The sequence below is a fragment of the Rhipicephalus sanguineus genome, chromosome 10, assembly GCF_013339695.2.
Source record: "Rhipicephalus sanguineus isolate Rsan-2018 chromosome 10, BIME_Rsan_1.4, whole genome shotgun sequence".
Classification (NCBI taxonomy): domain Eukaryota; kingdom Metazoa; phylum Arthropoda; class Arachnida; order Ixodida; family Ixodidae; genus Rhipicephalus; species Rhipicephalus sanguineus.
The window spans coordinates 148,723,561-148,862,171 of NC_051185.1; the positions used below are offsets into that span (position 1 = coordinate 148,723,561).

Genomic DNA, 138,611 nt, shown 5'->3' on the forward strand with positions numbered 1-138,611 from the left:
CAATGATTAAACGAACCCTTGTGGTAGCTGTATCAGCTAACAATGAGAGCGTAATCAGAAAAAAAGCGGTGTGATAGCCAGAAGAGCGTCGCTTATTGGACGCAGAACTTGGGCCAAGGTCGCCATTCCGCGGCATGTTAAATAATTATTCGGCACCTCGGCCGGAATAGAGGGAATTGCAACGCACATGGTGTCTGGCCTGTAGCCTGGCCACGATTTTTCTCGGGGCGAGCGTTAGAGGGGATCGCGGTGTTACAGCCAGCCGAGGGAGGCGTGCATCGCAGAGCAATTTTGGTATGGATGGATGCTATGAGCGACGTCGGTGCTTGGGGTAAGGTCGCCACTTCGCGATGTGTTAAGGCGTAGACAAAATTGGACTTATTCTATTGGAAACGCGCCGAATGGGACTGAGGCGGCGGAGACAGAGGGCCAAACAACAGCACCTTCCTTACCTCGGTAAGGAAGCCTTTATTACAACGAGGCCGCCCTACATCATTCTGAAAATGTCCTTACTGAGCGGCTCTCAGAGAAGGGTTCCTTCGTGCTCCCTTAGCGTAATGCTGTTTCCAAGGTACTTTCATTCGCCATTCCCCAGCCCTGGCCCAGAAAGAGCGCTTCACTTCACATGCCGGGGCGTGTGATATTTTGTTGAGCATAGCCCTTTGTCGCCCGCCTTCGTAGAAACGCGCGAACAGCGGTAGGTGTCAGCCGATCGTGCGCAGTGAAAAAAAAAGGCGTCGTAGTGAAGCGGTTTTATTAGAGCTGTGCGAATAGCATATTTTGGGTGCGAAGCGAATTCGAATATTGAAGCGTGAGTGCGAATCGAATCGAATATTTTTCGAATATTTCTTGAACATTTCTAGAATATTTTTCGAATACTTCGAAGCGAAATTGCAGAAAAAAGTTAGAGAGAATTCCTAAGCATATTCTTATAAGATAGCAACATGAAAGTGTTTCTTTTCGCTAGGTTGATGAAGCACTGGCGGGGTGGTGTTTCATAGCTGCCTTATCAAGGAGGCAATGTAGAGGCCGAATTCTATTTATGTACATGGTTTGGTGCAACCAAAGTGTTGCCGACAACACTTTACACGTGATGGGCAAAGATGCCGTTTCCTCAGCCTCTCCTCCTCTCTCAATTTCTGTGGAAGCCCAACTGGTGTGGCGGACAAGGGTGTGCTCCCTTCAAGTCCGGAGTTCCAAATCTGCCTCGTAACCGTCGATATAAAGAAGATCTGAAATTTTGGATGCTAAAAAGCTTCGGCTTCCGGTTTTTCGGACTTGCTGCCGAAATTTCAGGTCCAAAACAGCATTAATTGAGCCCCCACCTCTGCCCCATCTTTCATCCCCATGTTGGAAACAGCGTTTCCTTGAGTTAGTACATTTGCGACCGTAGCACAACTTGAAAGGCAGCTTTGCCGCAATACCGTGTTGTGACGAGGTGAAGCATATTGCAAATCTAGGGACCACTTTCAATCGGATGTTGACTGTCTCTTGGCAAAGTTCGACCGTAACGGAGCTTGAAAGGCAGCTTTGCCGCAATATCGGGGTGTAATGAGGTGAAGCATACTAAAAATCTAGGGACCTGTTCCAATCAGACGTTGACTGTGTCTTGGCAAAGTTCGACCGTAACGGAGCTTGAAAGACAGCTTTGCTGCAATACGAAAGTGTAATGAGGCGAAGCATATTAAAAATGTGAAGGGGTCACTTTCAATCAGACGTTGACTGTATTTGTTTTTGGAAGTTCGAATAGTTCAAATAGTAAAATTGCAGTTCGAATCGAATCGAATAGCAAACACTATTTGAAAAATATTCGAAATTTCGAAAATTCTCGCACCCCTAGGTTTTATGTAAGATGAGGAAGCGGTGGGAGGAAATTAGGGTTTCGCTGTTTTGGGCCACAGAATCTGAATCAAGAGTGTTTTTGGGGTTGCCGTTGCGGGAGCCGAAGGCTAGGGCTAAAGGTGTGTCGGCTAGTCCAGAGAGACAACCTTATATTGCCACGGCATGCGGAGACAAAAACGAGACATCGGTTAATGGCTGTACATTGACGCTGAGTATAATCGTTTCACGCTCAGTCGTAATCGAATGTAGGCAAGATGCAGTCGGGAAATAGTCTACGATACGGCGGCAGAGGCAAACATCGCTATGCGACGCAACCGCTGAGAGACCCTTCACGAGGTTTCAAGGACGCACCGCTCAAAGCTGTGCGAGGAGAAAACGTTGCGCGAGACGAAAGTATGTCTACCTATCCTGGGCTGCAGAAACGCTAGCTACCTGAGAAATCGGTCGCAGTATTTTGCGATTCGAAACGTGCTCTACAGGCTCTCACCAACCGCTACCGGTGCATTCAGACGACGGAACGAATCTCAATTTGTCGTGGACGCGGACGGCTAATCCGCAGATCATCCGCCAGCAGGCGCAAACACATGACGGACGGTGTCCTAGCATTAGTGAGCCGGATTATTCTCGACCGCAGCCTCTGCGCTTACCTGCGCCCGCTGCCAGCAGACCGGTTTGAGAGTATTCAAAAACATGGAGGCCGACTGAACGCGAAGCTCGTCGAGCTTTGTCGAGCGTCGAGCATTGTCGAGGACTGTAATTTGCTTCAGTGAAAACGTTGTTGTTGGCGTAATGGCTGGGTGTGAAGAAAAGTGTGCTTTACAGAGAGCTTTCGAAGACTGATCTCGCTGTGGTCGCGCGTGAGACCCCGCATACGAAGGGAGGATAGTGATGCGCCGATATCGGCAGTTTTTTTTTCTTTTGCAGATAACAGCTACCGACATTGCACATTGCGCGGCTGTGCATTATGTTTCCTTCTCTTGGTTCGCATCTTGATCGTAAGACCAATGTTCGAACAACGGCCGTGTTCTGAGACGACCGCGTTCAGCGACAACGTCACTTTGCCTGCCGCAGAATCTTGCGTGTGCAATGATTAAAGCGACAACTTACCCGCTACTCCCCAACCTGCCAAGCAGCGCGCATTAAAAGTGATAGATATCCCAAAGGTGATCGTCTCAGAATACGGCCCCAGGAATAAACTGAAATAAGCGCCAGCAGAGTTGAAATCAACTGCGAGGACAGCCGTATGGCTCGAGCAGAAGAGAAGTGTACTGGCTACCAGCCTGTTTGTCCGCTAAAGCTGCGACGTTACGCCGCCAGAATCCCATTGTGAAAAACACGTTGGGGTCATCCGTCCGCGATCCGCGCGGACAAGGGGCATCGCTGATGTGAGGTCACGTGACGCGCCCTCTGCCCCTTCAAATCCGGATTAGGTCCGTCATCTGAATGCACCACACCGGTTCGGACTGACAGAGGCCCTGATGAGGGCGAAGTTTTTAGTGCTTGCCGCATCAGGTGCCGCCATCTCTTTCCACTGGTTTCATTCCAACGTGGGTATTGCGGTGAGTGAGGAGGCGGACACCTTTGCAAAAGAGGCCCAGCACCCCAGTGTGCCATAACACGAGCGGTTGCGGCATCGGGCTTTTTGAAAATCCACCTGCGCAAGCTGCTGACCGCTGTTCACCCAGGGTGGCCAGCGACAGGGCACCGAAGTCGCTATCCGAGAGCGGTCTCACCAGGCAAAACCAATTAACACTGATTCGCCTTCAAACGGCCTGCGTCTGGGTGGCTCCTGGGCTGCATGTCAAGGGCTTCTCCCCGTCGCTGGCCTGCAAAACGTGCGGTGACCCTGAGACCTTGGAGCACGTCCTTGTGCCTGCTCAGTCATGACCCAGGAACATTTTAAGGTATTTGCTACCTATAGGCAACAGGGCCTCCTTGCTTCAATCCCCACAAACTTCATGTTCCCTGCGTGCCTGCGCCTTCAAGCGCTGCTGAGCCTGCTTGATCTCGTGCAGACGACCACCACCCTTAAGCATCAGCTTCCCAACGGTTCTTGCCATCGCCATGCACTGCCTCCGCCTACGAACTATCCTCCCAGGCAGCACACCGATATTGCACCGATCTTGGCCCAACAACGGCAAATATCGGCAGCAACATATGTCCGACGTCGGCAATAGTGGATACCAAAAACCTGACTCTCGCAAAGTAATGTGGGCTACGGCGGCCATCTGCATCGACTTCCGGTTCGAGAGTCCGCACCGCCGTATAGGCACTGTTACATATGCCGTCGCTTTCTCCGGGTTCCACCTAGCAGTCTCGAAAATTACTGCATAGCACCTTGGAAAGCCGCGCACTTAGTTGAATGAAACATGCAATCATTTTAAAATTTGGGAATAGTCCTTCCTTCATTCGAGTCGCACGGAACTCACGCATATGCTTCTTGTTCGGCAGCCGAGAGTGTTTTGGCGCACGTTGGACTATGGTGTCATGAAATGTCAGTCCAATGTAAGACTTGTACGCATTTTTTCATGTATCTAAATGGTAAGGTGATTTATTTACTTTCTGTCGCAATGATACCATCTCGGGTTCGATATGAAGAATGAAGACAGTAAAATACGGTTTACTCAGCAAGTGACTGGTTTTTATTTTAATGCTCTGAACCTTTCTTTGCTTGAGAGTTCGTTCTCTTGTGCCCTCGAACTTCGTGTTTGAAGGCATGCGAAATTCTGAGCACTCCACATATGTTTTTCTTTCAACTTTAAGGTTTCGGCACTTCACGTTTGTAAGTCTATGAAATATTACAGACGCGATATCTATTACATAATTTGTCGTTTCAAAAGCGACGTCCATCGTTTTACGTCCTAGTCGATGCCACTAACTGAGGGATCGTTTTGTTCCATTGACCGGCCTTTTCCGCGCTCAGTATTGTCCAATAATATGACATAAAGTAGGCAACGACAATGCCCTACACGCAATGCAAGTACACTAAATCGGCGCATTTCATGGCAGAGCACCTGTACTGTTGTCAGAACCTCTAAACGATTTAAGAACGCATGTTGATTTGGCCCCAAATGTGCTCATATGCGTGTGATTCTGAGGTAGCCGTCGTTTGCGCTCGAAAATACATAATCAAGCTTATTAGGTAAAATATTACTGCGTGCTTTAAATCATAACCGTATACGTACGCTGGCTGCCGTGCTCGAGACCACCCTCTCACCGTTCCCCGTGTTTCATTCGCAACGACAGTCTATTTCTACTTGCCGCTTCGTTCTGCAAAATGCAAAATATTATCTATCGATTCACAAATGAACGCAAGAACACGATGACCGCGCAACCGTTAACAAGCGCTTCGCAGAAGTGCACGCCTTTCCTCCCCGATTACACTGAACAACAGGTACGTTGAAGCAGCGAAGAGCTAGGCCTCGAACCAGAAGTACTGTCGCAGACGACGCGCCGTTTTGCTATCGACCTATTCACGCTCGCGCTACTTTCACCCACATCAGCCCGATGTGTCGTCCAGCCGGCGTTGGGCCGATGTGGGCTTGCCCACATTGGGCTAGTGTGGGCTAGCCAGCGTCGGTCCGATATCGGTGTGACGTTATACAGCCGATGTCGGCAAGCAGTCATTGGGCCCATGGAAGCTAGCCGATACTGGCTTGGTGTCAGCATCGCCGACCTCGCAAAACCCGCGGTGTGACTCTCGGCAGCCATTACTATGGCGTTTTATCAGTGGTGGTCTACCGCGCCGTAAGTACGGTAACACTGCACCATCGTGGTCTACACGTAAGTAGTTTAGATGGCGCACCTGCGGTAGTTGCTCGATGCGTATAGCAACTTCATTAGAAAGGCTCATGCACGTGCTATAATGTAAAACCGCTTCGTGCCGACCACGGCAGCACGGTATTGCCTAGTTACTGCATCATGAGCCAGCAGTGCTAAAATGGCCTATTGACAGCCGAACGGCATTCACCGACTAGCAACCATTGGCGCTGTATGCGGAAAATACTTCATAATGATACCGAAATTGCTCCACGAGGGTCTGGGTGTGCCATAGGGACCCAGAATTTAGTGTAACCATGCAGGACCGAGAAGGAAAGTCAGTATTGTCTCGAACACAACTGAAGAGCATGAAAGGCCTGCTGCACCAACTACGCATGCGTCTGAGTAATGAAAGATGATAAACACCTTAATCACACATATGTACACGCACCAGCAGTTCTAGAATAATTAGGCTATAAAAGAATACCTAAATATTCGTAGATATTATAGCCAACATCTAAACAGATTCCACAGCCGCCGTATACCTCAAGAAACACAGGAAAAACCTGATCCAGAATGGGGTCAGGCGAAAAGTTAACATCTCTTCAATGTTATTCCCGCCACAGTCACAATAAATCTTTGAAAACGAGAATGGGAAAAAATAGGGATAAGGATGAACCGAGAATATCTCAGCTATTTGCGCTCTGTGGACGATATCGTGCTTTTCAGCAATGACGGTGATGAATCGCAAAAATTTAGTTGGAGGTAGAAAGAAGGAAGCGTTAAAGTAGGATATAAGATGGACATGCAGAAAACAAAGGTAACGTTAGGCGGCCTGCGCAAAAGCGAGATGAAGAGTGCGAACCAGACTGGAAGAGTATGCATACGCTAACCACTAACAGTGGAGCCCACCAATGTTTATGAAGTTTATCAAGGAATGAGGTCGGGTTGGTTCGTAAATGTTAGGCATTCGAAACCCGTGATCGGTAATTTTATTACCACTACCCATGAAACGGTAATTTACAATTTTGCCAGTGATAACTTACGGGCCAAAGACATGAATAAGGAAACTACTGCAGGCAACGAGCAAAACGCCAGGCCTGCGATGGAAGCTCAGCACAGCCACAGCGAAAGCTGGAAGAGCTGTATTTCTAGACCCCGTTCTAAATTCCCTCGCGGCTACTAACACAAGTACACTTGCAAGGTACCCACTATGCCATAAATCATAATTTTTGTGAAGTTGGGAAGCACCCACTACGCCATTATTCCTCATTCTGTGGAGAAGCGAGGTACCCGCTACACATCTGTAAGGCATTATGTGCTGATGCGGCGGCAGATGACGATGAAGGATTACGGCTGAGTCTTTGTGGTGGGTTGGAAGCTTTAAACGACCCACTAGTTACGTAATTCGCGTTGTGTGCCACCCGGTCGTTATTTCACCTCTCCTACCAGGCTATATAACATATGTCAAAGTGAGAAAGAGGGAAAGAACTTTCTTTTATTGAGGCCCTAAGGAAATGAATCATGGGGGTCTTATGGGCTTCCTTGGCAACGAATACAAGTACACTTGCGAGGTACCCACTACGCTATAAATCATCATATGTATTGGGAAGTAGCGAATCATGCAATATGACATTTTTCTTCATTCTGCGGAGAACCGTGGCATCCGCTAAACAACTGTAAGGCATTATGTGCACTTTGTTGATGCTGTGCCTGATGACAATAAAGAATTATTGCTGCACCTTTTCTAATAGGTTAGAGGCATTCAATAACCCACTCATTGCGCAATCGGCATTGTTTGACTCCTGGTTACAGAATTCGCGTTGCGTGACACCTGGTTGTTATTTTATTCTTCTACCACGCTATATTACGCATGCTAACGTGGTTCCTTCCCGACATGAAGCCTGTATATGGTCTTCTTGCAAAGGAGTTTCAAGCACCGGCATGGCTTTGTGGTAGAACACTGGGCTCCCACGCAGAACGCCCGGTTCGAGTCCCGTGCCATCCTGTATATTTTATTATTTCGTTTTTTTATATTTCGTGTGATAGCAATTACGGACACCGGCGGCACCGGCGGACAACTACGGCGCCAAAAACGGCTGTTGTAATAATCTCATAATAGCTTTCGCTCTAAAACATTTCGAGTGGTACCACAGTATCCTATGAACTCGACATCTAAACAAGGTAGACACGCACGCATGCACTACCAATCTCAAGGTAAGATTGTAACTGAAAGGAATCGTGCATGAAAACCACTCACGTGTACCCATTGGATAGGTAAGAACACGAGCGAATAAAAAATGCACCCACACCAGAGAAACAAATTACACAAAAGGTTGGCTGACAGCAGATGCGCGATCAGAATAATAAAAATACGACGAGACGTAAGAGCCGTCAACACGTGGCCCTATATGAGGCGAGCGAGTCCAATATGGAAGCACGGGGCTACTGGTTGCTCGCGGCGGTGATTTCTGTCGAAAACGGTGCCGGAATCCGGCCACGTATCCGTATCACGATTTCGCCTTTCCGCCGCACTTGTCCACACACCGACACTTTACAAAGAATTCAGCAGGCCGGAGTGAAAAAACCTGCTCCCGCAACAGCGATAATCCTCCCGTCGGGACGGCTACCCTATCATGCCTTGTCAGGCGAGCTTTTGCGACAATGAGGCTGAAAAGGTGGCGGGAAGGGGGGGGGGGGGCTAGGGGTTGAAGGAGGGCAAAAAAATTTGCGTAGCCTGCACTGGAGGCGCACTGCTAAAGAGACGGCGGAGCTGATGGGCTCCCATGTAGTCCTAGCTTTTGCTGCTTTGCTAAGTTTTGGAACTTTTCTCTTTCTTTCTTTTTCTCTGTGCTTTTTCTATCTCTCTTTTCGTGTTTTTTCTATCTATTAATTTCTCTCTGTTTATTTGGTCTATTACTTGCTCTTTCTAGCTATCTTCCTCTTTCATCCCTTTCTCCCTCTCTCTTTCTCTTCCTCCATTTCTTCCTCCCTATTTCTCTCTTTCCCATTCTTTCGATACTATGCTTTACTCCCTCCCCTCCTCCTCACGCTCACTTTCCTTACCCACCCCCATGCTACGCTATACTACACAAGGCTATGCTACGCTCTGCTAGTGTGCCTGTATAGCCGAGTGGTTATGACGATCGCGTTCGGGTGGCAGGTACGCGGGTTCGAATGCCGCCTCGTGAAGAATTCTTGTCGCCAAGAACTTCCTTTTCTTTTTTTATATTCCTTTCTGTCTTTCTCTCTCTCTCTCTCTATTTCTTTGCCTCTCTCTCTCTCTCTGTACTCGTGCTCTCACCCGTCAGGGTTATTACAAGCCACGCCTGAGAAACCAGCGCACGTGTTCTGGGGAGCGAAACAGAAGCGGATGAAGATGGAGAAGAGGACGTAAAGAGCGATTCGGGATGATGATCATTGCTGTTTCCGACAGACAAATTGCGGCGAGCTTAAATAGCTGCGCTGTTGAAAACGCTAATTCTTCCCTCTTCGGAGCACAGCTCAGCTTCTGACAATGATAAGCTTTCCCCCACAATGTCGTATAATACCTCTGTCACACAGGCAGCCTTAACTGCGGTTATGCTTAACCGTGGTTTACATGATTAACTGCAGTTAATGAGAACGCGGGTTTGCCTTGCTAGCCGGACTCAGTTAGCTCAATTGAGCAAGCCGACGAAATCATGTGCTGATCGTGTGGTCAGCGAGAAGTTTGGGCACACCCTCGGCAAGTTTTGTGGTACGAGAAAGCACTTCCGCGCCTCCCCTAATCTCTGCGACAGTGTAGTAAAGGAACTGTCTCCCGTCCTTCATCGCTTTTCTGTTTTGCACCGCAATAGAAAGGGCACCGTCTGAAGTGCCCAACCTTGCAGCGGTTTCTCTGGAAAGTGAGTAGAAATTTTTAAAACAGAACTTTTCGATCTGCGTTCGGTTTTCTTCCATTGGCGTGAAACATGCCCACAACACTGGTTGGCAGACACGATGACGATTGTAGTGCCGGTAAAAATTAAAATCGAAAGCACATGTGATTTCTGTAGGATTACTTTATTTTCGCTGAACACTATTGTAATGAATGTAACAGTCGTTTTCAGCGCGCAAGCGGTTAAATGAAGCCCTATTATACGATTACAGAACACTTGTTTTGCTGTAATCGCAGTCTATGCGTTTATTTTAGCACTGCTGCCGAAATCCAAACCAAGTCGATTCATCAAAAAGACACAATAAATGCACGCCTTCACAGCGCAGCACATGCGAGACATCCTAACAACAATACAGCGGCACAGAACGACCAGCGCGGAGAGCCGCATGGCGTAGCGCATGAGTTGAAGCAGACGAAATCAAAGACGACGCTGCAAGCAGCGCCACCGGGCGCCTTTTTGGATGCGTGAGAAAAAGAAAGCAAAAAATTACTCTCTGACGCAAGCGAAAGCTGCCTCAAGTGCGTATAATACAATTTCAAGTTATACATGTTTGTTTTTATGCAAAATAATTCTACCTGCGAGGATTTCTTGTCCTACCATTAGATTGACCACATCGCTGTTTGGTGACGCTAGCGGATTCTTTCACGATTTTCAACATCAAATTAAGAATATAATTCCTTTTTAGGGGCGAAGCTCCTCAAGGCGGCACCCGTTCGTCCCTCGTAGTTGTCGTAGTCGTAGTGCGTAACCAGTCGTAACGCTAGTACCAGATCTTGACCTCCAAGGTGGTGCCGGTGGGAGATTTTTCCTGTGCGTTGTTGAACAATAAAAAATTCGCAGCGTGCGCGTTAACTAAAAGCCGAATTCTTCTGTCTCTCATTCCCCATTAGCAGCCATTGGCATGTTCCAGTAGGAAACGTTAGTAGAAGTAGAAGTGTAAGTGTTAGCTAAAAGCCGACTTCTTCTGTCTCTCATTCCCATTAGCAGCCATTGTTTACCTCCAAGGTAGTGCCTGGTGAGATTTCTCCTGTGCGTGATTAAACAATAAAAATTTTGTTCAAAACGCCGTTTATTGATGAAATAAACCAACGAAGGACGCCAGATGTTTTGTAAAAGCAAAACGAAAGAACGCCAGATGTTTCTAAAGCAAAACGAAAAGACGCCAGCTGCTTAACGAAAGACGCCAGATGTTTTCTAAAGCAATGGTTTTCTAAACAATGAAAATTCACAGCGTACATGTAAAATTAAAGTGAGCTGCAAGTCGTCATAACTCATCGAACCTTTAGTATAAAAGCGCCCGATCTCACGTCGGTGATGATGTACTGGGCAGAATTCACGGAAGATTCACGGTTTATCGATGAACCTCCGCAGCTTCGCCCACTCATCATCATTCACTCCGTGGATATGCTGTGATTTTTTATAGGGCTAAAGCATGCTCGTTGCCGCCGAAGTGACGAACGACCTTCTCATTTTCACCACAATCAGAAAATTTTTTCCGAGCGGTAAACAGTCCCTTTAAATCCTTCCATCTACGAATGCGTATTCAGTGCTCGCAGCACTGAATTTGCATTCACACTTGAGAAGCGAAGAGAAACCGAAAACGCCACAGCTGCCGGCAAACCGTGTTCGCGCGCGTCGAAAACGTTCACATTTGTTCTGCCTCTCCTGCATGCCGCCGCCTTCGCCACTTCGAGAATCCATTCTATTTAGCACTTTTCCTAAGCATTTAATTTCGTATCAAATTCAAGTCACGCGTGCCAAACACGGAAAAGAAATAGCTTTCACCTTTTCAAACCGTTGTTTCGGGAGATGCACCAGCAGAAACTACATAAGCGGACACGCCAGCAGCGGCGGCGTTGGATTCACCCGGCTGTGCAAAAGCGAGATACGTTGGGGCCCACCGACTCGCAGTGCTGGGCAGTATCGAAGATACATGTATCTTCGATACTATTTTAGATACTCTCTGGGTATCTTGTATCTGTATCGCGATACATCTCGCGAGACGTGTATCAGTATCTGTATTTCCGATACATTGAAGAATGTATCGTGTATCTTACGATACAAGATACTGCGATCGCAACACCACGAAGCGAAACAATAAACGTTGGCTGAAATCAGCTTCTAAAGCCGATACTGCTCCCACCAAGGAGGTTCCCACTAAGCCGCCGGAGTAAAACTTAATACAGTGACATTATTTTATATTTTCGCCAGACGCGGCTGCTGCATTTTCGATGGCGGCGGAAATGTTTGAGGCCCGTGTACTTAGATTTAGGTGCACGTTAAAGAACCCCAGGTGGTCGAAATATCCGGAGCCCTTCACTACGGCGTCTCTCATAATCATATCGTGGTTTTGGGGCGTTAAACCCCAGATATTATTATTATTATTTTCGCCAGAGTTTTCCAGCGAGGGCAAGAATGAGCTTTGTCACGTGGTGGCGCTCGCGTCGTCTTGACAGACAAACGCGCGAACGTCTACGCCCAAAGGACATTTTGTTTTCACGGATTCTTTTTTTTAAATGCGGAGCATTTCTTAGTCGCACCTGCGGCGTCGGCCGCCGTCCACACCCCCACTGCGCATGCTCGGCTCGTCTCGTGCCGGCAGGAAGCCTCTCCTCTCCCTCCCTCGCATGCTCGGCTCGTCTCGTGCCGGCAGCAGGCCTCTCCTCTCCATCCCTCCCTTCTCTCGATCGAACGCGGGCGGTGTGTATAAGCGGCGGAGCGCGCGTTCAGAATTCAGTCAAGGGCGTCTCGGCTTTCGCTTGACTTGACGCTTTGCTTGACTCGAGTAGATGCGATGGAAGCAACAGTACCTTCAATAAGCGTCCCATTACTCGTTGAAGGCAACGTTACCCCACCCTCACCGTCGTCAGCGTCAACAACAGCAAGCAACGCAGAAGGCAAGGCTGCGAAGAGACGAGCATACAACGCTGAACGCAAGCGTTTGAAGCGAGCTGCGGACCCGGAACTTCGTGCACGCTGGAGCCGTTCAAGTCGTACTTGGTGTGCGCATCGTGTAACAATTAAGCATTCCCAAACCATACCCCATTACGCAACATTCACGCGATACCCCCACCACTCTGCGACGCATTTACTCGAGTTCCCCCCCGTGGGAAGATGCGGGCGACTTTTTTCTTTTAGTTGTGTCAGTGCTAAGGCACTTGGCTCTTAGCCACTGTCCTATTCCACGTATTGCAATGCGTGCGGTGTTTTTTGCACAAAGTCTGATGCCGCTGTAGTGTCGTTATTGAAGTTTCTCTTGCGTTGTGCTGCGTTACGTAGCCTGAAGAAAGCAAAAAAAAGGGGGTTGCTTTGCGTCTCGTGGCTTTCACACATCGGCGATTTGAAGGACCTAGTCAATTCAAGTTTGCCTTAAATGCAATGAGATTGACTTATATGCAAACGAGATTCTAACACATATAGCACCACTGGTACCGATGCTGGATTTAACTGAACAAGCACTCGTTTATTAAGCTATTTTGGCGCACGTCTGTTTTTCTTTTATTCAATGAGTCTTCAAAATCATAATTGGATTGCGAGCACAAGTTCTTTCTAAGCTGTCCTTTTCCATCACATACCTTACCTATGTTTCTGTATTGCTTTTGTCGGGTCTGCTTACGGAAATACGTCTTTAACGTGCTGGCAAGGTAAGCTCGAAATCTCTGCTTTATTCTTACTTTTAGCTGCCTGCATCATTTCCTCTGCTGTTTACAGAACTATGCTCTACTTAAGTTTACTGTTACGTGAAGGCGACGTTGAGAACAAATATATAATAGTCTGCGCGTGCTTGGAGTATACAGCAACAACAATTCTGCTTACTGCTTAGTAAAATAGCGAAATTGAGTTTTCATTATAATAACGTAAATTATCAGCAGCCATCTCAAAGATGTTAGCAAAGGGATTGGAGAAACATTGTTATACAAAATGCTCCATTTTTCGTATGAGCGTCTCATCGAGTCGGTTTACGCTATTTTACATATAGGCACTGAATTTTCTGTGGTCTTACCTTAACTGCCTAATTCTCATAGCTATTAGGGGTTACCCGCAGCGGTAGTCTAGTGGTTATGGTGCTTGACTGCTAACCCGTAGGTTGCGGCAGGCGCAGTTCGATGCCCGTGTGCTTATATTTAAATTTTATAACACCACGTGGTCGAAATTTCTGGAGCCCTCCACTACGGCATCTATCATTATTATATCGTGGTTCTGTGGGACGTTAAACGCAACAATTGAACGCATCAAACACAGCGAATAAGTATAGAAACACTATACAGGCAGCTCTTGGGGGAGCCGTCTCTACCGTGTCCCTATACTTATTAAGAATGTCGCTTCTAGCTTCTCGCTGATGTACACCTCTCCTGTGGTCGGTTATTGCGAAAACCGTGCTATGTTCACGGACAAGGTAGAACTTAACAACGGTATTTGCACCATATTGTGCGGAGGCTTCTTATTGAAGTTCTTGTGATTAGATCGCATCTCGCTAGCTGGTAGACAAGCAGAGCATAGACTCCACCCAATTACAAAAATGGCAAGCAAACACCGTTATCAGCGAAGTGTATAAAGAGCTGTCATGATATGCAGCTAAAGCAACCCCAATAACTTGTTTCAGAACGAAAGTAAGATACCTTCAGCAAGAAATACAAAACTTTTGAGATACTAACAGAAATTTCATTCAAGTGAAAGAAAAATGGTCGCAGTTAATAAATATTCAAATGAACATTTTTGTGAATCGGCGTTTAGTGCTATATTACCGTATAGACAGATATATAATAACAAATTTCCTAATGTATCGAAGTATCTTAAGATACAATTGGAATGTATCGTATCGGATACAGTCAGCGTTCTGGTATCTTGCATCTGTATCTCAAATGCTTCGTGCCTGAGTATCTTGTATCGTATCGCGATACAATTTGAAAGTATCTTTGCCCAGCCCTGCCGACTCGCTGCTGCTGCACCTTCTACTTCCAGTTTTCTCGGCAATCTTAATCCAATCCAGGCTCTTGAGGGACGCGTGCTTGTCGAGGCTGTGAGTTTTGTCGTGCTGCACGAGTAGTTTGCAAATGCGTCACTGCGAGCCACCGCCAACACCTTGACCGCCATGTTGAATTTGCGGCCGGTTGTTTACGTCGTGTGACCTCAGCTAGCGCAGCCAAAGTACGGCGCGGAAAGACGGTCCGCTTTCGCGTGGCGGAAAAATCGGTCTCGGACCGATATTTTCGCGTCGGGCTCGCGGCGTGGTTTTCCTGCCGCTTAGCCGGCGAAACGAGTGAACTTCCGGTGAGTTTTGCCGCTTTCGGTCCCTTCGAGGCCAAGTGTGAACGTGCCATGAGAGGCGGCAGTCACGATAAATGCCAAAGGCAATTTTCGTGAAAAAACGTGTAGCGATAGGGCTGTACACTCTCGCATCCCCCGCCGCAGACGGAATAATATTTGTTGTTGGCATTTCTACGGCAAGCCTCGTTTTCGACGAGTTTTACTTCACTATTGTTCGCCGACAGAATGCGGTCGTGTTCAGTGAAAATCTTCTGCGAAGCTTACGATCAACTTGTGCCGGTTCACGGCTGGTGCACCGCAGCTTCTCCGTTAGTTGGCAGTGACAACGGGCCTAATAAGGAGCCGCGCCGCGAGAAAACCAGTCCCCACCCTCGTCGGCTGTCCTCTGTCTCCACCAACACTCTCACGTAACTACCGATCAGGTTGCGAGCACATGCTTCGATTCTTCATCGGGGGTGTAGCTCAGATGGTAGAGCGCTCGCTTAGCATGCGAGAGGTACTGGGATCGATACCCAGCACCTCCAAATATTCTTTTTTTTTTTCTTCGCTGTGGCGAACAATATTTTGCTTGATTGATGGAATGAAACAATGGGCGTAATAAGGAGCCGCGCCGCGAGAAAACCAGTCCACACCCTCGTCGGCTGCCCTCTTTCTCCACCAACACTCTCGCGTAACTACCGATCAGGTTGCGAGCATATGCTTCGATTCTTCATCGGGGGTGTAGCTCAGATGGTAGAGCGCTCGCTTAGCATGCGAGAGGTACTGGGATCGATACCCAGCACCTCCAAATATTCTTTTTTTTTCTTCGCTGTGGCGAACAATATTTTGCTTGATTGATGGAATGAAACAATGGGCGTAATAAGGAGCCGCGCCGCGAGAAAACCGGTCCCCACCCTCGTCGGCTGCCCTCTTTCTCCACCAACACTCTCGCGTAACTACCGATCAGGTTGCGAGCATATGCTTCGATTCTTCATCGGGGGTGTAGCTCAGATGGTAGAGCGCTCGCTTAGCATGCGAGAGGTACTGGGATCGATACCCAGCACCTCCAAATATTCTTTTTTTTTTCTTCGCTGTGGCGAACAATATTTTGCTTGATTGATGGAATGAAACAATGGGCGTAATAAGGAGCCGCGCCGCGAGAAAACCGGTCCCCACCCTCGTCGGCTGCCCTCTTTCTCCACCAACACTCTCGCGTAACTACCGATCAGGTTGCGAGCATATGCTTCGATTCTTCATCGGGGGTGTAGCTCAGATGGTAGAGCGCTCGTTTAGCATGCGAGAGGTACTGGGATCGATACCCAGCACCTCCAAATATTCTTTTTTTTTTCTTCGCTGTGGCGAACAATATTTTGCTTGATTGATGGAATGAAACAATGGGCGTAATAAGGAGCCGCGCCGCGAGAAAACCAGTCCCCACCCTCGTCGGCTGTCCTCTGTCTCCACCAACACTCTCACGTAACTACCGATCAGGTTGCGAGCATATGCTTCGATTCTTCATCGGGGGTGTAGCTCAGATGGTAGAGCGCTCGCTTAGCATGCGAGAGGTACTGGGATCGATACCCAGCACCTCCAGATATTCTTTTTTTTTCTTCGCTGTGGCGAACAATATTTTGCTTGATTGATGGAATGAAACAATGGGCGTAATAAGGAGCCGCGCCGCGAGAAAACCGGTCCCCACCCTCGTCGGCTGCCCTCTTTCTCCACCAACACTCTCACGTAACTACCGATCAGGTTGCGAGCATATGCTTCGATTCTTCATCGGGGGTGTAGCTCAGATGGTAGAGCGCTCGCTTAGCATGCGAGAGGTACTGGGATCGATACCCAGCACCTCCAAATATTCTTTTTTTTTTCTTCGCTGTGGCGAACAATATTTTGCTTGATTGATGGAATGAAACAATGGGCGTAATAAGGAGCCGCGCCGCGAGAAAACCGGTCCCCACCCTCGTCGGCTGTCCTCTGTCTCCACCAACACTCTCGCGTAACTACCGATCAGGTTGCGAGCATATGCTTCGATTCTTCATCGGGGGTGTAGCTCAGATGGTAGAGCGCTCGCTTAGCATGCGAGAGGTACTGGGATCGATACCCAGCACCACCAAATATTCTTTTTTTTTTTCTTCGCTGTGGCGAACAATATTTTGCTTGATTGATGGAATGAAACAATGGGCGTAATAAGGAGCCGCGCCGCGAGAAAACCGGTCCCCACCCTCGTCGGCTGCCCTCTTTCTCCACCAACACTCTCGCGTGACTACCGATCAGGTTGCGAGCATATGCTTCGATTCTTCATCGGGGGTGTAGCTCAGATGGTAGAGCGCTCGCTTAGCATGCGAGAGGTACTGGGATCGATACCCAGCACCTCCAAATATTCTTTTTTTTTTCTTCGCTGTGGCGAACAATATTTTGCTTGATTGATGGAATGAAACAATGGGCGTAATAAGGAGCCGCGCCGCGAGAAAACCGGTCCCCACCCTCGTCGGCTGTCCTCTGTCTCCACCAACACTCTCGCGTAACTACCGATCAGGTTGCGAGCATATGCTTCGATTCTTCATCGGGGGTGTAGCTCAGATGGTAGAGCGCTCGCTTAGCATACGAGAGGTACTGGGATCGATACCCAGCACCTCCAAATATTCTTTTTTTTTCTTCGCTGTGGCGAACAATATTTTGCTTGATTGATGGAATGAAACAATGGGCGTAATAAGGAGCCGCGCCGCGAGAAAACCGGTCCCCACCCTCGTCGGCTGCCCTCTTTCTCCACCAACACTCTCGCGTAACTACCGATCAGGTTGCGAGCATATGCTTCGATTCTTCATCGGGGGTGTAGCTCAGATGGTAGAGCGCTCGCTTAGCATGCGAGAGGTACTGGGATCGATACCCAGCACCTCCAAATATTCTTTTTTTTTCTTGGCTGTGGCGAACAATATTTTGCTTGATTGATGGAATGAAACAATGGGCGTAATAAGGAGCCGCGCCGCGAGAAAACCGGTCCCCACCCTCGTCGGCTGCCCTCTTTCTCCACCAACACTCTCGCGTAACTACCGATCAGGTTGCGAGCATATGCTTCGATTCTTCATCGGGGGTGTAGCTCAGAGGGATTTCACTTCCGGCCACTGCTGTGTACGGACGTGTGCATCATGCGCTCCGTAGGGGCGGATACAGCGGCCCAGATGGGTCGCGGAAACAGGATTGTCGCCGAAGATGAACAGGGTTACGAAGTCGTTTTGCCGCAGTTGCCTACAGGTGCGTGTGTTATGAATACTGTTTTTCTACACGGAGATATCAAGGCAAGGCCGTATCGTGTTGAAGACGTCCGTGACACTTTGGTTAGTCTGGGTATGTTGCCTGAGGTACTCGCCTTAGGCGCTTTCCAGATGAACCACGTCTGGGCCGTGACTTTCAGTACGGCGCAAGCCACGAAAAAGATGTTAGCACTTGGTGACGTAAAGATAAAGGAAAGGCGCTGCCTCGTTATCGACCCGAACAAGCAGGATGTCCGGCTAAAGCTTTATTGGCTTCTGCATAATGTACCGGATGAAGATGTGCGCACCGCACTCGCAAACTATGGAAGAGTGACAGAAGTATCGAAGGAACGTTGGCGCGTCCAAGGTATCGCCGATAAAGGAACCTCGACCAGGACTGTCACCCTGCAATTAAAAGCGGGCTTGACAGTCGAAGACCTACCACACCAGCTCCGAGTGGGCGGCATAACAACGCTTTTGGTTGTGCCAGGACGAGCACCGCTTTGCTTACGATGTCGACGAACGGGACATATACGCCGGGACTGTCGCATACCCCGGTGTGGTCGGTGCAGACGCTATGGTCACGAAGACAGCGAGTGTGCCCAAACATACGCCAGTGTGGCCGGGCCTGTGGCTGGCGACCATCTCACGGAGCACATAATGGACCAAGCTGATGCAGAAGAAGCAGCGGAAAGCAGAAATCGGGGTCCCGTATTCACGCCCCTTTCTAAGGGCCCGAAGGACGAAGGAAGCGAAGCGGCTCAGGCTGAACAAACGGGTCAACAGACCAACAGCGTGAGCTCTATACCGCGGGACCAAAGCGACAACGAAAATGAGCAAGGTATTGGGTCGTCGACTGGACAACCTGAAGATATGGACGTCACAAGAGCGGGGACAAGCGCAAAGCGAACGCTTGAAGATGTCAGCAACGAGGACGCAGAACCAGAGAGGACAACAGGAGGTGAGCCGGCAACGAAAGCGGCAACGCTCAGGCCATAGAGTTTCCTACAATACTTACTAGAGGGAACTCTGGCGCTAGTGTCTATGGGAGCTGCAATGCATCGCGCTTCAGCCAGCATGGGAATCATGGGTAGTACACGGATTTGTCTAAACTTCGTTCTTTCGGCTCCGTTCGGCTCCGCGTCGCCTGCATCCGCTTTGTCGCAAAACGAAGTTCAGCGAAAATCAGCAGTTTCACTTCACCACTTTAACTTCTTTAGGCTCACCGATTCAAATCTGGTCACGAAGTTCACAACGATCCATTCTTTTATCCGAAAGAAAACCAAAACATAGCAATAAACAAAGCCACAAGTGCGTTCGAAGCCCACAAGCACGAAGACTAGGCAAATCCGTGTACTACCCATCATTCCCATGGTGGCTGAACGATCGCAGCGCCAGAGTTCCCTCTAGGTCATTTTAGGAAACTCTATGGCTCAGGCGACCCAGCTTGAGGTTCAAGCCGAACATCGCTGCGGGCACACGTCCGCCGCCGAAGCCACACTCGTAGCCACGGGGGAAGACAGTCAACGAGGGACCTAAATCCATAGGCGCTCAAGGACATAGCGAATATGGCTTCATCATTATGTGACGCGTGTGGGAAGTACCCGCCTTGTACGTGCCTATCCACAACTTCAACGGGGGAAGCCAGGGATGTGTCAATCGGCGAGGTAAGAACCATGCGGTCCGTATCTTGCCCGCGGCCTTCACAGCCCATAACTACGTTGCGTATCGCAACTTTAAATGTGCGCGGACTTCGATCTAAACGAAAGCAATATCAGGTTAGTCGTCTTTTCCTAGAGGACGACCTCGATATCATAGCGGTACAGGAAACGAAGGTCGAAAGTCAAGAACAAACGGACCGCATGGTCGAACCTTTTCGGTCCCGCTATAATGTTTGCATATGTCATTCTGTTGGCACCTCTGGAGGGTGTGCTCTCTTTCTGCGGAACTCTTTAGGATTTGTTGAAGAGTATGTTCATGCTAGCGATGACGGCCGTCTCGTTTTGTGCGATTTTCACGGTTTTGGTAAAAAATGGCGCATCATTTGCGTATATGCACCGAATAGTATAACTGAGCGGTTATCCTTTTTTGCAAGTGTCGAACGGTATTTAAAATCTGAAAGAAACGTGATAATTATGGGGATTTTAATTGCGTGTGCTTCAGAGAAGATAGAAGCAAAAGACTATCCGTTCGTGATCAAAGTGCTTTGTTGCTGTCAGAGCTTATGCAAGAGGGGGGTTTTGAAGATGTAGGAAACGTATTGCAAATTGGAAGTGGCGCTAGGTTTACGCATTTCCAGCGCGATTGCCATTCCCGTTTAGATAGAGCATACGTATCAGATGTACTCGTGCCGCTATGCAACAGTTACGAGCACAAACCAGTAGCTTTCAGTGATCACAGTGCCGTAATGTTTTCTCTGGGAGTGAAGAAGAAAAGATCAACCTTTTCTTGGAAACTGTGGAAACTGAACAATAAATTACTTAGTGATGAAATCTTTGTGGATAAGGTAAAAGTACTTATTGAAAAAGTGCGCTCGTCTGAGTCGGGGCGAATGGTCGCTGCATGGGAACAGTTCAAGGAAGAAGTTAAAATTGCTGCAATTGAAAGGTCTTCCATGTTACGCTACAATGAAAAAAGAAAGCAAAAAGAACTACAAGGTCAGCTAGAATTCTTGTTGTCAGTCGAAAGCACGCGACCAGGCACTTTAACGAAAGAGATTAGAGAGGTCAAGAACCAGCTGGAGATAATGGACACTGAAAAATACAGAGGAGCAGTCATACGCGCACGCGCAGAACACCTTTGGCTGGGGGAAACACCGACGAAACGCTCGCTGAGCGAAGAAAAGCGCTACGCCTCGCGTAAAGAAATAAAACAGATTAAATACGGAGGAGTGACTACCACGGACAAACAGATGATAGAAAGCGCGTTTTTGGATTATTATAAAGGACTTCTTGGGTGCAGCGGTAACAGAGAAGCAGCCTTGGACAGCGAGTTTTTGTCAATAATGCCGACACTAGATAAGGAAACCACCGCACGCCTTGAAGAGCCAATATCGGTTGGGGAAATTGAAAGGGCCATTAATGAATTAAGTGAAGGGAAAACGCCCGGCCCGGATGGACTAGGCACAGCTTTTTACAAAGCATTCAAAGATGAGCTGTCGGAACTCCTGTTACGCCTCGTAGCGGAGGCTTACGAGGTAAAGGAAATGCCGCCGTCCTTTCGAAGGTCACATATTGTACTCATACCCAAAAGTGAAGATCCAGTGAAGCTCTTGTCAGTGAGTGCTTATCGTCCCATAAGCCTCACTAACACTGATTATAAGGTTTTTATGAAGGTACTCGCCAAGAGACTGCAAAGCGTAATACGGTTAATCGTAGGACCGCACCAAACATGCGGAATTAAGGGCCGAACAATAGGAACCAATATCCACACTGCGAGGAGCATACTTGAGTGTTGCGATGCATGGGACAGCCAAGTAGCAATGTTGCAACTGGACTTGGAAAAGGCTTTTGACCGTGTTATGCATGATGTACTTTTTTCAATATTGAAACATGTAAATGTAGGAGATGTTATTTTAGAAGGGGTGAAGATGTCGTATAGGAATTGTTTTGCTAGCATCGTAATTAACAAGGAAGTCACTGCAAACTTTCAAATTGCAAGGAGTGCCCGTCAGGGTTGCCCGATTTCCCCCTTGTTATTTGCTATCTACTTGGAGCCCTTTTGTTTGAGCATAATCAATAGCGACAAGATACATGGTTTTAGGTTAATGACGGCTGAGGTCAAAGTACTGTCCTACGCAGATGACATCGCTGTTTTTTGTAAAGACAGAGGGAGTATTAGTGAAGCAGTCAGTGTAGCAGACAAGTACTGCAAGTGGTCAGGCAGTGCCTTAATCTGGGATAAGAGTGCAGCTTTTTGGCATGGTACCTGGGACGAAAAGCCTGAATTTTTCGAAAAGGTTAAGTGGAGCTCCGTGCCGACGAAGTACCTCGGTGTGCCACTGCAGAAATATAATGATCCCAGTGAATACTGGAACGACGAGACAGAAAAATTAAGGGAGAAAGCGAACAAGTGGGGAGGAAAAAACCTATCAATATTCGCGAGGTCAACAGTTTGCAACTTATTCTTAGCAGCCAAAATTTGGTATGTACTTCAGGTGCTGTGCATGAACCGCGCAAATGTACAGAAGATACACAGAATTTTTGCCACTTTTGTTTGGGCCTCCACGTGGGAACGCACGAGCCGTACAAATCTTTTCCGGTCAGTGAAAGCCGGTGGGTTGGGATTAGCCCACTTATTTCTAAGGCAGATTGTTTCCAGGTTTATGTTTCTGCGAGATCAGAGCCATCCTTTCTTACGTACTATGCTACAAGTTAGATTATGCTGTTATCTACCCGGATTTGTTGTATCCACTTGTTGTGCTGGGCGTAGCGGCATTCATGGTTATCTCAACGAAGCTGTTTCGGCTTTTAACATACTAAAAGTACGTTTTTCTTTACAGTACCTTGGTGTGGTGACAAAAAGACAATTATATAAAGACCTTATTGATGTAATGCTGCCTGTGCCGATGTATCGTGCGATGTATGAAAAAGGCCAGGGAAAAGACGTTCTTAAAAGGGTTAAAATAATGGTGATACGGCCATCAGCAAAGACCTTTTTCTTTCAGCTGCACACTGGTACACTTCCCGTAAAACCATGGCTGCAGGAAAGGGGCTTATTTGTTCCCTGGTCTGTTAATTGTCTCCTATGCCGCAAACCAGAGAGTGTCGATCACATTTTTTTGGACTGTTTGGATGCTACGTTTCATTGGGACATCCTACAACCAACTTTAAAAAAAGACTTACCTTTGACACCCCATGGAATCCGTTTCCTACCGGTTCACAGTGACAGTGGCATACCGTACGACATGTTTATGCTGTTAAGTATGCACGCTATTTGGAAATCATGCATGGCATTTCGGCATGTTGACGCGAATGCCCGTTCTGTCAGAGAATACTTCATTGAAAGTATAGCTTACATAAGAGATGCATACAATGCACGAGAAGAACAGCCGGAATGGCTCCCTGTACTGAATGAACTTGTAGCACTAAAGCGCTTTTAACCCTTTCGGCCCTGGCGGTGTCAATTGACACCAACGCACAAAACTTGCCCTGGCACCTTGGAAATGAAACCAAAACTGCCGATTCTTGGGGAAATACTTCTTCAGTCATCCCCACTGCGATCGACACCAAAATGGTGACATGCTTGCGGAGATGGGAGCCGCAAAGAAGAAGAAGCTTGACCGAAGTCATGGGTGACGCCGAGGCGGGTCAGCTGAGGCGGGGAAGCGCAGTTTTCGGATCAACGTACCGAAGCTGTTTCAATGAGTATCACACTGAAAAATGAGACGTGGTTCACATTTTGTGTACTCTAGTGAACAGCAGGAAAAAAGATGCAATTTTTCTCATTTCGCAACCGCTGAGCCCTGATGACCTAATTTGACGTCATGTCTGTAAATCCATTATTACCTGCACCACTGGCTCAATTTTTCGTTTTTAGTCTTCTGAGGTCATAACTATTAGGAAAGCACGCACAAAAAAATTCCCCGACCAAAATAAAAAATCCAGGGCTGAAAGGGTTAAACAATTTATGCCAAACAAAGTGTGATTGGCGGTTTTAATGCATTGTTAAATACTTCTTGTCAAACTACACCTGTTTTTTTTGTGTGTGTACACGATGTACCTCGTTCTGAATAAAGAAAAAAAAAAAAAAGGGGGGTGTAGCTCAGATGGTAGAGCGCTCGCTTAGCATGCGAGAGGTACTGGGATCGATACCCAGCACCACTAAATATTCTTTTTTTTTTCTTCGCTGTGGCGAACAATATTTTGCTTGATTGATGGAATGAAACAATGGGCATAATAAGGAGCCGCGCCGCGAGAAAACCAGTCCCCACCCTCGTCGGCTGCCCTCTTTCTCCACCAACACTCTCGCGTAACTACCGATCAGGTTGCGAGCATATGCTTCGATTCTTCATCGGGGGTGTAGCTCAGATGGTAGAGCGCTCGCTTAGCATGCGAGAGGTACTGGGATCGATACCCAGCACCACTAAATATTCTTTTTTTTTTCTTCGCTGTGGCGAACAATATTTTGCTTGATTGATGGAATGAAACAATGGGCGTAATAAGGAGCCGCGCCGCGAGAAAACCGGTCCCCACCCTCGTCGGCTGCCCTCTTTCTCCACCAACGCTCTCGCGTGACTACCGATCAGGTTGCGAGCATATGCTTCGATTCTTCATCGGGGGTGTAGCTCAGATGGTAGAGCGCTCGCTTAGCATGCGAGAGGTACGGGGATCGATACCCAGCACCTCCAAATATTCTTTTTTTTTCTTCGCTGTGGCGAACAATATTTTGCTTGATTGATGGAATGAAACAATGGGCGTAATAAGGAGCCGCGCCGCGAGAAAACCGGTCCCCACCCTCGTCGGCTGCCCTCTTTCTCCACCAACACTCTCGCGTAACTACCGATCAGGTTGCGAGCATATGCTTCGATTCTTCATCGGGGGTGTAGCTGAGATGGTAGAGCGCTCGCTTAACATGCGAGAGGTACTGGGATCGATACCCAGCACCTCCAAATATTCTTTTTTTTTTTCTTCGCTGTGGCGAACAATATTTTGCTTGATCGATGGAATGAAACAATGGGCGTAATAAGGAGCCGCGCCGCGAGAAAACCGGTCCCCACCCTCGTCGGCTGCCCTCTTTCTCCACCAACACTCTCGCGTAACTACCGATCAGGTTGCGAGCATATGCTTCGATTCTTCATCGGGGGTGTAGCTCAGATGGTAGAGCGCTCGCTTAACATGCGAGAGGTACTGGGATCGATACCCAGCACCTCCAAATATTCTTTTTTTTTCTTCGCTGTGGCGAACAATATTTTGCTTGATTGATGGAATGAAACAATGGGCGTAATAAGGAGCCGCGCCGCGAGAAAACCGGTCCCCACCCTCGTCGGCTGCCCTCTTTCTCCACCAACACTCTCGCGTAACTACCGATCAGGTTGCGAGCATATGCTTCGATTCTTCATCGGGGGTGTAGCTGAGATGGTAGTGCGCTCGCTTAACATGCGAGAGGTACTGGGATCGATACCCAGCACCTCCAAATATTCTTTTTTTTTTTTCTTCGCTGTGGCGAACAATATTTTGCTTGATTGATGGAATGAAACAATGGGCGTAATAAGGAGCCGCGCCGCGAGAAAACCGGTTCCCACCCTCGTCGGCTGCCCTCTTTCTCCACCAACACTCTCGCGTAACTACCGATCAGGTTGCGAGCATATGCTTCGATTCTTCATCGGGGGTGTAGCTCAGATGGTAGAGCGCTCGCTTAGCATGCGAGAGGTACTGGGATCGATACCCAGCACCTCCAAATATTCTTTTTTTTTTCTTCGCTGTGGCGAACAATATTTTGCTTGATTGATGGAATGAAACAATGGGCGTAATAAGGAGCCGCGCCGCGAGAAAACCGGTCCCCACCCTCGTCGGCTGCCCTCTTTCTCCACCAACACTCTCGCGTAACTACCGATCAGGTTGCGAGCATATGCTTCGATTCTTCATCGGGGGTGTAGCTCAGATGGTAGAGCGCTCGCTTAGCATGCGAGAGGTACTGGGATCGATACCCAGCACCTCCAAATATTCTTTTTTTTTTCTTCGCTGTGGCGAACAATATTTTGCTTGATTGATGGAATGAAACAATGGGCGTAATAAGGAGCCGCGCCGCGAGAAAACCAGTCCCCACCCTCGTCGGTTGTCCTCTGTCTCCACCAACACTCTCACGTAACTATAGATCAGGATGCGAGCATATGCTTCGATTCTTCATCGGGGGTGTAGCTCAGATGGTATAGCGCTCGCACGCCATCGGCCATACCATGCTCGGCATTCTACTTCCGGGCGCGCCAGCGAACGGACGCAGAATGAACGGCTCCGATGGAGCGGCGATAGCGGCCCAAGCCAGCCGCGGAAACAGGATCACCGTCGACGATGATAAGGAATACGAAATTGTGCTGCCCACTCTGCCTACCGGTCGTGTTGTTCACAACACGTTGTTTTTGCACGGTGACGTGCGTGAGAGGCCCTACAGGGTCGAAGACTTCCGAGACGCCCTGGTCACCGCTGGTGTGCTCCCCGACGTGGTGGCGTTGGGGGCGTACCAGATTAACCATGTCTGGGCGGTGACCCTCAACACCGGAGAAGCTACAAAGAAACTGGCCGCGTTGAAGGAGCTGAAGGTGAAAGGGCGCCGGTGCGTCATTTTCGACCCTGAAGACCAACAGGTGAAACTTCGCCTGCACTGGCTGCTCTACGGTGTGCAGGACGAAGACGTACGGACAGCTTTCGCAGCGTTCGGAAACGTCACCGAGGTGACGCGTGAGCGTTGGCGCGTCCAGGGCATGCGGGAAAAGGGCTCAACCACCAGGAGCGTGCTCCTCAAGTTGAAGCCTGGACTGAAGGTGGACGACCTGCCCCACCAGGTTAGAGTCGCCGGCGAATTGGCCCTCGTGGTGGTGCCCGGGAGGGCAATGCAATGCCTGCGTTGCCACGGCACGGGTCATGTTCGCCGAGACTGCAAGGTGCCCCGCTGTTCGAAGTGCAGGCGCTATGGACATGCAGACGCGGACTGCGTCCGCACCTACGCGTCGGCGACCGGACTGCCAAGGGCTGACGAGCACAACGAGCTCATGGACGTCGCCGAGGCCGAGGAGGCAGCGAGGGGGACTGACGAGGCGAGAAAGCAGGCGGGTCAACCGGACACGTCGGCGCCTTCCAGCGGTGAAGCCTCGAAAGGGGCTGGCCCGGCTGAACAAGAAGCGTCAGTTGAGTCGTCTGGCTCAAAAGGCACCCCGCCGATAACACAGGTCCTGCCAGCGTCCTTTGGAGCTGACACCCGCCAGGTTCCTGAACCGACGCGCCAACGAGCGGCGGGTAATGCGGCTGGGTCGAGCGACACGACGGGGAAAACGACGGAGAGCTCGCCAGGAACCAAAGGCGGCGAGCAGAAAAGCCCGAGCGAGCCGCAGGCGCAGAAGCCTGGCGGCCAGACGTCTATCAACGCCGCCGTGGCGTCGAAGCGCCCGCACCCGCAGGCCAGCGACGACGGGACTCAAGCGACGACGCCGGGTGTCTAGGAACCCCCAGCAAAGACTGCCCAAGTACGGCGGTCATCCCTTCGTCCGCGCCCCAACGTTCCGTCCGACAAGCGAGGTGGCAACGCCGAGCCAGTCGGGCAAGTGCAAGTGCCGGCGCCGGACGGCACCGCCGGCGATGGCGTCGTCTAGCCCCGCGCTAGACGTGAGAGGTAAGCACAGTGCTGCTGGTCTCTCTTCTTTTCGTTAAAATGGCTCCTGCATGTCCGTTAAAAGTTGCAACCCTAAACGTTAGAGGACTGGCTGGAAAAAGAAAGCAGGGCCAGCTTTACCGACTTTTAACGGAACGCGACATAGACGTGCTGGCGGTGCAGGAAACGAAAGTTGATGGTGAAGAAGAGACCGGCAGCATGGTGCGACGTTTCACGTCTAGGTTTTTTGTTGTGGTCAGCCACGCACTGGGCACATCGGCCGGCTGCGTACTTTTTGTGAAGAAGTTGCCGGAGCTCCAAGTGAATGGTCATTTTTCGTGTGCGACGGGCCGGTGTGTGGTTCTTGACTTTTCTTTGAATAATGTCGCGTGGCGTATTGTTTGTGTGTACGCGCCCAAAAAGGTGGAAGAAAGGGCCCTGTTTTTTCACGGCCTAGAACAACGACTCTGTGCAGAAAAGCAGACGATACTGTTGGGTGACTTTAACTGCGTTCTCAGTGCACACGACAAGACGAGCACTCGCGGCTTTAGAGAAAAGAGCACAGATGTCTTGACGCGCATTCTCGAGAACTGGGATCTTGAGGATGTCGCAGAATGTCTTCAGTATACGAGTGCGATTAAGTACACGCGTTTTGAAGGGCCTAGTTATGCGAGACTTGACCGCATTTATGTATCCGTTGACATCCTGCCGGCATGTACTAGTTATGCTGTAGTCGCGGTGTCCTTTTCTGACCACTGCTTAGTGGAATGCTCTATCGGAAATAATAAGCGAACCAATTCTTTCTCGTGGGAAACATGGAAATTAAATAGCAAGCTCCTGGAGGACGAAGAATTTAATTCAAGTGTAATTGAGGAAATTGGCAAATTAGAACCAAGCAAAAGTCTGCACATTTGGCAACAATGGGAGCTGTGTAAAGAAACTATAAAATTAAAAGCAATTGACAGGGCAACGCGCATTCGGCATGATCAGAGAAAGAAAGAGACGGAAATGAAAGAGCTTCTTGATAGGCTACTAAAGCATGAATGCCGAGCCCCCGGAAAATGGTCAGAAGACATCAGAAAAGTAAAACAAAAGATTGAGCAACTGGACGAAGAACGTTACCGCGGTGCGTTGGTGAGGGCAAGGGCAGAGGACACAGCCGCGGGTGAAACGCCATCCAAGCGCGCGCTGTGCTTGGAAAAAGCACGTGCGGAAAGAAACCACATACACGAGATAGAATGGGGCGGGTCGGTAACAGCCGATACAGAGGACATTAAAATGGCTTTCACTGAGCATTATCGGGCATTATTCGCCGCGCACGACGTAGACCTGGAAAAATTTAAAAACGAGTATTTGCCTGTTTTGCCCCGCGTGGACGATGAAAGAAAGGAGAGTTTACAAAGGCCAATAACCTCAACCGAAATTGAACTAGCAATAGACAAGTTAAATCCTGGAAAATCACCCGGACCTGACGGATTCACCGCCGCTTTTTATAAACAGTTTAAACACGAAATAAGCCCTATACTCACAGTCATATTTAATGAAGCGTACAAATTAAACACATTGCCACCGTCATACCGGTCTTCCCACACAGTACTTATCCCTAAAACCGAGGACCCAGATAAGCTAAAATTTGTTTCAGGGTATAGACCAATAGCCCTTACTAACGTAGAATACAAAATATATATGAAGGTTCTGGCTCGAAGACTACAGACTGTGATTAAGGACATCGTCGGGCCTCACCAAACGTGCGGTATCAAAGGGCGATCGATTGTGACCAATATTCACATAGCGCGCAGCATACTTGAATGTTGTGATTATTCAGATGAGCGAGTTGCCATCTTACAGATTGATTTTCAAAAGGCGTTCGATTGTGTTGACCATAGAATTTTGTTTGCTCTGTTAAATTATGTTAACCTTGGTTCTGTTATCTGCGAGGGAGTGGCCCTGGCGTACCGAAACTGCACTACAAAGTTGATCGTGAATAAGAGTCTGGGGGCCCCCATTAGTGTGCAACGTTCGGTTCGTCAGGGTTGCCCCCTCAGCCCTTTGTTATTTTGCATGTATATTGAAACTCTCTGCATGAAAATTGTCAACGAACATAGCATCAACGGTTTTCAGTTACAAGCAGCAGAAGTTAAGCTGCTTGCGTACGCGGATGATGTGGCTATTTTTTCAAGGGACAAACGTAGTATAACACAGACAGTAGAAACCGTGCGTACATTCAGCCAAGCTACAGGCAGCGGAGTTAACTGGTCGAAGTCTCTAGGGCTCTGGCACGGATCGTGGCCAACCAAACCTGACCACTTCGCGAACGTGCCTTGGGTGACGACCCCGGGCAGGTATTTGGGCGTCCCGCTCGATGGTTATCGCGACAGCGATCATTACTGGAAAGGTCAGGCGAAAGATATACGGGAGAGGGCCGATAAGTGGAAAGGAGCCGCCTTATCGATTTTTGCCAGAGCCACTGTTTGTAACTTGTTTTTTATCAGCAAGTTGTGGTACGTAATGCAGGTGCTGCATTGCTCCCGGACTAATGTGCAGAAGTTTCACAGAATATTTGCCATATTTGTCTGGGCTTCTGAGTGGGAGCGATGCAGCCGTACCAACTTGTTTCGACGGGTTAAGGACGGGGGACTGGGACTCGGTCACTTGTTTTTACGGCAGCTGGTCAACCGGTTTTTGTTTTTTAGAGATGTCACCGATCCTTTCCTGCGCACACTGTGTCAATTGCGACTGGGTAGATGTCTCCCAGAGTATGTAGTGACTACCGAGGATTTTGTGGGAGGGATTGGGGCTTTCTTTAAAGAAATTGTGTTTAGTATCAGGTTTCTCACTGTAAGATTTTCAAGGGAGTACCTTTGGAGTGTAAAACGAAAAGAACTTTATTTTGCCTTATGCGACATCGTCTTTCCAGTGCCGTTGTACAGGTCCTTGTACAGTGGAGGCCCAGGTAGCAATGTTTTAAAGAGAGTAAAAAAAATGAGGGTGCAGCCGGGAACAAAGACCTTTTTCTTTAAACTGCATACCGGAACGTTGCCTGTTAAATCTTTTTTGGAGAAAAGGGGTTGTTATTTGCCATGGGGTACTCATTGTTTAATTTGCAAATTGCCGGAAACCATAGATCATGTTTTTTTGCACTGTTGGGAGGGGGTTTATTTTTGGGACGTTTTGCAGAGATCAGTCAAGAAAGAGTTCCCGCTGCACCCGTATGGCATTCGGTTTTTGTGCGTAAACAATGAAGATGGGGTTCCTTTCGATGCAATTATGCTCCTGGGCCTCCACTCCTTGTGGAGATCGCGAATGGCAGGCTACCATTTCGACAAAGATGCGCGGCCTGCACGAGCGTACTTCAGGGAGGGTATTGATTGGTTTATAGAATTATATAAAGCGGAACCGGAACCACCCGAATGGCTGTCAAGACTACAGCCACTGGTGACATTGCCCGAATTTTAACTTGACGATACCAGCACCATGCTGGTTGATTACACAGTCACCATATGTACCTTGTACATCGGGTGGTTTTTACACCAGTGTTGTGTGTATTATGTGCTGTGTACCAAAGCCAGGTAATAAAAAAAAAAAAAAAAAAAAGATGGTATAGCGCTCGCTGATTCCACTTCCGGCCGCGACAGCGTACGGACGTGTTCTCATGAGCTCCGACGGAGCGGCGATAGCGGCCAAGCTCGGTCGCGGAAACAGGTTATCTGCAATGGAAAACGAATACCAGGTTGTTCTGCCCAGTTTGCCTACAGGACGGTTTATTTTAAATACCGTGTTTTTGCACGCGGACGTCAGTGCTCGGCCCTACCGGGTAGAAGACTTTCGCGACGCTCTGGCTCAACATTCGGTACTCCCCGAGGTAGTCGCCTTGGGGGCGTACCGCATGAGCCATGTGTGGGCGGGCGGTCACCTTCAAGGACGCTGAAACGGTAAAGAAGCTGGTCAGCATCGGTGAACTGCAAGTTAAAAGCAAGCGCTGTATCGTCATCGACCCGGCCAACAGGGACGTCCGAATGAAGGTGCACTAGTTGCTCCACAGTGTGCCTGACGAGGACGTGCGCCTTGCCTTCACGCCTTTCGGTAAACTCACCGACATCGTCAGGGAGCGCTGGAGGTCCGAGGGATTGACCGACAAAGGGTCTACAACGAGGCTTGTGACTCTGAGGCTGCACTCCGGCGTCAAAATCGACGACTTGCCACACCAGTTAAGAGTGTCCGGTGAGCACGCCCTTGTTGTTGTGCCGGGCAGGGCTCCGCTCTGCCTTCGCTGCCGGGGCACGGGCCACATCCGCCGCGAGTGCCGCATTCCGCGATGTGGCTTTTGTCGGCGATTCGGTCACGAAGACGGCCAGTGTGAACGAACGTACGCCAGCGTGACAGGGCCCGGGGGCAGCGACGACACCACCAACCTGCTCATGGACGAGGCTGACTTGGAAGAGGCGACGCCTCAGACAAACGCCCGTGAAACAACCATCTACATCGTCCTCTGTTCCGGAGGGCGAGCGTGATAAGCGGCAAGTCGACGAAGCCTCCAAGGACCAGCACGAGCCCGTCAAAGGCGTCGACACTGCACCGACTAGACGGGATTCGCCCCCAGAAGTGCAGCCTCCGGTGAGCGTGATTGAATCCGGCGAGAAGTGTATGGTTTCTTCACACGGCGAAGGGAGCCCGATGGCCGGAAAGAGGCCGCATGAGAGCACCGTCGACAGTGAGTCGCAGCGGGACGATGGTGGATGCGGCGAGCCGCCGACGAAAACGCCAGGTGTAAGACGCTCTCCATTTAGACCGCGAATCCTGCCTACCCACCCCACTCCCACCCCACCCGAGAGGACTGGGAAGCTGTCCTGCTCGGCTGCTCCGACCTCCAAGCCCAACAAGCATTGGTGGCTAGAGCCCGGGCCGCCGCGGCAACTACAGGGATACCGGACTAGGGATCCCTCCTAGTGTTTGTGAAGGGCGGGCCCATCCGGCTCACCCCGTCCACACCTCTCGCTGTATATAGAGTAATAAACGTTTTCCACCACCACCACCTAACATTCCGGGCGAACCACGGCGGGCGGGCAATCCGCCTTCGTAAGAGATGGTTTTAGGGGCGAAGCTCCTTAAGGCGGCACCCGTTCGTCCCTCGTAATCGTCGTCATCGCAGTAGTCCGTAACAAGTCTTACGCTTTGACCTCCAAGGTGGTGCCGGTGGGAGATTTCTCCTGTGCGTTGTTGAACAATAAAAAATTCGCAGCGTGCGCGTTAACTAAAAGCCGAATTCTTCTGTCTCTCATTCCCCATTAGCAGCCATTGGCATGTTCCAGTAGGAAACGTTAGTAGAAGTAGAAGTGTAAGTGTTAGCTAAAAGCCGACTTCTTCTGTCTCTCATTGCCATTAGCAGCCATTGTTTACCTCCAAGGTAGTGCCTGGTGAGATTTCTCCTGTGCGTGATTAAACAATAAAACTTTTGTTCAAAACGCCGTTGATTGATGAAATAAACCAACGAAAGACGCCAGATGTTTTGTAAAAGCAGAACGAAAGAACGCCAGATGTTTTTCTTAAAGTGTAGTAGTAGTAGTTATATGTAGCCACCTCGCCCGATCGTCAACGGGCGAGGTGGACCGGCAACGGCGCGAGGACCCTGCCGTACGAGAGTTAAATCACACTAAAAGACATACTTTGCGGGCGATACACTCTAGTGAGCTTTCAACTTTTCATCTTAATGTACATGATAAAGAAATTATTTCTACGAAAAACGCAAGGCACACCTTGAGCAATATATTTGGTTTTGGGACGCTAAATGGAACCATGAGGCGATGCGAAGCCGGAGCACTTGCACGATCGCGTTCCGTTGGCTTTCGTTGGGCATGCTACCGACCTCGCGTCGTGGAACGCGCGTCCTGTCTTCCCTCTAGCCTTGCCTTTAATTCGCACAGGGCGAGCGGGGAATGCGGTCGCTCTTGGCGCTCTTTCGCTCGGGAGCGGACTTCTTCCTTGCATTTCACCGATCACAAGTGATAATGAAGGGACCACGTAAACCAACAGTACAATAAAAGTTTCATGTTTAATATATACAAGATGTTTCACACTCTTTATATTATGTACTGGGCGCATTTCACGGAAGAGTTTCACGGTTTACAGATGATTCCCTCCGTAGCTTCGCCCCACTCATCATCATTCACCCCGTGGATATGCTGTGATTTTTTTTTATGTCAGGTAAAGGAGGGGGAGGGGAGGGGTGGGTGGGGTTGGGCCGAAAATGGTGTAGGAAAAAGCTACAATGTGGATCACTGTTTGCTCTGCTCTTCAAACGCGACAGCTTCACGGCCACTGGCCGGGTTTTGTTTCGCGGTGTCATCCGCGAGAAGAATATCGCAATAAGTTTCACCTCTGGTTTGTTCTTCGCAAAGGACACCATTCGGAAAGGCAACCTCCTTTGCAGCCATGGCCCAGCTAACAAAAGCGAGTTTGCGCGTAGCAACACTGAATGTACGAGGGTTAAGCGCTAGAAGGCGACAGTGCCAATTAAGCCGCTTACTGCTCGAAAACGATTTGGACTTGGTCGCAGTTCAGGAGACCAAAATAGAAAGCCAGGAGGTTGCCGACCGAATGGTATCCGTTTTTCGTCCTCATTTCAATGTACATTTTTGTCACGCTGTTGGCAGTTCGGGCGGCTGTGCTGTTTTCATACGTAATGACTTTTGTAGTTGCGTACAAACGGTTGAGTCGTGCCAATCTGGCCGCCTTTTAGTGGTAGATTTTAGTCTTTCGGGTACGAGTTACCGCGTTGTCTGTGCTTACGCACCGAATGTCGAAAGAGATCGCACAATTTTTTAAAGGTTTCTGACGTATCTAAACTGTGAAAAAGTGATAATACTCCTACGCGATTTCAACTGTGTTTGTGCAGCTGAAGACCGGTCCAAAAAGAGCCGTTTTCACGATAAGAGCGCCGAGTTGTTATCGGAGATAGTACATGACCGCGGTTTAGAGGACGTGGGCTGCGTTTTTTCCAGTGGTACTCGCCCGACTTACACCCATTTTCAGCGAGATAGCCATGCAAGATTGGACAGAATCTATGCCTCAGCCGAACTTGTTGTGCTGTGCACTGCGTACCAAGTGAAACCTATTTCCTTCAGCGACCACTGTTTGGTTATTGCCGGCTTTGGCAGAGTGCAGGCGAAACCACATTGAAATTGGAACCTGTGGAAATTTAATGTGAAGCTCCTAGAGGACGATAATTTCGTAAGCGTAGTAACCGACGAACTGGAGAAGCTACACGCCTCGCAGTCAATAAATCTCGCTGCTGAATGGGAGGAGTTTAAACAGAGAGTCAAAATAGCTGCCATAGAAAGAAGTAGCATACTCAAGCATAAGCGGAACCAAAGTGAACGTGAGCTTCGTGAGCGGCTTGAATACTTTACCTGCATGGAAAACACCCAACCTGGTGTTTTTAGGAAGGAAATGAGAGACGTGAAGAGTCAACTGGAGCAAATTGACGCTGAGAAGTAGAAGACCGCGATAATACGAACAAGAGCGGAAAAATTGTGGGTCGGTGAAAGGCCAACAAAACGCGCGTTGTCTGATGAAAAGAAATATGCGTGCCAGAAAGAAATCCGTCAAATAGCTAGTGGCAACGATGTCACGTCGGATAGGAAGGTCATCAGGCGCGTGATAGCCGATCATTTTACTTATCTGCTTGGAGAACAAAGGAACACTATGGAAGGATTTCGGGAGACATTTTTACCTTTTATGCCGAGGCTAGACGACGAAGTTAAAGCACGTTTGGAGGTGCAGATTTCTCTACGAGAAATCGAGGACGCAATCGGCGACTTGACGCTGGGCAAGGCGCCCGGGCCCGATGGCCTAGGGGCCGCCTTCTATAAAGCTTTTAAATTTAAGGTAGCTCCTGTGTTGCTTGGAGTTTTCGCTGAAGCTTACGACCGTAAGCGAGTTCCGCTTTCATTCAGAAGGTCGCACGTTGTGCTGATACCCAAGAGTGATGACCCCGAAAAACGTCTCTCCGTGGGCTCTTATCGTCCTATCAGCCTCACCAACGTGGACTACAAAATATTTATGAAAGTATTAGCCAAAAGACTCCAGGGGGTTATTGCAAAGCTGGTAGGGCCACATCAGACTTGCGGTATTAAAGGCCGCAGCATAGCGACAAACATTCACGTCGCACGAAGTGTTCTTGAATGTTGTGACGTTCTAGGCGAGCGCGTGGCAATGATGCAGCTCGACCTGGCGAAAGCTTTTGACCGAGTCTCGCACGAGATTTTATTGGACATTCTCAAACATTCAAATGTTGGCCATGTAATACTAGAAGGCGTCAGAATGGCGTACACGGACTGCACCATGCGTATTATAGTAAACGGGGAACTTACGGAGAGCGTGAACGTCCGCTCGTCAGTGAGGCAGGGATGTCCTTTGTCGCCTTTGCTTTTTGCACATTATCTCGAACCGCTCTGTTTGGCCATTGACCACACGGAAGCTATTACGGGCTTCAGGCTGGAGACAGCACACGTCAAAGTTTTGGCTTACGCAGATGATGTTGCTGTGTTCTGCTCAGACAGGGAGAGCATCAAACAAGCCACTAATATTGTATGCGACTTTTGTGACTGCACCGGTGCCCAAATAAACTGGGATAAGAGTTACGGGTTTTGGCATGGTGACTGGGATGTTACCCCAGAGCATTACTCTCGGTTACGCTGGTCGGCAATTCCAACACGTTACCTAGGCGTGCCACTTGAATCTTATCGTGATCCAGAAGCGCACTGGTCTGAGCAGGCGCGAAGTGCAAAAGAAAAGTCTACTGCGTGGCAAGGCAGGCAATTGTCCATTTTTTCACGAGCCACTGTCTGTAACATTTTTCTGACCTCCAAAATCTGGTATGTGATGAATGTGTTATGCGCATCGCGAGTTAGCATACAAAAACTTCACCGCGTTTTTGCTGTTTTTATTTGGGCGTCCACTTGGGAGCGGACTAGCAGAATGAATTTGTTCCGCCCTGTTAAGAAAGGTGGCCTTGGTCTTGTCCATTTGTTTTTGCGACAGGTTGTGTCGCGATTTATGTATTTACGGGATCAAAATCACCCGTTCCTCCGCACTATCATACAAACGAGGCTACGGCGACTACTCCCGGAACTTATAGCGTCTTCGCGCAAAACGATCAACGGTTCTGTAACCGGGTACCTGCGCGAGGTGGTTCTGTCGTTCAGGTTGCTGAACGCACGATTTTCGTTAGATTATTTATTTAATGTTAAGAAGAAAAAGCTATATAAGGACCTAGCGGAAAACATGCTACCAGAGCCCTTGTACCGTTTCCCACATCGCGGAGGCGCTGGACAGGATGTGCTCAAACGAGTAAAGAAAATGCCTATACAACCATCAGTTAAAACATTCTTCTTTCAGTTGCACACAAACACACTAGCTGTTAAAACCTGGCTCCAAGATAAAGGCATCTTTATAGGGAGTATTCACCCACGTCACGCAAGCGATGCATCCTGGGACCGCCGCCATTTTGTTGTACTGGCTGACAAGGCCGCGCTTTACGGTGCCTGTGTTCTAGGAGCCAATAGCTGTGACATGGTGTTCTGCGCCGTTTTTGGGTGCAGCAATCGGTCTCAGACGAAGGAGGAGAAGTTACAGAGCAATGCACCGGATCCGCGCTTCTTTAAGATACCGAAGGTGCGGCTAAATGAATGCGAACAGACGCGGGTGCTGTCCGAAAGCCGCCGACGAGAATGGTTGGCCAGAATTAACCGGAAAGGCCTCGACGCCAACGTGGACAAGTACAAGGTCTGCTCGAAGCATTTTATTTCAGGTAAGGATGCATTGTATCTACTGTAGGCGTCGCCATGAAAAGACGCGAACGAAAAAAGAAAAAAGAAGAAAGACGCACGACCCACGTTGTGTTATGCGCCAGCCGAATGTTTGATACCTCCGTAATTTGTTCTCGAACGCTGTGTTTTGGTGCAACAGTGTGTTTACTGGCATGACACATCGAACAGGAAGTACCAACAATAAGACTAGGAGTTCTGAAGCACTTAAATTGCACATTTTCTGGTAATCGTACGGAAGAGGTTTACATAGGTTTGCTTTTCCTGTTTGCCTTTCATTCCAGGCAAATAGCGCAATGCTCTGTGTCTAATTTTGCTCGTCGCTCGACGTATAATTTTGCCAGCTGCTACTCTTCGAGTGCATGTAATAATTCGTAGTGCACGGCTGTGGTCAAGCGAAATTATAATGCAGTGAGTTCGTTTGTGATCATGAATAGCGCTGTCGGAGCGAGTGCGTAAGGACCGTTATATCGGCAAAGCACCGCCAAAAATTTGTCGTGTACTCCCTAACCCAGAAGAACAAACATCTTACCGCAGGGCAGCCATCACAACTTTTCGATACGTGTAGTCCGGACTGGGCACCGAGCCAACATTTTGGGTACGGCGATCGTTGCTCCGAACCTCAGCTGCACCGCTATGAACGTCTGAAGCGGCGTCGATCTGCTGTGGCGACAACTATCGCACCGAGTATGTCGCCAGCGGAGGAATCAGAACTTCAAGGTACAGAAACCTTATTTAAAAATAAAGCCTAAACGTTGTCGAAGCTAAAAAATGAAATTATGAATATCAACTTATGGTAAAGCAAATTATCTATTTTTTCGTACTACTGATCATATAATGTGCAACTTATGCTGCAGAATCTGCGGAGCCAGATGAAGAGCCACCAGCTGATGGGCAAAGAAGCAGCTGTCACTGCAGCTGAAGGTAAATAATTCTTCTGCACTTTATGATAATAGCATCATCGCATACGGTGTGTGTGTGTGTGTGTGTGTGTGTGTGTGTGTGTGTGTGTGTGTGTGTGTGTGTGTGTGTGTGTGTGTGTGTGTGTGTTTGTGTGTGTGTGTGTGTGTGTGATAATGTTGATAATTTCCACGTGGCATTAATATTCCTGTTAATACGTACAGCACTAGTCAAGCGAAGAAAGCAGTAGATCTTAAGACAGTGCAACAAACATCTATGAACGAGATGTCTGAGCTCTTGCTTGTTTTACGCAGATGGAGCTTGCCAAACCGACTTGACTGCTGCAGATATTGCTGCCATGGAGGAGGACCTTGTTTCTCAAAACAAAGCAGTTTATGACCTTCGGGTGACTGTAAACAGAAGCCGGTTTACAGAAGAGGCACTGGGAGAAGACAACGACAAAGTGTGCTTTTACACGGGGCTCCCATCATTCGCAGTGCTCATGGCTGTTTTTCACCTGATAGAGCATCACATATCGCACAGTGTAAACAATGTCCTCTCGAAGTTTGAGGAAATGATGCTGTTCTTGATGAGGTTGCGACTTCGTTTGCCTATGCAGGATCTTGCCTACAGGTTTAACATATCACAAGCAACAGCATCCCGAATATGTGAAAGGTGGCTGGATGCTTGTTTTGACAGGTTGAACCCCCTAATTCGATGGCCTGAAAAAGAAGATGTCATGAAAACCATGCCACTGGCATTTGTACGTAACTTTGGAAGGAAGGTCCGCGTAATTTTAGGGGCGAAGCTCCTTAAGGCGGCACCCGTTCGTCCCTCGTAGTCGTCGTGGTCGTAGTAGTGAGTAACAAGTCTTACGCTTTGACCTCCAAGGTGGTGCCGGTGGGAGATTTCTCCTGTGCGTTGTTGAACAATAAAAAATTCGCAGCGTGCGCGTTAACTAAAAGCCGAATTCTTCTGTCTCTCATTCCCCATTAGCAGCCATTGGCATGTTCCAGCAGGAAACGTTAGTAGAAGTAGAAGTGTAAGTGTTAGCTAAAAGCCGACTTCTTCTGTCTCTCATTGCCATTAGCAGCCATTGTTTACCTCCAAGGTAGTGCCTGGTGAGATTTCTCCTGTGCGTGATTAAACAATAAAACTTTTGTTCAAAACGCCGTTGATTGATGAAATAAACCAACGAAAGACGCCAGATGTTTTGTAAAAGCAGAACGAAAGAACGCCAGATGTTTTTCTTAAAGTGTAGTAGTAGTAGTTATATGTAGCCACCTCGCCCGATCGTCAACGGGCGAGGTGGACCGGCAACGGCGCGAGGACCCTGCCGTACGAGAGTTAAATCACACTAAAAGACATACTTTGCGGGCGATACGCTCTAGTGAGCTTTCAACTTTTCGTCTTAATGTACATGATAAAGAAATTATTTCTACGAAAAACGCAAGGCACACCTTGAGCAATATGTTTGGTTTTGGGACGCTAAATGGAACCATGAGGCGATGCGAAGCCGGAGCACTTGCACGATCGCGTTCCGTTGGCTTTCCTTGGGCATGCTACCGACCTCGCGTCGTGGAACGCGCGTCCTGTCTTCCCTCTAGCCTTGCCTTTAATTCGCACAGGGCGAGCGGGGAATGCGGTCGCTCTTGGCGCTCTTTCGCTCGGGAGCGGACTTCTTCCTTGCATTTCACCGATCACAAGTGATAATGAAGGGACCACGTAAACCAACAGTACAATAAAAGTTTGATGTTTGATATATACAAGATGTTTCACACTCTTTATATTATGTACTGGGCGCATTTCACGGAAGAGTTTCACGGTTTACAGATGATTCCCTCCGTAGCTTCGCCCCACTCATCATCATTCACCCCGTGGATATGCTGTGATTTTTTTTACTGTTTTGAAGTATTTATCGACCGACCAAGTGCCCTTGACTCGCGTGCCAGTACTTGGTCTCACTGCAAGCACCATAACACTGTGAAATTTTTGATTGCTATCTCTCCACAAGGCAGCATTACTTTCATATCCAAGAGTTATGGAGGTAGGTTCAGTGATAAGTTTATAACAGAAGATTGTGGTGTTCTATTGAAATTGGAATATGATTATGTTGTTCTCGCAGATAGGGGCTTCTTGATAGCAGAGAGTGTTGGCTTGTGCTCTGCCAGACTGCACATTCCGCCATTCACTAGGGGAAAGCGGCAGCTGAGCCCGAGTGAAGTTGAGTACACCAGGGAAATAGCGAATGTGCGCATACATGTCGAAAGAGTGATTGGGCTGGTGAGGAACAAGTGCCAATTATTGAAAAGTTGCCTTCCAGTAGAAGTGCTAAGGTCATCCGGAAGTGGTGAATGACCCATTGACAAAATTGCTGTGGTATGTTGCGCTCTTACCAATTTGTGCAATTCAGTCGTCCCTATGGACTAATTAGTGGAATAATGTGTTTGATCATGCATTCTTGATTGTGCGCTGCATATTGAATTTTAAAGGAAAAACTGGTGACAGGAAAACTAAGTTGAAATTAAGACATGAAATTAACTAAGGTGGCTGAAGCAGGTACAGGGCACATAGCATGAGAAGCCACGTTCAATGAAGCATCTTGAATGAAGTAGTTCTTCATGCAGAAACAATGATATGCTTGAAAATTACAGATTTATTTTTTGCTGATTCGTGTATTCTATGAAAAGCAGCACTCCATGCAGCATTTTTCAAGCAGTTATTGGGATCAACTTGATGGAAAAGCCCCAATTGGGTCTTGTTCAGAGCATAGTCATTTATCTGAAGTACATGCTAAAACATAAATGACGTATCTGCTGGCTGAGGCAAATATAGTTCGAAAAATGGTAGAAGGGGAGTCTTATTCTTGCACACAGGGGTACAGTACTCAATTAGAGTACGAAGTGCGCAACACACGTGCAATGTGATCTAAAATTAAAAAAAATATATAATACAACTTTCCCTTGAGAAGGTAGAAGTTGTGTGTCTGCACTGCATTCTTCTAGTTTGGCAGCAGCAGTTGATTCTTCACAGAATTCATAAAGCTTTCTTTTATATAGGGCTATAAGATTCAGCATTTCAGTAAGACTTTTCATATTTTAAAGGTTTTTAATGTGTGCGCAATCAGTCAACTTGTTCTTGCATGGATCTTTAGCCAAGCAGTGTGTCAGTGTTATCATGCACTGTGCGACAATTATTGTAGCTCACGCCGAGCTGAATTTGCGTAATGTATCCAGATTTGAAGCACATGCCAAGGATTAAATGTTGCTGTCATAATTTTGTCCAAATTGCTGTGAATGTCAGACCACTCACTAAAATCTTATAAATGTCCTATGCAACACATATGTGCCTGTTTTATTCTTGGTTATAGTTTGTAATATTAACGAGCTTGGTTGAGTCAAGAGATGTATAAATCATCAGTTTATTGTAATAAATGGCATCACCCTGGACTTCTGCTGGCTGTTTATGGCTCTATTGTAGTGGTACTTTAACATAATACTTTTTCATTCTTTTTTTTAAAGGATAGTATATAAACACTTAGCACTGCTGCACTGTATCGTCATAAAGGTAGCAATTGCAGCATAAGTAGAAAACTGAACACTAAGCTGCTATAATGTCCCACAACTCCTGCACTGAAGTCACAACGAGAAGTACAGAAACATGAAGCAAAGCTGAAGCAGTGAAGCACAACACGAAGAATGACAGATCATGCTTATATCATTTGCTTCATGCACTAGTGTAGGAATCATGTAACTTCGTGAGCTAGCCCAGTCTCAAGCAATACTCAGGTATCCTTCACCACGGCTGCTGTCAACTGCAGTAAATCTAAGGCTGCATGTTGCCTCCTATTCTTTTGAATTGAATTGAATTGAAGTTTATTGCCACATAGTTACAAAACATGTATACACAGCAAGGATGGTGGGATAAAAGCTGCATATAGGCAGCTTGACTGGTCCCACCTCCCCATACAATAACAGCAGCAACATGACAAATATTTCCATTTGTTGCAATATTAAAATAAAAATACACAAAGCAAAGTGATAAGCATCAGCAAGAAATACACATTTTCATGAAACACAAAAGCAAGGTTGATATTCATATTATTAGTTGAAGCAATGCGTTTTTAGGAACATAACGTATGTTTTCATCGCATAGTTTATATTTATTTAGAGTGGAGGGAAGACAGTAGGAAAGTGTTTGAAAACCATAGTTTGTGCTTGGTCGCGGAACCGCCCAATGTTCAGTGTGTCGGTTTAAGCGAGATGATTGGTTGGTTAACAAGTTTGCGATGTTCCTAATATGGGTAGTACCCTTGGTCGTTTCACGTTTAAAAGAACACATAAGCTGATACTCATATAGATGGTCAACTCGGATAATTTTGAACTTTATAAACAGATCACGCGTATGGTCATTGTAGGGTACATCAGCAATAGCCCGTAAGGCTTGCTTCTGCAGTATGACTAGATGACCTAGTGATTGTTTTGTGCTGTTTGACCAAACGAGGTGACAATAACGCAGATGTGAAGCAAATAGTGCATTATATATCATGAGTTTCTGTTGTATTGGTAGCAGTCTCTGGCACCTGCGCAACATGCCTAAGGCTTTGCAAAGCTTAGATTTTAAGTAATCGGTATGGTGGTCCCAAGTCATCAGTTCATAAAAAAATAACACCCAATGTTTTAACTGACGCAGAGAGTTCTACTTTTGAGTCATTTAGCGTAAGAGTCTTCGTAATATCACAAGGCGTGGATTTCGCTCTAAAAAGCACTGCTTTTGTCTTAGAGCAATTTAGCTGAAGCGAGTTTTTACCGACCAACTATAGATTTTTCTTAGTACTTCATTTGCCAAATGTATAAGTTCGTCATCTTGGTTCCTGAAATGAAGAAACTAGTATCATCTGCGTAAATAATGTAGTTAATGGAATCATGGACATTCACAATATCATTGATATATATGACAATAAAAGTGGGCCCAGTATGCTGCCCTGAGGCACACCCTGCCTAATAGGTTTAAACGAAGAATGATATCTATTTATTGATACGCATTGCTTTCTATCTGTAATGTAACTACTAATTAATTCTAAAACAATTCCGCGTATGCCATAACAATTTAATTTATCTAATAGGGTTGCATGATTTATTCTGTCGAATGCTTTTGAGAAGTCTAAGAATACTCCCAGTGTTAGTTTCCTAGCCTCAATACTGTTCAAAATTATTTCTTTTTGTTTGAGAAGAGCAGTTTCAGTCGAACAGCCTGATCTGAACCCATGTTGTGACGACGTTATTACGGAATGCTTTTCAAAGAAATTACTCATTCTGAGGAGGATAATTTTTTCTAAACCTTTAGAAAACAAGGGAAGAATTGATATAGGTCTATAATTGCCCAAATTATCTCTTTCACCACCTTTGTGTACCACAGTTACCCTTGCAACTTTCATCTGTTGAGGAAAAATGCCAGTCGTTAATGCCATGTTGTAAATGTGAGTGAGGCAAGGTGTGATCAGGTCGATGACATGAAGGATTGGTGCAATCTTTAGCCCATTCACATCCTCACTTTTGCTTCGCCTGAATTTTTTGAACACGGTTAGAATTTCATTATCGTCAGTTTCATATAGATACAGAGAATGTGTTAGGGGGCTGGGTAAGTACAACAGCGCATCTTGATCATGAGTGCTTTCAGCCAATGATAGAAAATATTCATTAAATTTATTTGCTAGGGCTTCATCTTTAAAGCTCTCGCTTCCTACTTTAAGCTCATTAACAGTAGAGGCGGGCCGCGATCGTGATAGGACAGCATTCAGCTTATTCCACATCTGCTTTACATCCACAATGCCATCAAACATGGAGTAGTAATAGTCACGCTTAGCTTGTTTTAGCAACTTAGTCAAGTTATTACGGAATGTTTTAAACTCTTTCAACACGCCGAGGTCACGAGTGCACACAAATAAATGGTTTAATGCATTCTTTTCTTTATCATTTTGATTAGCTTAAACGAAATCCATGGTTTACGAGCTTGTTTTGGTTTTTTTGCTTGCTCATAAGGAAAATGTTTCCGATATACTGAGCTCAAGGTATCAATAAACTGGTCATAGGCCTTTTCAGGTGAAGAACAAGACAATATGTCATTCCAGCTTAACAAGCTTATTTCTTCACGGAAGCAAGATAGAGATCGTGGATTGATGTCTTGAAAGTAAATATCTCTTTCCACTGAATGTTTTTGTTTAGTTTGTAAACTAGTAATTAGATAGATTGGCAAATGATCACTAATCGTAATACTAATCGTACCATGATGTAGTACATCAGCAGTATTTGTTATAAATAAATCTATTAAAGTCGCTGTAGTAGCTGTAACGCGAGTTGGGGTAGTTACGACATTCGACAGGCTGTACGAAAGAAGCAGGTTGGAAAAGTCGGTTTGTTTGTTAGATGTTGTCAGCATGTCGATGTTCAGATCCCCTCCAAGCACTAAAGTATAATTGTTTTCATTTACGAACCTAAAGTATTCGTCTAAGAAGTGGAAAAAAACTATTGATGCTGCCGTGAGGTGGTCTATAGACAACAGTAATGAGAATTTTTTCAGATTTCAAGCACATGATTTCAAAATCTTCGCAACTTCGAGACCAATAATCAACATACTCATAGCTGATACTAGCTTCAACATATATGCATACACCACCGCCCCGGCTTTTTCGGTTCATGTGAACCACATTATACCCATCTATACTCACAACATCGGCATCATTGGAGTACCAAGTTTCACTTAGCATAATGACCGAAAACTTGAAGCCAAATTCATCAAGAAAACTGCAAAACTCGCCCTCTTTGGAGCGCACTGACTGTACATTCAAATGTAAAAAACTTAAGAGTCGATACACACCTATCCGCCAAAATTGCAGTTAATTCACAGGGACTAGTACACTTCACAGCCATTTTGAAGCCAAATGTTCAGTAGGAGCCAAAAATGAAACATTGCAAAAAAGAAAAAGCAAGAAGAACAGTGGCATGAACATAAAGGTTAATAACTCTATACGTACAAAACCAATTTCTGACGAAAATGTTACAAAGCAGAACTCTTTAGGCCTGGTGCCCCCAACGGCAACACTATCACAGGGATGAATACATAAAAGTAACAATGGTGCGGTACAGGCTATAAGGCGTAAATAAACGGTACTGTTGAAAAAGGCGAAATTGATTAATAGTACCCGAGCTTCGTTTAGTCGGGCAGAGTGCAGTACATGTAGATCAGGAATGAAAGCTAAGCTAAAATCCACATAGTATCGGCAAATGTAATTAGCTTTTCGAACAAACATGCCTTTAATTATCCAGTGAAAAGTAACAAGAACCACGAAGAACCACAAAAATTTTGTATGCCTTGGCTCCATTTTATCAGTGGGCATAAGAAGAGTGAGCTCAATCAGAAGTACAGGGCACTTAAGTAACTTTGTCCAGGTCAGCATCACATGCGATATGTAGGACAGGCGATTGCTCGGATTTGCGCATGAGGATCTTCCCCTGCGACACCCAAACAAACTTCCATTCTTTTTCACGCCTTAGTTGGCGAGCTTTGCCCAACAGTCGCTTATTCTCAGCGCACAGGTGCTCGTTTATATAAACAGGGCTGTTCGTTTCAAAGCCCAAAGTGCCAGTGTTTAACCGGACGTGTCGTGCTGCAGAGAGAAATCTGTCTCGTGCAGACCGAGTCGTGAACTTTATGATGACATTTGGTTTGTTCTTATCCTTAGAAGGAACACGATGCACGACGTCAATGTCATTTTCAGTTATACTTGTATTAAGACACGTGGCAATCTGACCCACACTTTTTTTCGCAAAAAAAGGAGATATTACAGTGTTGGCAAGAAATACACACTTGTGTCCAAGTACATATTGCATCATAACACCAGAGGAAAAAAGGCGCAATATCGAACAGTTAAAACAAACAAGGAACTCAGAACAGAGGTACCTTCCAGGTGCCACCTAGTCCATAAGATGTTGGGATGTGTAAGGACAATGTGCGCACACAGAATAGGTTTAGGTAGCTATTCTGAATCAGCATTTCCAACATCATCATTTGATTTTACAAGTTCATTCTGCCGAGTGAACCACCGTCCTACAAGCTCGAGGAGAACAACTTTGTAAAAAAAGGTCTTTGCTTTTTCAAGGGCGTTTGCTAGAAAAGCATCGTCTCTGACAATTCTTTCAACATTAATTTCACCACGTTTCCAAAGCACAAAGTCACAATACGAAACGTTGCATGCAAACATTTGGCCTTGTACTTGGTAGTAATAAGTGTCACTTGTCTTGAGAACAAGGCTGCCACTTTCCTCAGTCACACGACTTCTTTTTTGCATTGGAAGTTCATGCAGGGAACTATCTTTCACGCTGTAAGGACATTTAACCTCTACTGTGCCTTTTCCACAACAGTCGCACTCAACGATGAGATCCGGTGTTGCTGCAAAATACGGATGTTCCTTTGAAATAACTAAACCAATTTCACTGTATCTTGCATTGGTATGCACATCTGCTGAAAGAGCCTTGTAATGCGCCAAAGCTGTAGCCTCGTTTTCCTTACCATACTTTACAGCTGCTACATTCAGTTTGTTGCTGGGGTAGCATATTTTCTTCACCAAGCTTATTGGTGGGGTTTCAATACGTGCAGTGCACACTGACTTTAATGTTGACGCAGTAATTCGTCCAGCTCTGTAGAGGAACCATCTCTGTGACTGAGACTGTTTTCGGGTACGGTGCTCAATCGATGCTATTGCAGCCTCGGATATTTCCATCTTGAAAGAAGAACATCTCTCTTCAAGACTTTTAACGTCCATTACTGAGGCACTAGGGCTGTACAAGTCAAGGAGATACGGTGCACTACACTGTGTCACCTCAGAAACATATAGGTCGCTGTACTTTGGATCGGTGGCAGCTACTGAAGGGCGAACTCCACTGGCAATTATCTCATCGAGAAGTGCGGTCAGCTCTCCCGGTGTTGGTGCTGGCGCCTTTTTTCTTGGCTTCTGCTTGACTAAAGCAGGTGCTCCCAACATTAGCTGTCGGCGTCTCATGTCAGCTGATGAGAAGTCCACTGCAGAAATTGGAGCCGCTTTAACTGTGCGCTTATGTGGTGGTAACCACTTGTTGCTGCCGTCGGTGCAGGACTTGGGCTTCTCGATTCCAAGCCCCATCTCCATGTAAAAAAGCAGTGCCGCTACGTGCGAACAGGCTTCACCCAGCCCAGCCATGCACATACAATGGGCACAGACAACACTGCCATCACGGCTCATCAGTAACCAAGCTGTCAGAGGCGGCACCGACAAAGCTTGGGAGTGGTTTACTTCACCAAGAATTATCATTTCATCGTTTCCTTTGTGTTTTATCAATGGTTCCTTCACCCAACCGCTCACGACAAAATTGTATGCTTCCAGAGCCTTCTTGTTTTTTATCTGTTTCCTCGTGACGAAGCTCGACCTCGTCACTAAGAATTCGTAGATGTCAGAGAAGTCGACGTCAGGCCACTCATTTGATCCCACAACACAGTCGCCCGAACTCGACTGAAAAGGATCGCCACCGCACCTGGCTACTTTGGCTTCGTAGCGTTGAGCGTCGTCCCCATGCAGTGTAGTTGCGTAGTCCTTCTTGTCCGTTCGTGGTTTAGCACTCATTATCACTGAACAGCAACACAACAAACACCACACACGCGTACACACCCGGGCACACGTGCTGAAATCACGGCAGCGCAACCACTCCCACGATTTCCGAACGGGAATGTCGTTGCAAATTCACGGAAGACGCGGAGATCACTTCATAAGCTTTCGCGATCATGATGCAAAGCCCAGACGCACATACGCGCGTACAAGCGTCGACGCAAAATCACCCGCAAAGAAAACGAGTCTAGGATAATGCCGTGACACGCGCACACAGACTCGCACAGCGCAGCTCGTTAAGTTGCAGCATCCCAACGACAGCAAAACGACACTCCCGAAAATCGACGTAGGACTAGGTGAAACGTTTCGTTGCCGCTGTTCCAGCCACCGTGTTGTCTCCAGCGTTGGCGTCTCGGCGTGCAGTTCACACTCGCAGAGTAGTCAGAAAGTGCGTGCGCTTGTGAGGAGCCGCACGCCCGCGGTGTCCGAAGTAATCTCGCAGCGATCGCGAAGTCAAAAGTCCATTCAGACACACGCGATTCGCGCACACAAAGTCGTCGGAAAGTCTGTGGCCGCGATTACATCAGTAAGCGCTCGACGATACCACACGCCTGCGATGTCCTGAGCAAGCTTGCAGTGATCGCAAAGTCAACAGTAAAACTTTGACCCCGCGGAAAGAAAACAGCGAACGCGGCGGGTGCTGTCTCTAGTGCAGCCGCCAGTCAGCTCAGTACAACAAAATGGCGCGCGCTGGCTCAGGGCAGGCTGGTGACGTCATGTGAATACTCCCTATACCCTGGACCACCGACTGCATCTTATGTAAAAAACCGGGAACGATTGAACATGTATTTCTAGACTGTTGGGACCCAATATTTCATTGGGATTTGCTTCAACGCACATTAAAGAAACAACTACCCCTTGACCCTTATGGCATTCGTTTCTTACCGGTAGACGCATCTGGGGGCTTTCCGTACGATGTTATCATGGTCCTGGGACTTCACGCCTTGTGGAAAACGAGAACGCAATATCAGCATGTTGATAAAGATATACGCCCTGTTCGCGAACATTTCATTGAAAGTGTCGTGCGTCTGCGAGATGTGTATCGCGCTCTTGCCGATCCGCCAGACTGGATCTCCGTACTCGATGTATTGGTATGCATGAAAAGATTTTAATCCCGCGGTAGCCAAAGTCTGGCTGCCAGGTTTTATGTCTTGTAATATATGATTTCGACAATAAAGAAAAAAAGTGTAGCGCTCGCTTAGCATGCGAGAGGTACTGGGATCGATACCCAGCACCTCCAAATATTCTTTTTTTTTTCTTCGCTGTGGCGAACAATATTTTGCTTGAATGATAGAATGAAACAACGGGCGTAATAAGGAGCCGCGCCGCGAGAAAACCGGTCCCCACCCTCGTCGGCTGCCCTCTTTCTCCACCAACACTCTCGCGTAACTACCGATCAGGATGCGAGCATATGCTTCGATTCTTCATCGGGGGTGTAGCTCAGATGGTAGAGCGCTCGCTTAGCATGCGAGAGGTACTGGGATCGATACCCAGCACCTCCAAATGTTCTTTTTTTTTTTCTTCTCTGAGGCGAGTAATACTTTGCTTGATTGATGGAATGAAACAATGGGCGTAATAAGGAGCCGCGTCACGACAAAACTGGTCCCCACCCTCGTCGGCTGCCCTCTTTCTCCACCAACACTCTCGCGTAACTACCGATCAGGATGCGAGCATATGCTTCGATTCTTCATCGGGGGTGTAGCTCAGATGGTAGAGCGCTCGCTTAGCATGCGAGAGGTACTGGGATTGATACCCAGCACCTCCAAATGTTCTTTTTTTTTCTTCTCTGAGGCGAGTAACATTTTGCTTGATTGATGGAATGAAACAATGGGCGTAATAAGGAGCCGCGTCACGACAAAACCGGTCCCCACCCTCGTCGGCTGCCCTCTTTCTCCACCAACACTCTCGCGTAACTACCGATCAGGATGCGAGCATATGCTTCGATTCTTCATCGGGGGTGTAGCTCAGATGGTAGAGCGCTCGCTTAGCATGCGAAAGGTACTGGGATTGATACCCAGCACCTCCAAATGTTCTTTTTTTTTCTTCTCTGAGGCGAGTAACATTTTGCTTGATTGATGGAATGAAACAATGGGCGTAATAAGGAGCCGCGTCACGACAAAACCGGTCCCCACCCTCGTCGGCTGCCCTCTTTCTCCACCAACACTCTCGCGTAACTACCAATCAGGATGCGAGCATATGCTTCGATTCTTCATCGGGGGTGTAGCTCAGATGGTAGAGCGCTCGCTTAGCATGCGAGAGGTACTGGGGATTGATACCCAGCACCTCCAAATGTTCTTTTTTTTTTCTTCTCTGAGGCGAGTAACATTTTGCTTGATTGATGGAATGAAACAATGGGCGTAATAAGGAGCCGCGTCACGACAAAACCGGTCCCCACCCTCGTCGGCTGCCCTCTTTCTCCACCAACACTCTCGCGTAACTACCAATCAGGATGCGAGCATATGCTTCGATTCTTCATCGGGGGCGTAGCTCAGATGGTAGAGCGCTCGCTTAGCATGCGAGAGGTACTGGGATCGATACCCAGCACCTCCAAATGTTCTTTTTTTTTCTTCTCTGAGGCGAGTAACATTTTGCTTGATTGATGGAATGAAACAATGGGCGTAATAAGGAGCCGCGTCACGACAAAACCGGTCCCCACCCTCGTCGGCTGCCCTCTTTCTCCACCAACACTCTCGCGTAACTACCGATCAGGATGCGAGCATATGCTTCGATTCTTCATCGGGGGTGTAGCTCAGATGGTAGAGCGCTCGCTTAGCATGCGAGAGGTACTGGGATCGATACCCAGCACCTCCAAATGTTCTTTTTTTTTTCTTCTCTGAGGCGAGTAACATTTTGCTTGATTGATGGAATGAAACAATGGGCGTAATAAGGAGCCGCGTCACGACAAAACCGGTCCCCACCCTCGTCGGCTGCCCTCTTTCTCCACCAACACTCTCGCGTAACTACCGATCAGGATGCGAGCATATGCTTCGATTCTTCATCGGGGGTGTAGCTCAGATGGTAGAGCGCTCGCTTAGCATGCGAGAGGTACTGGGATCGATACCCAGCACCTCCAAATGTTCTTTTTTTTTTCTTCTCTGAGGCGAGTAACATTTTGCTTGATTGATGGAATGAAACAATGGGCGTAATAAGGAGCCGCGTCACGACAAAACTGGTCCCCACCCTCGTCGGCTGCCCTCTTTCTCCACCAACACTCTCGCGTAACTACCGATCAGGATGCGAGCATATGCTTCGATTCTTCATCGGGGGTGTAGCCCAGACGGGGATTCCATTTCCGGCCACTGCTGTGTACGGACGTGTGCATCATGCGCTCCGTAGGGGCGGATACAGCGGCCCAGATGGGTCGCGGAAACAGGATTGTCGCCGAAGATGAACAGGATTACGAAGTCGTTTTGCCGCAGTTGCCTACAGGTGCGTGTGTTATGAATACTGTTTTTCTACACGGAGATATTAAGGCAAGGCCGTATCGTGTTGAAGACGTCCGTGACACTTTGGTTAGTCTGGGTATGTTGCCTGAGGTACTCGCCTTAGGCGCTTTCCAGATGAACCACGTCTGGGCCGTGACTTTCAGTACAGCGCAAGCCAAGAAAAAGATGCTAGCACTTGGTGACGTAAAGATAAAGGAAAGGCGCTGCCTCGTTATCGACCCGAACAAGCAGGATGTCCGGCTAAAGCTTTATTGGCTCCTGCATAATGTACCGGATGAAGATGTGCGCACCGCACTCGTAAATTATGGAAGAGTGGCAGAAGTATCAAAAGGAACGTTGGCGCGTCCAAGGTATCGCCGATAAAGGAACCTCGACCAGGACTGTCACCCTGCAATTAAAAGCGGGCTTGACAGTCGAAGACCTACCACACCAGCTCCGAGTGGGCGGTATAACAACGCTTTTGGTTGTGCCAGGACGGGCACCGCTTTGCTTACGATGTCGACGAACGGGACATATACGCCGGGACTGTCGCATACCCCGGTGTGGTCGGTGCAGACGCTATGGTCACGAAGACAGCGAGTGTGCCCAAACATACGCCAGTGTGGCCGGGCCTGTGGCTGGCGACCATCTCACGGAGCACATAATGGACCAAGCTGATGCAGAAGAAGCAGCGGAAAGCAGAAATCGGGGTCCCGTATTCACGCCCCTTTCTAAGGGCCCGAAAGACGAAGGAAGCGAAGCGGCTCAGGCTGAACAAACGGATCAACAGACCAACAGCGTGAGCTCTATACCGCGGGACGAAAGCGACAACGAAAATAAGCAAAGTATTGGGTCGTCGACTGGACAACCTGAAGATATGGACGTCACAAGAGCGGGGACAAGCGCAAAGCGAACGCTTGAAGATGTGAGCAACGAGGACGCAGAACCAGAGAGGACAACAGGAGGTGAGCCGGCAACGAAAGCGGCAACGCTCAGGCGACCCAGCTTGAGGTTCAAGCCGAACATCGCTGCGGGCACACGTCCGCCGCCGAAGCCACCCTCGTAGCCACGGGGGAAGACAGTCAACGAGGGACCTAAATCCATAGGCGCTCAAGGACATAGCAAATATGGCTTCATCATTATGTGACGCGTGTGGAAAGTGCACGCATTGTACGTGTCTATCCACAACTTCAACGGTGGAAGCCAGGGATGTGTCAATCGGCGAGGTAAGAACCATGCGGTCCGTATCTTGCCCGAGGCCTTCACAGCCCATAACTACGTTGCGTATCGCAACTTTAAATGTGCGCGGACTTCGATCTAAGCGAAAGCAATATCAGGTTAGTCGTCTTTTCCTAGAGGACGACCTCGATATCATAGCGGTACAGGAAACGAAGGTCGAAAGTCAAGAACAAACGGACCGCATGGTCGAACCTTTTCGGTCCCGCTATAATGTTTGCATATGTCATTCTGTTGGCACCTCTGGAGGGTGTGCTCTTTTTCTGCGGAACTCTTTAGGATTTGTTGAAGAGTATGTTCATGCTAGCGATGACGGCCGTCTCGTTTTGTGCGATTTTGACGGTTTTGGTAAAAAATGGCGCATCATTTGCGTATATGCACCGAATAGTATACCTGAGCGGTTATCCTTTTTTGCAAGTGTCGAACGGTATTTAAAATCTGATAGAAACATGATAATTCTGGGGGATTTTAATTGCGTGTGCTTCAGAGAAGATAGAAGCAAAAAACTATCCGTTCGTGATCAAAGTGCTTTGTTGCTGTCAGCGCTTATGCAAGAGGGGGGTTTTGAAGATGTAGGAAACGTATTGCAAATTGGAAGTGGCGCTAGGTTTACGCATTTCCAGCGCGATTGCCACTCCCGTTTAGATAGAGCATACGTATCAGATGTACTCGTGCCGCTATGCAACAGTTACGAGCACAAACCAGTAGCTTTCAGTGATCACAGTGCCGTAATGTTTTCTCTGGGAGTGAAGAAGAAAAGATCAACCTTTTCTTGGAAACTGTGGAAACTGAACAATAAATTACTTAGTGATGAAGTATTTGTGGATAAGGTGAAAATACTTATTGAAAAAGTGCGCTCGTCTGAGTCGGGACGAATGGTCGCTGCATGGGAACAGTTCAAGGAAGAAGTTAAAATTGCTGCAATTGAAAGGTCTTCCATGTTACGCTACAATGAAAAAAGAAAGCAAAAAGAACTACAAGGTCAGCTAGAATTCTTGTTGTCAGTCGAAAGCACGCGACCAGGCACTTTAACTAAAGAGATAAGAGAGGTCAAGAACCAGCTCGAGATAATGGACACTGAAAAATACAGAGGAGCAGTCATACGTGCACGCGCAGAACACCTTTGGCTGGGGGAAACACCGACGAAACGCTCGCTGAGCGAAGAAAAGCGCTACGCCTCGCGTAAGGAAATAAAACAGATTAAATACGGAGGAGTGACTACCACGGACAAACAGATGATAGAAAGCGCGTTTTTGGATTATTATAAAGGACTTCTTGGGTGCAGCGGTAACAGAGAAGCAGCCTTGGACAGTGAGTTTTTGTCAATAATGCCGACACTAGATAAGGAAACCACCGCCCGCCTCGAAGAGCCAATATCAGTTGGGGAAATTGAAAGGGCCATTAATGAATTAAGTGAAGGGAAAACGCCCGGCCCGGATGGACTAGGCACAGCTTTTTACAAAGCATTCAAAGATGAGCTGTCGGAGCTCCTGTTACGCCTCGTAGCGGAGGCTTACGAGGTAAAGGAAATGCCGCCGTCCTTTCGAAGGTCACATATTGTACTCATACCCAAAAGTGAAGATCCAGTGAAGCTCTTGTCAGTGAGTGCTTATCGTCCAATAAGCCTCACTAACACTGATTATAAGGTTTTTATGAAGGTACTCGCCAAGAGACTGCAAAGCGTAATACGGTTAATCGTAGGACCGCACCAAACATGCGGAATTAAGGGCCGAACAATAGGAACCAATATCCACACTACGAGGAGCATCCTTGAGTGTTGCGATGCATGGTACAGCCAAGTAGCAATGTTGCAACTAGACCTGGAAAAGGCTTTTGACCGTGTTATGCATGATGTACTTTTTTCAATATTGAAACATGTAAATGTAGGAGACGTTATTTTAGAAGGGGTGAAGATGTCGTATCGGAATTGTTTTGCTAGCATCGTAATTAACAAGGAAGTCACTGCAAACTTTCAAATTGCAAGGAGCGCCCGTCAGGGTTGCCCAATTTCCCCCTTGTTATTTGCTATCTACTTGGAGCCCTTTTGTTTGAGCATAATCAATAGCGACAAGATACATGGTTTTAGGCTAATGACGGCTGAGGTCAAAGTACTGTCCTACGCAGATGACATCGCTGTTTTTTGTAAAGACAGAGGGAGCATTAGTGAAGCAGTCAGTGTAGCAGACAAGTACTGCAAGTGGTCAGGCAGTGCCTTAAACTGGGATAAGAGTGCAGGTTTTTGGCATGGTACCTGGGACGAAAAGCCTGAATTTTTCGAAAAGGTTAAGTGGAGCTCCGTGCCGACGAAGTACCTCGGTGTGCCACTGCAGAAATATAATGATCCCAGTGAATACTGGAACGATGAGACAGAAAAATTAAGGGAGAAAGCGAACAAGTGGGGAGGAAAAAACCTATCAATATTCGCGAGGTCAACAGTTTGCAACTTATTCTTAGCAGCAAAAATTTGGTATGTACTTCAGGTGCTGTGCATGAACCGTTCAAATGTACAGAAGATACACAGAGTTTTTGCCACTTTTGTTTGGGCCTCCAAGTGGGAACGCACGAGCCGTACAAATCTTTTTCGGTCAGTGAAAGCGGGTGGGCTGGGATTAGCCCACTTATTTCTAAGGCAGATTGTTTCCAGGTTTATGTTTCTGCGAGATCAGAGCCATCCTTTCTTACGTACCATGCTACAAGTTAGATTATGTTGTTATCTACCCGAATTTGTTGTATCCACTTGTTGCGCTGGGCGTAGCGGCATTCATGGTTATCTCAACGAAGCTGTTTCGGCATTTAACATACTAAAAGTACGTTTTTCTTTGCAGTACCTTGGTGTGGTGACAAAAAGACAATTATATAAAGACCTTATCGATGTAATGCTGCCTGTGCCGATGTATCGTGCGATGTATGAAAAAGGCCAGGGAAAAGACGTTCTTAAAAGGGTTAAAAGAATGGTGGTACGGCCATCAGCAAAGACCTTTTTTTTCAGCTACACACTGGTACACTTCCCGTAAAACCATGGCTGCAGGAAAGGGGCTTATTTGTTCCGTGGTCTGTTAATTGTCTCCTATGCCGCAAACCAGAGAGTGTCGATCACATTTTTTTGGACTGTTTGGATGCTACGTTTCATTGGGACATCCTACAACGAACTTTAAAAAAAGACTTACCTTTGACACCCCATGGAATCCGTTTCCTACCGGTTCACAGTGACAGTGGCATACCGTATGACATGTTTATGCTGTTAAGTATGCACGCTATTTGGAAATCATGCATGGCATTTCGGCATGTTGACGAGAATGCCCGTTCTGTCAGAGAATACTTCATTGAAAGCATAGCTTACATAAGAGATGCATACAATGCACGAGAAGAACAGCCGGAATGGCTCCCTGTACTGAATGAACTTGTAGCACTAAAGCGCTTTTAAACAATTTAAGCCAAACAAAGTGTGATTGGCGGTTTTAATGCATTGTTAAATACTTCTTGTCAAACTACACCTGGTTTTTTTTTGTGTGTGTACACGATGTACCTCGTTCTGAATAAAGAAAAAAAAAATGTAGCCCAGACGGTAGAGCGCTCGCTTAGCATGCGAAAGTGATGTAATCGGGGGTCTGCCCAGAGGACCGGAGCCAGCCAGAGTCCCGGGGAGATGTCGAGGAGAGGAGCCCAGAGCTGTTAACAGTAACGTTTATTTACAGGTAGCGTGTTGCTACATGATGGGGTTAGCATCATGGAAGCTCTCGGAGCTCGTGAGAGCTTGAGAGAACTTGTGAGAGCTCGTCGGGAGCGCATCGGCGCTCGCATTTTATGTCCTGGTCTTCCCAGGGTTCCCTGTAGGAAAAAACAATGGAGGCCAGGACAGTCCAATGAAAATTTCCATCTTCACCTCCGCCCCCAAAAGGGGAAGGTGAAACGTCGCCTCCTTCCAACCCACGAAAGGAGAAAGAGGCACATCCAGTTCGTCCCATGGCGAGGGAAAAACACTGCCCACCGCGCACACACGGCACAGCACGAAGACGTTGAGTCTTTCGTGGAAGTCAATTTCGTAGTCTGTTGCAATGATGGTTATGCGCGAGGCAGACCACGAATTGTGGAAACAGCGGCAACAAGGCGCCACGGAGAACGTGGGAAATGCATCCGCAGACGGTTCCCAGTCGCTGGGTCCTTTGTCCGGGGCACCTTGACAAAGCAAGCCGCCTCGACGGCCAACAACTCTTCCTAAACTGTCAGTCGGTCAGGCGTGCCCAAAGGGTTTTACGAGGGGCGCAGACAACCTGAGAATATTACACGAACGACCTTCGTGTTGTCGCCGCTCTTGGTGCATCTCTGGAACCGCTGACCCGGAAGAAATCAGGGTAGTCCTAGCCGCAACGTCTCATGCGTCAAAGCGGCACCAAGCCAGGCAGGCCGATCATAACAAAAGGTACTGGGATTGATACCCAGCACCTCCAAATGTTCTTTTTTTTTTCTTCTCTGAGGCGAGTAACATTTTGCTTGATTGATGGAATGAAACAATGGGCGTATAAGGAGCCGCGTCACGACAAAACCGGTCCCCACCCTCGTCGGCTGCCCTCTTTCTCCACCAACACTCTCGCGTAACTACCGATCAGGATGCGAGCATATGCTTCGATTCTTCATCGGGGGTTGTAGCTCAGATGGTAGAGCGCTCGCTTAGCATGCGAGAGGTACTGGGATTGATACCCAGACCTCCAAATGTTCTTTTTTTTCTTCCTGAGGCGAGTAACATTTTGCTTGATTGATGGAAGAAACAATGGGCGTAATAAGGAGCCGCGTCACGACAAAACTGGTCCCCACCTCGTCGGCCTGCCCTCTTTCTCCACCAACACTCTCGCGTGACTACCGATCAGGATGCGAGCATATGCTTCGATGTCTGTCCAGTAGGACGGACAACATTTGATGTTATTTATTCTATGTGTTTGTGATGTGGTTTATGTCTGGAAGCAGGCAATAAAGCAAAAAAAAAAAAAAGGGGTGTAGCTCAGATGGTAGAGCGCTCGCTTAGCATGCGAGAGGTACTGGGATCGATACCCAGCACCTCCAAATGTTCTTTTTTTTTTCTTCTCGAGGCGAGTAACATTTTGCTTGATTGATGGAATGAAACAATGGGCGTAATAAGGAGCCGCGTCACGAAAACCGGTCCCCACCCTCGTCGGCTGCCCTCTTTCTCCACCAACACTCTCGCGTAACTACCGATGAGGATGCGAGCATATGCTTCGATTCTTCATCGGGGGTGTAGCTCAGATGGTAGAGCGCTCGCTTAGCATGCGAGAGGTACTGGGATTGATACCCAGCACCTCCAAATGTTTTTTTTTCTTCTCTGAGGCGAGTAACATTTGCTTGATTGATGGAATGAAACAATGGGCGTAATAAGGAGCCGCGTCACGACAAAACCGGTCCCCACCCTCGTCGGCTGCCCTCTTTCTCCACCAACACTCTCGCGTGACTACCGATCAGGATGCGAGCATATGCTTCGATTCTTCATCGGGGGTGTAGCTCATTCTACTTCCGGCCGCGCCAGCGAACGGACGCAGGATGAACGGCTCCGATGGAGCGGCGATAGCGGCCCGTGCTGGCCGCGGTAACAGGATGGCTGTCGAAGACGATAAGGATTACGAGATTGTGCTGCCTACTCTGCCCACTGGCCGTGTCGTTCTCAACACGTTGTTTTTGCACGGAGACGTGCGTGAGCGGCCCTACAAGGTCGAGGACTTCCGAGACGCCCTCGCCACTGCTGGTGTGCTCCCTGACGTCGTGGCGTTAGGGGCGTACCAGATCAACCACGTCTGGGCAGTGACACTGAAAACCGGTGAAGCCACGAAGAAATTAGCAGCGCTTAAGGAGCTGAAGGTCAAAGGCCGCCGGTGTGTGGTTTTCGACCCTGAGGACCAGCAGGTTAAACTGCGCCTGCATTGGATGCTTCACGGCGTCCAAGACGACGACATCCGGACCGCTTTCGCTGCATTCGGGAACGTCACCGAGGTTACCCGAGAGCGTTGGCGCGTCCAAGGCATGCGAGAAAAGGGCTCCACCACAAGAACCGTGTTGCTGAAGCTGAAGCCGGGAGTAAAGGTCGACGACCTGCCCCACCAGGTTCGTGTCGCTGGCGAGTTGGCCCTCGTGGTGGTGCCCGGGCGTGCAATGCAGTGCCTGCGCTGCCACGGCACGGGACACGTTCGTCGGGACTGCAGGGTGCCCCGGTGTTCGAAGTGCCGGCGTTACGGACACGCGGACGCGGACTGCGTCCGTACCTACGCGTCGGCGACCGGGCTTCCAAGGGCGGACGATAACGACGAATTGATGGACGTCGCTGAGGCTGAGGAGGCAGCGAGGGGCACCGACGAGGCGAAAAAGCAGGCGGGGCAACCGGACACGTCGGCGCCTTCCGGCGGTGAAGCCCCGAAAGGAGACGGCCCGCTGGAAGAACAAGCGTCAGGTTGCTCGTCTGGCTCAAAGCCGTTAACACAGGCCCTGCCAGCGTCTTCTGGAGCCGAGACCCACAAGGGTGAAGTACCGACGCCCCAAGGAGCGGCGGGTGACTTGGCAGGGTCAAGTGACACAACAGGGAATGCGACGGACAGCTCGCCAGTAAGCAAATGCGGCGAGCACAAGGGCCCGAGCGAGCCACAGACTGAGAAGGGTGGCGTCCGCACGGCTACCAATGTTGCTGCGGCGTCGAAGCGCCCGCACCCCCAGACCGGACACGACGGAATTCAAGCGACGGTGTCTGGCATTGAGGAACCCCCGGCAAAGACTGCCCAAGTAAGGCGGTCATCCATTCGACCGCGACCCAATGTCTTGGCCGACAAGCGTGGCGGCAACGCCGACACCGGCGGGCTAGTTCCAGTTTCTGCGCCGGACGGCACCGCCGGCGATGGCACCGTCTAGCCACGTGCTGGACGCGAGAGGTAGGCACAATGCTGCTGGTCTCTTTCCCTATCGTTAAAATGGCGCCTGTCTGTCCATTGAAAGTCGCAACCATAAACGTTAGAGGACTTGCCGGAAAAAGAAAGCAAAGTCAGGTATATCGACTTTTAACGGAACGTGACATCGACGTCCTGGCAGTTCAGGAAACGAAAGTTGACGGCGAAGAAGAGACCAGCGGCATGGTGCAGCGTTTCGCGTCTAGATTTGTTGTCGTTGTTAGTCACGCAGTGGGCACATCGGCTGGCTACTTATTGTTTGTTAAGAAGTTGCCAGGGCTTCAAGTGAACGCTCATTTTTCGTGTGCGTCAGGCCGGTGTGCCTTTCTTGACTTTTCCATGTACAACACCGAATGGCTGTGTCGTATGTGCATATGCGCCCAACAGGATTGAAGATGGGGCCTTGTTCTTTTGTGGCCTCGAACAACGGCTAAGTTCAGGAAGAAAGTTAGTATTGTTAAGGGATTTTAACTGTGTCCTCAGTTCCCATGACAAAACGAGTGCTCGGTCTTTTAGAGATCAGAGCACGGATATGCTGATGAGAATCGTCGAGAAGTGGGACCTCGAGGACGTTGCCGAAAGTTTTCAATGTTCGGGTGTATTGAAGTACACGCGCTTCGAAGGCCCTACCTATGCACGACTCGACCGCATTTATGTATCGGTCGGCATACTTCCTGAATGTGCTAGTTACGAGGTAGTCCCGGTGTCCTTTTCTGATCATTGCTTAGTCCAGTGCTCTATCGGAATTACCAAGAGAAGTAACTCTTTTTCGTGGGAAACATGGAAATTAAATAGCAAGCTTCTGGAGGACGAAGAATACAATTCGACAGTAATGGAGGAAATTGGCAAATTAGATCCTAGCAAAAGCCTGCGCGTTTGGCAACAATGGGAGCTGCTTAAAGAAACATTAAAATTAAAAGCAATTAACAGGGCTACGAGCATTCGGTATAGCGAGAAACGGAAAGAGACTGAATTAAAAGCGCTGCTTGATAAGCTACTCAAGCAGGAATGCCGAGCCCCGGGAAAATGGATTGAAGACATTAGAAAACTGAAGCAAAAGATAGAGCAACTGGACGAAGAGCGTTATCGGGGTGCGCTTGTGAGGGCAAGGGCAGAGGACACCGCTGCAGGCGAAACGCCAACGAAACGTGCGCTATGCTTAGAAAAAGCACGCGCCGAAAGGAACCACATACACGAAATCGAATGGGGTGGTACCTTATCAAAAGACACAGAGGGCATAAAAAGAGCTTTCACAGAATATTATCAGGCGCTGTTCGCATTGCAAAACGTAGACTTTGAAAGCTTCAAAAATGAATTTCTGTCTGGTTTACCCCGTCTGGACGACGAAAGGAAGGAAAGTTTGGAGCGTGCAATAACAGTGGCCGAAGTGGAGCATGCTATAGACAAGTTAAATCCTGGAAAGTCCCCAGGACCGGATGGATTCACTGCCGCGTTTTATAAAATGTTTAAACACGAAATTAGCCCGATTCTGACAGGTATATTTAATGAAGCGTATAAATTGAACACATTGCCTCCATCATACAGGTCTTCCCACACTGTTCTCATACCCAAGACCGAGGATGTACATAAACTCAGATCCGTAACAGCCTATCGACCCATAGCCCTAACCAACGTTGAGTATAAAATATATATGAAAGTATTGGCTCGAAGATTGCAGACAGTCATAAAGGACATCGTCGGGCCTCACCAGACATGTGGCATCAAAGGGCGATCTATTGTCCTAAATATCCATAAAGCGCGGAGCATACTGGAATATTGTGATTTTTCATATGAGCAGGTTGCCATATTGCAGATTGATCTGGAAAAGGCTTTTGATTGTGTTAATCACAAAATTTTGTTTGCTGTTTTAAATCATGCTAATGTCGGTTCTGTCATCTGCGAGGGAGTGGCCCTGGCGTACCGAAACTGCACGACCAGGTTGATAGTGAAGAAGAGTGTGGGGGCCCCCATTAGTGTGCAACGTTCGGTTCGTCAGGGTTGCCCCCTCAGCCCCCTGTTATTTTGTATTTATATTGAAACATTGTGCTTGAAGGTAATCAACAACAATAAAATCAATGGGTTCCGGTTACACGCAGCTGAAGTCAAGCTGCTGGCGTATGCAGACGATGTAGCCGTTTTCACAAAGGATAAACAGAGTATAGAACAGGCTGTCAAAACTGTGCGTGATTTTAGCCAGGCTACAGGGAGCGGTGTTAACTGGTCCAAGTGCCTAGGGCTCTGGCACGGATCGTGGCCAACGAAACCTGACCACTTTGCTAACGTGCCCTGGGTGACGACCCCGGGCAAGTACTTGGGCGTCCCGCTCGAGTGTTATCGCGACAGCGATCACTATTGGAAAAGTCAGGCTAAGGACACACGGGAGAAAGCAGAGAAGTGGAAATCAGGTGCCCTATCGATCTTTGCCAGAGCCACTATTTGCAACCTGTTTTTCATCAGCAAGCTCTGGTACGTTATGCAAGTGCTGCATTGCTCACGGACTAACGTGCAAAAGTTCCACAGGATATTTGCCACTTTTGTCTGGGCTTCTGGGTGGGAACGGTGCAGCCGTACCAACTTGTTCCGACGGGTAAAAGACGGGGGGCTCGGACTGGGTCACCTCTTCTTCCGTCAGCTGGTTAACCGGTTCTTGTTCTTTAGAGATGTCACCGATCCTTTCATGCGCACCATATGCCAATTGCGACTAGGTAGACTGCTGCCTGAGTATGTTGTCTCAACTGAAGAGCGTGTAGGAGGGATTGGTGGCTTTTATAAAGAAATAGTGTCGAGTGTCAGATTTCTTACCGTACGGTTTTCGAGAGAATATCTTGCCAATGTGAAACGAAAGGAACTTTACTTTGCTCTTTGTGATGTTGTGTTGCCTGTGCCGTTGTACAGGTCATTGTACGAGGGAGGCCCAGGCAGCAATGTTTTAAAGAGGGTGAAAAAAATGCATGTGCAGCCTGGAACGAAAACTTTTTTCTTTAAGCTGCATTCGGGAACATTGCCAGTGAAAACTTTTTTAGATGGAAAGGGGTGTTTTTTGCCTTGGGGCACGCATTGTATAATATGCAAATTACCGGAAACAATAGATCATGTTTTTTTACATTGTTGGGAGGGCGTTTATTTTTGGGATGTGTTGCAGAGAGCAATTAAGAAAGAATTTCCCTTGTACCCGTACGGCATTCGATTCCTGAGTGTACAGAACGAAGATGGCGTGCCATTTGATGCAGTCATGCTCATGGGCCTCCACTCTTTGTGGCGCTCGAGAATGGCAGGTCAGCATTTTGACAAGGATGCGCGGCCTGCCCGAGCTTATTTCAGAGAGAGTGTACACTGGTTTATTGAGATACATAAAACGGCACCGGAACCGCCCGAGTGGCTCTCAAGAGTAGAGCCACTTGTCACTCTGCCTGAATTTTAACCTGACGATACCGGCACTTTGCCGGTTGAAATTTTTGTCCTCATGTAGAGTGTACATAGGGTAGTTTTATAACAATGTTGTCTGTGTAATGTGTTTGTACCAAAGCCAGGTAATAAAGAAAAAAAAAATCGGGGGTGTAGCTCAGATGGTAGAGCGCTCGCTTAGCATGCGAAAGGTACTGGGATGATACCCAGCACCTCCAAATGTTCTTTTTTTTTTTTCTTCTCTGAGGCGAGTAACATTTTGCTTGATTGATGGAATGAAACAATGGGCGTAATAAGGAGCCGCGTCACGACAAAACCGGTCCCCACCTTCGTCGGCTGCCCTCTTTCTCCACCAACACTCTCGCGTAACTACCAATCAGGATGCGAGCATATGCTTCGATTCTTCATCGGGGGTGTAGCCCAGACGGTAGAGCGCTCGCTTAGCATGCGAGAGGTACTGGGATTGATACCCAGCACCTCCAAATGTTCTTTTTTTTTCTTCTCTGAGGCGAGTAACATTTTGCTTGATTGATGGAATGAAACAATGGGCGTAATAAGGAGCCGCGTCACGATAAAACCGGTCCCCACCTTCGTCGGCTGCCCTCTTTCTCCACCAACACTCTCGCGTAACTACCGATCAGGATGCGAGCATATGCTTCGATTCTTCATCGGGGGTGTAGCTCAGATGGTAGAGCGCTCGCTTAGCATGCGAAAGGTACTGGGATTGATACCCAGCACCTCCAAATGTTCTTTTTTTTTCTTCTCTGAGGCGAGTAACATTTTGCTTGATTGATGGAATGAAACAATGGGCGTAATAAGGAGCCGCGTCACGACAAAACCGGTCCCCACCCTCGTCGGCTGCCCTCTTTCTCCACCAACACTCTCGCGTAACTACCGATCAGGATGCGAGCATATGCTTCGATTCTTCATCGGGGGTGTAGCTCAGATGGTAGAGCGCTCGCTTAGCATGCGAGAGGTACTGGGATTGATACCCAGCACCTCCAAATGTTCTTTTTTTTTTCTTCTCTGAGGCGAGTAACATTTTGCTTGATTGATGGAATGAAACAATGGGCGTAAGAAGGAGCCGCGTCACGACAAAACCGGTCCCCACCCTCGTCGGCTGCCCTCTTTCTCCACCAACACTCTCGCGTAACTACCGATCAGGATGCGAGCATATGCTTCGATTCTTCATCGGGGGTGTAGCTCAGATGGTAGAGCGCTCGCTTAGCATGCGAGAGGTACTGGGATTGATACCCAGCACCTCCAAATGTTCTTTTTTTTTCTTCTCTGAGGCGAGTAACATTTTGCTTGATTGATGGAATGAAACAATGGGCGTAATAAGGAGCCGCGTCACGACAAAACTGGTCCCCACCCTCGTCGGCTGCCCTCTTTCTCCACCAACACTCTCGCGTGACTACCGATCAGGATGCGAGCATATGCTTCGATTCTTCATCGGGGGTGTAGCTCAGATGGTAGAGCGCTCGCTTAGCATGCGAGAGGTACTGGGATCGATACCCAGCACCTCCAAATGTTCTTTTTTTTTTCTTCTCTGAGGCGAGTAACATTTTGCTTGATTGATGGAATGAAACAATGGGCGTAATAAGGAGCCGCGTCACGACAAAACCGGTCCCCACCCTCGTCGGCTGCCCTCTTTCTCCACCAACACTCTCGCGTAACTACCAATCAGGATGCGAGCATATGCTTCGATTCTTCATCGGGGGTGTAGCTCAGATGGTAGAGCGCTCGCTTAGCATGCGAGAGGTACTGGGATCGATACCCAGCACCTCCAAATGTTCTTTTTTTTTCTTCTCTGAGGCGAGTAACATTTTGCTTGATTGATGGAATGAAACAATGGGCGTAATAAGGAGCCGCGTCACGAGAAAACCGGTCCCCACCCTCGTCGGCTGCCCTCTTTCTCCACCAACACTCTCGCGTAACTACCAGATCAGGATGCGAGCATATGCTTCGATTCTTCATCGGGGGTGTAGCTCAGATGGTAGAGCGCTCGCTTAGCATGCGAGAGGTACTGGGATCGATACCCAGCACCTCCAAATGTTCTTTTTTTTTCTTCTCTGAGCCGAGTAATATTTTGCTTGATTGATGGAATGAAACAATGCGCGTAATAAGGAGCCGCCTCACGACAAAACCGGTCCCCACCCTCGTCGGCTGCCCTCTTTCTCCACCAACACTCTCGCGTAACTACCAATCAGGATGCGAGCATATGCTTCGATTCTTCATCGGGGGTGTAGCTCAGATGGTAGAGCGCTCGCTTAGCATGCGAGAGGTACTGGGATCGATACCCAGCACCTCCAAATGTTCTTTTTTTTTCTTCTCTGAGGCGAGTAACATTTTGCTTGATTGATGGAATGAAACAATGGGCGTAATAAGGAGCCGCGTCACGACAAAACCTGGTCCCCACCCTCGTCGGCTGCCCTCTTTCTCCACCAACACTCTCGCGTAACTACCGATCAGGATGCGAGCATATGCTTCGATTCTTCATCGGGGGTGTAGCCTCAGATGGTAGAGCGCTCGCTTAGCATGCGAAAGGTACTGGGATTGATACCCAGCACCTCCAAATGTTCTTTTTTTTTTCTTCTCTGAGGCGAGTAACATTTTGCTTGATTGATGGAATGAAACAATGGGCGTAATAAGGAGCCGCGTCACGACAAAACCGGTCCCCACCCTCGTCGGCTGCCCTCTTTCTCCACCAACACTCTCGCGTAACTACCGATCAGGATGCGAGCATATGCTTCGATTCTTCATCGGGGGTGTAGCTCAGATGGTAGAGCGCTCGCTTAGCATGCGAGAGGTACTGGGATTGATACCCAGCACCTCCAAATGTTCTTTTTTTTTTCTTCTCTGAGGCGAGTAACATTTTGCTTGATTGATGGAATGAAACAATGGGCGTAATAAGGAGCCGCGTCACGACAAAACCGGTCCCCACCCTCGTCGGCTGCCCTCTTTCTCCACCAACACTCTCGCGTAACTACCGATCAGGATGCGAGCATATGCTTCGATTCTTCATCGGGGGTGTAGCTCAGATGGTAGAGCGCTCGCTTAGCATGCGAGAGGTACCTGGGATCGATACCCAGCACCTCCAAATGTTCTTTTTTTTTCTTCTCTGAGGCGAGTAACATTTTGCTTGATTGATGGAATGAAACAATGGGCGTAATAAGGAGCCGCGTCACGACAAAACTGGTCCCCACCCTCGTCGGCTGCCCTCTTTCTCCACCAACACTCTCGCGTAACTACCGATCAGGATGCGAGCATATGCTTCGATTCTTCATCGGGGGTGTAGCTCAGATGGTAGAGCGCTCGCTTAGCATGCGAGAGGTACTGGATCGATACCAGCACCTCCAAATGTTCTTTTTTTTTCTTCTCTGAGGCGAGTAACATTTTGCTTGATTGATGGAATGAAACAATGGGCGTAATAAGGAGCCGCGTCACGACAAAACTGGTCCCCACCCTCGTCGGCTGCCCTCTTTCTCCACCAACGCTCTCGCGTAACTACCGATCAGGATGCGAGCATATGCTTCGATTCTTCATCGGGGGTGTAGCCCAGACGGGGATTCCATTTCCGGCCACTGCTGTGTACGGACGTGTGCATCATGCGCTCCGTAGGGGCGGATACAGCGGCCCAGATGGGTCGCGGAAACAGGATTGTCGCCGAAGATGAACAGGATTACGAAGTCGTTTTGCCGCAGTTGCCTACAGGTGCGTGTGTTATGAATACTGTTTTTCTACACGGAGATATTAAGGCAAGGCCGTATCGTGTTGAAGGACGTCCGTGACACTTTGGTTAGTCTGGGTATGTTGCCTGAGGTACTCGCCTTAGGCGCTTTCCAGATGAACCACGTCTGGGCCGTGACTTTCAGTACAGCGCAAGCCAAGAAAAAGATGCTAGCACTTGGTGACGTAAAGATAAAGGAAAGGCGCTGCCTCGTTATCGACCCGAACAAGCAGGATGTCCGGCTAAAGCTTTATTGGCTCCTGCATAATGTACCGGATGAAGATGTGCGCACCGCACTCGTAAATTATGGAAGAGTGGCAGAAGTATCAAAGGAACGTTGGCGCGTCCAAGGTATCGCCGATAAAGGAACCTCGACCAGGACTGTCACCCTGCAATTAAAAGCGGGCTTGACAGTCGAAGACCTACCACACCAGCTCCGAGTGGGCGGTATAACAACGCTTTTGGTTGTGCCAGGACGGGCACCGCTTTGCTTACGATGTCGACGAACGGGACATATACGCCGGGACTGTCGCATACCCCGGTGTGGTCGGTGCAGACGCTATGGTCACGAAGACAGCGAGTGTGCCCAAACATACGCCAGTGTGGCCGGGCCTGTGGCTGGCGACCATCTCACGGAGCACATAATGGACCAAGCTGATGCAGAAGAAGCAGCGGAAAGCAGAAATCGGGGTCCCGTATTCACGCCCCTTTCTAAGGGCCCGAAAGACGAAGGAAGCGAAGCGGCTCAGGCTGAACAAACGGATCAACAGACCAACAGCGTGAGCTCTATACCGCGGGACGAAAGCGACAACGAAAATAAGCAAAGTATTGGGTCGTCGACTGGACAACCTGAAGATATGGACGTCACAAGAGCGGGGACAAGCGCAAAGCGAACGCTTGAAGATGTGAGCAACGAGGACGCAGAACCAGAGAGGACAACAGGAGGTGAGCCGGCAACGAAAGCGGCAACGCTCAGGCGACCCAGCTTGAGGTTCAAGCCGAACATCGCTGCGGGCACACGTCCGCCGCCGAAGCCACCCTCGTAGCCACGGGGGAAGACAGTCAACGAGGGACCTAAATCCATAGGCGCTCAAGGACATAGCAAATATGGCTTCATCATTATGTGACGCATGTGGAAAGTGCACGCATTGTACGTGTCTATCCACAACTTCAACGGTGGAAGCCAGGGATGTGTCAATCGGCGAGGTAAGAACCATGCGGTCCGTATCTTGCCCGAGGCCTTCACAGCCCATAACTACGTTGCGTATCGCAACTTTAAATGTGCGCGGACTTCGATCTAAGCGAAAGCAATATCAGGTTAGTCGTCTTTTCCTAGAGGACGACCTCGATATCATAGCGGTACAGGAAACGAAGGTCGAAAGTCAAGAACAAACGGACCGCATGGTCGAACCTTTTCGGTCCCGCTATAATGTTTGCATATGTCATTCTGTTGGCACCTCTGGAGGGTGTGCTCTTTTTCTGCGGAAACTCTTTAGGATTTGTTGAAGAGTATGTTCATGCTAGCGATGACGGCCGTCTCGTTTTGTGCGATTTTGACGGTTTTGGTAAAAAATGGCGCATCATTTGCGTATATGCACCGAATAGTATACCTGAGCGGTTATCCTTTTTTGCAAGTGTCGAACGGTATTTAAAATCTGATAGAAACATGATATTCTGGGGGATTTTAATTGCGTGTGCTTCAGAGAAGATAGAAGCAAAAAACTATCCGTTCGTGATCAAAGTGCTTTGTTGCTGTCAGCGCTTATGCAAGAGGGGGGTTTTGAAGATGTAGGAAACGTATTGCAAATTGGAAGTGGCGCTAGGTTTACGCATTTCCAGCGCGATTGCCACTCCCGTTTAGATAGAGCATACGTATCAGATGTACTCGTGCCGCTATGCAACAGTTACGAGCACAAACCAGTAGCTTTCAGTGATCACAGTGCCGTAATTTTTCTCTGGGAGTGAAGAAGAAAAGATCAACCTTTTCTTGGAAACTGTGGAAACTGAACAATAAATTACTTAGTGATGAAGTATTTGTGGATAAGGTGAAAATACTTATTGAAAAAGTGCGCTCGTCTGAGTCGGGACGAATGGTCGCTGCATGGGAACAGTTCAAGGAAGAAGTTAAAATTGCTGCAATTGAAAGGTCTTCCATGTTACGCTACAATGAAAAAAGAAAGCAAAAAGAACTACAAGGTCAGCTAGAATTCTTGTTGTCAGTCGAAAGCACGCGACCAGGCACTTTAACTAAAGAGATAAGAGAGGTCAAGAACCAGCTCGAGATAATAGACACTGAAAAATACAGAGGAGCAGTCATACGTGCACGCGCAGAACACCTTTGGCTGGGGGAAACACCGACGAAACGCTCGCTGAGCGAAGAAAAGCGCTACGCCTCGCGTAAGGAAATAAAACAGATTAAATACGGAGGAGTGACTACCACGGACAAACAGATGATAGAAAGCGCGTTTTTGGATTATTATAAAGGACTTCTTGGGTGCAGCGGTAACAGAGAAGCAGCCTTGGACAGTGAGTTTTGTCAATAATGCCGACACTAGATAAGGAAACCACCGCCCGCCTCGAAGAGCCAATATCAGTTGGGGAAATTGAAAGGGCCATTAATGAATTAAGTGAAGGGAAAACGCCCGGCCCGGATGGACTAGGCACAGCTTTTTACAAAGCATTCAAAGATGAGCTGTCGGAGCTCCTGTTACGCCTCGTAGCGGAGGCTTACGAGGTAAAGGAAATGCCGCCGTCCTTTCGAAGGTCACATATTGTACTCATACCCAAAAGTGAAGATCCAGTGAAGCTCTTGTCAGTGAGTGCTTATCGTCAATAAGCCTCACTAACACTGATTATAAGGTTTTTATGAAGGTACTCGCCAAGAGACTGCAAAGCGTAATACGGTTAATCGTAGGACCGCACCAAACATGCGGAATTAAGGGCCGAACAATAGGAACCAATATCCACACTACGAGGAGCATCCTTGAGTGTTGCGATGCATGGTACAGCCAAGTAGCAATGTTGCAACTAGACCTGGAAAAGGCTTTTGACCGTGTTATGCATGATGTACTTTTTTCAATATTGAAACATGTAAATGTAGGAGACGTTATTTTAGAAGGGGTGAAGATGTCGTATCGGAATGTTTTGCTAGCATCGTAATTAACAAGGAAGTCACTGCAAACTTTCAAATTGCAAGGAGCGCCCGTCAGGGTTGCCCAATTTCCCCCTTGTTATTTGCTATCTACTTGGAGCCCTTTTGTTTGAGCATAATCAATAGCGACAAGATACATGGTTTTAGGCTAATGACGGCTGAGGTCAAAGTACTGTCCTACGCAGATGACATCGCTGTTTTTTGTAAAGACAGAGGGAGCATTAGTGAAGCAGTCAGTGTAGCAGACAAGTACTGCAAGTGGTCAGGCAGTGCCTTAAACTGGGATAAGAGTGCAGGTTTTTGGCATGGTACCTGGGACGAAAAGCCCTGAATTTTTCGAAAAGGTTAAGTGAGCTCCGTGCCGACGAAGTACCTCGGTGTGCCACTGCAGAAATATAATGATCCCAGTGAATACTGGAACGATGAGACAGAAAAATTAAGGGAGAAAGCGAACAAGGGAGGAAAAAACCTATCAATATTCGCGAGGTCAACAGTTTGCAACTTATTCTTAGCAGCAAAAATTTGGTATGTACTTCAGGTGCTGTGCATGAACCGTTCAAATGTACAGAAGATACACAGAGTTTTTGCCACTTTTGTTTGGGCCTCCAAGTGGGAACGCACGAGCCGTACAAATCTTTTTCGGTCAGTGAAAGCGGGTGGGCTGGGATTAGCCCACTTATTTCTAAGGCAGATTGTTTCCAGGTTTATGTTTCTGCGAGATCAGAGCCATCCTTTCTTACGTACCATGCTACAAGTTAGATTATGTTGTTATCTACCCGAATTTGTTGTATCCACTTGTTGCGCTGGGCGTAGCGGCATTCATGGTTATCTCAACGAAGCTGTTTCGGCATTTAACATACTAAAAGTACGTTTTTCTTTGCAGTACCTTGGTGTGGTGACAAAAGACAATTATATAAGACCTTATCGATGTAATGCTGCCTGTGCCGATGTATCGTGCGATGTATGAAAAAGGCCAGGGAAAAGACGTTCTTAAAAGGGTTAAAAGAATGGTGGTACGGCCATCAGCAAAGACCTTTTTTTTTCAGCTACACGTGGTACACTTCCCGTAAAACCATGGCTGCAGGAAAGGGGCTTATTTGTTCCGTGGTCTGTTAATTGTCTCCTATGCCGCAAACCAGAGAGTGTCGATCACATTTTTTTGGACTGTTTGGATGCTACGTTTCATTGGGACATCCTACAACGAACTTTAAAAAAAGACTTACCTTTGACACCCCATGGAATCCGTTTCCTACCGGTTCACAGTGACAGTGGCATACCGTATGACATGTTTATGCTGTTAAGTATGCACGCTATTTGGAAATCATGCATGGCATTTCGGCATGTTGACGAGAATGCCCGTTCTGTCAGAGAATACTTCATTGAAAGCATAGCTTACATAAGAGATGCATACAATGCACGAGAAGAACAGCCGGAATGGCTCCCTGTACTGAATGAACTTGTAGCACTAAAGCGCTTTTAAACAATTTAAGCCAAACAAAGTGTGATTGGCGGTTTTAATGCATTGTTAAATACTTCTTGTCAAACTACACCTGGTTTTTTTTTTGTGTGTGTACACGATGTACCTCGTTCTGAATAAAGAAAAAAAAATGTAGCCCAGACGGTAGAGCGCTCGCTTAGCATGCGAAAGTGATGTAATCGGGGGTCTGCCCAGAGGACCGGAGCCAGCCAGAGTCCCGGGGAGATGTCGAGGAGAGGAGCCCAGAGCTGTTAACAGTAACGTTTATTTACAGGTAGCGTGTTGCTACATGATGGGGTTAGCATCATGGAAGCTCTCGGAGCTCGTGAGAGCTTGAGAGAACTTGTGAGAGCTCGTCGGGAGCGCATCGGCGCTCGCATTTTATGTCCTGGTCTTCCCAGGGTTCCCTGTAGGAAAAAACAATGGAGGCCAGGACAGTCCAATGAAAATTTCCATCTTCACCTCCGCCCCCAAAAGGGGAAGGTGAAACGTCGCCTCCTTCCCAACCCACGAAAGGAGAAAGAGGCACATCCAGTTCGTCCCATGGCGAGGGAAAAACACTGCCCACCGCGCACACACGGCACAGCACGAAGACGTTGAGTCTTTCGTGGAAGTCAATTTCGTAGTCTGTTGCAATGATGGTTATGCGCGAGGCAGACCACGAATTGTGGAAACAGCGGCAACAAGGCGCCACGGAGAACGTGGGAAATGCATCCGCAGGACGGTTCCCAGTCGCTGGGTCCTTTGTCCGGGGCACCTTGACAAAGCAAGCCGCCTCGACGGCCAACAACTCTTCCTAAACTGTCAGTCGGTCAGGCGTGCCCAAAGGGTTTTACGAGGGGCGCAGACAACCTGAGAATATTACACGAACGACCTTCGTGTTGTCGCCGCTCTTGGTGCATCTCTGGAACCGCTGACCCGGAAGAAATCAGGGTAGTCCTAGCCGCAACGTCTCATGCGTCAAAGCGGCACCAAGCCAGGCAGGCCGATCATAACAGCCCGTCCACCGTCACAGGAGGTCTCGAAGGGGTTGCAGCACCAAAGCACTCCGCAGAGACCGTAGATCTGCTCCCTTGTAGACGTTGACGCAGGCTGCACCAATCTCTGGACCTGAGCCATGGCCAGCAAACGCCAGAAACGAACCACGCAAGACCCGAGGCACAACAAACATAGAGCACTCAACTGACCTCGAGAAATGCCAGGTTACAGTTTTGGTAAAACTCCCTAGAAATTTACAATTGGTGCGCTCACTAGTGAAAATCAAGAATCAGATAACGAAGCCATAACAAACTCAGACCTACTACGTGCGAAGCAAATCAACAACCTAACGTTTTGTATCATTTCCCAGAGAGATTCACAGCGTTCAAGGCACGCAGGTGCTACAGGCGAAACAAAACGAAAGGAGGTAGTTAATGAATTACGCCTCTCACAGTATAAGTAAAACTCAAAATCAAACTTGCGCGTATGAAAATAAAACAAACAGAGAAACAAAAAACCTACACTACACTGATGCGCATACTAACAAGTGTGCTGCAATTTACACAAGGTTTATACAGAGGCTTTTACCCTCAACCTACTTCTCTGTTAAAATCAACTTGCGCAAAACCCTCTACTCGGGTGTTAGGTTTCGCTAAATGTAAGCAAACACTCAGTTCAACAAGTATCTTAATGTCTGCAGTTATCATGAGGAAGAAAATAAAAGTTACAAAAATCGACATATTCCTTGCTCATCTGCAGACACGCGAACATTAAAAGCAAAACAATTCAAAACTGGATACAAGAGAAATTCTTGGTAGCCTTACACTGTCCGAACATTATGCGGATGAAATAAATCAACAAAGCAAAAAACCTACCCTACACTGCAAAAACATAAGGTTTAAACAGAGGCTTTTTACCTTCAGCCTACTTCTCTGGTAAGATAACTTGCGCGTAAAACATAAAACAAACAGAGAAACAAAACCTACACTTCACTGCAAGAACAGAAGGTTTAAACAGAGGCTTTTACCTTCAGCCTACTTCTCTGTTAAAATCAGCGCAAGACCCTCTACTCGGGTGCTAGCTTTTGCAAAATGTAAGAAAACAAGCAGTTTAGCAAATGTCTCAATGTCTGCAGTTAAGATGAGGAGGAAAATAAAACTTTCAAATATCGACACAGTCCTTGCTCATCGGCAGACATGCAAACGTTAGACAACTAAACAAAACAATAAAACTGGATACAAGACAAATTCTTAGTATCCTTCGTGACACTGCGTAAATTCATGCGGCACCCTTTCAGCCGTGCTCTGGGGGGACGCGCATACCACAGTTGTCGATGGGCCAGATCGCGACGGAGGGACAAAAAGCCAACCTGTCCGAAGCACACAGTGGCGGTGACCTTTGTTCCGCGGGCCCCGAACTTCGACAAAGAGACACCCGGACGCTTAAGCTTCCTCATTGTGGGCCTCCCCGAACAGCGGTCACCCTCTCGCAAACTTGGGGGAGGACCTTTGTCGTTACAGTCGCGTACGCACCACCTCGCCTTGCTCCACCGTTTAGCCTTCACCAACGATGAAGAAACCAGGCGACCACTTCGGCGTCTCATTTCTTGGCCCTCGCGACACGCTTTATGCTTAATCTCGATTTGTGCGAGACCCGCAACTTTTGACTTTTAGAGAACTTTTTCGGGGTTTCCAGTCTCCGCTCGAGGCAACTTGGACCTTTCCCCTTTCCCCGAAGTTTTCGTTGGCGCCTTTTTCTTTCGGGGCGGCACGGAACGCTCCCCGACTCGGCAATAATACTCGGAAGTAAATTGCTCAAAACTCCAGGCGGCTCAACTGGTTTATCCTCGGCGTTATTTCTAGCTGTCTGCACTTCAGAAACAACGCTACAATCGACACTTGCTAAACCAGCCGGCTCGCCATCAGATGTCTCTCCTTGATGAGAGTCATCACCTCGCGCTAATCTAAGCGCTTCTTCCTCTCGTGGTAAGCTAAGCGCCTCATCATCTGAACTTTTACAGTCTGCGCTTTCTGCTTCCGGAACCTCATGAGCAGACTCACAGGCTATCGGATCGTCATAGCTGCCGCCGATTCGTCACCAAAACAAAGGCCTTTCGACAGCATATCCACATCATTCTGAGAGGGATAATGCTCGGGCAGGTTTTGGGACACCAAAGTTTTCGTGGCGAGCAGTCTGAACGGTCCCCCACTCTCAACGTGGGCTAATGGCAAACACACACTTACATTTTCAACTACTTGCCATGCACACGGGCGTTCCCCTGTGGTCACCTCATTTGTCAAAGAGTACGGATGTACACTATCAAACGTTGCGGCAGAGTACCGCGGTACGTTTTCCTCAACTAATTCCTGAATGGGGGGTTTCAATGGTTCCAGATCATTGTCGCTGCTGTCCCGAAAACAGAGAGCATTCCTAGGCTTGCGGCAGCCGATTGCGATGTGACCTAGCTCTTTGCAACGGTGGCATACAACCGGCTTCCTAGCCTTAAACGCCTTTTCTTTCTTTCGATCTTCTGAGTGGCTCACTGTAGACGTGGACTTAGCAGGACTGCCTTTCTTTTTCTTCTCTGAGGGTGCTATCCCGTTATTCGGGTTACTTGATGCCTGATAAAGTGCTAAAGCCAATCGCCTTTTCTCATTTATCCTGTCTTCTTCAGCCCATCTTTTGTTCTTCTCAACTTCCTCCCAGCACTCCTCAATTCATCATCCTCCGCCCCGCATTCCTGAATAGCCTTAATCAGCTGTGACTCTCTCTCTTCTCTCCCAACCTTAATTCCCAGCTCTTCACACAGTAGTAAGAGGTCTGGTCTCTCTAGCTTCTTTACCAACTCCATGGTCTTCACGAGTGAGAACTTTCTACCCGCCGTGACGTTAGGTAGCGAACAAGCGAAGCCTAGACGCACGGTAAAACACTGCCAGTTTTAGAACATGAAAACTAAAATGGTGAATAGCTGTGACGTATGGTAGCGGTACAACGAAGCCTATACGCACAGAAGATTACACACAGATTTAGAAAACTTCAAAAGCTAAAACCTGGCAAACTCAAAGAAAGCCACGCACTCACCATATCGTTGAGGCCCGAGTCAAGCATGGGTCATCCCGTTGCTGCTAACCATGTTGATGTGTTCCAGTTGTCAGCAGCATCCCACCGCTGCCATCCAGTTGATGTAATCGGGGGTCTGCCCAGAGGACCGGAGCCAGCCAGAGTCCCGGGGAGATGTCGAGGAGAGGAGCCCAGAGCTGTTAACAGTAACGTTTATTTACAGTAGCGTGTTGCTACATGATGGGGTTAGCATCATGGAAGCTCTCGGAGCTCGTGAGAGCTTGAGAGAACTTGTGAGAGCTCGTCGGGAGCGCATCGGCGCTCGCATTTTATGTCCTGGTCTTCCCAGGGTTCCCTGTAGGAAAAAACAATGGAGGCCAGGACAGTCCAATGAAAATTTCCATCTTCACCTCCGCCCCCAAAAGGGGAAGGTGAAACGTCGCCTCCTTCCCAACCCACGAAAGGAGAAAGAGGCACATCCAGTTCGTCCCATGGCGAGGGAAAAACACTGCCCACCGCGCACACACGGCACAGCACGAAGACGTTGAGTCTTTCGTGGAAGTCAATTTCGTAGTCTGTTGCAATGATGGTTATGCGCGAGGCAGACCACGAATTGTGGAAACAGCGGCAACAAGGCGCCACGGAGAACGTGGGAAATGCATCGCAGACGGTTCCCAGTCGCTGGGTCCTTTGGGGCACCTTGACAAAGCAAGCGCCTCGACGGCCAACAACTCTTCCTAAACTGTCAGTCGGTCAGGCGTGCCCAAAGGGTTTTACGAGGGGCGCAGACAACCTGAGAATATTACACGAACGACCTTCGTGTTGTCGCCGCTCTTGGTGCATCTCTGGAACCGCTGACCCGGAAGAAATCAGGGTAGTCCTAGCCGCAACGTCTCATGCGTCAAAGCGGCACCAAGCCAGGCAGGCCGATCATAACAAAAGGTACTGGGATTGATACCCAGCACCTCCAAATGTTTCTGTTTTTTTTCTTCTCTGAGGCGAGTAACATTTTGCTTGATTGATGGAATGAACAATGGGCGTAATAAGGACCGTCGTCACGACAAAACTGGTCCCCACCCTCGTCGGCTGCCCTCTTTCTCCACCAACACTCTCGCGTGACTACCGATCAGGTGCGAGCATATGCTTCGATTCTTCATCGGGGGTGTAGCTCAGATGGGTAGAGCGCTCGCTTAGCATGCGAAAGGTACTGGGATTGATACCAGCACCTCCAAATGTTCTTTTTTTTTTCTTCTCTGAGGCGAGTAACATTTTGCTTGATTGATGGATGAAAACAATGGCGTAATAAGGAGCCGCGTCACGACAAAACCGGTCCCCACCCTCGTCGGCTGCCCTCTTTCTCTACCAACACTCTCGCGTAACTACCAATCAGGAATGCGAGCATATGCTTCGATTCTTCATCGGGGGTGTAGCCCAGACGGTAGAGCGCTCGCTTAGCATGCGAGAGGTACTGGGATTGATACCAGCACCTCCAAATGTCTTTTTTTTTCTTCTCTGAGGCGAGTAGTAACATTTTGCTTGATTGATGGAATGAAACAATGGGCGTAATAAGGAGCCGCGTCACGACAAAACCGGTCCCCACCCTCGTCGGCTGCCCTCTTTCCTCCACCAACACTCTCGCGTAACTACCGATCAGGATGCGCGCATATGCTTCGATTCTTCATCGGGGGTGTAGCTCAGATGGTAGGAGCGCTCGCTTAGCATGCGAGAGGTACTGGGATTGATACCCAGCACCTCCAATGTTCTTTTTTTTTTCTTCTCTGAGGCGAATAACATTTTGCTTGATTGATGGAATGAAACAATGGGCGTAATAAGGAGCCGCGTCACGACAAAACCGGTCCCCACCCTCGTCGGCTGCCCTCTTTCTCCACCAACACTCTCGCGTAACTACCAATCAGGATGCGAGCATATGCTTCGATTCTTCATCGGGGGTGTAGCTCAGATCATTCCACTTCCGGTTTTCGAGCGAAACGGTCGCGGGATGTTTGGCTCCGACGGAGCGGGTTCAGCGGCCCGAGTGGGCCGCGGTAACAGGGTTTTTGTTCCTAGTTCTGAGGATTATCAGGTGATTCTGCCCAATCTGCCTTCCGGACGCATCGTTACGAACACAGTTTTTATGCATGGCGACCCAAGAGCCCGGCCCTACCGCGTCGAAGATTACCGGGACACTCTGGCCAAGCTTGGTGCGCTCGCCGACGTTTTGGCGTTGGGGGCGTATCAAATGAACCACGTGTGGGCCGTGACAATGACGAGTGCTGACGCTGCTCGGAAATTGCTCTCCGCCGTCGACGTGAAGGTAAAGGATCGCCCATGTTTGCTCATTGACCCAAATAACCGCGAGGTTCGCTTGAAGCTTCATTGGTTGCTGCACGGCGTGACCGATGAAGACGTGCGTGTGGCCTTGACTCCCTACGGGAAAGTATTGGAGGTGACGCGGGAGAAGTGGAGAGCGCAAGGCGTCACTGAAAAGGGCTCGACGACACGGTCTGTGGGGTTGAAGTTGCACATTCCGACGTCAAGGTCGATGACATTCCGCACCAGCTCAAGATTGCCGGAGAGTTGACTCTTGTTGTTGTTCCGGGCCGTGCTCCGTTGTGCCTACGGTGCAAGAGTACTGGGCACATACGTCGAGACTGCCGAGTACCACGCTGCAATCGTTGTCGCCGCTTCGGCCACGAAGACGCGGATTGCGCAAGGACATACGCCAGCGTTACCGGACCAGCCCAGGCAAACGACGTACTGGAGCACCTCATGGACGAGGCAGACTCAGAGGAAACAGCAGGAGTGAGCCCAAACTCGGCTGTCCAAGATGGGCGTCAAGCTCACAAGAAGATGGCCTGCGTGAAGCACCACGTAAGCCCGAAGCCGGGCTTCCACACGAAGGTGTAGAAGGAAGGAGTGAAAAGGTTGATGCGAGCAGCACCGGCGACACCTTTTCCAGCGGAACCGCTGAGACCCCTCCGAGCCAGAACCGATGACTGTGATCGACAGCGACAGTGCCAGCGCGACGGGCAAGCGTCCCCACGACGCAGGGAAAAACGAGAAGGGGCCCAGTGCGGCCGCGACGGACGAGCCACCCGCCAAAACGACTCCCGCGCGGCGAGCTCTCCTTCGGCCACGGCCGAACATTCCAACGGAGCGCAAGACGGCGGAAACGCCGCCTTTGCCACCGTGAGGACTGTACTGGGGCAAGGCGTTCAGGAAGGAAGTGCAGCTTGTGAGGTAAGCGCCATGCCCCTGGTTCTTCACAGCCTTAAAATGATGCAAATAGAAAAGTTCAATCCGTGTGGCCACTCTAAATGTGCGTGGCCTTGCCTCAAGGAGAAAGCAATGTCAACTGTACCGACTAGTAAGCGACCTCGATCTTGACATTCTGGCAGTGCAGGAGACTAAAGTCGATGGCGACGAGGAAACTGGGGGCATGGTGCGCCAATTCTTGTCGCGGTACTCTGCTATAGTTAGCCATGCCGTAGGAACTTCTTCCGGCTGTGTTCTTTTCGTCCGACAGAGTCTGGGTGCTAAAATAGAAGCCGTAACGTCATGTCCGTCTGGTCGGCTCATTGTGTGTGATCTCTTGCTTTCGTCTTTGGAATGGCGTGTAATTTGTTTGTACGCACCGACTGTTGCCGATGAAAGACGCGTATTTTTTGAACAGCTAAAACAGTATACCCAGTGTAACCGGCTCCTTATCATTATTGGCGACTTCAACTGCGTTCTTTCAGCCAATGACAAAACTAGCGCTCGACAGTACAAGGATGCAAGTACCGTTGTACTAAGCGATATAATAAGTGACCATGGCTTGGAGGATGTGGCTGAATGTCTCGGTGGTGGGAGGACTAAGCAGTACACCCACTTTCAGGCAGCCAGCCACGCCCGACTAGATAGGGCGTACGTGAGCCTTGATTTGGTGCCATTTTGCAAGGAATACCGTGTTAGCGCCGTTTCATTTAGTGATCACTGCTTGGTGAGCTTTCTAGTAGCTAGCACGAAAGAAAGGAAAAGGGGCTTCGAGTGGCAACTATGGAAATTGAATTCGAACCTGCTGAGCGATGAAAAGTTCATGGCAGAAGTAATGACGGAAGTTGAAGAAATGAAAGTGGTGGGTAAGAAGACGTTCAGAGAAAAATGGGAGAACTTCAAGCAGGCGGTTAAAATGAAGGCTTTGGAGCGCTCGAGTGCTATAAGCAGAGAAAAAGGAGCAGAAGAAAAGCAGATGCGCAGAAACCTGGAAAAATTGATCAGCGAAGAATGTAGGATGCCCGGCATGTTTATTGACGATATTCGCGCATTGAAAAGTAAAATTGAGCGGTTCGGTGTCGAAAGATACCGCGGTGCTATGGTGCGGGCAAGAGCCGAGCGACTGATAACGGCAGAAGCACCGTCAAAAAGGGCGTTGGGCTCAGAAAAGTGGCATGCGCGACGTAATCAGATAACAGAAATTGAACACGAGGGTAAAGTCAGCGATGTCGCAGATGTTATCGAGCGCGCTTTCTTTGAGCACTTCAATGGCTTATTCGCCGCCTGCTCAGTCGACGTCGACCGTTTTAAGAAAGAGTTTTTAACGCTGATGCCAAAGCTAGACAACAATACGAAAGAAATATTGGAGGAACCATTTCAGAAGAGGAAGTAAAAAGTGCTATTGAAAGTATGCATCCGGGAAGTCCCCTGGCCCTGATGGTCTGACTTCCGCCTTTATAAATGTTTCAATTTAGCAATATCACCAGTCCTAACCGACGTATACAATGAGGCATTCGAGCTGAAAGTATTACCCCCGTCCTTTTCATTCCTCCCACACTGTTCTTATACCGAAATCGGAAGACCCTGTTGCATTGCGCAGAGTAACTTCTTACCGCCCCAATCTGCCTCACTAATGGAGATTATAAGATATTTATGAAAATCCTAGCTAAGAGGTTGCAAACAGTCATTACGGAGCTCGTGGGGCCGCACCAGACGTGTGGCATTAAAGGCCGAACTATCTTCACTAATATACACGCAGCACGGAGTATCCTCGAATGCTGCGACGCTATTGGAGCACGAGTGGCAATGCTCCAAATCGACCTGGAGAAAGCTTTCGACAGGGTGCCTCATGAAATTCTTCTGTGCATTTTAGAACATGTGAACTTAGGTAAAATAATTAGAGAGGGAGTTGCCATGGCGTACCGAGACTGCTCAACGCGGCTGATCGTTAACAAGGCGGTGGGGGCAGCGCATCCCATGTCAAGCGTTCGGTCCGTCAAGGTTGCCCTCTCTCGCCACTGTTGTTCTGTCTGTACATAGAGTCTTTTTGTTTGAATGTCATAGAGAATGACTGTGTTCGCGGGTTTAAGCTGCATGAGGTTGAAGTCCGGCTGTTGGCTTATGCGGACGATATTGCCATCTTTTGCGCTGATTCAGACAGCATAACACAAGCTGTCAAATAGTGTTAAAAGCTTCTGTGCTGCGAGCGGCAGCGCGGTAAACTGGGGCAAATGCCTGGGCTTTTGGCACGGTGACTGGCCAGAAACCCCAGACAGTTTTGCCAGCATGAGTTTTGTTACGACACCGGTGAAATACTTGGGTGCCCCCCTCGAGTGCTACAAAGACAGCGATTCGCACTGGAGGAGCGAAGTGGATAAACTGCGGGACAGAGTAAATAAGTGGAATGGCTGGAATTGGTCTATGTTTTCTAAAGCCACAATTTGCAACATCTTCTTAATGAGTAAAATTTGGTATACCCTACAAGTCTTACATTGTTCGAGGGTAAACATCCAAAGATTTCACCGTGTGTTCGCAGTGTTCGTGTGGGCTTCGTCTTGGGAAAGATCAAGTCGAACCAATTTATTTCTTCGAGTGCGAAATGGAAGACTGGGCTTGTCGCATTTGTTTTTGAGACAGGTAGTCAGTCGGTTTTATTTCTTTCGGGACGTTAGCAACCCATTCCTGCGCACTGTCTGTCAACTTCGCCTGGGGCAACACTTGCCCTAACATGGTTGTCTCAACCGGCAGCATGCCCGGTGGTGTTTATGGTTTTCTTCGCGAAGTTGTGCTTTCCTGTAGGCTTTTGTCAGCGCGGTTTTCACTTGAGTACTTGAGTGAAGTCAAGCGTAAAAAACTGTACAAGGACCTATGTGATGTGTTTCTACCAGTGCCTTTATATCGGTCCCTTTACAATGTAGGCCATGGGCACACTGTACTAAAGCGCGTCAAGGCGATGCTAATACCGCCAGGTGTTAAGAATTTCTTTTTTAAATTACACACCGGTACGCTGACTGTCAAATCATGGATGGCTGAAAAGGGGTTTTATGTTCCTTGGGGCACGCATTGCATAATATGCAGAAAGGAGGAGACAATTGAGCATGTATTCCTGGACTGTTGGGATGCTGTCTTTCTTTGGGATGTGCTCCAGCGCACAATCAAAAAAGAGTTTTCCCCTTGATGCACATGGGATCCGCTATTTGCCAATACAAAGTGACGACGGTACCCCATTCGACATGATAATGCTTATGGCTCTTCATAGCATCTGGAAATCCAGAATGGCATTCAGTCACGTTGATGTAGATGCACGATCGCCTACACAGTACTTCAAAGAAAGCATAAGGAATTTTGTGGAGGAACAAAAGTTGCAGGAATTTACTCCAGAGTGGTTGGCCACGCGTCGAATTATTATCGACGATTAAACATTTTAACGCATGTGCGGCCACAACATTTGAGCGGTCGTTTTTTAACGATGTTCTTTGATTGTTTTGTGTAAATATCTGTAAATATGTATATTGTTTATGTGGGCCAAAGACAGGCAATAAAGAAAAAAAAAAGGGGGGGGTGTAGCTCAGATGGTAGAGCGCTCGCTTAGCATGCGAGAGGTACTGGGATCGATAGCCAGCACCTCCACTATTATTTTTTCTTTTTGCATTGTCATGTGGCGAGTACTTATTTTATTGAGGTAATCAAACAATGCGCCTAACGAAGGACGCGCGTGCAAGACAAAACCGGTCGTCCAACCCTCGTCGGCTGCCCTCTTTCTCCACCAACACTCTCGCGTAACTACCAATCAGGATGCGAGCATATGCTTCGATTCTTCATCGGGGTGTAGCTCAGATGGTAGAGCGCTCGCTTAGCATGCGAGAGGTACTGGGATCGATACCCAGCACCTCCGAAATGTTCTTTTTTTTTTCTTCTCTGAGGCGAGTAACATTTTGCTTGATTGATGGAATGAAACAATGGGCGTAATAAGGAGCCGCGTCACGACAAAACCGGTCCCCACCCTCGTCGGCTGCCCTCTTTCTCCACCAACACTCTCGCGTAACTACCAATCAGGATGCGAGCATATGCTTCGATTCTTCATCGGGGGTGTAGCTCAGATGGTAGAGCGCTCGCGAGCATGCGAGAGGTACTGGGATCGATACCCAGCACCTCCAAATGTTCTTTTTTTTTTCTTCTCTGAGGCGAGTAACATTTGCTTGATTGATGGAATGAAAACAATGGGCGTAATAAGGAGCCGCGTCACGACAAAACTGGTCCCCACCCTCGTCGGCTGCCCTCTTTCTCCACACAACTCTCGCGTAACTACCGATCAGGATGCGAGCATATGCTTCGATTCTTCATCGGGGGTGTAGCTCAGATGGTAGAGCGCTCGCTTAGCATGCGAGAGGTACTGGGATCGATACCCAGCACCTCCAAATGTTCTTTTTTTTTTCTTCTCTGAGGCGAGTAACATTTTGCTTGATTGATGGAATGAAACAATGGGCGTAATAAGGAGCCGCGTCACGACAAAACTGGTCCCCACCCTCGTCGGCTGCCCTCTTTCCCCACCAACACTCGCGTAACTACCGATCAGATGCGATCATATGCTTCGATTCTTCATCGGGGGTGCCAGATGGTAGAGCGCTCGCTTAGCATGCGAGAGGTACTGGGATCGATACCCAGCACCTCCAAATGTTCTTTTTTTTTTTTTCTCTGAGGCGAGTACATTTTGCTTGATTGATGGAATGAAAATGGGCGTAATAGGAGCCGCGTCACGACAAAACTGGTCCCCCACCCTCGTCGGCTGCCCTCTTTCTCCACCAACACTCTCGCGTAAACTACCGATCAGGATGCGAGCATATGCTTCGATTCTTCATCGGGGTGTAGCCCAGACGGTAGAGCGCTCGCTTAGCATGCGAAAGGTACTGGGATTGATACCCAGCACCTCCAATGTTCTTTTTTTTTTCTTCTCTGAGGCGAGTAACATTTTGCTTGATTGATGGAATGAAAACAATGGGCGTAATAAGGAGCCGCGTCACGACAAAACCGGTCCCCACCCTCGTCGGCTGCCCTCTTTCCTCCACCAACACTCTCGCGTAACTACCGATCAGGATGCGAGCATATGCTTCGATTCTTCATCGGGGGTGTAGCTCAGAGGTAGAGCGCTCGCTTAGCATGCGAGAGGTACTGGGATTGATACCCAAGCACCTCCAAATGTTCTTTTTTTTTTTCTTCTCTGAGGCGAGTAACATTTTGCTTGATTGATGGAATGAAACAATGGGCGTAATAAGGAGCCGCGTCACGACAAAAACTGGTCCCCACCCTCGTCGGCTGCCCTCTTTCTCCACCAACACTCTCGCGTAACTACCGATCAGGATGCGAGCATATGCTTCGATTCTTCATCGGGGGCGTAGCTCAGATGTAGAGCGCTCGCTTAGCATGCGAAAGGTACTGGGATTGATACCCAGCACCTCCAAATGTTCTTTTTTTTTTCTTCTCTGAGGCGAGTAAACATTTTGCTTGATTGATGGAATGAAACAATGGGCGTAATAAGGAGCCGCGTCACGACCAAAACTGGTCCCCACCCTCGTCGGCTGCCCTCTTTCTCCACCAACACTCTCGCGTGACTACCGATCAGGATGCGAGCATATGCTTCGATTCTTCATCGGGGGTGTAGCTCAGATGGTAGAGCGCTCGCTTAGCATGCGAAAGGTCCTGGGATTGATACCCAGCACCTCCAAATGTTCTTTTTTTTTTTTCTTCTCTGAGGCGAGTAACATTTTTGCTTGATTGATGGAATGAAACAATGGGCGTAATAAGGAGCCGCGTCACGACAAAACCGGTCCCCCCCTCGTCGGCTGCCCTCTTTCTCTACCAACACTCTCGCGTAACTACCAATCAGTGCGAGCATATGCTTCGATTCTTCATCGGGGGTAGCCCAGACGGTAGAGCGCTCGCTTAGCATGCGAGAGGTACTGGGATTGATACCCAGCACCTCCAATGTTTCTTTTTTTTTTTTCTTCTCTGAGGCGAGTAACATTTTGCTTTATTGATGGAATGAAACAATGGGCGTAATAAGGAGCCGCGTCACGACAAAACCGGTCCCCACCCCGTCGGCTGCCCTCTTTCTTCTCACCAACACTCTCGCGTAACTACCGATCAGGATGCGAGCATATGCTTCGATTCTTCATCGGGGGTGTAGCTCAGATGGTAGAGCGCTCGCTTAGCATGCGAGAGGTACTGGGATTGATACCCACCTCCAATGTTCTTTTTTTTTTTCTCTCTGAGGGCGAGTAACATTTTGCTTGATTGATGGAATGAAACAATGGGCGTAATAAGGAGCCGCGTCACGACAAAACCGGTCCCCACCCTCGTCGGCTGCCCTCTTTCTCCACCAACACTCTCGCGTAACTACCAATCAGGATGCGAGCATTATGCTTCGATTCTGCAATCGGGGGTGTAGCTCAGATCATTCCACTTCCGGTTTTCGAGCGAAACGGTCGCGGGATGTTTGGCTCCGACGGAGCGGGTTCAGCGCCCGTAGTGGGCCGCGGTAACAGGGTTTTTGTTCCTAGTTCTGAGGATTATCAGGTGATTCTGCCCAATCTGCCTTCCGGACGCATCGTTACGAACACAGTTTTTATGCATGGCGACCCAAGAGCCCGGCCCCTACCGCGTCGAAGATTACCGGGACACTCTGGCCAAGCTTGGTGCGCTCGCCGACGTTTTGGCGTTGGGGGCGTATCAAATGAACCACGTGTGGGCCGTGACAATGACGAGTGCTGACGCTGCTCGGAAATTGCTCTCCGCCGTCGACGTGAAGGTAAAGGATCGCCCATGTTTGCTCATCGACCCAAATAACCGCGAGGTTCGCTTGAAGCTACATTGGTTGTTGCACGGCGTGACCGATGAAGACGTGCGTGTGGCCTTGACTCCCTACGGGAAAGTATTGGAGGTGACGCGGGAGAAGTGGAGAGCGCAAGGCGTCACTGAAAAGGGCTCGACGACACGGTCTGTGGGGTTGAAGTTGCACTCCGACGTCAAGGTCGATGACATTCCGCACCAGCTCAAGATTGCCGGAGAGTTGACTCTTGTTGTTGTTCCGGGCCGTGCTCCGTTGTGCCTACGGTGCAAGAGTACTGGGCACATACGTCGAGACTGCCGAGTACCACGCTGCAATCGTTGTCGCCGCTTCGGCCACGAAGACGCGGATTGCGCAAGGACGTACGCCAGCGTTACCGGACCAGCCAGGCAAACGACGTACTGGAGCACCTCATGGACGAGGCAGACTCAGAGGAAACAGCAGGAGTGAGCTCAAACTCGGCTGTCCAAGATGGGTCTTCAAGCTCACAAGAAGAGGGCCTGCGTGAAGCACCACGGTAAGCCCGAAGCCGGGCTTCCACACGAAGGTGTAGAAGGAAGGAGTGAAAAGGTTGATGCTAGCAGCACCGGCGACACCTTTTCCAGGCGGAACCGCTGAGACCTCCTCCGAGCCAGAACCGATGACTGTGATGGACAGCGACAGTGCCAGCGCGACGGGCAAGCGTCCCCACGACGCAGGGAAAAACGAGAAGGGGCCCAGTGCGGCCGCGACGGACGAGCCACCCGCCAAAACGACTCCCGCGCGGCGAGCTCTCCTTCGGCCACGGCCGAACATTCCAACGGAGCGCAAGACGGCGGAAACGCCGCCTTTGCCACCGTGAGGACTGTACTGGGGCAAGGCGTTCAGGAAGGAAGTGCAGCTGTGAGGTAAGCGCCATGCCCCTGGGTTCTTCACAGCCTTAAAATGATGCATATAGAAAATTCAATCCGTGTGGCCACTCTAAATGTGCGTGGCCTTGCCTCAAGGAGAAAGCAATGTCAACTGTACCGACTAGTAAGCGACCTCGATCTTGACATTCTGGCAGTGCAGGAGACTAAAGTCGATGGCGACGAGGATGCTGGGGGCATGGTGCGCCAATTCTTGTCGCGGTACTCTGCTATAGTTAGCCATGCCGTAGGAACTTCTTCCGGCTGTGTTCTCTTCGTCCGACAGAGTCTGGGTGCTAAAATAGAAGCCGTAACGTCATGTCCGTCTGGTCGGCTCATTGTGTGTGATCTCTTGCTTTCGTCTTTGGAATGGCGTGTAATTTGTTTGTACGCACCGACAGTTGCCGATGAAGACGCGTATTTTTGAACAGCTAAAACAGTATACCCAGTGTAACCGGCTCCTTATTATTATTGGCGACTTCAACTGCGTTCTTTCAGCCAATGACAAAACTAGTGCTCGACAGTACAAGGATGCAAGTACCGTTGTACTAAGCGATATAATAAGTGACCATGGCTTGGAGGATGTGGCCGAATGTCTCGGTGGTGGGAGGACTAAGCAGTACACCCACTTTCAGGCAGCCAGCCACGCCCGACTAGATAGGGCGTACGTGAGCCTTGATTGGTGCCATTTTGCAAGGAATACCGTGTTAGCGCCGTTTCATTTAGTGATCACTGCTTGGTGAGCTTTCTAGTAGCTAGCACGAAAGAAAGGAAAAGGGGCTTCGAGTGGCAACTATGGAAATTAAATTCGAACCTGCTGAGCGATGAAAAGTTTATGGCAGAAGTAATGACGGAAGTTGAAGAAATGAAAGTGGTGGGTAAGAAGACGTTCAGAGAAAAATGGGAGAACTTCAAGCAGGCGGTTAAAATGAAGGCTTTGGAGCGCTCGAGTGCTATAAGCAGAGAAAAAGGAGCAGAAGAAAAGCAGATGCGCAGAAACCTGGAAAAATTGATCAGTGAAGAATGTAGGATGCCCGGCATGTTTATTGACGATATTCGCGCATTGAAACGCAAAATAGAACAGTTCGATATCGAAAGATACCGTGGTGCTATGGTGCGGGCAAGGGCCAGAGACTGATAATGGGAGAAGCACCGTCAAAAAGGGCGTTGGGCTCAGAAAAGTGGCACGCGCGACGTAATCAGATAACAGAAATTGAACACGATGGTAAAGTCAGCGATGCAGCAGACGATATTGAGCGCGCTTTCTTTGAGCACTTCAATGGCTTATTCACCGCCTGCTCAGTCGACGTCGACCGTTTTAAAAAAGAGTTTTTAACGCTGATGCCAAAGCTAGACAACAATACGAAAGAAATATTGGAGGAACCCATTTCAGAAGAGGAAGTAAAAAGTGCTATTGAAAGTACGCATCCAGGGAAGTCCCCTGGCCCTGATGGTCTGACTTCCGCCTTTTATAAATGTTTCAATTTAGCAATATCACCAGTCCTAACCGACGTATACAATGAGGCATTCGAGCTGAAAGTGTTACCCCCGTCCTTTTCTTTTCCCACACTGTTCTTATACCGAAATCGGAAGACCCCGTTGCCCTGCGCAGAGTAACTTCTTACCGCCCAATCTGCCTCACTAATGGAGATTATAAGATATTTATGAAAATCCTAGCTAAGAGGTTGCAAACAGTCATTACGGAGCTCGTGGGGCCGCACCAGACGTGCGGCATTAAAGGCCGAACTATCTTCACTAATATACACGCAGCACGGAGTATCCTCGAATGCTGCGACGCTATTGGAGCACGAGTGGCAATGCTCCAAATCGACCTGGAGAAGGCTTTCGACAGGGTGCCTCATGAAATTCTTCTGTGCATTTTAGAACATGTGAATTTAGGTAAAATAATTAGAGAGGGGGTTGCCATGGCGTACCAAGACTGCTCAACGCGGCTAATCGTTAACAAGGCGGTGGGGGAGCGCATCCCTGTCAAGCGTTCGGTCCGTCAAGGTTGCCCTCTCTCACCACTATTGTTCTGTTGTACATAGAGTCTTTTTGTTTGAATGTCATAGAGAATGACTGTGTTCGCGGGTTTAAGCTGCATGAGGTTGAAGTCCGGCTGTTGGCTTATGCGGACGATATTGCCATTTTTTGCGCTGATTCAGACAGCATAACACAAGCTGTCAAATGTGTTAAAAGCTTCTGTGCTGCGAGCGGCAGCGCGGTAAACTGGGGCAAATGCCTGGGCTTTTGGCACGGTGACTGGCCAGAAACTCCAGACAGTTTTGCCAGCATGAGTTTTGTTACGACACCGGTGAAATACTTGGGTGCCCCCCTCGAGTGCTACAAAGACAGCGATTCGCACTGGAGGAGCGAAGTGGATAAACTGCGGGACAGAGTAAATAAGTGGAATGGCTGGAATTGGTCTATGTTTTCTAAAGCCACAATTTGCAACATCTTCTTAATGAGTAAAATTTGGTATACCCTACAAGTCTTACATTGTTCAAGGGTAAACATCCAAAGATTTCACCGTGTGTTCGCAGTGTTCGTGTGGGCTTCGTCTTGGGAAAGATCAAGTCGAACCAATTTATTTCTTCGAGTGCGAAATGGAGGACTGGGCTTGTCGCATTTGTTTTTAAGACAGGTAGTCAGTCGGTTTTATTTCTTTCGGGACGTTAGCAACCCATTCCTGCGAACTGTCTGTCAACTGCGCCTGGGGCAACACTTGCCTAACATGGTTGTCTCCACCGGCAGCATGCCCGGTGGTGTTTATGGTTTTCTTCGCGAAGTTGTGCTTTCCTGTAGGCTTTTGTCAGCGCGGTTTTCACTTGAGTACTTGAGTGAAGTCAAGCGTAAAAAACTGTACAAGGACCTATGTGATGTGTTTCTACCAGTGCCTTTATATCGGTCCCTTTACAATGTAGGCCATGGGCACACTGTACTAAAGCGCGTCAAGGCGATGCTAATACCGCCAGGTGTTAAGAATTTCTTTTTTAAATTACACACCGGTACGCTGACTGTCAAATCATGGATGGCTGAAAAGGGGTTTTATGTTCCTTGGGGCACGCATTGCATAATATGCAGAAAGGAGGAGACAATTGAGCTTGTATTCCTGGACTGTTGGGATGCTGTCTTTCTTTGGGATGTGCTCCAGCGCACAATCAAAAAAGAGTTTCCCCTTGATGCACATGGGATTCGCTATTTGCCAATACAAAGTGACGACGGTACCCCATTCGACATGATAATGCTTATGGCTCTTCATAGCATCTGGAAATCCAGAATGGCATTCAGTCACGTTGATGTAGATGCACGATCGCCTACCCAGTACTTCAAAGAAAGCATAAGGAATTTTGTGGAGGAACAAAAGTTGCAGGAATTTACTCCAGAGTGGTTGCCACGCGTCGAATTATTATCGACGATGAAAACATTTTAACGCATGTGCGGCCACAACATTTGAGCGGTCGTTTTTTAACAATGTTCTTGATTGTTTTGTGTAAATATCTGTAAATATGTATATTGTTTATGTGGGCCAAAGACAGGCAATAAAGAAAAAAAAAAAAAGGGGTGTAGCTCAGATGGTAGAGCGCTCGCTTAGCATGCGAGAGGTACTGGGATCGATACCCAGCACCTCCAAATGTTCTTTTTTTTTTTCTTCTCTGAGGCGAGTAACATTTTGCTTGATTGATGGAATGAAACAATGGGCGAAATAAGGAGCCGCGTCACGACAAAACCGGTCCCCACCCTCGTCGGCTGCCCTCTTTCTCCACCAACACTCTCGCGTAACTACCAATCAGGATGCGAGCATATGCTTCGATTCTTCATCGGGGGTGTAGCTCAGATGGTAGAGCGCTCGCTTAGCATGCGAGAGGTACTGGGATCGATACCCAGCACCTCCAAATGTTCTTTTTTTTTTCTTCTCTGAGGCGAGTAACATTTTGCTTGATTGATGGAATGAAACAATGGGCGTAATAAGGAGCCGCGTCACGACAAAACCGGTCCCCACCCTCGTCGGCTGCCCTCTTTCTCCACCAACACTCTCGCGTAACTACCAATCAGGATGCGAGCATATGCTTCGATTCTTCATCGGGGGTGTAGCTCAGATGGTAGAGCGCTCGCTTAGCATGCGAGAGGTACTGGGATCGATACCCAGCACCTCCAAATGTTCTTTTTTTTTTCTTCTCTGAGGCGAGTAACATTTTGCTTGATTGATGGAATGAAACAATGGGCGTAATAAGGAGCCGCGTCACGACAAAACTGGTCCCCACCCTCGTCGGCTGCCCTCTTTCTCCACCAACACTCTCGCGTAACTACCGATGCAGGATGCGAGCATATGCTTCGATTCTTCATCGGGGGTGTAGCTCAGATGGTAGAGCGCTCGCTTAGCATGCGAGAGGTACTGGGATCGATACCCAGCACCTCCAAATGTTCTTTTTTTTTCTTCTCTGAGGCGAGTAACATTTTGCTTGATTGATGGAATGAAACAATGGGCGTAATAAGGAGCCGCGTCACGACAAAACTGGTCCCCACCCTCGTCGGCTGCCCTCTTTCTCCACCAACACTCTCGCGTAACTACCGATCAGGATGCGAGCATATGCTTCGATTCTTCATCGGGGGTGTAGCTCAGATGGTAGAGCGCTCGCTTAGCATGCGAGAGGTACTGGGATCGATACCCAGCACCTCCAAATGTTCTTTTTTTTTTCTTCTCTGAGGCGAGTAACATTTTGCTTGATTGATGGAATGAAACAATGGGCGTAATAAGGAGCCGCGTCACGACAAAACTGGTCCCCACCCTCGTCGGCTGCCCTCTTTCTCCACCAACACTCTCGCGTAACTACCGATCAGGATGCGAGCATATGCTTCGATTCTTCATCGGGGGTGTAGCCCAGACGGTAGAGCGCTCGCTTAGCATGCGAAAGGTACTGGGATTGATACCCAGCACCTCCAAATGTTCTTTTTTTTTTCTTCTCTGAGGCGAGTAACATTTTGCTTGATTGATGGAATGAAACAATGGGCGTAATAAGGAGCCGCGTCACGACAAAACCGGTCCCCACCCTCGTCGGCTGCCCTCTTTCTCCACCAACACTCTCGCGTAACTACCGATCAGGATGCGAGCATATGCTTCGATTCTTCATCGGGGGTGTAGCTCAGATGGTAGAGCGCTCGCTTAGCATGCGAGAGGTACTGGGATTGATACCCAGCACCTCCAAATGTTCTTTTTTTTTCTTCTCTGAGGCGAGTAACATTTTGCTTGATTGATGGAATGAAACAATGGGCGTAATAAGGAGCCGCGTCACGACAAAACTGGTCCCCACCCTCGTCGGCTGCCCTCTTTCTCCACCAACACTCTCGCGTAACTACCGATCAGGATGCGAGCATATGCTTCGATTCTTCATCGGGGGCGTAGCTCAGATGGTAGAGCGCTCGCTTAGCATGCGAAAGGTACTGGGATTGATACCCAGCACCTCCAAATGTTCTTTTTTTTTTCTTCTCTGAGGCGAGTAACATTTTGCTTGATTGATGGAATGAAACAATGGGCGTAATAAGGAGCCGCGTCACGACAAAACCGGTCCCCACCCTCGTCGGCTGCCCTCTTTCTCCACCAACACTCTCGCGTAACTACCGATCAGGATGCGAGCATATGCTTCGATTCTTCATCGGGGGTGTAGCTCAGATGGTAGAGCGCTCGCTTAGCATGCGAGAGGTACTGGGATTGATACCCAGCACCTCCAAATGTTCTTTTTTTTTTCTTCTCTGAGGCGTGTAACATTTTGCTTTATTGATGGAATGAAACAATGGGCGTAATAAGGAGCCGCGTCACGACAAAACTGGTCCCCACCCTCGTCGGCTGCCCTCTTTCTCCACCAACACTCTCGCGTGACTACCGATCAGGATGCGAGCATATGCTTCGATTCTTCATCGGGGGTGTAGCTCAGATGGTAGAGCGCTCGCTTAGCATGCGAAAGGTACTGGGATTCAGGGCCGTACCCAGGAATTTTTTTCGGGGGGGGGGTTTGCGTGTAGAACGGCTGCCATTTTTTAAGATTTATACTGGCTTATTTTTGTGAATAAATCAAGTACATCGCTTACTTGTAATAATTCGATGGTACTTTTCAATTATTTGTACCCAAATAAAGAAATTGGTATGTCAACCTCAAATTCTGGTTAAAGCAAGAAATAAGTTTGGACAATAGCACCACCAAAGCCGGGGACACCGCGACCAACGGCTCCTGATGAAGTAACACAATGTAACCACGGTACAAAAACGGTATGTATGTGTTACAAGCTGCCACTCTAGCGTCGCCAGCGCGAAGTCGGCGACGGGAATGGCAGCAGGTTAGGTCGTTCCGTACGTAAGCAGAGACAGTGAAGAGATCAGAGACGTGTGTGGGGAAAAACAAAACTCTAGTGATATTGCAGCACGAGGAATCTAGTACAACACTTAATACCAACTAACAAAATACATATAAAATCAATAAATCAGCTTACAAGAGAGAAGTATTACAAACTACACAAAACTAACCAACAATAAAACTACAGATGAGAAAGTCCGAAGGTATAAACAGGTGAAGGGATACCTGTGATGACCGGCAGCGTTGAGTCCACGACGATCGGATGCAAGAAGTCAGAGAGAGTTCTGGCACAACTGCGATGTCGGCGGTGTTGCAGCGCTGGTGTTTCCGGTAGGCTAGTGCTTGAAGCCGATCTCGGGCAGGTTGAACTTACTCGAGATTCAAGTACCGATGCCTACGTTACAGACGTTAATTTCGCGTCACAACTAGACGAATGGCTAAGTTTAGGTGGCCAGCCGATACGGAGCCACAACCACTTAAGGGATACTTCTTGATCTCCTTCTACACCATGTTGGTCAGCAACTAGACTGCTTAGCAAGGCGAAATCCTGCGCTTAAATCGACCTCCGTGTCCCCTCATTCTCGTCCTGGGGGAAAAGAGACCTCTACATGGGTCCAATCATGCACGTTTCATTGTTAGAAACTCCACCCTAAAAATATATTGACCGCGTCCCTTTTTAATTAGGAGAGGGTCCTCAACTGAGCGAGAGTGACAACCTGTTGGGGTTCTCTCATACGGCTTGTCCACAAGCAGTTTTGCCCGTGGGAATGGTCAGTTTCCTTGGTTTCAGCCGGTGCGTCTTGCAGTCTACAGCTGGTTCGGGGTGCATCGCGGCCTTTGACGACCCTGCCGACGCCGCCGTAGGTACAAAGGATCAAACATCGGCGACTAACGTTTGAAGAAGAACACCCCATTCAGTACTTCCCTGCACTAAAGACCAGTCTTTTCATGAGCTAACGGTTCCACCGGTCAGCGGGGGAGTGCGGCGCCCGTTAATTTGCCGTTACGCCGGGTCGCAAAAATGGCAGTCCGTGACAGTATGTATGCAAGCAAACAAACAAGTCGCCCGACATTCCGATCTTCTTGTTACCGTTCGCACATTCTGCTTGCTGGATAGTTTCCTCGTAATTGCGAAAGAATAGAAGGGTTGAAGCTTGGGCTAGCTGGGTTTAGCTTTTAATCGACTCTTGAAACATAGAGGGAAGTTTAAACGAGGAAGTTTTTCCTTCTCGGCAACTTGCAAAATTCTGTGAGGACTTGTTCTGAGGTCACTTGAAGTTCTCGATGGATGCTGAGCAGTGCTAGTCCGGTCAATCTGTCGTTGTTCATATGATCTCGAAGGTAGCTCTTCAGCCTTCTCAGTGTGGAAAAAGTCCGTTCCGGGGTCGACGTCGACACGGGTAAAGTCGCCAGGATAGAAAGTAGGCTGTGGATGTTCGGAAAAAAGTCGCGGTTGCACATCTCTAAGGCCTGTAAAGCACAAGCTGGGCGATTCTTTTCTTCGATCTGGCAGCATTTGTTCACCCACAGTGTGAACTCTGCTTCGATGCCATTAGCAGAAGGAATGTCGCCAAGGTAAAACTGCACTGCATCATCAATATCAGAAAGGCTAGCCGATGCGCAGAATTTCGGCAGCAGCATGTTAAGGCCAACCACGACCTTCTTATGGGCATCGAACCGGTCTCTTAATTGATTTTCGAAGTCAGCCAGCAAAGGCAAATACACATTCCTCCGGTAGTACTCTTCGGGAGTAGCAGAAGGTACGTTGCTTCTTTGCATCTGCCTTCCAGTGATGCGTGGTAGGGCCATCTCAACATTTGTGATCTTCAGCAAAGAGAGCGACTTCAGAAAAATCTTATTAAATTCCGTTTCCGCACTAGCCCTTTTTGTGGAAAGAACGTCTATAACATTCTTTACGTGATCGCACGCTTGAGCCAAGTCACAGTCAATTTTTTGAAGAAACTTGCAAAGTGGCAGTGTCAAAGAGAAGAGGTCGCTACAGATCTGAAGCGAAACGACAAACTCGGGCTTCGTAATGGCATTGAGCAGTTGAGAAGCTTTTGATGAAGTATCAGATGACGCGGCCTCTTCTTCCAAATATTCGAGGAATTGTACAATAGGCACGTACAGTTCAAGGAAACGCTGAAGTGCATCGTGACTCTCTACCCACCTTGTTTGGCAAAAGGAGAGAACTGATTTTCTTTTTTCTTGTGTTAAATCTTCTACTTTGTCTCGCAGTTGGTTCGTCCTCTGTGGCGAAGCTCTCACAAACGTACAGGTTGAGGATACAGTTCCCAAACAGTTGCGGATGCTGGGGAGTTTGCATGCGTGAAGCAGAGCAAGGTTCAACGAGTGGGCGCTACAATGCACGTACAACGCTTTGGGCGCTGTTTGACGAATGAAGGCTTGAACACCGTTAAGGTGGCCGCTCATTGATGCCGCGCCGTCGTATCCTTGCCCGCAAAGTAGGTTCAGGTCAAAGCCATGACCTCTAAGGCTGTTCAGGATTGTGCTCGCCAGCGCCTTGCCAGTGAGATCGTACACGGGAACGAAATCTACAAAATCTTCTTTAAGTATGGGCACTCCCGACGTGTCGTGTCCAACGTACCTTACACATAGGGAAATGTGGGCGGTGCGAGATATATCAGTGGCCTCGTCAGCTAGAACTGAAAAACACGAACCTGAGTTGACGTTTTCAACTATCTTTCTTTGTATGATTTTACCACAGAGGGTGATCAACTCATTTTGAATTTTTGGGCTCGTGTACAGCGCATTCGCCGGAGATGTTTCCATGTGAGCTCTCAAGGCGGCATCTCCACATTTTGCTCTCATCCTAAGCAGTGCGCGGAAATTTCCATCATTTTTCAATGGCAGCACTTCAGACATATTTATCGGACCAGAGTCGTCTGTGCCGCGAAGCGGTACTTCTTGCCTGCCACAGAAAAGGATTGTTTCTATTATTGGCAGCAAGTTCTTGCGGTTTTCTTCCGCCTGCTTTTTAAGACCGTGGTGAAGTTGTGTTAAGATGTCATGCTGTGAGCGGGACCGGACTGCTAAAAAGTTCTCCGATAGCGTTGTTGACATGGCGTGATAACTGCTGGATGCGTGGCTCTTAAAGGCGTCCATGGCTTTCTTGTAATTGGTGAACTCCTTAGTTACAAAACAGCCCAAGCGCTGGTGCTCCCCTTTTCCTGCACACTCGCTTGCGAAGACTACGCAATATTTGCATAATGCTCCTTGAAGCTTCTCTGAATAAACAAGCCATGGGTAACGATCTACCCAGTGAGGTTGGAACTTCAGATTCCTTTTCCCTGTGGCTGGATAATCATAGTTAGCCGGAGGGGTCCACGGATTAAGCAGCAGCTTCTCCGTCGTCTCTGGATCATTTACATTATTGCTTTTCGAGACAAACAGTCCCAAGTCCAAATATTCGCACTCGTCGCACAGAGGGGAGGCGAACCAGAATGTGTAGGTGCCATGCCACTCACCTTCCTTGGGCATTGCCCAGTGGTAAAGGCGTCACTTTGCCCAGCGTTGACTGTAGAACAAAGGTCACTTGGAGTTGCACTGCGGCCACCATCATTTTCCGGCGGCGCATGGGTGTCCTGCTTGTGTTCGTTCTCAGGTGATTCACATAAACCGGTGCATTCTCCTGAGTCGCTACAGAAGTTCCGACGCGCTTGGCTTTCCACCAGTGCTGAGGAGGGCGAAGTTTTATCCTTCGAAGGAGGCGGTTCTTCTCCGTCCGCTTCATCGGTTCGAACTTTCTTGAAGTAAGACGCAAGACTCCTTTGCTTCGTTGTTGCAGAGTGTCTTTTCATTTTGCTGCCGCAATCCTGTGCACGCACACAGAAGTGGCCAGTGGCTCCAAAAAGACGTTTGCGACTGCTTCGACTGCCTGGCGTGAACGGCGGGCGATGTTTTCTTCCTCTCTTATCCACTTTACAGTGGCTAGAATGTAGAAGTGTGATGAACGCGCCGGCTCCCGCGTGGCGCATGTGTTTTCTGAACGCCGCTACAGCTGGTGTGCATGCAGGACCATTATTGTACTCCCGCTGCAGCAAACTGGATTAACGCTACTTAAAGACCTTTTCACAGAAGACTCCATGGGCACTCCATACTCCCCTTAATATACGTGAACCCCCCAAGAATGCACTGCCGAGACATTTGCACTCCCGTGGTACAGTCCAGAAAGCAGGTGTTGCTCCGTTCCTGTGAAAAAGTCACCTTTTCACAGACGGCTCCCTGGGCGCCTGCATAATTCTCTCTGGGCTGCGCTAATTAAATAGCCGTGACCCCCCAAAAATGCACTTTGTAGGCTGTGACGTCAGCCTCTGTACTCCCGCGCGCAGCCCAGCTTGGCGGCGTTTTTTCTCTCCTGTGAAAGTTGACCGCTGGTGCCGGATTGTGTGCCGGCTGTATCCTCGCTTTGTGTGCTTTGTAGGGAGGCGCATATACCTTGTGTGTACAGAAGAGGTAGATTTCCTTGCGTGTGGTTAAGGTTGTTCGAAGTTGCTCGGATATGCCAGTCTTTCAGTAGATGTCATCTTCGATGATTCGTTTCGGTGGCGAAGACTACAGTTTGAGAAAAGTTTACCCTGCAGCCTGCGTCCTCGGAATGCGCCGCTGAGTTTTTCCGCTTAGGGGTTTCGTTCCCTGGCAAATTTGCGCACGTCGTGTTGGTGTTGCCGTTGCTGTCGAACTGTTTACTTTCACAGAAGGAGACGCGCTTTTCGTAGAAACCCAAAGCCGACACGTGCGGTCCGCACAGACGGATAACTTCTCCAGCGGCAATGCACAAGGAAAGCATCTGGAATCAATAAAGGAGCTGCTACGGGGTGAAAGACGAAAAAGAAAAGACTCGAAGGAACGCGAGGGCGAAGTGCAAAGCTGTACAAATAGGGCAGGTGCGCGTGCGGGGGAGGGAGCGCTGAGGTGTTCTGGTAGGTTTGAAGAAAGGAAGAAGAGGGAAGCAATGCCAGGAAAGTTGCAGTGTAACTTTGGCAGCTGGGGGTCGCTGTGAAGGCGTGTAAATATTTTAGTATCACCCGAAAAGTTAAAGCATCAAAAAAATTTCGGGGGGGGTCAGAACCCCCTCAACCCCCCCCCCCTAGTTACGGGCCTGCTGGGATTGATACCCAGCACCTCCAAATGTTCTTTTTTTTTTCTTCTCTGAGGCGAGTAACATTTTGCTTGATTGATGGAATGAAACAATGGGCGTAATAAGGAGCCGCGTCACGACAAAACCGGTCCCCACCCTCGTCGGCTGCCCTCTTTCTCCACCAACACTCTCGCGTAACTACCAATCAGGATGCGAGCATATGCTTCGATTCTTCATCGGGGGTGTAGCTCAGATGGTAGAGCGCTCGCTTAGCATGCGAAGGTACTGGGATTGATACCCAGCACCTCCAAATGTTCTTTTTTTTTTCTTCTCTGAGGCGAGTAACATTTTGCTTGATTGATGGAATGAAACAATGGGCGTAATAAGGAGCCGCGTCACGACAAAACCGGTCCCCACCCTCGTCGGCTGCCCTCTTTCTCCACCAACACTCTCGCGTAACTACCGATCAGGATGCGAGCATATGCTTCGATTCTTCATCGGGGGTGTAGCTCAGATGGTAGAGCGCTCGCTTAGCATGCGAGAGGTACTGGGATTGATACCCAGCACCTCCAAATGTTCTTTTTTTTTTCTTCTCTGAGGCGAGTAACATTTTGCTTGATTGATGGAATGAAACAATGGGCGTAATAAGGAGCCGCGTCACGACAAAAACCGGTCCCCACCCTCGTCGGCTGCCCTCTTTCTCCACCAACACTCTCGCGTAACTACCAGATCAGGATGCGAGCATATGCTTCGATTCTTCATCGGGGGTGTAGCTCAGATGGTAGAGCGCTCGCTTAGCATGCGAGAGGTACTGGGATTGATACCCAGCACCTCCAAATGTTCTTTTTTTTTCTTCTCTGAGGCGAGTAACATTTTGCTTGATTGATGGAATGAAACAATGGGCGTAATAAGGAGCCGCGTCACGACAAAACTGGTCCCCACCCTCGTCGGCTGCCCTCTTTCTCCACCAACACTCTCGCGTGACTACCGATCAGGATGCGAGCATATGCTTCGATTCTTCATCGGGGGTGTAGCTCAGATGGTAGAGCGCTCGCTTAGCATGCGAGAGGTACTGGGATCGATACCCAGCACCTCCAAATGTTCTTTTTTTTTTCTTCTCTGAGGCGAGTAACATTTTGCTTGATTGATGGAATGAAACAATGGGCGTAATAAGGAGCCGCGTCACGACAAAACCGGTCCCCACCCTCGTCGGCTGCCCTCTTTCTCCACCAACACTCTCGCGTAACTACCAATCAGGATGCGAGCATATGCTTCGATTCTTCATCGGGGGTGTAGCTCAGATGGTAGAGCGCTCGCTTAGCATGCGAGAGGTACTGGGATTGATACCCAGCACCTCCAAATGTTCTTTTTTTTTTCTTCTCTGAGGCGAGTAACATTTGCTTGATTGATGGAATGAAACAATGGGCGTAATAAGGAGCCGCGTCACGACAAAACCGGTCCCCACCCTCGTCGGCTGCCCTCTTTCTCCACCAACACTCTCGCGTAACTACCAATCAGGATGCGAGCATATGCTTCGATTCTTCATCGGGGGTGTAGCTCAGATGGTAGAGCGCTCGCTTAGCATGCGAGAGGTACTGGGATCGATACCCAGCACCTCCAAATGTTCTTTTTTTTTTCTTCTCTGAGGCGAGTAACATTTTGCTTGATTGATGGAATGAAACAATGGGCGTAATAAGGAGCCGCGTCACGACAAAACCGGTCCCCACCCTCGTCGGCTGCCCTCTTTCTCCACCAACACTCTCGCGTAACTACCAATCAGGATGCGAGCATATGCTTCGATTCTTCATCGGGGGTGTAGCTCAGATGGTAGAGCGCTCGCTTAGCATGCGAGAGGTACTGGGATCGATACCCAGCACCTCCAAATGTTCTTTTTTTTTTTTCTTCTCTGAGGCGAGTAACATTTTGCTTGATTGATGGAATGAAACAATGGGCGTAATAAGGAGCCGCGTCACGACAAAACCGGTCCCCACCCTCGTCGGCTGCCCTCTTTCTCCACCAACACTCTCGCGTGACTACCAATCAGGATGCGAGCATATGCTTCGATTCTTCATCGGGGGTGTAGCTCAGATGGTAGAGCGCTCGCTTAGCATGCGAGAGGTACTGGGATTGATACCCAGCACCTCCAAATGTTCTTTTTTTTTTCTTCTCTGAGGCGAGTAACATTTTGCTTGATTGATGGAATGAAACAATGGGCGTAATAAGGAGCCGCGTCACGACAAAACCGGTCCCCACCCTCGTCGGCTGCCCTCTTTCTCCACCAACACTCTCGCGTAACTACCAATCAGGATGCGAGCATATGCTTCGATTCTTCATCGGGGGTGTAGCTCAGATGGTAGAGCGCTCGCTTAGCATGCGAGAGGTACTGGGATCGATACCCAGCACCTCCAAATGTTCTTTTTTTTTTCTTCTCTGAGGCGAGTAACATTTTGCTTGATTGATGGAATGAAACAATGGGCGTAATAAGGAGCCGCGTCACGACAAAACCGGTCCCCACCCTCGTCGGCTGCCCTCTTTCTCCACCAACACTCTCGCGTAACTACCGATCAGGATGCGAGCATATGCTTCGATTCTTCATCGGGGGTGTAGCTCAGATGGTGAATGCAGAAAATGCACAATCGGGAGCATTAAGTAACGAAATTAAAAGTGTAAAAAGTAAACTGGAGGCAATCGATGTTGAGAGGTATAGAGGAGCCATTGTTCGCGCTCGTAGTGAAAGATTCTTGTTGGGAGAAACGCCGACCAAACATGCCTTTGTAGAGGAAAAAACTTCGCTGTCAAAAATGAAACAAGAGAGATAGAACATGAGGGTGCTATTACAAAGGACAAACAAGAAATTGAACTAGCTTTCGTGCAGTACTTCAAAAATCTGTTGGGGAACCAAACTAGCATTGCAACAGGCTTCGAAAAAAATCACAGCATATCCACGGAGTGAATGATGATGAGTGGGCGAAGCTGCGGAGGTTCATCGGTAAACCGTGAATCTTCCGTGAATTCTGCCCAGTACATCATCACCGACGTGAGATCGGGCGCGTTTATACTAAAGGTTCGATGAGTTATGACGACTTGCAGCTGACTTTAATTTTACATGTACGCTGTGAATTTTCATTGTTTAGAAAACCATTGCTTTAGAAAACATCTGGCGTCTTTCGTTAAGCAGCTGGCGTCTTTTTTTTTTTCGTTTTGCTTTAGAAACATCTGGCGTTCTTTCGTTTTGCTTTTACAAAACATCTGGCGTCTTTCGTTGGTTTATTTCATCAATCAACGGCGTTTTGAACAAAATTTTTATTGTTTAATCACGCACAGGAGAAATCTCACCAGGCACTACCTTGGAGGTAAAGAATGGCTGCTAATGGGAATGAGAGACAGAAGAATTCGGCTTTTAGCTAACGCTGCGAATTTTTTATTGTTCAACAACGCACAGGAAAAATCTCCCACCGGCACCACCTTGGAGGTCAAAGCGTAAGACTGGTTACGCACTACGACTACGACTACGAGGGACGAACGGGTGCCGCCTTAAGGAGCTTCGCCCCTAAAAGAGTACCTTCGTTAGGAAACGATGTGAAGACCCGTCTAGAAGCACCGATAAGTATAAGTGAAATTGAAGACGCAATTAATTAATTAAAAGTAGGGAAATCTCCTGGCCCTGATGGCCTGTCAAGTGCCTTTGATAAGACTTTTAAACCACAGCTTGCAGAAGCCCTGCATCGCGGGATAACTGAAGCGTACAAAGGAAATGTAGTGCCACAATCTTTTCAATCTTCGCATATCACACTAATACCAAAGTCTGACGATCCGGCCAAGCTCCTGTCAGTCACGTCCTACAGACCAATAAGTTTAGGAAATATTGATTACAAAATATATATATAAGGAGGATCGAAAGGTGGGCCAGTTGGTAATTCATTTTCTTTGTTCAGCGAACTGGGAGCGCAGAAAAAAACACAAAGGACGAAGCGAGGAACCACATAAGACGAGCGCTCTCGTCTTATAAGGAACCACATAAGGACATAATATAAGGACATAATAAGGAACCACGTAAGAGAGCGCTCGTCTTATGTGGTTCCTCGCTTCGTCCTTTGTGTTTTTTTCTGCGCTCCCAGTTCGCTGAACGAAGAAAATATACATGAAAGTGCTGGCAAAAAGATTGCAATCTGTTATCACACATTTGGTTGGACCCCACCAAACACGTGGATATAAGGGACGCTCAATTTTTACTAACATTCATGTGACAAGGGGTGCACTAGAATACTGTGACGATTTTTCAGAACGGCTAGCAATGTTTCAACTGGATCTGGAGAAAGCGTTTGATCGCGTTTCCCATGAAATCCTTTTCGGCATACTGGAACATACCAATCTGGCGTCTGTGATAACCAATGGAGTGAAGATGCGCTACAGCTGCAGTTCAGCGTGCCTTATTGTTAACAAAAATGTTACCCAAAGTTTCAAGATTAAATGTTGAATCAGGCAAGGCTGCCACTTGTCATCGTTATTATTCGCAATTTTTCTCGAGCCCTTTTGTTCGAAAATCCTTCATAATGAGAGAATTCATCAGGATTGTTAACAAACGAAGTCAAAGTACTGCGTTACGCCGACGACATAGCTGTTTTCTGTGCCGATAAGAACAGCATAAAAGAACGCGTGAAAGAAGCACGATTATTTTGCACAGTTACAGGAAGTGTTAACAACTGAAGCAAGTGTATGGGTTTCTTGCATGGACCGTGGGAAAATACGCCAGATTACTATGCAAGCATGACATGGACTACCACACTGGTCAAATACCTAGGCGTGCCGTTGGAGCACTATCGCGATATGACGCAATACTGGAACGATGAAACCGAACGCGTTAAGGAACAAACTGATAAATGGGACGGGCGGGACTTCTCTGTGTTCACTCGGGCTTCAGTTTGCAACGTTTTTCTGGTTGCCAAAGTTTTGTATGTTCTTCAAGTGCTTTGTATGTCTCGCACCAACGTGCACAAACTGCACAGAGTCTTTGCAGTGTCCGTGTGGCGTTCAACATAAGACAGAACTAGCCGAACAAATTTATTTAGGTCACCACGCAGTGGTGGATTGGGTTTAGTCCACTTATTTCTTAAACAAATTGTGTCCAGATTTATTTTCTTGCGTGACCAGAAGAAATACTTCCTCCGAACAGTAATACAAACGCGATTAGGTATCGCCATCCCGGAATTTGTTGTATCTAGTATTGTGAAGCAAGGGAATTTTCGCGGCTTCCTTCGCGAGGTCGTTTTGTCCTTCCAAATGCTAAGAGTGAAGTTTCCAATGGAGTACTTAAGTAATGTTCCGAAAAAGCGTTTATATAAAGACATTATCGACGTTATTGGGAAATATACTATGCGGCTGAAAAAGCATATTTGCTCGCCTTACACAGCGCCAAGCCCTCGTTTTTTCACACAGACCTACCCAAGATACTTACTAATAACCCCAAGAAATTTGGGAAAATAATTCGCAGGAAACACACAGCATTACACTGAAAAGTGAAGTGGGCGACGATATTGGTAATTTTGAGAGCGCTGAGCTATTCAATACTGCTTTTTCATCTGTGTTTACCCACGAAACCCCTATGCCATTCCCTGTGTTACCGAATTGTGTCCTGTCTTCTATGTCGCGTATAACATTTATCCCAGAGGGTGTAATGTCTGTCATTGAAAAATTGAAACTGTCTTCTTCGGCAGGTGTGGACGGAATTAATTCCAAAATTCTTAAAAACACTAAATGTATTTCTTCAGTGATTCTTTCGCTGATATTCTCACAGTAACTTCACACCGGCCACTTACCAGCCGACTGGAGGATGGGGAAGGTCACTCCGGTCTTCAAATCAGGTAACAATGACAGCCCTCTAAACTATCGCCCCATTTCTTTAATAAGTGTACCCTGTAAAATCATGAAACACGTCATCTTTTCCCAAATCATTCATTTTCTTGGCGGCAATAACTTCTTCCACCCCGCACAGCATGGGTTTCGTAAGGGTTACTCTTGCGAAACCCAATTAGCCTTCTTTGTTCAGGATTTGCATGCCAATCTTGACACTAATCTGCAGACGGACGCAAATATTTAGATTTCCCGAAAGCGTTCGACACGGTGCCTCATAAGCGGCTCTTAATGAAACTTAGATCTTTAAATATACATCCTGACATAGTAAATTGGATTGAGGAATTTCTAACTAACCACTCGCAGTTTGTCTCCATCGATGAAGTACACTCTAGTCCCGTTCCAGTAGCGTCAGGTGTCCCCCAAGGCTCCGTTCTCGGGCCCCTTCTCTTCCTGATTTACATAAACGACCTAGCTTCATGTATCTCCTCCTGTATCCGTTTGTTCGCGGACGACTGCGTAATATATCGCCCAATCACCAACCCCACCGATCAAACCGCTGTCCAAGATGACCTAAACCACGTGCAAGAATGGTGTGACCTGTGGCTCATGAAACTTAATGCCAACAAATACAAGACCGTTTCGTTTCACCGCCGCCACAACACCTTTCTGTTCCCTTATGTAATTGCTAGCGTTACCCTCGAACACGTGCAGTCATGCAAGTATCTCGGTGTCACCATATGTAATGATCTGAACTGTCGTGCGCATATTACTAACATTATATCATCAGCGAACAAATCTCTGGGTTTCCTGAAACGTCACCTCCGGCACGCACCTAAAAATGTCAAGCTACAGGCCTGCAAGTTAGAGCACTGCACGGGCCGGATTTTACGGCCCGAGCCCGGCCCGGGCCCGCTTTATGAAGCCCGAGCCCAGCCCGGACCTGTGGTTCCAAGTGCGGGCCCGGGCGTACATGACCGAACCCAGCCCGAGCCCGGCCCCGGCCCGTGGTTCCAAGCCCGGGCCCGGGCCCGGGCCCGGGCGTACTTGACCGTACCGAGCCCGGCCCGGGTCCGTCGTTCCAAGCCCGGGCCCGGCCCGGGCCCGCTAGAGGATATTAGTTGTTGATGATGTTTATTAATGATGCCGTGTGCTTTGTAGCGGGCGATCGGACGGAAAAATCCGGTGTGTACATGCATCGAAATGTTGCTTTGCCTGCGGTGGTAACTCAGCGGTTAATCTGTTTCGCTGTTAAGTCCTAGGACGCGGGTGCGATTCTCGCGGCCACGGCGGCCGCAATTTCATGGGGGCGAAATGCAAGAACACCCGTCTATATACGTATCTTTAGGTGCATGTTAGAGAACTCAAGGTGGTCGAAATTAATCCGGTGCCACTACGGCGTGCCTCGTAATCATATCGTGGTTTTGGCACGTAATACCAAGGAATATAAATCAAATGTACCGTATGTGTCAACCTTGTTTTAAGGAAACCCACCACGATGTGCTTGTTACTTTGACAAAGTCTGGTCCAGCAGACGAAACGTTAGTGAAAATATACAGTGCCAATCTATATCTATACTGGTGAAAAAAAAAGCACTTCAAACTGTTTTTCTATTTTTATTGCTAAGCTTTACTAAGAGCCAGCTCTTTGCACGTGTCACTTCAGCTTGGCACAGTATACCTTAGACCATGCAATGCATAACGTTCGCGTGTGCTCGAAGGCCCGACTTACCCAGTCCGGCCCGGCCCGCAGCCTCAAGCCCGGGCCCGGCCCGGGCCCGGCTCAGGCCCGCGGCTTCAAGCCAGGGCCCGACCCGGGCCCGCACTTTCACCCCGAGCCCAGCCCGGGCCCGCCGATAAACGCTTCGGACGGCCCGGCCCGGGCTTTCGGGCCGGCCCGGGCCCGTGCAGTGCTCTACTACAAGTCCCTTATCCGGTCCAAATTGGAATACGCATCTGCAGTCTGGAGCCAACACCAAGCCTATCTGATCAACTAACTCGAGGCAGTTCAAAGCCGTGCCATCAGGTTCATTCATTCTTCGTACTCATACAATACCAGTGTAACATCGCTCAAAAAAAGAATCGGCTATTTCAAGCCTTGACATCCGCCGCCGCATCTCTAGTCTCAGCCTTTTTCATAACTTTTTTCACAGCACGCTTCGTCATCCCTACATCGCTCCACCGGCCCGCATATCTCACCGCACGTGTCATTCACTTCAAGTGGCCCGGCCGCGGATTAAGACGACCACCTTTTCTACGTCGTTCTTTGTACGGACAGCAAAAGACTGGAATGACCTTCCCCATGATGTCGTCACCACTGAATGCTCATCATCATTTCTTGATGGATTATGTGTCCATTTTTTCAAGATAAAAACATGTGGCAATAAAAAAAAATTAACATGTTAACCCACCCCTTATGTAATACCCCCTCGGGGGTCTTTAAGGAAAATAAAGTTATGTTATGTTATGTTATGTTATGTTATGTTATGTTATGTTATGTTATGTTATGTTATGTTATGTTATGTTATGTTATGTTATGTTATGTTATGTTACCAGTGCCTGTGTATCGAGCTGTGTACTGTGTAGGCTCAGAGCGAAATGTTTTAAAGCGAGTTAAAAGAATGATAGTCCGCCCATCGGTTAAAACATTTTTCAATTACATACAAACGCTGTACCGGTAAAACCGTGGTTGAAAGACAAATGACTGTTTGTACCATGGTCAATAAACTGCCTCATCTGCCGAAAGCCCGAAACAATTGAATGCATATTTTCCTAGATTGTTGGGATGCAGTATTCCTGTGTGATGTCCTGCAGGGAACCCTCAAAAAAGAACTCCCTGTAACGCCCTACGGCATCCGTTTTCTTCCCGTAGAAAATGAAAACCGAGTACCTTACGACATGATCATGGCTCTGACCCTACACAGCTTGTGGAAAACGTGTATGGCTGTACGAAATGCCAATGTAGACGCCAATGCCCCCCGAGAATATTTCATTGAATGTATTGTCCAAATAAGAGATGTGCTTAAGTCGCAGTCCCAACCACTACATTCGCTACCTGTATTAGATACTTTAGTAACCTTAAAACGGTTTTAGTGGTTCAGTTGGCTTCATAGTGTGGTGAATATTATGTATACTTGAAGATGTGGCAATAAAGAAAAAAAAAGTGTAGCTCAGATGGTAGAGCGCTCGCTTAGCATGCGAGAGGTACTGGGATCGATACCCAGCACCTCCATATGTTCTTTCTTTTTCTTCTCTGAGAAGTGTAATATTTTGCTTGATCGATGGAATGAAACAATGGGCGTAATAAGGAGCCGCGTCACGAGAAAACTGGTCCCCACCCTCGTCAGCTACTCTCTTTCTCCACCGACACTCTCACGTAACTACCGATCAGGATACGAGTATATGCTTTGATTCTTCATCGAGGGTGTAGCTCATGGATTCCACTTCCGGCCACCGAGGCGTGCGGTTGTGTGATTCATGGGCTCCCAACGAGCAGGTACAGCGGCCCTCCCAAAGCCGCGGTAACAGGTCAGCGGACATGCCTTGCCAGGACTACCAAATTGTTTTCCGACCTTGCCTACAGGTACGGCCACTACGAACACTTTGTTTCTACACACAGACCTAAAAGCCAGGCCTTATAGGGTGGAGCATATCAGAGGTGCGCTCGCGCATATTTCGCTACTATCGGAAGTGGTCGCGCTAGGTGCTTATCAAATGAATTATGTGTGGGTTGTGACTTTTTGTGACGACAAAGCGAAGAAGAAAATGCTGGCAGCACGAAATTTCACTGTGAAAGACAGACGCTGCGTTGTTGTTGACCCCTGCAACCAGGGAATACGACTCAAGCTGTACTGGTTGTTGCACGGCGTCCCCGATGAAGACGTGCGAACTGCATTGTCTTCGTTTGGGAAAGTCGAACTCACCAGGAATAAGTGGCTGCAACGAGAAGAGAAACAAGGCTGCAAGGAGAAGAGTTCCACAACGCGGTCGGTAAACCTCCAAAGCAGGCATGAGTGCACCCTAAAAAATCCCATGCCTAGTATCACGCTAAACTGTTAATTTAAGCGTGATGCGCATGTAAATGAGCTGTGGATGACGTTTCAAGCACCACGTGACCGAAAATAAGCGTGAGGTCCCTTCAGGTCAGCGTGGAAGCAAGGCTGCATGCCGTGGTTCAGTCATGTGCAAGCGTGAGCAAGCCGTGTACGCGTGAGGAGCGGAAATCACACGCTTACTATCCCGCAAAGCTCACGCGTACACTCTTAAAAAGAAGTTAGTAAAAAGGTTGTAACTGCAAGCAAATAGGTAGTAACTGCATCGTTTACTAACTTTCTTGGACCGTTACTAACCTTTTGCTACCTGTTTACTACTTACGTTAGTAAACAGTTACTACCTGCAACAGTTGCTAACTTTTTCCTACCCGTTTACTACCTACGTTAGTAACTGCAAGCAAATAGGTAGTAACTGCAGCCGTTACTAACTTTCATGGACCGTTACCACTTTTTTCCCTAACTGGCCGTTAACTATACTTAATCTAAAATTGTAGTTAATACCTATTGTGTTAATTTATAACTGGAATCGTCTCGACACATCATTTTAAATCGAAAACTGGCGAAGGAAATGACCATGGATCAAGAAAAAAATATATAAATTTTCTTTTTAAACTTACGCAACCGCGATTTCTAAGCATCCTTCTCCTATTCTGAAAACGGAGGAGCAAAAGTTAATGAACTGTAAGCAAGTGCTATATGCGCTTTAGTACACAATATAAATTCCAACAAGCTAACATGACGCGCGAATGTGAAAGAACCACTGGTGGTTGAAATTAACCCGGAGTCCCTCACTATACGGCGCGTCTCATAATCATATTGTGGTTTTGGCATGTAGAAATCGCAGAAATGATATTATTAGCTTTTTACTGTCTATGTAGTAGCACAAGAATTCGCTGAAATGCACTGAGGCTATGTTAGTGGGCTTAGTACCTTGTCTCGGCCGCTGTACATAATGCTTTTTTTGCGGCAGCTTTATAGCAAGTAGACATGATGTATTGTTTCTTTTAATACGGTTTCTTAAAAGTCTTGTGCTACGTCCCCAAGCGCACATAATCCGGTAGCAGGGTAGGGTACTTTAGGGTCACATATTTTGATAATTCATCGTGAAACACAGGTGCTCACCGGTACCAGTCATGCATCTCCAATGTAGGGGCTATAAATACCCAGGGAGTCGCTTAGTAAGTACTGTCGCGTAGTGAACTTGTTGCGTCTGTGTATTCTTCTAGTTCATGAAACTCCACGCAAGATTAGCCGAAGGTGTTTCGTAGGGTGGCATTATGAATTTGATCACTGTTAATAATGTGGCAAAATGAACACGTTAGTATCAGTTACCACCTTTTTTTTCCAACCTTCATTTTACTACCTATGGTTAGTAACGGCTAGGATAGTCACAGTTACTAATTACTGTTAGTAACGGCAAAAGTAGTAGCAGTTACCACCCTTGCCGTTACTAACTGCACTTACTAACAGGGTTGTAACATATGTGACAAGCCGTTACAACCTCAAAGTTAGCAAGTACTACTACCTTTTTTTTTTTTAAGAGTGTAGCTCATTCACCATCACGCGAAGTCGCGACATGCCACGACAAGACGCCGCCGCGTCGTTGCCACGAAGCGCAAGCATGCGCCGTCTCAACGACGAAAGTGACGGGGCGCATGCGCATACGCGTTCTCCCCAACGTTTATAGAACCAGGTAAGTTGCAAAACTCCCCGCGTCAGCCAACCCGTCGCGCGGCGCCGGGACAGCTTCCGGTTTGGTGGCGCTGGCGGCGCAACAAGCTTCCGCTAGCAGACGAAAACGCGTAGTCTGCGTGGCCAACGCCGGGGCCACGCCGGCGCGTAGCCGTTCAGAAAGGGCTCGGTTGTTTACTCGCCGACTGTATATTATCGTGATTTTTCGTTACGCTGCCGCTGCAATGTAAAACTGAGTAATAGAGAGTTTTAGTTTAGCGCGCGCAAACCTGTACGTACGCAACGGCCTGCGCGCTGCGTACGTTAGAGTTGAGGCTGTCTCCTACATTTTTAGTTTACCGTACGCAACAACCGAAACGTGGACTGCGTCTAGGCGTCAGCGCCTTCGTCTCGGCGTGTTTTTCTGCGCCATCTAGTGGCTAAGAAATAAACTACAATATCCGATCATAGTTGACACAAGTCAAGGCACGAGACAAGGCAAGATTTTACGATGGCGCAAATTTTGTTGAGGTGATCTGTGGTGAACGGTGACGGTTGGTACGACTTCTACGAGGCGAGCAGCAGCGAGGGAGGAAAAATGCCTTCCGAGAGCGGTGGCTTTTGAACGGCGACAGCAGTCTCGATGACATCGAATATCTCCTACATCTTTGCAGCGATCACTGTCCACTGCACTGGGTCCGCGAACGGATTCAAGCTACTCACGTAGGCAAGGAGCTCCAAATCGAGGGCAATTCCGAAATGGACGCGGGATTTATTCGCTGCCGTGACCGCAGTGCCGCTTGTGCTGCTGTCGGACGCAGCCATTTTGCTTGTCTCGACCGGTCGAGATCTCGCGAGAGAAGCGCCCGTAAGGTACGCAACGGCCGTAGCGGGGCGCAACGTAAGCGCCGAGATCTAGCGTGCGCATCTTTTGCGCGCGCAAACGCACGCATCTCTCTTAGGTTCAGCGCATGCGCAGTCTTGCTCTCTCTCACCCGTTGCGTGCGCAAGGCCGTTGCGCGCGCTAAACTAAAACTCTCTAATATTTAGCAGCGGTAAGGCAAAGTCTGTAAAGCTATGGCTTTCAAGACCGTCCAAGATAACTGACGCTTGATAGCATAGCATACGAGTCTGCCCATTACCCTATAAGAAATTAACTATATGGCGCATTCTCGTAGCGTAATTATTTAGCCAAAGCGGATGCTTGGGCGTGTTGGTACTTATATCTTTTCGTTTTCGACTGTGCAAGTATTGCGTGGCGTTAACGAATAAATCTTTGTTGTAAGTAAGCGCTGTTGTTTGTGCAATCCTTTTTCTGGTGCTCCGTAGTTTTTCGCGCTATTTCTTTTTCGATAATTCTTCACTTTCACTTTTTTTAAGTGAGGAGTTCTCACTCTGTACCGCGGCTGTCGTTACTTGTAATTATTGAGTGGTAAAATCGCCGTGTGTGTACTGCACGCCACAATTTCAGTCCTGCTACAGAAAGAAAAATTGTATTTATTTTTCGCACGCAATGCAGAGAAACAATTTTTCAGATATTGCATGTATGGTGTGATGCGCACAAACGGCACAACTTATTTACAGTCACAGGCATTAAACTTTATGAAGACAGCTCTAATTAACTGTAAAAAAAATTATTTACAGCACAATTTTTAGAATCACTCAAATCAAGGCAAGTTCGGGAATATCTTTGGAATGCAATCTTCGACGAGGCTCCTTTCTGCTGGCGATTTCAACCTTAATTCTTATTGTTGACCGTGTGAGTGAAAGTATTCAGGATTTCTTCCTCATAAATTTGCATATCACATACAAGTGATATGTCGGACAGTTTCGTGTCCATACGAGGAATGGCGCGATCCCACGTCGCTCGCTGGTCAAGGTCACACGGGGCACAAATAGGTTACCAACCGTCTCGTATTTCGCGGGACTGTCCCGACTTTTTATACAGCGTTGCGAGCCGTCCCTGTCGGGACAGCTATATGTCCCGGATTTATTCCGTACCGTCCAGTTAGAACTTTTTATGTGATCCAACGCACGCCCGACAACGCGCGTCACGCTCCAGAACATAAAGTTCTCACGAATAGCACGCACGAAGCAATGTTGCGGTGGCTAGCGGTGGCTGGCGAAGGGCTTCAGTTTCTTTGTCTGAACTTCTGTGCGAAACGCGACGACTTTTACGGATACATTCTCCAGCAAGAGGAAGTGTTGCGAGCAGCACGTAGCCAGCTTAAAAGGCCGAAACAATGGACACCCCCCCCCCCTCCGACTCGTCCCGACTCCCTTCATTGAAGAGTTAGGAACCCTAGGCACAAAAGAAATGTCGAGGTGTCTCGGAACAGAACATGTCGGCATGGTGAAGACACGCAGCATATCCGAAGCACAACAGAAAACGCCAAGCTGTTCGCGCAGAAAGCAGCCTCCACGGATCGCCAGCTGAAGAGAGCGGAGTGAGTGAATCCTGTTGCGACAGCAGCGCCACATCTGTCGCTGATGGCGGCGGCGCCGCGCAACATCGCTCAGTTTTGCAACTGACCTGGTTCGATAAACGTTGCGTTCTCCCTGCGGTCCCCGTGCCTGTTGCGAGGAATACGGAACTTTATTTCGGAAGGGTGCCGCGTCTGTATCTCCATGTTCACTTCAGAAGATATTCTCGGCGTGCAACGCGGGCGGTGCAAGCACACCGACTGTGAGTGTTCCGAGTTTATGAGAGAAAATGCACCGAGGTCCGACGGCTCAGGAGCGGCCTTTCCACTCGGATGGTGTACTTAGGCCCGTATTCATAAACCAACCTTATCCTTATCTTTTGCCCTCCTTACCTTTTCGGCACCTTAACGCGTTTCATAAACAAACCTTATGCCTCAATCCAACCTTAACCTCTTCGCCGTGAAAAGGTGGCGTTCGATAAGGTAGACCGGCAGGCACCTTAATGCGCCACTTATGCGGCGCGCTATGGCTGATTACGCAAGGGTGTGTCCAGATAAGATCGAACACGAGGTCCCGGTCACCATTCCAGATTGTGATGAAATTTACTGTAGGTCTAGGCATTACACTCAGAACAATGGTATCGCAGTTAGTTTTGCGAAAAAAAAATTTGTTCGCCTGAAAAAAAAACATACAAATTTTGGCCGCAAAAAGCACTTTTCCACCAATTTCGCGATTTCTGAATTTTGAGCGCACCTAGGGAAAAACGGTGCACTTCTTCGTCACAATATTTATTCCCCTTAAAGAACAAGTGAAATACAATCTTATGAGTCTTTTATTTCACTTGCTTGTCGAAGCACTTTTGAATAAAAAATCACAAACTTGGCAAATCGCACAAAATACCTGTATTTCGGGAATTTATTGCTGCAAGCAAGTTAAAGTGAGGATAATAAAAATCGGTACATATTAACTGTGATACTTTCGCTCTCTTTTAAAATAATTTGCGTGGTTTTATCGCACGCCGTTTCACTCGATCAGTGGGCTGAACGTAAGTGATTTACCAAAAACGCCGAACTTTGAAAACAATTTTCTCAACAAGGCCTTTTTAATTTTTTTTAAATCCCTCTGATTGAAGTCAAGGACGTAGTCTACCGTTCTGCAGAAAAAAAACATTGCATTATTTTGGTTGCTAACGCGTTATAGTGCGTCGAATGTGACCATGCCAGCCTAGCGGCCGCGTCGTTCGTTATGTGCTGAAACTCGGATATAAGTTGCTAAAAATACTTGTACGTGACATAATCACAAATCAGCAGCTCCACACCAACAAATGCGCAGCCAGGTGTCATGGTTCAGCAAGCTTTGTCTTGCGATCAGCCGCTTGAGAAGCCCGCAGCAGCGGCCGCTCGATGCTGCGGGCACTGACATTACATGGGTGCCACTTCGACTGCGGATGAGCCCAGCTTGCGCGCCAAACTACGCTCAGAGGACAAACGAGAGAAGGAATGCATCACTGTGAAAGTTGAAGGCCGTTAAGTGCCAACAAATGTCGTAATATGCAACGAAAACTCTGTCGAAATATGCAACGAAACCGTCGATTAACTTGCATAAAGATGAAATCAAATGCATTAACAGTTATCTTCCACGTAGACCGCCACGCGTGCCGGATTGATAGGTTCGCCTGTTGCATGGGCATGCGCAGATAAGTTTTCGTGCCTTCTTTTCTTTTCAGCCGTTGTGCGTCTCTTCAGTTGTTAGTCGGCGTTTGTGGTGTCCTGACTTCTTTCTTGTGTCCGTGTTTGCACGCCCTGTCTTTTTAGAATGAATACTTACCAACTAGCTCAGCTCTCTGTTATCTAAGGTTCTTACGGCGTATTGGTCCGAACTTGTAACAACACAATCGACGCTGTAGTGCAAAAGACCGCTCTTCCTGTCGCGCGGTACACGACCACTCCATCCGTGGAAGCCTTGCCGTGTGCGATTGTGACACGGGCACTTTGAATGATAGTGTATACTCTCGGGCGAGTTGGGAATCTATTTTTCTATTTTAGTGCACTTGTTAACAAAACTTAGCTTTGAAAAACGACACGGACACAGCCCATGTGTGGACATATGGCTGTGCCCGTGTTGTTCTTCTGTCCTCTGTTTTGTTATCAAGTGCGCCAATATTTATTGTGAAATACGTTTAACCAATACCGCGGGTCGGTGTCACGTAGGAAGGCACCGATCACGCTGACAGGAGCATAGGCGTCAGAATCCGGGCTTCCATTTCGTTTTGCAACAGTTTCTCAGAGTAATAGTGCTCTTCTAGCTAGAGTAGATGTCTTAATGTTTAAAATGTCATAGCTTGCGCAAAGGCGGGGACACAAAGAATAGAAAACAACCGCTAACTCACAACTGTTTACTTTTTTGAAAAGTACTAAACATATGAGCACCTATAATCAGCCTAGAACATTTGGCATGCGGGCAGAACATTATACTACAATAGTATATGTCACTCATACTATGTCGTTGCCGGTAAAAGGAAAGTTCATAAAATGTTCAGCCATTCGCCGACTGGTGGTAACCAGCATCTCAGGAGCGATGCATGAATTGCGCTATTAATTAGAATCTCTCTGTGTGTCCGGTTCCTATCTTTACGTTTTAAGTTTTATAGAGTAACTGTAAGTGTGACGGTGCTTAGTGAACATGAATATTCTGCGTCCTTGCTGATGTGATTATGTTTCTCCTGAGGTAGCGATTTGCGTTGCGTGTACATAATGCGTGTACATAAAATCGGATAAGACAGTGCTCGTGTTGTTCAGTCCTCTTCTCTGTGCAGGGGCGTCGCCAGACATTTTTTTTTTTTTGAGGGGGGGGCGGGGGGCAGGCAGATTTGGTCGAGTGTCATTTGGTGCCCTATATACCACAGCGGAAAAAAATTTCGTGGTGGGGAGCACGAGCCCGGAGTGCCACCCCCTGGCTACGCCCCTGTCTCTGTGTATCATTTTTTGAGCTGTTTTAAAATGAAGACTGTTTGTTCCTATCAGTTATTTTGCTATGTATGTGCGTTTTTTCTCTTCTGAAACACGAAGCGGTAATTGTGTTTAACGTATTTCTTTTGTATTCCATGTCGCTGTTACATCTTTGAGGGCTTCAGTCGAACTGTTTGTGGCAGCTTCATGAGTGGCTCCCCTGCCCCTCTCCTTCTTGAGGCCGTAACATCCGTGACAGCTCTGTGTAAAACTCCTATAGCGCTTACTTCTCACAGAAAATGGACGAATCCCACTACTCACCACACTGGTGAACTACAAATTGACACGGGTGGCGAGAATGCGATTAGACGCCACACGTCGCAGCTTCTCATGTTAACAATCTGTACCGAGTACACGGGTGGTGACTGAGCTCGTGCCGGTTCATGATGATGATTATCCTTCTGTCTACGACACCTAGCAGCCGTTAGCCATAACAGATGTGCAGTAAAAGCAAGCGATCATTGGTTACCTTAACAGTGTAGTTGAAGTGTCTTTTCCACCTATAGCATTGAGGTTTGGTTAAGAAAATAATTTTTTTTTACAGACGCTTCCAAGTGATTACATTGGACCGTGCATTGTTTGGGGCGAAGGAAAGCTCCTCATCTGCGGCAGAGAACAGGAGACCATTCAAATGAGGGCAGAGACCTCTCCAGAGAAGGCACTAGTGATGTGCCAACGCCTCCTAGCTAGGAGGCGTTGGATGTGCTTATGCATGTACTACATGAAAGACCTAACTGTACCCGGCAGCGTACGGCCAATTCCTTGGCTTCGTCCAATCAGTCGTCAAGCCGGGCTCGAGCAAGGAAGTATCATGGGCCCACACAAGATTGAAGAACTTGCTTACCGTGTTGCGGATTTAAAGAAATGACGTCTTAAGCATTATGAAAATATTTCAGGTGTCAGCTCTGTAACTTCTTTGAGCCATTGTTTCGTTCCATTGCATTTTGAGGGAGTTTATATTTCACAAATAAAAGGGAAAAATATATGGGTCGTATTTCTTTTGCTGCTTACAATCTTCGTGTTTGCTTGATTGAACGCCACGGAAAAATAATATGAAAATGTATTTTGGACAACGCGGAAACCTAAGTTCTGGAAAGACTGTCCTATCGTTTCATATATGGTGCTCATGGTTCACTGTCTTCCAACGCAAGGCGCAGCACAGCGTTTTTGAGAGGGCATTACCCTTTGTGCAAAGAAATACGGAAGAGCTTGTTTACAGATGAAATTGTCGACCAGCTCTTACCCAAATCGCTTGTTAATGGATTAGTTTCAGCGCCAATGGCAGGAGTGTCTTGCGCAATCTCTATGCAAAACATTGAACACCTACTTCGCCTGCCTCCTGCGAAAGTCAAGAGGAAAGGACAGGTTTGTGAGCAATGCTGGCTTCGGGGAAGCGACCTCTCAAAAGCCGGGGCTGAAAGAAACTTTATGTACCATTTATTAACTCCACCATGTGCTACATTTCGGGAATACTGGAAGCGAATTCTACGTGTTATCAGGCACGCTTCAGCCCATGTACTATGGCGTAAAAAACTGCCTTCTTCAATCTTGCAGGACAAAAAAATGGGCCAAATAAGTAACACTAACTGTCCAGTTCTCATACTGAAACGCCCCCGCAGAAGCTCCGCGCTCAAGCTGCGCTGCCTCTTGCCTGGAGCAAGATGGCTGCCAACCGGTTGCCCAGGCTTCACGCGCCCGCGTGGGCGGGTGAAGCCTCAGGGCCAGCCTAAAACGACTCTCTTCTCACGTTTCTTTCTTGGCGCTGCCCTCTCCTCCAGAATGAAGCGAGTTGAGAGGGTAAATATAGCGATCGCTATATCTCCGGTCCTGATTTAGCTTTTCGAAAAATTCTTTCGGCTATAATTCCTGGGAAGGGTCTGACTCATTCCAGGATGTTTTTCACGCCAAGCGCGAGGGGTGGTTCATGACCCCTTTAACGGCTGCGAGTACGCCGGGCACGACTTTCCCTTTTCCTTTTGCCAAGGTACTTCCCTGGTAAGTTTGAACAGCGCGACTGAACGCCGACAGAGTAGAACACGCACACACAGCGCTGTGTGTGTGCGCGCGCGTATTCTACTCTGTCTGCGTTCACTTGCGCTGTTCAACATTAGCCTGATAAACCAACTAGCCCGCCAACGCACTTTGGCCTACTTTCCTGACGTAGTATTTCCACAAAGTATCTTTCGTCCCCCTTTTTTGGACCTATGCAAAGAAAGGAAGAGCCGAGGTTATATGGCTAAGTGTGAAGATGCGGGAGAACGCCAACTGAAAGCGGTCTTTCTTTGCACCTGTCTTACCCCATTTGAGGTCAAAACTTCCGTGTCGGCCTTCGGACAGGAAATGAGGAAGGAGGAAGTGGTTCTGACGTCGTGCTGGCGGCCGCATAACACTGCCCGCGGGCCCCAGGTAGCCGGCCCCTGCTCTAGACAATACCACGCCATCTGAGAGAACGCACTTTGAGCACCTGCTCACTTAGCAACTTGTCTCTTGGGGTGGTTCAAATGGTGGTGGACATCATTCAAGTTACATTGGACGGTGCGCCGTACAAGTGAATAAAACAAAAAAATACTAAACCGTACCACGTCATACGAGCAAAATTGGAGATCGACGCACAACCCAGGTACTTAATATTGTTTAAACATAGCAGCCAAGTGGCAAGAGCGCTTGTAGAGGCTGCGCACAGGCTTTTGCGGCTTTGCACGACAAGAAAATGGCGCATCTCGGAATGGAGTGAAGGATGTGGCATGGACTGCGTACGGTTGGCGTTCTGTGCAAAGGCTTCCTTCTCTTTCGTACATCCATTCGGCATTTTTTGTGCATAGTCGAGCAAAAACTTTGTGGATTTATAGAATACCAGCAGATAAAGGGGCTATATCATAATCACCTAACTCAATAAGTATGCTAAAATATCAAGCTGCTAGGGGGAATAGTTGGTATGAATGCTATAAAACTGCTGCACACTGTCATACGCATCCCCCATGTGCAAAGAAAAGCGCCCGTTGTAACTGACAACAGCCGGTTTCCGTAGTTCAACCGTCGAATAGTGCCGCGGTGAAAGAAAATCTCGAGGACCCTTGCTGCGAAGGGGCGAGTTGAGGGGAGCCGGAACACGAAATATCTATGCGGCTTGTCACACGATTACCCTCGAACCAGTGAGCTGCAGGCGCCAAGGGTGTGCTCTCAGTGTTGCCATCTTGCTTCGGGCTGTGGCATTGCTTTGGTTGTGTTCCTTCGGTAGAGTTTCGCGTATGTTTAATAAACGCCTGTGCGCGCCACTGAACGGTTGCGGCAGCGACGGATCAGTGACTGCCAGCGACGATGCTAAACAAAGCAGAAAGTGAAAAAACAGCGAACACAGTCCCTAGCTGAGACCTCATCCTAACACGGGTAACACGCCGCTTCGAACAGGCACAGCCTATGATGGAGATTTCGCAAAACTTGCACGTTAGACAGCGCGCATGCCAACATGGCGCACCCTTGGCGCCCAATTTCGAAAACATGTATAGTCGGATACAACTGAAGAAGTCCGGAAAGGCCCCGCCCAGACGACCGAAGTGCGGCGGCCGATTGACAGCGCGAATAAATAAATAGTACCGCTCGTGCACTCGGTAATGTTCACCGGCTATCCGAATCATGACGTCAGTCAGCAGTGCTTGCTTTGAGGGGGAAATGCTGCGGACTTCAGTAGTTGTATCCGACCGTACTTCCGTTAATGTCGGCGTAGCTGCACGCTGTGTCGCTTGATTGTTCCAAAGATATCGCGATAACGTCTACACTATTCGCGAGGTGGGTTCTGTCGAAACCGTCTAGGAAAGGCAACCGAGTAAACAGTATGGCTTTCTTCGATGTGATAAAACTCTGCGTCTATATGAACTTACAGCCAAAGGAATTGCTAAATTCGGATATCTCGTTTCTTTATTATTACAGGTGAAGTAGTACTACAAAATATCAGGGAAGCTAACGTGCAGAATGCACATAAATTGCCAAACAACGTCTCTAGAAGCGCCCGCGGCTCGGATGCTCGTTGTCCCGTCACAGTGGTGCCGCATCAGCACGGCCAAATGTCCTGAACAAAAGCTTCCGCTTCCGTACGATTGTCGGACCTCGGGAAATTGGGGAGATAAAGGACTCGTGATAACAAAATAAGGTCAGGAAGTATCGGGGCTAGTGTCGGTTTCGGCGATGGGAAATGTGACGATTCGGCTGGCTCTCGAATGACAGATTCGTCCTCTCGATTCCCTCCTGGTGTTCCAGTTCTGGCGATCGAGTGCGCTAACTGCGCTGGCGATGAGTTTCGCCTCGGACGCTTTCGTCTCTGTCCCTGCTCTGACGGTGACCCGCAGCATTGCGGCGAAGGCTGATCGAGCAGTGAGTCATTAACGAAACCGTTACAGTGGTCCTCCGATGGCTTCACTGGAACCGATGGCGTCGCCTTTTGCGGTGAATGTGGAATGAGCCGCTCTGCTGACCGTCCGCGTTTCTCGCCTGCACAGAGTAACCATTGAAACGTTATTCAATCGCATTGCAAGCGTGGTAAAATGCAATATATAAACGCGCCGCGTGAATACGCGCCAATATGGTCGCAGGTACCACCTAATGGTGAGCCATGTGCTTAATTTCGAGGAAATTGTATGGCAAGTTTCGCGGTTTTTTTTTGATTTGCAGACGTGAAAGCTTGATTTCTAGATGGGCTCGAACATTAGGACAATCATGGCACGAGGCTGTCGCCGCAGTGTTCGCTGTTGCTGTTCAATCGTCTTTCCTGTTCATATGACTCTACTTTCGGCTACGTGTGTTGCGTAAAGATTGCGATAGCCTGAGAGCCACTGGAGGAAGCCGTCACAGCGAACGCCTGCGACCTCGAAAAGGCGCGCACCCACCCAATAATGTCTGAACAGGCGTGTTCACCAGTTGCCGGTGCTGACGCGTCCATTCGAGCACGCGCGCGTGGTCCGTGATACTCCTTTGGGGTCGACCGTACACAGCCGAGAAGACGAAAGAATACTTCCGACGTACCATAGTCGAAGTTATCTTTGTACCAAAGCGTTCATATTTGAGAAGTTACACATAGATGGAGACAAGAAATTGAGTTAATGCGGGTTCCCATGCTGGGTTTTATTGGCGCAAGGACCATGTAGCCAAATAGCGCCGAGTGCAATGTTAGTGAAGCAACAATGAAGTGATTAATGGAAATGCATAGATGTTGCGTGGTTGTAAAAGGCATTAAGAATAGTCGCTGCAAAAGTGCGTAAAATATATATCTACTAAAAGTATAAAAATGAATACTGAGGAGAGCCCTGAATGCAGAAAACATGATAAAACAGAGTGTTAAAAAATGTTTTCGATTACGATAGCACCATTGCCTAACAATGACCCTTGGGCACAAGGACCTGGAGCCATGTGCTGTGCAAAATATTGAGGTCGTAATATCGGCCGCCGAGAAGAGGTCGTGCTACGATTTTCTCTCATGTCTAGATCGTTAAAGAGGAAAAAGCCAATTTCGAATCAAAGAGATGTTCATTGAAGAGAAGAGTGCCAGATGGAGGGGAATTCACTGTTTATACGCGAATGGGAAGTGCTTTTTCCTTTGGAGCTCCCCCTGGAGGATTGTCAATGGATCGCCATACTTAGGGACACACTGGGGGTCTCATGATTGGTCAATGGGGAGGAATGTGTTCTTATGTACGACCTATCCTAAGTCGACAAAGGATTACTTCAGTTCGTCTTACTATTGTAGTTGGAAGCGAATTTCCCAATGTGGTTTAACTAAGTGAAGCTTATTCGATACTGCATGCGGCATGTCCTTTGCGTAGAAATGGTTTCATGTCCAAAGCATAATAAAAGGTACGGAGGGGGCTTCGAGATTTTTGTCGCTACGGACGTGGCCATTTTCATCTGCGAGTTTGTTGCCTCTGTGATCAGCCAGCCAGCATATCATGACATATTGGTTCGACGCATAAGTAGCGCGGAGGAGTGAGTAAAAAGATAACTACACAATTTTCATTTCAAGAAGCCTTAGCGCTTTTACCGCATTCAGAGAGTGTTTATACGATGGCTTGAGGTAATTTTACATCTCTAATTTGCTAGACAACTGATAACAACGCGTAAGCCTTTGCAGTGAATATGCTTGCATGGGTGGTGCATAACGTCCATATCTGAAAAGACCGACTGCTGCGTAGGAGACACCACCATGACACTTGGATGAATCAGCATAAAACTCAGGGCACTTATATCTGTGTTGCAGTTCAAAAAGTACAGTCAACCACAAAAGTATACGGACCACGCGAGCGTGTGGCCAAGAGCCTCTTCGCGACATTTCCGCTACGTCAGTGGTCATCGACAGCAGCGCTACGCCCAAGATGCATTCCCGCCTTATTCGACAGCCTGTATATTTCCTTACTGGGCACCTATATTTTCCACATTTCACTTTTTAACGGGACGCACTCTTCGGCAGCCGTGGCTTCGTACGTCTGTCTCGAGAGCCGTCTATCAGAATAACTGTTATCACTTGCTGGCACTGAGCCGTGTCCCCAAATGGGAGACAGAAATAAGTGCCTTATTCATCCTCCAACAATCACCATATATATCACTTGCAACCTTTCTCACAAGGTGATATATACACAACGGCACGCCGTTCGAAGCGCGCCGTGATAGCTTTGGTTCTGCTAGAGTGTACTAGAACAGGGGAGTGCTCGGAATGAGCTTCAAAAAGTGAAACGCAAACAGGGTCAATCCGCTTGCAGCGCTGCGATCGGTAGTCTGCAACGTGTCGTCGTTTAAGAGTTGCGCGCGGCTCCGCCGAAGTGATGCAGGGTAGAATGCCCGCTTCCTACTCAAAAGGCCCGGGTTCGAATCGCTGCTGTAGATTGTGGGTTATTATTTACAGTGTCACCTTTTATAGCTGTATTGGCATCTCCTTTTTATCTTAAAACTAGCTTCAGTTGCTACGTGTTGGTTCAAAAGGTAACGCAAAATGTGAAGTAAAATAGAAGAAATTTGACAATGAGCGCAGTCATTTGCAGCGCTACCGCCCGGGATTGAACAAAAACGTAAATTATGGCTTCCGAGATTTTCGCAAATACGAGACTCAAAACAAGATTTCACATTTTACGTCCTGCATTTTCGATGAAGGCGGAAATGTTTGAGGCCCGTGTAGTTACATTTAGGTGCACGTTAAAGAACCCCAGGTGGTCGAAATTTCCGGAGCCCTCCACTACGGCGTCTCTCATAAACATATCGTGGTTTTGGGACGTTAAACTCCAGATATTATTATTATTATATTACATTTTACGTTACTTTTTGTAGCAATACGTATAGCAACAGAAGCTAGTTTTAAGAAACAAAGTAAAAAAACACAGCTATAAAAGGTGACACTAAGAATAAGAAGCCACCATCTACAGCTGCGATTCGAACCTGTGGGAGAGCACGCGCGCCCATTTCCTTTCCTTAAGGCTGGCGCGATCGCGAACTGACGGCGGGAGCCGGGGGACCACTAGGAGGGGAGCACCGTCGCCCTTTCCGGACAACCCCTTCTTTCGCGCCACTCCGCGCGCCAATCCTCGCTTCCCGGCTCGCGGGAAAGGGAACTCGCCCTGTGAGGGAAACGACCCTCGCGGTGGGGAGGGACACGGGAGGTGAATAAAACAACCGAGCAGACACGCAGACGGTCTCTCGTGCCCTGCTGACCTGCGAAGTAACACCTCACCGCCCCGAGACCCGCCAGCCGATCATCGACCGAAGGTGTAAGCGTTACCCTTTGTTTTTCTACGAGAGCGGACTATCCCTCTACGCGACATTTACGCGTTATTGCTAGCGTAGCAATAAAGTGTTGTTTGTTGTTCTAGCCTGTTGCCTTATTCGCCCGAACCCGTCGTAGCTGCGATGACGCGCGCTACGGGAAGGGGACGTTGACACGGTACGACTATTTGCGGCTGGGACCGGAGCTAGGCTCCTGCACCAGCCGTGCATAAAGCGGACCCCCTCAAACCCGGGCCTTTTGAATGGGAAGCGGGCATTCTACCACTGCACCACTTTGGCGGAACCGCGCGCCACTCTTACACGACGACACATTGCAGACTACCGATCTCAGCGCCGCAGGTGGATTGACCCTGTTTGGGCTTCACTTTCTGTACATTGGTGTTGCGGCCGTTCCGAGCCCTCCCCTGTTCAAGTACACAGTAGTTCTGCTATCAAAGTAGAAGTGTGACGCTCATATTGCATGAGTACTTTCCGTGAAAACAACGAACTAACGATATGCTGCGTGGCCATAGAAAAATGATGTACCAGTGAATAAAAAGACCCGTCTGCGGCTCAGCGCGGCGGTCAACGGTAGGTTGCGCGGACAGGCCATTTGGCACGCACCTGCGTGGTCCGTAAACTTTTGTGGTTGACTGTACATCTGTATATGTGCAACAGGGGCACACTTCGTGACATGTACAAAGAATATCTAATCTGCCACTGCCACGGCGGGATCTGTTTTGTGGGAGCCATCAGACGGTGTTCAAAGAGTGGCACACCGATTTCTTCCGCCAGACCTCTTACACGCGGTGGACCGGCCGCTACGTCACTAGACGAATTGTTTTGTTTTTTTAGACGTGTGTATGTTTATTTCCTGACTATAATCATATATATGTTGTCATGAACGGGCTGTCCTATTCTCTAGCTTCGTCTTTCTCGTCTTCGGGCTTCCCTAGCGCGCCCCCTGGCCAAACGGCGCTGCCTTCCTTAAAATAGGCCCCGCTGCGGCACTGTATGGCGATCGAGCTGGAGAAATGGGTCTGATGGTTGGAATTGACTGTTTCTTGTCGGTCTTTGCAGGTCTCGGTCCTCGTGCGACTGTGTTGGGCGAAGGGCATGTATATCAGGAGGACGCCAATGGCTATTGCGGGAAGGTTGTAGCTGCCGCTGTCACTTCGCCTGTCGCATTTCCGAATGCACCACGTGTGATTTACGAGGAATGGTGGACGACCGAATTGATGTGCGGTGGCCGCAGACAGACCATGTCGTCAGTAGACGAGCGCGTATTTATTTTATTTATTTATTTATTTTTATTTACGAAATACTCCAGGCCCAATTTGGGCCCAGCAGGAGGGGCAAAAGTGCACTCAAAAAGGCAATACATAGACATGTTAACATATAATGCATCGAAAGAAAAACGAAAAAAAGACTTATTGCCTAATTCCCACAGCTAATAGAAATGAAGCCTTGTACAACAGAAAAATAAACGAAAATACAAAGAAAAATACAAAAAAAAACACAACGTAGTATCGATCCTGAAGATTTTCGATTGTTCATATGCATTGAAGTGATGACACAGGTAACGAATTCCAATCGATAATTGTTCGCGGGAAAAACGAGAACTTGAAAAGGTTAGTATTGGTGCTATACGGTGTTAGTGATTCTTCATGTCGATGCCTTGTGGTTCGCGATGTCAGTGCTGTTACGTAAGGTTGAGGACTAAAAAGTAAGTCGCGATGTTTCAAATGGAAGAGAAATTTTAATCTTTCAATTTTCCGTCGTAATCGTAAAGTTTTTATTTCATAATGATTCATCACTTGAGTCGGAGAGTCACTTTCACGATATTTAGAATAAATAAATAACTGATTTTCGTTCGATCATCTCCAGTGCTTCGATATTTCGTATAGAATGAGGGTCCCAGACAATGGACGCGTACTCAAGCTTCGGTCATACAATCGATGAATATGCTAGCAGTTTCACGTCAGGTGGTGTGTGCTTTAACTTGTGTCGCAAATAGCATAGCCTACGAAACGCGGATGTGCAAATGCTGGAAATATGGTCGTTCCAACTGAGTATTAGTTATCGTGACGCCTAGGTATTTGTAATGAGTTACCTTCGTTAGTCGTTTTGATGGAAGATTATACGGAAAAAATAAAATGTTTTGCTACTCATATTCATGAAGACCGTTTTTAACACGAAAGTGTTTTATGCCGTGGTCCACCAAGTCTTCAGTGACGTATTTCCGTCACGGAAATGACTTCAAAAATATACACACGATCAGATAGCAAAGAAACAAGAGGTTCCGCCAACGGTAGTCGAACCCACGACCTCTCAGTCCGCGACAACAGATGCCGGGCACGCTCTCCACTGCGCCACGGTCACGCACTCTGCAGGCTTTACAAACGCGCATTTTATGTCGCACACTTTCCTCTCACAGTCCTCTTCGTCGGCGAGGTGGTGTCGCCGCCAGCGAGCGCTAAAGTGAAGTAATGCGTTATGACCCTGGCCTCCGCGATTACCTCCTGCAGCGCGTCGTTGCTACGCGTGCGTCCCATTCGGCGCGTTTCCATTACGAGAAGTGCAATTTTGTCAACGCCTTAACACACCGGGAGATGGCGACCTTAGCCCAAGCCTCGGCCTTGCTCATAGCATCCATCTATATGAAAAATAGCTCTGCGGCGCGCGCCTGCGTGGTCTGGCTGTAAGACCACGTTCCCCGCTTACGCTCGCCCCGAGAAAAAAAATTGCGAAGCTTGCACTAAGTCGCGCAGGGCTTAAAACAGTGAAAATGGACGATTCGGAAGACTAATTTGGTTGCTTAATCTTTGTTAACGTTTGTTTCTTCATTGACCATGGACGTTAGTCGTCGAGATGGAAATGTGCCACCGAGCGTCAACGTGGATGCATCCACGTTAAACGGTACTATATCTGCCAAACACCAACAGAAATTGCGCAAGCTCTCTTACATCAATGTACTGTATGCATTCAACTACTTCCGTAGAGATACGTTTTACTTTCGTGTTATACCGATTCCTATGACGAAGGGATCAACCATGATTTTTTAAGCATTAGGTTCCATCTCCCACTCTTGACACCACATGTATGTTGTTCAGGTTAGTATTCAACAAAGCTTTATTATCCTGGCCTTTAACTTAATTAAACAGCAAGCAGTCATCTGCGAAAAGTCTAATCTGAACAGATTCATTAATTACAGTAAAACCTCGGTGATACGATCACGGCTCGTACGAATTTCGGGGTGATACGAATTTTTATGTGGTCCCGCCAAGGCCCATTAGCCTGCAATGTATTGGAGTACGGTTGTTGCGAACCGATTTGCACCCCGCGACGTTTGATACGAACGTACGCTAGCGCGCAGGTACGAATAGGTGCTGCCCGCGCTGTCGCGGAATACGTGGTAGTCACGCGAGGTCACGGGCATGCGCGCTGCGCGACCATCAACAGTGAGTCGTTGCCTCAGAGATCGTGCGCGCGAATCTTGGAGGCCTTTAGGCGCCTTCACGTTTAGATTACAGACGACGTTGACGTCGCGCTTTCTTTTTTCCAACGCGTTGACGCGTGCTCCTGTGCTCGAGGCAGCAGCCTCTTTGTACTGTTAACATGTGCCTGCCACGTCGATGCAGGTCATGTCCCCGCAATCAGACGTTCTATGAAAAGACCGAAACTTGGGCTGCGGGTCCGTCATGAAGTCCCATTAAAGCTGGACGAAGAACCCAAGAGACGAAGCGAACGGTCTTGGCGAATGAGCTTGGCCTCTACCTATCGTGTGCAAAGCGCTTCTTAAGTCACTTTTGCCGCAGTACTCTGGTGTCATGCAGAAAAGCGTAGTAAATTAGGGAGGGACTAGCGGTCACGGGTCACAACAGATCTGGTTCACTGATTACACACACGCGCATGTACCGTATATTTACGAGTACAAGTATGATCGCTGACGTGTAAAAACTTTACTGACAATCATTCAGAGCTGTTCATGACGTCGCTGCGGCCCTGAGAAACACTGAAACAAAACGTATGCCAACTTTTCTTTGTCGCATACTAATTTTCCATGTTTTCTGGTGATACGAATTTCGGATGATACGAATATTTTTGGTAACCCGCGAGATTCGTATCACCGAGGTTTTACTGTACCTCGACAATATCATTGATGTATATTAGAAATAAGAGTGGACCTAGTACGCTTCCTTGTAGGGCTCCAGAGTTGACAGGCAAATGTCGTGAAAAATGATTGTCAATACTAACAAACTATTTGCGTTTAGTAAGGTATGCGGAAATCCAAGCAACTGTGAAGTCTGGTAGTCCTCTGGTTTTTATCTTTAAAATTATTCATGTGTGGCAAACACAATCAAAAGCCTTCCTGAAGTCTAAAAACATCACATCTATCTGGCCTGATTTATCTAGAATATAGAGGCAAAGTTATGAACAACTGTGGTTAGCTGAGTTACTGAGGAAAGACCTTTCCTAAAACCATGCTGAAATGAAGAGAATATTCGGTTATCATTAAGAAACTCGGTTATATAAGTGGCGATAACATGTTCAAGAAGCCTACAGCAAGACGCGGTTAAAGATATTGGTCTATAGTTCGTTAGTAATGCGGAGTCACCCTTTTTTAGCACTGGTAAAATTCTTGCCGTTCTCAAGTCCTCGGGAATGGTAGCTGTCGTCATGATTTGTTGAAAATAATGACCAAATATGGAGCTAGCATCTCAGCATATCAGCGAAGAAAAAGGTTAGGTATGTTGTCAGGGCCAGGTGATGCTTTTGCCTTTAGGTTTAGTAACATTGACATGACTCGGTCTTAATGGTTCAGTAGGGCTGAAAAATACGCTATAAAAATAGGCATTAAATTTTTCGGCAATGGTTCGTTTATCAACGACGTCTGCGCCATCCTGCAGAATGCGATCAAGCGGTTTTTTACTTTTCGAAAGAAATTGCCAAAACTTTTGTGGAGAGTTACGAATGAAGCTAGGCAGCGTGCGATTAAAGTAGTGCTGCTTCGCGCTACTCATAGCTTGGTTTAGCATCATTTGATTGTTCTGCACTGTGCTCATATGGCGCATTGAAGTCTCTTAACTTCTCTCTTTAGGTGCAATACCCGTCTTGTAATCCAACGGTTTTTACGGTGTGTTTTCTTAATTTTATTTGGCACAAAGTTTTCAAGGCAGTATCTGCACAAATATTCAAACGGTTTCCAAAGGTCAGCAGCATCCGCACCTTGAAAGTTACTGATGTGCAAGTCAAGAAAATCGACACTTTCCTCGTTTGCCCGTGGAAAGTCTTTGGTCAATATTGAAACAAGAGGCTGGGCATTGCGCACCCCAAGAGAACATGGAAGAAGTACCATTTCATGATCGGGCAAACCAGGCTGCACAGACACTGAGTAATCGTCAGTACAGCGGCTAATAACGGACATCGAACAGTACAACGGACATCGATATAATCGCGTAACCGAGTTTCCGTAATCACAACTATGTGGGGGGAATGACTTAAAAGTACAGCTTCAAGTTCCGTGGTTTAATTTAGCATGCTACGTGCATTAAGTTGATGATTCGCAATTCGTTACTACACGACAGCAGGCATCGTTCTTTGTTAGCACTCCTTTGTTGACTGTGCGTTTTGATTCTCGAGTTGCTGTTTTCGTCTGAAGTAAAGAGCTCACCGTCGATGCTCGGCTTGTCATGCACAAGAACAACATTCTTGCCCTGTTGCTTTTCACTTCTCGCACTATTCCAGAGGAGTTTCCTCTTATTTATTGTGTCTGCTGAGTAACCATTCAGAATTGGTACTTTCATTCCCTTTAGTTCGTACGCATTTTTAGAATGTTCTGTTTTTCGTTGTAATCCTGGAAATATAATATTACAGACCTTCGTTGACCAGGTTTGCCGAGACGGTGAATTCTGCCCACTGAACTACACGGTGTACAGCTTCTCACAAAACAGTTCAGTCAGAACTTTTTGTTTCAGGTCTTGTTTACGTAGTTTCACTAGCATGTTCTGGTATGTCATAGACAATTAGGTTGGATAGTCGACTTCCATCTTCTAAGTCTCGAACCTTCTCTCGAAGAAATTTCACAGTATGCTGGAGGTCATCAACACAAAGAGTTTGTCCTAGTTCTGTGAGGCGTTGGTTGAATTCTAACAGCATGCTTTATAAACCATTTTGCTGATTTATAAGGGCTGAGATGTCAACGGCTAGCTTGTTTTGTCCATCTAACAATTGCTTCAACATCGATTCAGTACTGGGGCCCGGGTTTTGTTCTACGTCTCCACACAAAAGGTGCTCACACATGCAATAAACGTCACATGCGATAGCAAGACACTGTTCTGGGCATGGAAGGACCAGCAGATATCAGCAGTCACTCCGAATAGTACAGCCCGTATCACCAACCTGCAGGAACCAAAACATGCGCTTGTTAGGGAACACGCCCATGCGAGGTCCTTCGTGGTCACTGAAGACAAAATACTGCGGCGTGTGCTTTAGAGCACCGCGATGCGTCGTGAATAATTCTGAAGATGGCGCTGAAGGCATGACGTCGCGGAGTACGAAATATGTGGCGTAGAGTCCTGCTCACGGCTGGTATCCTTGTCGGGCGTGTGGCCTTCCACGTCCACGATTATGTCTGCGCAGAGACTACGAAACAGATGGACAATCGAGGTGCTGCCCTTCACAAGCTCTGTCTGTGAATGGGCTGGTGGACAGCTGCACCATATGGGCGCTGCGCCTCGCCAGCTCAATCTCAAAGGGAGGGCAGGTTCGTGAACGCCCGAGCTGAGCCGTCGTGGTTCTGTGCTTCACAGCTCCCATCTTCGGTAGAGACTTGGTCGGCAGGAAAGGGGTCGCAGGCATGAGAAAGAGGGCGGAAAATACTGATCAACTTGGCACACCATTCAGGCCAGGATCGTTGTTTGACCCCTTCGTAGGCGCGCCATGCCTTGGCGGCATCGCGAAGGCGGTCGATGGCCACCAGCCCATTTTTATTGTCCGGCCTGGCATGGTGGGTGCCAAGCGAGTTGATGGTTTCAGTCCACCCCACGGCGTCGTCCTGGAAACCTCGGAACTCCGGTACTGCCCAAAAAGCCGACGATGGTGAAGCGGCAGGCGAGAACCCGTAGTTCAACGACGACAAACGGCCGAGATGTTCTGACAGTTGCGTGAGGGCACGCAAGAGCTCCGCGCCGCTGGAGAGTGAAGTGCCCAAAGAGCCAGGAATTGCATCCGCGGAGTATGCAGCGGTCGCAGCACTCACAGCGGCGAGATCCATGGCCAAGGAAGCGTGGATCCGCGTCCCTTGGTGGCCCAGATGATGGTAGAGCCTTGGTCACGAGATACTCGCCAAGGGAACAGCGAGCGACGTCCCCAGGCAAGAGGAGCCCGTGTCCATTGTTGGCGCGAAGTAGCATGTCACCGGTGTTGGGTAACAGGTGTCTCAGCTTGCGACTGCTTCTGCGCAGAGCTGATAGATGGAGCGATCAAGGCGACGGTGAGTTAAGGCAAATTTATATACATATATACAGAGGCGTTACATATTCGGCGCTGGGGCCGACAGCTTATTGGGCTCGCACAGCGGTGCGACGACGACCCGCGATTTCTTCGTTCGCTGTCTCGCTGTCTCTCTCTCTCCGCGCAGCTTGGTTCTTTTATAGCCCTGGGCGATCGCTTGCATCAGCCAGGAGCGCGAAGCCTCCAATCAGGAACCGCCGTTGGTCGCTGGCTCGAACCGGATCCGCGGATGAGAGGGCTTGCCGCACGTTGCGGGAGAGATTTCCTTCGGTTGAGTCAGACGCAGCGCCGGAGTTGCCGATGATTGCGTAAGGCTCCCGCCTCGTTGCATCAGCTGGTGTTGACGCTGGTTGCGTCAGACGCATCGCCGGAGTTACCGGGGATTGCGTAAGACTCCCGCCTCGTTGCATCAGCGGGTGTTGACGCTGGTTGCGTCAGACGTTTTACCAGCTTGAATGCCTTGTCGAAGCAAGGAAGTTTGGGTTGGGAGCCCTGGCATAACAGCACCCCCGCCGCCAGACAATGCGCCGGAAAGACGAGCTGCTTCCACGTGGCTCGGATGCCGGGCGCGCTCGTTCGCCAGGTCCATCCCGGTTCACCTCCAGGGCTATGGGGACATTTGGCTCCACGCTTCGTTCCGTTAACAGATCCCAGTCGCCAGGCCGGATCCCGGCTCCAGTGGCTTGTCGCTAAGATGTGTCGACTTGCTTTGCTCGTCTCTTCTGACGATCTTTCGTATCAGCACTTGTTGATCGTTCTGCAACTTGTCAAGAACGGTCCGACAACAGACAGCACACGACACAAGCAAGTGCCCTCGGTCACCCGACAGAACACCAGACATAAATAGAATAATATATTCCTAACTACGTTTCTGACGAAATTTTGTTCCCTCTATATCAAGAGGCACATGTGAGACATCAAAACTCTTAAAAACAGAACTCAAAATATTACACGTGTAACAAACGCAATGAAACAGAATTCAAAATAATCTTGGCCCCTTGAGATCACTCAGGACGGAAGCGCTCAGCTGAGGCCGCAATGAGGACAAAATTTTGCCCCAATTTGCCAGCGAAAAACCGAAAGGATAGCCGAAGACGGCACTGATTAGAACGCGCGACTCAGTGCGTCTGCGTTCGCGTTTAGCTTTCCTTTCTTGTAACGAACGTTCAAGTGTGCTGTTGGAGTATCATGCTCCACCTTAATAACCGGCCGCTTTTGGACGACATGTTATTCAACCAGGTTAGAGGACAGTGGTCCGTTTCGACCACAAACTTGGAACCGGAGACGTAACAGGCCAGCTTTTGAACGGCCCACACGAGGCAGGCACATTCCTTTTCAGAGGTACTATATGCCTCTTCCCTGCAGCCCAGTTTTCGGCTTAAATACAAAACTGGTCTTTCGTGACCAGTGTCATCTTCCTGGCACAATATAGCTCCCATTCCGCGATCACTCGCGTCGCACTGAATGATAAAGCCCTTGGAAAAGTCAGGCGCCATGAGAACGGGTTTTAAATGCGAAGCATTTCTTAGCGAACCTCTGCCACTTTGAGCGTTTCTATCTACGTATCTATCTATCTATCTATCTATCTATGTATCTATCTATCTATCTATCTATCTATCTATCTATCTATCTAGCCGCCTACGTCTGGGTGCTCTCATGATCGCCTCCTTAACTTGGTGCAGACCAAAATTTGCATGGGAGGGTAAGAGGATTTGACGAATAAGACTGCCGGGTCATGACATAAATAACGTTACAATCCTCTCGCGTACGTCGTCAAACCCTTTCCACTAGACACGTGTGGCACATACCCGTTTACCATGGGCCACGGTGTGCGGGTATGCGCCACAGATGATTGACAGTTTATGTCTACCCAGGAACGGCGAGAACAGACATTGGTAACTTAAATGCTAGAGAGTTAAGTAAAACCAACATCGGCAGCGTTGACTCAACGAATGGAAATAATGAAAATTAGGATCCCAGCAGGAATCGAACCCAAGCATTCTGCGTGGCAATCAGGTATTCTACCACTGAGCCACGCCTGGTCTATAAATTGGTTTGGAAAAACAACCTACGCAGGCGTAATATCGCTGCAACGTCAATTGTGGTTGTGGTGCTGGCTATCTAATTTTACAAGAAAGCAATAAACACTACATGATACTCCTACGATGTATACTCATACGATACGGGTGTCATATGAGATTGACGTCTGTAGTTCCAGTTTTGGCTCCGATTTTATAGCAGTCTAATAAACATTACGTTTGCATTCCTATGATTCAGCAAGCTATATTGACGAATTGCTCGACCCCAGAGGAATACATTAACGAAAGTTACATATGCTGTCCACATCACCGCATCGTAAAGTGCACTTCGTCCACCAGAACGACGCAGTGTCCTCTTCATTTCTTAAGAGGCTGGACGATGGCCTCATGCTGACCGAAGATGATGTCAGATTGATTGACAACCATTTGTAGGCTAGGCTACGTAGGCCACATACGCCCAGGTAGTCTACGAATAGGACAAACACCATCCACTGATGTTGGTCTACGTAGCAATATTCAGGCCTACCAGCATTGACGGCCTATGCCTCACCAACGCGAAAGGTGGCTTCAGGTTCCGACATGTCGCCGGGTCTGTCGACAGACAATTTGTCGACGAAATCACCGAGGCATCCGCGAATTCCAACAGCTCTATTATACCACATACTTCAATACACATGGACCCCTCTTCACCACGATCACGACCGGATCCTATAACAAGTCATGACCAGCTGCTGGTGCTCACTGATCACGGTGATGATGCCCTTGTTCAAGAACTGTCAAGAACTTCTTGCACACATGCACACGGGTCCGTGAAACGCGCGTGCGTTCTCGGGACACGTATGAACACTACACATGAGCTTACCGCTTCTGGTGTTGGTAATACCCACGTTGTCATTGGCAGCGTTACCCAACCGTAAACACCTGCTTATATAACACATGTGCAGCTTTTCAACACATATATGTGTGCGTATAAAAATATACAAATCTTTAGCGCCATTTTGTAACGTGTCGCTCAGTAAAAAAAAGTTACGCCGCAGTCACCAACCCGCCGCATGCTTCGCATAACATCGACTCCCACGGTACGTGGGATCTGCCGAATTTTTTCGCTTAAGGCTTGTTTAAGCTTGCGAAACGCATTCTCTTTCTCCGAGTCCCATGTCACTTTAACTGGCTCCGACTTTCGAAGTGCGTCAGTTAGAGGGCTGGCAATGGTAGAGTAGTTTTGCACATAATGCTGATAGTATCGCGCTAGTCCTAAGAAAGCCCTTATCTCAGACTTGGTGGTTGGTCGTGGATAGTTCACGACGGCGGCTACCTTGATCTCTGAAGGTCGACGCCGGCCACGCCCCACAACGTGTGCCAGGTAAGACACCTCGCCGCATCCTAGGTGACATTTAGCAGGTTTCGCTGTAAGACCCGCTTCTTTCAACTTGTTCAGCACGACTCGTAAATGTTCGACGTGTTCTTCCCAGGTGTTCGAGAAGATGGCGACATCGTCGAGATACGGCAGTGCGAACTCGGACAGGCCATTAAGAAGGCGGTCCATTAGACCCGAAAAGCAATAAGGCGCATTTTTCAGTCCGAAACTCAGCATAAGGGGACGATACGTTCCGAATGGAGAAACGAACGCGGCGTAGCGGCTAGCACGCTCGGTAAGAGGGACCTGCCAATAACCTCGCACGAGGTCTAGCGTGGAAATGTAGTTTGACTTTGACACTGTTTCCACCCTTTCCTCTAGATTTGGTATCGGATAGGTCTGGTCTCGAGTTATGGCGTTAAGGCGCCGATAATCGATGCATGGCCTAGGATCCTTTCCCGGCACTTGAACCAATATTAGAGGAGATGTATAGTCACTCTCACCCGGTACTATGACTCCCAACTCAAGCATTCTATCGATTTCCTCTTTCATGATCTGCTTCTGCAGAGGGGAACATCGATATGGCTTACTACGGATTGGTTCCTCACATGTCAGCTCGATGTCGTGCTTAATAACCGTCGTTTTTCCGGGACGGCTGGAAAACACGTCTTTAAACTCAGAAACGATCCTCCTCAAGTCCCCCTTCTGGACTTGACTTAACCTTGGCTCCAGGTTCAACTGTTCCAACATCACCTCTGTACCCATTTCGCTTACACCGCTAGAAGTCAGAATTTCTGCTCCTTCCTCCTCTGAAGCATTCAACAGCAGATTTACGACCGCCTGACGTTGAACGTACGGTTTCATCAAGTTGCTGTGATAAATTTTGTTAGACCGCTTCCCTAATTTCACTTCGTAGTTGGTATCGGAAAGCTTCGATATTACTTTAGCGGGCCCCTCCCAATGAACCTCCAGCTTGTTCTTCTTGGAAGGCCGCAGCAACATTACCTGACTTCCCACTTCGAAGGTACGTTTTTTTGCTGATTTGTCGTAGTATTCTTTCGACAATACTTGCGCTGCCTTCATGTGGCTCTCCACAAGATCTTTTGTTTTTCCGAGCCTCTGAAGGAGGTCGAGAACATAAGCAACTACATTCGGGTCCTCATCATATCCCTCCCAGGATTCGCGTAGCATTCGCAAAGGTGTTCTTAAGCTCCGGCCATATACAAGCTCTGCGGGACTAAAGCCAGTGCTCTCATGAGGAGCAGACCTCAAAGCAAACATAGCGGGAGGAATACATGCTTCCCAGTCGCATTTGTGCTCATAACAAAGAGCTCTCGGTATACGTTTCAGAACTGAATGCATACGCTCTACCGGATTAGATTGTGGGTGATGGATCGAACTGTGCACCACCTTGATTCCACATTTATCCAAAAAGGTAGAGGTAAGGCAACTGGTGAAGACGCTGCCATTGTCACACTGAATTTCAGAAGGAAATCCGACACGCGCGAATATCGAGAGCAGAGCATCCACGACGTGAGGAGAATTGAGCTCCCTAAGAGGTACCGCTTCTGGAAATTTCGTTGCCACACAGAGGGCAGTCAGTATGTATCGACAACCTCGCCTTGACTCCGGCAAAGGCCCAACAATGTCGATAACTAGGCGCCGAAAAGGTTCTGTTATAACTGGCACAAGCTTCATGGGCGCCTTCCACTTGTCCGTGGATTTCCCCACCCTCTGACAAGTGTCGCAAGAGCGCACAAAGTCTTCGGTATCTTTCCAGCATTTCGGCCAGTCAAACTCAAGGGAAATCCTGGCCTTGGTCTTCTTCAAGCCGAGATGCCCTGCCCACGCGTTTTCGTGCGCAAGTTCCAATAGCTGGCGACGATACTTTTGCGGTATCAAGAGTTGCTCATACCTGCGACCTTGTACATCTGTGTAGCTACGATACAATAGCCCAGATTTCTCATAAAAAGAAACATTCTTTTTCTTTACTCCCAATTTTACGCTTTTCATTAGCGCTTTTATCGAGATGTCTTCACGCTGCTCTCGAATGAGCGTCGCTCGATCAACCCTCGACAGCTCACACCAACTTTCAGCTACAGGCTTGAGCGTATTGCCCGCCTCGCGCAACGGCGCCACTTCGGTTTCTCCGCCGACGGAGACGACGCTACCCGCTTCCGCTGCAGGTGGCTCGAGTAACCCACCCCGAGAGTTTTCTGTCCGAGGCTCCCTCGACTCGCTGCCAAGGTCACGCAGCTCGGCCACTTTTGCCGGTGGTGGCGTACTACATGGAACGAGATCAAGTTCCTGTGAAAGCTTCCGCGCTTGCGATCGCGTGAGGGCCATGTACGCAACGCTGGGAAAGAACGATTTACCCTGCTCTTTGAGAAGCTGCTCCGAGTTGTTCGAAAAAAGATAAGGAAAACAATCTGGGAGAGCGGCATACACAGCCGCTTCGGTGTGAAGCTTACCGAAAGAGCCTTCAATGATCACCGTAGCGATCGGTAAGCAAGTGCTCTGCTCCTCGGCGACCTGCCTGATCCATGCGCATTCTCCTGTCAAGTCGTTCGGAGACACTAATGAAGGATGGACAACGTCCATAGTTGCCGCTGAGTCTCGAAGTGCTCGACACGTTTTCCCATTGACGCTAATCTCCTGAATATACGGTTCTAACAACCGCATGTTCTTTTCTGATTCACGGATCGTTGCGAAAGCAACCTTTTGTTTACAATTTACCGCGATGTGCCCTTCTTTTTTGCAATTGTAACAGATTAGCGGCTTCCGTGACTCAAACGCCCGTGTAGTATCAGTGCGCTCTTTGGGAAACTCACTCGACTTCTGCGCTTCCGTTTGCCCTTCCCTCACAGTCTCTTTCGTAAAAGACGGGTCTTTTCTGAAATTACGGTGCGGAGCAGGTTTTCGGTCATCTGGTTTTTTTTGAAAAGCCCTCTTTTCTCTCAGCTTTTTCAACACGCACGGCCCTACTGTGCAAGTTTCTACGAGTGTAGTACTCTTCAGCTAACTCTGCTGCCTTGTTTAGCTGTACTTCTCCAAGCTTATCCCGCAGCCAAAGCTTGACATCATCTTCGATACAGCGGTAGAATTGCTCCAATGCTATGCACTCTACCACTTTATCGCGATCGTCATAGACATCTTCGCCCTTGAGCCATTCAATTAAATCGGCTTTAAGACGAAACGCGAAGTCAACGTGTGACTCATTCCCCCTTTTTGCATACCGGAACCTTTGCCGGAAAGCCTCGGGTGACAATTTATATCTTCTCAACAGGGCATCCTTAACCTCGTCATAGCTCTCAAACGCCTCCCTCGACAAGCACGTTATCACGTCGAATACTTCCCCGGGGAGAAGAGCTAACAGGTTCTGTGCCCAAAGAGACCGCTCGATGCCATTTCTATCGCAGACGTGTTCGAACTTTACGAGATACTTCGCCATGTCCTCGCCCACTACGAACGGTGGCAGTTGGTCCCGAATTCTATGTCCACTAGCCTGAACCGTCGCAGAAGCTACGCTAGGCGCTTGCGAACACTGACGGAGTGCCAATTCTATTCTTTTCATCTCGAGGCGCTCTTCGCCTTCCTCGCGCTCGCGGCGTTCTTGCCTTTCGGCTTCCTCGCGCTCACGGAGTTCTCGTCTCTCGGCCTCCTCGCGCTCGCGGCGTTCTTGCCTTTCCGTCTCTTCACGCTCACGAAGTTCTCGTTCTCGTCTTTCGGCCTCCTCGCGGCGTTCTTTGATATCCGCCCAGGCCTCATCGACTTCCTCAGCCGTTACTCCCTCCTTCTGCATGATCTCAAGGATCGCTTGCTTTCGCTTCGCACGGCCCAGAGTAAGGCCGAGTTCTTCACAAATTTCGATGAGTTCCTTCACTTTAAGGTTCTCCATCGTTCACACTAGCCTCTTGCTATTTGCCCTCGTTAGAATCTACTTGCCGTATCCCCTATAAGTCTACTAGAAAGACACGCAAGCAATTCTCAACCTGCCGTGTTTACACCCTCCGCATTAACTTTGGTTTCAAAGCGCTCCTACTTGGCTCGAAACAATCAAAGCTCACTGCAACGCTTCACACAACCTTCTCTAAACTACGATAACCTGTGCTAGAGAAGTCTGGTGAACTGAAGGGAAAACATCAGGCACTCACCGCATCGAGGTAGCTGACGCCGGCCGAACCCGCAGCTGCCATCCACTGTTGGGTAACAGGTGTCTCAGCTTGCGACTGCTTCTGCGCAGAGCTGATAGACGGAGCGATCAAGGCGACGGTGAGTTAAGGCAAATTTATATACATATATACAGAGGCGTTACATATTCGGCGCTGGGGCCGACAGCTTATTGGGCTCGCACAGCGGTGCGACGACGACCCGCGATTTCTTCGTTCGCTGTCTCGCTGTCTCTCTCTCTCCGCGCAGCTTGGTTCTTTTATAGCCCTGGGCGATCGCTTGCATCAGCCAGGAGCGCGAAGCCTCCAATCAGGAACCGCCGTTGGTCGCTGGCTCGAACCGGATCCGCGGATGAGAGGGCTTGCCGCACGTTGCGGGAGAGATTTCCTTCGGTTGCGTCAGACGCAGCGCCGGAGTTGCCGGGGATTGCGTAAGGCTCCCGCCTCGTTGCATCAGCTGGTGTTGACGCTGGTTGCGTCAGACGCATCGCCGGAGTTACCGGGGATTGCGTAAGACTCCCGCCTCGTTGCATCAGCGGGTGTTGACGCTGGTTGCGTCAGACGTTTTACCAGCTTGAATGCCTTGTCGAAGCAAGGAAGTTTGGGTTGGGAGCCCTGGCATAACACCGGTCAAGTAGATCCCCGGAACCACCGTGGAGGCCTGAACGCCGTTCGCTGGTGGATACTCGCCGTAATGTCATATCTTAGTTGATTTGTTGTGACGTTCTTGCCAACTAGAAGCGGGTTTTCTTTTCAATATACTTCAGCTTTGAGTCAACGCCTGTCCCGTGTCGCCTTCTTTTTGTCCAGTTTTTCACGCACTAAGCCTCGCCATAAATCGGTACCAGCTCACGCAGTACACCACTTCATTCATCTCTAATACTACGGGCATTTTTCTTTGTCCTAACTTTGACCTCAGTAATGCCGTAAATTTGACGTCCCCTGTGGCTATTTGTGTTTGCCGAGTGCGCTCGGCTAGTTGGCATGCACGGCAATCGATTTGTCCCCAGAGCCTTCAGGATGTGTTTGGGTGGTTGCATCCTACTCCAGGGCAATCCAAAAGGCTAAGCCTGCGAGAAGGCTAAGCCTACGTCCAGTTGAGTGGCAGCGCCAAGCAAGATATTTCAAGGACGGCCTTCGCACCTGTTGTGCCTTCGAGGCGCAGCGTAGGGGTTCGGTGAGCTATTATGGCGTCTGGTGCAAGCAA

At 48.3% G+C, this 138,611-nt stretch overlaps 1 protein-coding gene, 51 non-coding genes and 1 pseudogene across 52 annotated transcripts; all 53 read left to right on the forward strand.

Annotated features, from left to right (window-relative positions):
- Positions 1-15,240: 15,240 nt before the first annotated feature.
- Trnaa-agc (transfer RNA alanine (anticodon AGC)) lies at positions 15,241-15,313 on the forward strand. The gene has a single exon. It is a non-coding gene; the product is annotated as a tRNA-Ala (tRNA).
- A 190-nt stretch (positions 15,314-15,503) lies between these two features.
- On the forward strand, positions 15,504-15,576 carry Trnaa-agc (transfer RNA alanine (anticodon AGC)). The gene has a single exon. It is a non-coding gene; the product is annotated as a tRNA-Ala (tRNA).
- A 188-nt stretch (positions 15,577-15,764) lies between these two features.
- Trnaa-agc (transfer RNA alanine (anticodon AGC)) lies at positions 15,765-15,837 on the forward strand. The gene has a single exon. It is a non-coding gene; the product is annotated as a tRNA-Ala (tRNA).
- Positions 15,838-16,026: 189 nt separating this feature from the next.
- Trnaa-agc (transfer RNA alanine (anticodon AGC)) lies at positions 16,027-16,099 on the forward strand. Its single transcript has one exon. It is a non-coding gene; the product is annotated as a tRNA-Ala (tRNA).
- Positions 16,100-16,288: 189 nt separating this feature from the next.
- Trnaa-agc (transfer RNA alanine (anticodon AGC)) lies at positions 16,289-16,361 on the forward strand. The gene has a single exon. It is a non-coding gene; the product is annotated as a tRNA-Ala (tRNA).
- Positions 16,362-16,549: 188 nt separating this feature from the next.
- On the forward strand, positions 16,550-16,622 carry Trnaa-agc (transfer RNA alanine (anticodon AGC)). The gene has a single exon. It is a non-coding gene; the product is annotated as a tRNA-Ala (tRNA).
- A 189-nt stretch (positions 16,623-16,811) lies between these two features.
- On the forward strand, positions 16,812-16,884 carry Trnaa-agc (transfer RNA alanine (anticodon AGC)). Its single transcript has one exon. It is a non-coding gene; the product is annotated as a tRNA-Ala (tRNA).
- Positions 16,885-17,074: 190 nt separating this feature from the next.
- Trnaa-agc (transfer RNA alanine (anticodon AGC)) lies at positions 17,075-17,147 on the forward strand. The gene has a single exon. It is a non-coding gene; the product is annotated as a tRNA-Ala (tRNA).
- Positions 17,148-17,336: 189 nt separating this feature from the next.
- Trnaa-agc (transfer RNA alanine (anticodon AGC)) lies at positions 17,337-17,409 on the forward strand. Its single transcript has one exon. It is a non-coding gene; the product is annotated as a tRNA-Ala (tRNA).
- A 188-nt stretch (positions 17,410-17,597) lies between these two features.
- On the forward strand, positions 17,598-17,670 carry Trnaa-agc (transfer RNA alanine (anticodon AGC)). The gene has a single exon. It is a non-coding gene; the product is annotated as a tRNA-Ala (tRNA).
- Positions 17,671-21,788: 4,118 nt separating this feature from the next.
- LOC125760323 (uncharacterized) lies at positions 21,789-23,123 on the forward strand. The gene has a single exon (XM_049420219.1). It carries the CDS (start codon positions 21,789-21,791, stop codon positions 23,121-23,123), a length of 1,335 nt encoding a protein of 444 aa, XP_049276176.1.
- A 651-nt stretch (positions 23,124-23,774) lies between these two features.
- Positions 23,775-23,847, forward strand: Trnaa-agc (transfer RNA alanine (anticodon AGC)). The gene has a single exon. It is a non-coding gene; the product is annotated as a tRNA-Ala (tRNA).
- Positions 23,848-24,036: 189 nt separating this feature from the next.
- Trnaa-agc (transfer RNA alanine (anticodon AGC)) lies at positions 24,037-24,109 on the forward strand. Its single transcript has one exon. It is a non-coding gene; the product is annotated as a tRNA-Ala (tRNA).
- A 189-nt stretch (positions 24,110-24,298) lies between these two features.
- Positions 24,299-24,371, forward strand: Trnaa-agc (transfer RNA alanine (anticodon AGC)). Its single transcript has one exon. It is a non-coding gene; the product is annotated as a tRNA-Ala (tRNA).
- Positions 24,372-24,559: 188 nt separating this feature from the next.
- Positions 24,560-24,632, forward strand: Trnav-aac (transfer RNA valine (anticodon AAC)). The gene has a single exon. It is a non-coding gene; the product is annotated as a tRNA-Val (tRNA).
- A 190-nt stretch (positions 24,633-24,822) lies between these two features.
- Trnav-aac (transfer RNA valine (anticodon AAC)) lies at positions 24,823-24,895 on the forward strand. The gene has a single exon. It is a non-coding gene; the product is annotated as a tRNA-Val (tRNA).
- A 452-nt stretch (positions 24,896-25,347) lies between these two features.
- On the forward strand, positions 25,348-25,420 carry Trnaa-agc (transfer RNA alanine (anticodon AGC)). The gene has a single exon. It is a non-coding gene; the product is annotated as a tRNA-Ala (tRNA).
- Positions 25,421-25,609: 189 nt separating this feature from the next.
- On the forward strand, positions 25,610-25,682 carry Trnaa-agc (transfer RNA alanine (anticodon AGC)). The gene has a single exon. It is a non-coding gene; the product is annotated as a tRNA-Ala (tRNA).
- A 23,493-nt stretch (positions 25,683-49,175) lies between these two features.
- Trnaa-agc (transfer RNA alanine (anticodon AGC)) lies at positions 49,176-49,248 on the forward strand. Its single transcript has one exon. It is a non-coding gene; the product is annotated as a tRNA-Ala (tRNA).
- Positions 49,249-49,438: 190 nt separating this feature from the next.
- Positions 49,439-49,511, forward strand: Trnaa-agc (transfer RNA alanine (anticodon AGC)). The gene has a single exon. It is a non-coding gene; the product is annotated as a tRNA-Ala (tRNA).
- Positions 49,512-50,223: 712 nt separating this feature from the next.
- Positions 50,224-50,296, forward strand: Trnaa-agc (transfer RNA alanine (anticodon AGC)). Its single transcript has one exon. It is a non-coding gene; the product is annotated as a tRNA-Ala (tRNA).
- Positions 50,297-50,484: 188 nt separating this feature from the next.
- Trnaa-agc (transfer RNA alanine (anticodon AGC)) lies at positions 50,485-50,557 on the forward strand. Its single transcript has one exon. It is a non-coding gene; the product is annotated as a tRNA-Ala (tRNA).
- Positions 50,558-50,746: 189 nt separating this feature from the next.
- Trnaa-agc (transfer RNA alanine (anticodon AGC)) lies at positions 50,747-50,819 on the forward strand. The gene has a single exon. It is a non-coding gene; the product is annotated as a tRNA-Ala (tRNA).
- A 3,592-nt stretch (positions 50,820-54,411) lies between these two features.
- On the forward strand, positions 54,412-55,831 carry LOC119371872 (uncharacterized; annotated as a pseudogene).
- Positions 55,832-57,392: 1,561 nt separating this feature from the next.
- On the forward strand, positions 57,393-57,465 carry Trnaa-agc (transfer RNA alanine (anticodon AGC)). Its single transcript has one exon. It is a non-coding gene; the product is annotated as a tRNA-Ala (tRNA).
- Positions 57,466-57,651: 186 nt separating this feature from the next.
- Positions 57,652-57,724, forward strand: Trnaa-agc (transfer RNA alanine (anticodon AGC)). The gene has a single exon. It is a non-coding gene; the product is annotated as a tRNA-Ala (tRNA).
- Positions 57,725-63,681: 5,957 nt separating this feature from the next.
- On the forward strand, positions 63,682-63,754 carry Trnaa-agc (transfer RNA alanine (anticodon AGC)). Its single transcript has one exon. It is a non-coding gene; the product is annotated as a tRNA-Ala (tRNA).
- A 189-nt stretch (positions 63,755-63,943) lies between these two features.
- Positions 63,944-64,016, forward strand: Trnaa-agc (transfer RNA alanine (anticodon AGC)). The gene has a single exon. It is a non-coding gene; the product is annotated as a tRNA-Ala (tRNA).
- A 188-nt stretch (positions 64,017-64,204) lies between these two features.
- Positions 64,205-64,277, forward strand: Trnaa-agc (transfer RNA alanine (anticodon AGC)). Its single transcript has one exon. It is a non-coding gene; the product is annotated as a tRNA-Ala (tRNA).
- A 189-nt stretch (positions 64,278-64,466) lies between these two features.
- Positions 64,467-64,539, forward strand: Trnaa-agc (transfer RNA alanine (anticodon AGC)). The gene has a single exon. It is a non-coding gene; the product is annotated as a tRNA-Ala (tRNA).
- A 189-nt stretch (positions 64,540-64,728) lies between these two features.
- On the forward strand, positions 64,729-64,801 carry Trnaa-agc (transfer RNA alanine (anticodon AGC)). The gene has a single exon. It is a non-coding gene; the product is annotated as a tRNA-Ala (tRNA).
- A 188-nt stretch (positions 64,802-64,989) lies between these two features.
- Positions 64,990-65,062, forward strand: Trnaa-agc (transfer RNA alanine (anticodon AGC)). Its single transcript has one exon. It is a non-coding gene; the product is annotated as a tRNA-Ala (tRNA).
- A 452-nt stretch (positions 65,063-65,514) lies between these two features.
- Positions 65,515-65,587, forward strand: Trnaa-agc (transfer RNA alanine (anticodon AGC)). Its single transcript has one exon. It is a non-coding gene; the product is annotated as a tRNA-Ala (tRNA).
- A 189-nt stretch (positions 65,588-65,776) lies between these two features.
- Trnaa-agc (transfer RNA alanine (anticodon AGC)) lies at positions 65,777-65,850 on the forward strand. The gene has a single exon. It is a non-coding gene; the product is annotated as a tRNA-Ala (tRNA).
- Positions 65,851-81,958: 16,108 nt separating this feature from the next.
- On the forward strand, positions 81,959-82,031 carry Trnaa-agc (transfer RNA alanine (anticodon AGC)). Its single transcript has one exon. It is a non-coding gene; the product is annotated as a tRNA-Ala (tRNA).
- Positions 82,032-82,223: 192 nt separating this feature from the next.
- Positions 82,224-82,297, forward strand: Trnaa-agc (transfer RNA alanine (anticodon AGC)). Its single transcript has one exon. It is a non-coding gene; the product is annotated as a tRNA-Ala (tRNA).
- A 449-nt stretch (positions 82,298-82,746) lies between these two features.
- Trnaa-agc (transfer RNA alanine (anticodon AGC)) lies at positions 82,747-82,819 on the forward strand. Its single transcript has one exon. It is a non-coding gene; the product is annotated as a tRNA-Ala (tRNA).
- Positions 82,820-84,050: 1,231 nt separating this feature from the next.
- Positions 84,051-84,123, forward strand: Trnaa-agc (transfer RNA alanine (anticodon AGC)). Its single transcript has one exon. It is a non-coding gene; the product is annotated as a tRNA-Ala (tRNA).
- A 5,569-nt stretch (positions 84,124-89,692) lies between these two features.
- On the forward strand, positions 89,693-89,765 carry Trnaa-agc (transfer RNA alanine (anticodon AGC)). The gene has a single exon. It is a non-coding gene; the product is annotated as a tRNA-Ala (tRNA).
- A 190-nt stretch (positions 89,766-89,955) lies between these two features.
- Trnaa-agc (transfer RNA alanine (anticodon AGC)) lies at positions 89,956-90,028 on the forward strand. The gene has a single exon. It is a non-coding gene; the product is annotated as a tRNA-Ala (tRNA).
- Positions 90,029-90,217: 189 nt separating this feature from the next.
- Trnaa-agc (transfer RNA alanine (anticodon AGC)) lies at positions 90,218-90,290 on the forward strand. The gene has a single exon. It is a non-coding gene; the product is annotated as a tRNA-Ala (tRNA).
- A 190-nt stretch (positions 90,291-90,480) lies between these two features.
- Trnaa-agc (transfer RNA alanine (anticodon AGC)) lies at positions 90,481-90,553 on the forward strand. The gene has a single exon. It is a non-coding gene; the product is annotated as a tRNA-Ala (tRNA).
- Positions 90,554-90,741: 188 nt separating this feature from the next.
- Trnaa-agc (transfer RNA alanine (anticodon AGC)) lies at positions 90,742-90,814 on the forward strand. Its single transcript has one exon. It is a non-coding gene; the product is annotated as a tRNA-Ala (tRNA).
- A 451-nt stretch (positions 90,815-91,265) lies between these two features.
- Positions 91,266-91,338, forward strand: Trnaa-agc (transfer RNA alanine (anticodon AGC)). The gene has a single exon. It is a non-coding gene; the product is annotated as a tRNA-Ala (tRNA).
- Positions 91,339-91,788: 450 nt separating this feature from the next.
- On the forward strand, positions 91,789-91,861 carry Trnaa-agc (transfer RNA alanine (anticodon AGC)). Its single transcript has one exon. It is a non-coding gene; the product is annotated as a tRNA-Ala (tRNA).
- Positions 91,862-98,082: 6,221 nt separating this feature from the next.
- Trnaa-agc (transfer RNA alanine (anticodon AGC)) lies at positions 98,083-98,155 on the forward strand. The gene has a single exon. It is a non-coding gene; the product is annotated as a tRNA-Ala (tRNA).
- A 191-nt stretch (positions 98,156-98,346) lies between these two features.
- Trnaa-agc (transfer RNA alanine (anticodon AGC)) lies at positions 98,347-98,419 on the forward strand. The gene has a single exon. It is a non-coding gene; the product is annotated as a tRNA-Ala (tRNA).
- Positions 98,420-98,607: 188 nt separating this feature from the next.
- Trnaa-agc (transfer RNA alanine (anticodon AGC)) lies at positions 98,608-98,680 on the forward strand. Its single transcript has one exon. It is a non-coding gene; the product is annotated as a tRNA-Ala (tRNA).
- A 189-nt stretch (positions 98,681-98,869) lies between these two features.
- On the forward strand, positions 98,870-98,942 carry Trnaa-agc (transfer RNA alanine (anticodon AGC)). Its single transcript has one exon. It is a non-coding gene; the product is annotated as a tRNA-Ala (tRNA).
- A 188-nt stretch (positions 98,943-99,130) lies between these two features.
- Positions 99,131-99,203, forward strand: Trnaa-agc (transfer RNA alanine (anticodon AGC)). The gene has a single exon. It is a non-coding gene; the product is annotated as a tRNA-Ala (tRNA).
- A 189-nt stretch (positions 99,204-99,392) lies between these two features.
- On the forward strand, positions 99,393-99,465 carry Trnaa-agc (transfer RNA alanine (anticodon AGC)). The gene has a single exon. It is a non-coding gene; the product is annotated as a tRNA-Ala (tRNA).
- A 191-nt stretch (positions 99,466-99,656) lies between these two features.
- Trnaa-agc (transfer RNA alanine (anticodon AGC)) lies at positions 99,657-99,729 on the forward strand. The gene has a single exon. It is a non-coding gene; the product is annotated as a tRNA-Ala (tRNA).
- Positions 99,730-99,918: 189 nt separating this feature from the next.
- Positions 99,919-99,991, forward strand: Trnaa-agc (transfer RNA alanine (anticodon AGC)). Its single transcript has one exon. It is a non-coding gene; the product is annotated as a tRNA-Ala (tRNA).
- The last annotated feature ends 38,620 nt before the right edge of the window (positions 99,992-138,611 follow it).

What these genes read in the sequence shown, in the direction of transcription:
- LOC125760323 (XM_049420219.1), top strand. Translation starts at nt 21,789, where the DNA reads ATGACGGCTGAGGTCAAAGTACTGTCCTACGCAGATGACATCGCTGTT.